Below are 144,179 nucleotides of genomic sequence, written 5' to 3'. Positions count from 1 at the left end.
ATTGAATGACAGTTTACCAATAACCATAAAGAGAAACGTATATAAAAGCTATATCTTACCGAACTCACCTTTTGATACAGAAACGTAGGGGTAACGAAAATGCTTCAGCTTGAACTGAGGACAACGTAGCGAGCTATGCAAAGGGAAATGATAGGTGTAACATTAAGAGACAGAAAGAAGGCACAGTGGAGCAGAGAACAAACGAAGGTTAACGACATCCTAGTGTAATTCATGAGGAGGAAACTGGCTTGGGCAGGTATGTAAGTGAAGGCAAGATAACCGATGGTCGCTAAGGGTAACTGACTGGATCCCAAGCGAAGGCAAGCGTAGTGGGGTGCGGCAAAAAGTTATGTAGGCGGATGAGATTAAGACGTTTGAAGGGATAGGGTGGCTGCAGCTGGCACAGGACATAGTTAGTTGGGGAGATACGAGAGAGGCCTTTGTACTGCAATGGGCATAATCAGGCTGCCGCTGCTGTTGATGATGATACACGTAGCTGAAAATAGCTTTTAAATGCAACTGTAAAGGTATTTTGGTGTCAAAAAAAATCTCATAGAGTTTAGTTTAGTACAATTTAGACATTAACAACAATGTTGAATGCCATTTACAAGCAATTTGAGAGGAAAAGCCACTTTCCTAAAGAAGAGCTCATAGGTAAAAAAAAAGATGCCCAATGATTAAAATTTATTTCGATGTGCATTAGAGTCACGAATGACAGAACTCTATAGTTTGGCTATCACTGATTGCGACTTCACCTGGGTTCACTGTTCTCAAAAGCAGAAAGGCTGCTTCCATAAACAAGAGCTTAGCGGTCAGAAAAGAGACGTGCCTAATTATTGAAATGAATTTAGATGCACATTAGAGTCATAAATGATAAAAGTTTGTAGCTTTGCTAACGCTGATTGTGAGTTCACCTATGTTCACTGTTCTCAACCTACTGCCTAATCCAGTGCGGACATCAACTTTTCTAAAATGGTCACACAAACAAAACGAACTGTCAGAAGGCAAAAATAACATGGTTTCTTAAATTTTGCAAACGCTCCAAAAAGCATGCTGGAACATCAAGAGATACACAGTACTTCACACAAAACAGTCCTTTTCGTCTCGAAAAAAGCCTCTTTTTCGTATGTTGTGTAGCCATTGTTTCATAAGCAACTCATCGCGTTTCTCTCGAGGAATGCAAAAAAGTTAATCCTTTTTCCAGCCTGCTTGAACTTTGAAACGCACAGCAGCACCACATCATGCAGTGCGGGCGCGTGCCAGCAGACACTGCATGATACAGGCTAATCACAACAGTGTAAAAATAAAAAACAAGCAAAACAAGTTTTTGCACCTCATGGTGACGCGGTGACCACGTGAAGGAGCATTCTGGTGCCCAGCAGGCATCGAGTGGGCAGCAAAACCTGCTCCCCACTCTTTGAGGAGATCAGTTTAAGAGTGTGAGGAGGAGCTGGGTGGGGGAAATCTAGATGACGCAGGGGGGGGGGGGCTAAGATCTCACATTTTTGCTACTTTCTTTAGGTGCACTGTACCAACAGCAGTTTGGAAACAGGCAAGCCTTATACCATGACCATTTGGAATATTGTGTTCTTCCTCCGTTGAGCAGAAATTAATAATAATAATAATAATTGGTTTTTGGGGAAAGCAATTGGCGCAGTATCTGTCTCATATATCGTTGGACACCTGAACCGCGCCGTAAGGGAAGGGATAAGGGAGGGAGTGAAAGAAGAAAGGAAGAAAGGGGTGCCGTAGTGGAGGGCTGCGGAATAATTTCGACCACCTGGGGATCTTTAACGTGCACTGACATCGCACAGCACACGGGCGCCTTAGCGTTTTTCCTCCATAAAAACGCAGCCGCCGCGGTCGGGTTCGAACCCGGGAACTCCGGATCAGTAGTCGAGCGCCTTAACCACTGAGCCACCGCGGCGGGTGCAGAAATTAACACAAAAATATAAGATGTCGCTTAAGAGCAAAACGAGCATTTGTTGCTCTCAACTACTGTCCAGCAACACACAGTATTAGGTTATATCGTCACCGACAAATGTAGCAGGAAGCACACCCGTTTACTGGGCGAGGCTTGCCGTACCGCCACGCTCATTCAAGATAAAGACGACATTCGGCCATGCACTGGGAGACAAGGTTCGGCCACCAGGTGGCGCCGGCAGTGAGACATCGCTGTATTGCAGCGAGCATTGAGTGAGAAAAATGAAAAAGAGATGAAAGAGGTTAAAGCGGGCATGGAGACTCGCGACAATAGTGTACAGCTGCAGGAGAGTCAGCTAGAGCGATCCGGAGGCCAACAGATGGAGTTAAGAAGCGAACGGTTAGGACGCAGGAGGGTTCTGGTGGTCGGGGACTCGAACGTAGCGAGGGTTGAGGGAGGCGTTCTGACGGCAGTGAAGGCAGACAGACGTGTCCAGGTGGAGGCTCAGTCGGGGTAGTGCATGGTGGATGCAATGGCCTAAGCCCGGGAGGTGGTGGTGGGCAGCATGGATGGCGAACACATTGTCGTTATCCATGCTGGTCTCAATGATGTGCTGCAGGGGAGGAGCCAGAATCTTGAGACGCAGTTGGAGGTGGGGATGCGTAGGCCTAGAGAGGCCTCTGGGAGTGTGCATGTGACCATATGCACAATCCCAGAGGTCCAGAGGCAGTATCGCGAAATGGAAAGGAGGGTCATTGAGGCTAACCGTGTAATTAGGCTATTGAGTCGACGACTAAGATACTGGGTGATGGAAGTCAACAGGGAAGTTCATTATGAAAAAACCTGGCGCTATCAAACGACGACACAGAGGGGACACAGCGCTACTCGCAACTACAAGAATTTTTATTCAGAGGCTTCTATATATACAACAAAAACCAAAACAACCCAAAGTAATCGCACGCCACTTGCCGACCGATGTACAAGAAGAGATTAACACACGGATTTCAATCGCCCTTTCAAATAACTTATCTCTCCTTCAGACAATCCAACTGAAGGGCCACTGACACATGTATGCCCCGTTTCCGCGATATGATAGGCTTCAACAATCTCCCGCGTTACACGATCTCGGTGACGAAAAAGAACACACGTTTTGGAAAAAAATGGGAGAACATTTCTTCTTGCACTTGCTGCAGTCACGACAGTGGATAACCATACTATTTGAAGTGTCACCTCTTTCCAAAGCTCAAGCATGCTCCATCAGCCGCACATTCAAACATCGACCACTCTGGCCTATATACACCTTTCCGCACGACAAAGGGAATTTGACAAAGGGCATAACGTTGAAAGTTTTTTGGGAGCCGAAAACATGACAGGGATTCCATACCTGCTGGCAACTTTCTTAATCCCGTGTGAAAGGCGACGAACGTACGGTACTACAACGGGTTTGCTGTGCTCTTCTTTTGTGTCGTTCTTTCCCTGGCCTTTCACCCAGCGAATAACTTTCTCGCTGGCTCTGCCGATCACGTGACCTGGATAACCACTATCACTCAGTCTTTCCACCTGATACTCGATGCTTTCCTTGATGCGATGGTGACAAGACTTTGATGCAGCCGACTTTAAACACGTGACCGTGATCCCATCCTTGATGAGCTTCGAGTGTGCTGACGCATAATTTAACAGACCTTTCGCGGAACGCGGACGGTAACTCCAGCAAACATGGTCCGGGTTTTTAATCAATCGAAGGTCTAGGAACTGCAACTCTCCTTCATTTGGAACCTCGTGCGTGAACTTGAGGCCCATACCACTATCCTTAAACAATTTTACTATGTCTATTATCCTGCGTACGGAGCTGTCACAGTTGTCCAGAATGATTAAGTAGTCATGAACGTAACGAAAAGCCTTCCGAAACAGGCCAGCTGAATTCAGAAATACCTTCTTGTTAACACTGCCTAAGAACATACTACTAAGAGCGGGAGCTACCCTTGACCCAATGCACACCCCTGCGCGCTGCACGAAAAAACGGTCACCAAACCCAATTACCGTAGACTTCAAATAAAATGACAGAATTTCTAGGAAGGTCTCAATGGACACACCACACCTTTCAATAAACACCTTTTCATCATTGTCACCAGTAATGCATGAATGGACGGCCCTCATCAACTTATTGTGCGGCATCGAATAATAGAGGTCCTCTACATCGATGCTGAAGAAATGGCACTGTCCCGGGTTGTCATCCATCAGGTACTTGACCACGGCTTCTGAGTTCTTGATGCTGTATGGGTCATCTACCTGCAGAGATCCCAAATTTGTCTGTAAATACTTTGCGACGGTATCCGGCCACGATTTCTTCTCCGAAACAATGCAACGGAAGGGCATACATTCCTTATGCGTCTTTACGCTGAAGAAGGCTTCCAGATGGGTTGCCGAGGCTGCCTTCACTGAAGACGCTAGGCGTACTGGTGACAATGATGAAAAGGTGTTTATTGAAAGGTGTGGTGTGTCCATTGAGACCTTCCTAGAAATTCTGTCATTTTATTTGAAGTCTACGGTAATTGGGTTTGGTGACCGTTTTTTCGTGCAGCGCGCAGGGGTGTGCATTGGGTCAAGGGTAGCTCCCGCTCTTAGTAGTATGTTCTTAGGCAGTGTTAACAAGAAGGTATTTCTGAATTCAGCTGGCCTGTTTCGGAAGGCTTTCCGTTACGTTGACGACTACTTAATCATTCTGGACAACTGTGACAGCTCCGTACGCAGGATAATAGACATAGTAAAATTGTTTAAGGATAGTGGTATGGGCCTCAAGCTCACGCACGAGGTTCCAAATGAAGGAGAGTTGCAGTTCCTAGACCTTCGATTGATTAAAAACCCGGACTATGTTTGCTGGAGTTACCGTCCGCGTTCCGCGAAAGGCCTGTTAAATTATGCGTCAGCACACTCGAAGCTCATCAAGGATGGGATCACGGTCTCGTGTTTAAAGTCGGCTGCATCAAAGTCTTGTCACCATCGCATCAAGGAAAGCATCGAGTATCAGGTGGAAAGACTGAGTGATAGTGGTTATCCAGGTCACGTGATCGGCAGAGCCAGCGAGAAAGTTATTCGCTGGGTGAAAGGCCAGGGAAAGAACGACACAAAAGAAGAGCACAGCAAACCCGTTGTAGTACCGTACGTTCGTCGCCTTTCACACGGGATTAAGAAAGTTGCCAGCAGGTATGGAATCCCTGTCATGTTTTCGGCTCCCAAAAAACTTTCAACGTTATGCCCTGCGATTGCAGCTAGGGTGGAGCAGAGTGCAAAGAAAAGAAAAGGAGGATGTGCTGTCAAAAATTTATCACCATACGTCGCTTGCAAAGTGGGCACAGTGTACAAATTCCCTTTGTCGTGCGGAAAGGTGTATATAGGCCAGAGTGGTCGATGTTTGAATATGCGGCTGATGGAGCATGCTGGAGCTTTGGAAAGAGGTGACACTTCAAATAGTATGGTTATCCACTGTCGTGACTGCAGCAAGCGCAAGAAGAAATGTTCTCCCATTTTTTTCCAAAACGTGTGTTCTTTTTCGTCACCGAGATCGTGTAACGCGGGAGATTGTTGAAGCCTATCATATCGCGGAAACGGGGCATACATGTGTCAGTGACCCTTCAGTTGGATTGTCTGAAGGAGAGATAAGTTATTTGAAAGAGCGATTGAAATCCGTGTGTTAATCTCTTCTTGTACATCGGTCGGCAAGTGGCGTGCGATTACTTTGGGTTGTTTTGGTTTTTGTTGTATATATAAAAGCCTCTGAATAAAAATTCTTGTAGTTGCGAGTAGCGCTGTGTCTTCTCTGTGTCGTCGTTTGATAGCGCCCGGTTTTTTCATAATGAATGTGTACCAACTAGCTCAACTTTCTGCCCTGTTGCAACAGGGAAGTGTACGAGGTTAGGCCCCACCCTTTTGCGCAGGATGGCATCCACTACGGTGGTGCCACTGGCAAGAGGGTGGGTAGTAGGATAGGTCGCCAGGCAACAGCTTTTTTGGGGGGACCCAGAGCTCTGAAGGAACCAGTGTAGAGAAGGAAGAATTAAGATGAAAGGGACGATGGAACCATAGGGGAAAAAAGATGCAAGCGTCAGGGCCAAGTTAATTCAGATATAGGTTTCATTAACATGCAAGGTAGCAGGAATAGACTAAAATGGGAGGAAATAGAAGAACAGTTAAGGCAGGAGGAATTAATGGTATGTGTTTTAGTGGAAACAGATCTTAGAGACATGGAGCAACCACCCTGTAACCCAGACTACGCATGGGAATAGTGCAATAGAACAGAGGGCAGCAGAAAGGGAGGTGGAATTGGGGCATTCATTCATAAAAGTATGAATTTTCAAAGGGTTAGACTGGGATGCAAGGAACATTTATTGCTAAAAGGAACAGTGGCAGGCAAGCAGTCATTCCTTGGCTTTGTATACCTGTGGACAGGGGCTAATGCCAAAGAGGAAAACAGGAAAATGTTAGAATGTATTGCAAGCGACATTGATGAGCTAGGAGGACAGGGCGAGATAATTATATTAGGCGACATGAATGCACACAGGAAGACCTGGATGGGTACACGGATTCGACAGGAAGCATGCTGCGGGACATGTGTGACAGGCATGATTTAGTTGTATGCAACAGCACCGAGAAGTGTGAAGGGCTCATAGCATGGGAGGCGGGGAGTCTGCACTCGGCGATAGATTATGCACTAATGTCACAGATGATGTATAATAGATTAGGGGTAATGAACATAGATGAAGATGGTTCCAGAAGTCTAGGTAGTGACCACAAGCGTATCAAGTTGAGCTTCAGAAGAAAAAGCAATGTAGGAGTGAAGCGAGATGAACAATCAGGGGGAAATTTTTACTCAGAAAAGCAATTGGAAGCAGCAGCCAAACAAATCGAGAAAGTAATTTTTGAGGATAGTGAAACAGAATAGACTTATACCAAAGTAACTCGATTACTGGAGCTAGAGCTAGCTAAGGTGCGAGTAAAGCTAAAAGGGAAAAGATGCAAACCCAAGAGTTGGTGGGATGAGGAGGTCAAGAGGGCAATAGAGAAGCGCCAGGAAGCGTCCAGGGAACACAGATATTCCAAGAAGAGGGGGGAACCAAAACCCGAAGTGGACAGAAAATGGGATACCTTCATAAAGTGTAGAAGGGACGCATCCTATTTGATTAATGAGAAAATTAGAAGAAAGCGGGCCCAATGGATGTCAAAAGTAAATAAAAAGGATAGAAAAGCAGCCCTAAAATTCTGGATACATCTAAATGCAATGAGTAATAAGACTAGGCTAGAACAAAGGTTTATTGTTACAGATGAGGGTATTCGACTAGAAGGGGATGAAGCAATAAAACACATAGGAACAAGGATGACAGAAAATTTACAGCAAAGCACGTGGTACATAATTTATCGAAGGAGGATAGACCGGTTACAGCAATAGCTTCACTTGAGCAAGGACAGTGGGAAAGGGCAGAGAAGAAGGTTCTTAGTGTATCATAAACAGGACCAGATGGTATCCCGATTATGTTGATAAAGAAGTTAGGACCCAAATATAAGCAAATATTACAGGTAGTGAGCAAAATGATAGTGGATGAGAAAGTGCCCGATGAATGTCGATTAAGTAGAATGAACATGATATTGTCGCCGACAAATGTAGGGCAGCACGAAAAGGGGCTTTTTTAATCCGAAGGCCAGAAACCCAGCAGCTCGTTCGAACGGGAACGTCCTCTTCTTCGCTCCCACACGAGCCCAGAAATGCCGCTCGGCTGCATGGCGGCGCTCGCAGAATGTGAGCAGTGTGGCATTGCCCCCCCTCCTTTCGAGAGGCATCGCCTCGATGCCTCCGGCAAGGGGGATAAAGAGTGTGGAGACACCGAAAGTGCTATGGCGTGTGGTGGCAGCACTGAATGTGAACTCCGGGAGGGGCTAACGGGCGTAATACGGTTTCATGCGGGACACGTGAACGACTTCAGACTTGGGCAGGCGAGAAGACCGGACAACTCCTTGCGGGTACACTTCATAGTTCACATCACTGAGTTGACGTAGCACCTCGTAGGGGCCGAAGTAGCGCCGCAGAAGCTTTTCAGAGCGACCGCGCACACGTATAGGGCTCCATACCCAGACGTGCTCGCCGGGTTGGTAAATCACCTCCCTGTGGCGGAGGTTGTAACGCCGGGCGTCAGTTGTCTGCTGGTGGCGAATGTGTTGTCGAGCAAGGTGGCGAGCGGCTTTTGCATCGCGAACGAGTTGGTCAGCGCCTGGGACAGACGAGGGGGTACAATCCGGGAGCAGCATTGCGTCAAGCATGGTCAGGGCATCTCGGCCATACACCAAACCGAAGGGGGTGAAGCGCGTTGTTTCTTGGAGGGCGGTGTTGTACGCAAACGTGATGTAGGGAAGTATTTCTTCCCAGTTGCGATGGTCAGCGTCGACATACATAGACAACATATCTGTGATGGTCTTGTTCAGCCTCTCAGTAAGTCCATTCGTTTGAGGATGGTAAGCAGTCGTTTTTCTATGACTGGTGCCACTAAGACGGAGGACCTCGTGTGTAAGAGCCGACGTAAACGCGGTTCCCCGGTCAGTTAATACAACCACGGGGGCGCCGTGGCGAAGCACGATGTGGTGAACAAAGAACTGTGCAATTTCAGCCGCGGTGCCACGGGGAAGAGCCTTGGTTTCACAATAGCGGCTTAGGTAGTCCGTGGCAACAACAATGTACCGGTTTCCCATGGAGGACACCGGGAATGGGCCCAGTAAGTCCATGCCGACTTGTTGGAATGGGATTTGCGGTGGATCAATTGGCTTCAGAAGGCCGGCCGGTTTTGTCGGTGGTACCTTCCGTCGTTGACACTCACGGCAGGTTCGAACGTAGCGTTGGACGACCGCGGCAAGCCGTGGCCAGTAGTACTTGTGGCGAAGGCGTCCCAATGTTCTGGAAAAACCGAGGTGGCCAGGAGAAAGGTCGTCGTGGCATGCAGAGAGAACTTCCTTACGAAGCACGGTTGGGACAATGAGGAGATACGCAGTGTCGGTCGGACCGTAGTTTTTCTTGTAGAGGACTCCATCTATTAAGCAAAACGACGAAAGTCCGCGCGAGAAGAGTCTGGGCGGAGACGGAGCGGTTCGTTCGAGGTACTCGATTAGAGGCAGCAGTTCGCAGTCGGCCCTCTGGTGGTGGGCAAGGTCGGATGTGGTGACAGCGCCGAGGAAAGCAGAATCGTCGTCGGACTCATCTGGTGGGCACTGAAGAGGAGCTCGGGAGAGACAGTCTGCATCGCTATGTTGCCGACCAGACTTATACACGATGGTGACGTCGAACTCTTGCAACCGAAGGCTCCATCGTGCAAGTCGCCCCGATGGATCTTTGAGGTTCGCAAGCCAGCACAAGGAGTGATGATCGCTGACGACTCGAAACGGGCGGCCGTACAGGTATGGACGAAATTTTGTGATTGCCCACACAACAGCGAGACACTCCTTTTCCGTTGTGGAATAATTCACTTCGGAACGGGACAAAGTGCGACTTGCGTATGCGATCACGAGTTCCACACCGTCTTGCCACTGCACAATCACCGCACCGAGGCCCACATTGCTGGCATCTGTGTGCAGTTCCGTGTCGGCCTGCTCGTCGAAGTGGGCAAGGATAGGCGTAGATTGGAGGCGGGCCTTAAGCTCTATGAAAGCTTTTTCCTGATCTTGGCCCCAGAAAAAGGGTTCGGAGTCTTTTGTCAGGCGAGTCAGCGGCTCTGCGAGCTTGGAGAAGTTTTGAACGAACCTCCGATAACAGGCGCAAAGCCCCAGGAAACGCCGCAAGCTTCGTTTATCTGTTGGCTGGGGAAATGCAGCAACGGCGGCGGTCTTTTCTGGGTCGGGGCTAACGCCCTGAGCGCTCACAATGTGGCCAAGAAACTTGAGCTCCCGAAATGCGAAGTGGCACTTTTCAGGCTTGAGAGACAGACCCGCAGAACGAATTGCTTCGAAGACGGCACGCAAACGTTTCAGGTGCTCCTCGAACGTGTCGGAGAAAATCAGGACGTCGTCGAGATAGACAAGGCAGGACTGCCACTTCAGGTCAGTTAGTACGGAGTCCATCATACGTTGGAACGTCGCAGGGGCTGGACACAAGCCGAAAGGAAGCACCTTAAATTCGTACAGTCCGTCAGGAGTAACGAAGGCGGTCTTTTCTCGGTCACGTTCGTCGACCTGGATTTGCCAATAACCGCTACGAAGGTCGAGTGACGAAAAGTAGGTAGCATGGCGGAGGCGGTCTAATGAGTCATCAATGCGCGGCAGTGGATAGACATCTTTTTTGGTAACGTTATTGAGACGTCTATAATCTACACAGAACCGTAGACTGTCGTCCTTCTTTGCGACGAGAACAACAGCTGACGCCCAGGGGCTCGTCGATGGTTGTATGACGTCGTCGTGGAGCATTTCGGCAACTTGGCGGCGGATAGCATCGCGCTCTTTCGACGAAACACGATAAGGACGCTGACATAGCGGTCTCTGGTCACTGTCGACGATAATACGGTGCTTAGTTATTGGCGTCTGGCGAACCTTGGATGTTGATGCAAAACAGTCGCGGAAAGAGTCAATAAGGCTTTCCACGCGGCGTTTCTGATTGGTCAGAAGGTCAGGGTTCACGACGGTCCTAATGGCTGTTGCAGTGTCCTGTTCAGCTATTTCGGGGGCCATTGTTGGTAAGGCACATTGGCCGGCATGTTCGCCAAGTTCTTCAAAATGGGCAATCACCGAGTTTTTCGTCAAATGTTGGGGTTCACAACTAAAGTTGGTCACTAAGAGCGTGGTACGCGCGTGAACAAGGTCGACAAGGGCGCGAGCAACGCAAACTTGCCGAGACAGTAGCAGCGACATATTCGCTTCGGCAATGCCACGAGTACCGGAGCTGGTATCACACTGGACTGTGACAAACTTGCTTGCTCTCGGCGGTATCGTTGTGTGGTCATCAGAGATGCGTAATGGTGCTCTGTGCGGCTCGGGGTGTCGAAAACGATACCAATTGCTCGTGCAGGTTGATGACCGCCCCATACTCTTTAAGGAAGTCCATGCCGAGAATCAGTTCTTTAGAGCACTCTCGTAGCACGGCGAAGGAGCCAGTGAAAGTTGCACCGCGGATCTTTATACGGCTGGTGCAGACGCCAACCGGCGTTACCACATGGCAACCAGCTGTGCGTATCTGCGGCCCATGCCAAGGTGTTAGAACCTTTCTGAGGGTTGCGGCTAGGTTACTACTCATGACAGAAAAGTCGGCTCCGGTATCGACGAGTGCAGATACGTCATAGCCATCGGCGGCAACAAGAATTTCGGCGGCGGAAACAATTGTTTGACAATTTGTCGGCGAGGTTTTTGGTGAAGTCGTCGATGGGGTCGTCGCTGAGGTCGTCGGTGAGGTCGGCGGTGGGATCGTCTTTAAGGTCGGCGGGTGGGGTCGTCGCATAAAATCGTCGGATGGAGGCTGTTCACTGTCTGCGGCAGCGGCGGTCCTACCCCCAGAGGACGCCGTCTTCAGTTTTCCCGGCGGGGAGACGTGCCTCTGAATTGGCCAGATGATGGTGCATGACTGGGTGGAGGAACTCGTCTTGGAGACGGCGACCTAGACTGGCGTCGTGGAGCCGTTGAGGGCAGCACATTATCGGCCAGGTACTGCTCAATGTCTCGCGGTCTCTCATCATAGCGCGGTCGAGGTGCGCTCGGTGGAAATCCTCTTAATCCCATCCGCCGGTAGGGGCAGTTGCGGAGGATATGACCGGGCTCCCCGCAGTGGTAGCATAGTGGCCGGTTGTTGGGTGTGCGCCACACGTCAGCTTTTCGAACAGGGCGCGGGTCACGCAGCTCGGCGGAGGGAAAGTACCCCTGCGTTTGTTCGGCAGCAGGGCGGAACGCATGTGGAACTGGCGAAGGTCTCCGCAGAGCTTCACTGTAGCTCATCATGTACGGCTCCGGTTGCGGTGTCCGTAGGGCTTCGTTGTAGCTGCTGGCGTACGGCTCCGGCTGTGGTGCCGGTGGTGGCTGGACTGCTCGCCGAATTTCCTCGCGGACGGCATCGGCTACAGCTGCAACACTGGCAGGTGGAGCATCTAAGCGGAGGTTGCGCAGTTCTTCGCGAACTACACTCCGCACAAGCTCCCGAAGAGCCTCGTCCCCGGCGACTGGCAGGGACGCACAATAGTTGCTGGCCGCAACACTTCCCGGACGACCCTACTGCGCACTGCGTTCCTGTAAGGAACGTTCCATGCCTGTGGCTTCTTTAGCGAAGTCAGCGACGGTTCTTGGTGGGTCGCGTATGAGGCCAGCGAAGAGCTGCTCCTTCACATCACGCATGAGGTGGCGCACCTTGGTAGCCTCTGGCATGGCAAGGTCAGCCCGATTGAAAAGACGTGCCATGTCTTCAATAAACATAGCGACGTTTTCGTTCGCCTGCTGTGACCTGGTGCGAAGGGCGAGTTCGGCATTTTCCTTGCGGGCGTTTGTGCTGAAGGTAGCCAGCAACTGACGGCGGAACGCTTCCCAGTTCGTAAAGGATGCCTCATGGTTCTCGAACCATGTCTTCGCAGAGTCTTGGAACGAGAAATAGACGTTTCGTAGTTTTCGGCCGTCGTCCCACTGGTTAAAAGTGGCCACACGGTCAAAGCTGGACAACCAGTCCTCGACGTCCTCAAACCGATCGCCGTGGAAGGATGGTGGTGAGCGAGGGATGAGAACTACAACAAGCGGGACAGTGCCGGAAGGCTGGCCTGTCTGACTGCCTGTAGTAGACGTCATGGTACGCACCGGCCTCGTCAGTGGCTGACACTCAGGTTGCAGGCCTCGCAGGCGGCGGCTCGCTTTGTGGACGGGTGTTGTGTCCAAGCGTCGCTGATCAGCGTCAGAGTTGCCCTCGGGGTGAGCGTTCATGGAACGATACCCAGCGGCTCCACCAAAATGTCGCCGACAAACGTAGGGCGGCACGAAAAGGGGCTTTTTTAATTCCGAAGGCCAGAAACCCAGCAGCGCGCGTTCGAACGGGAACGTCCTCTTCTTCGCTCCCACACGAGCCCAGAAATGCCGCTCGGCCGCATGGTGGCGCTCGCAGGATGTGAGCAGTGTGGCAATATATAAGGGAAAGGGGGACAAAGCAGACGTAAGTAACTATCGTCCCATAACAGTGACATCTATGGTTTACAGGGTGGTGATGCAGATTATAAAGGATAGACTGCAGGCTTGGGTGGAGAACGAGGGGGTGTTGGGGGAACTACAGAATGGGTTCCGGAAACAAAGGAGGTTGGAGGACAATATATTTTCATTGACACAGTATATAGAAATTGCGGAAAAGGAACACAGGCCCTTATGGCTAGCATTTCTGGATATTAGGGGAGCCTATGACGTTACTCAGGAGCATTTGTGGGATATACTGGGCACATTGGATGTGGAAAATGGATTAATTAATCTTTTAAAAGATATATATAGAGGTAGCAGAGTGCTCATAAAATGGGAAAAAATGTATCAGGGCCTGTAGAGATAATGCGGGGGCTTAGGCAAGGATGTCCTCTGTCCCCTTTGTTGTTCATGTTGTACCTGCAAGGGTTGGAGACCAAGCTAGAGGGGACCGGACTGGGCTTCAACCTATCTTTTTTCAAGCAAGGGGAATGGATTAAACAGACATTACCGGGACTAATATACGCGGACGATATAGTGATAATGGCTGACAACAAGGAAGACCTGCAGAAGTTGTTAGACATATGCAGTACAGAGGGAGATAGATTAGGCTTTAAGTATAGTAAGGAAAAATCTGCAGTCATGATATTTAATGAAGAGGGCGGCGAGCATAGAATACAGGAGTTCGTGCTAAAGGTAGTGAATGAGTACAAGTATCTTGGGGTGTGGATAAATAACAGTGCTGAGTATCTGACAGAGCATGAAAAATATGTAATGAATAAAGCTAGTAGGAATGCAGCTGTCATGAAAAATAGGCCACTGTGGAATTAAAATAGGTATGATGTGGCAAGAGGGATCTGGAAAGGGGTGATAGTCCCTAGCCTGACCTTCGGTAATGCGGTCCTGTGTGAGGCCAGATGTTCAAGCAAGGCTAGAAATTAAACAACGGGGAGTAGGGAGGTTAGCTTTGGGAGCACATGGCAATGCACCAAATCAGGGGGTACAGGGTGATATGGGATGGGCGTCTTTCGAGAGCAGAGAGGCTAGCAGTAAGATAGCATTTGAGGAACGATTGAGAAAGATGAAGGAAAAGCAGGGGGCTAGGAAAGTTTTCGGATACCTGTATATAAAGAATGTTGACATGAAATGCAAAAAGCGAACTAGAAAATTGACAAGCAAATATCTGGACAGCAGTAAGGGGGCAAATCAGCAATTATCGGTTAAGAAAAAGGTTAAAGAAACAGAGAGAGCTCTGTGGAAAACAGGGATGCTGACGAAATCGGCACTGGGAACATACCGGACCTTTAAACAGGAAATTGTCAAAGAAAATATCTATGATAATTGTAGGGGAAGCTCTTTGTTGTTTGAGGCCAGGACTGGAGTTTTGCGGACTAAGGCATATAGAGTCAGGCACGAGATAGACATGTAGTGCTTTGCATGCGGAGAGGAAGAGGAAATGGCTGAACACTTGATACTTTTCTGTAAAGGGCTTCACCCTACAGAATCGCCTCCCAGCATCCGGCCTGAGCGTTCGCGCGCGCGCGCTGTTTCCTGGATTAGCGTGCTGTGCCTACTTCGCCGCCTGCTGTATCCGCGCTTGCTCGCGGTCGCTACCCCGTACCATGGAGGTGCAGGTGCAGGGAGAGACCCTCCACCCCCGGGACTACGACCCAAGGGACTGGACCCGCGTCCTTAGTGTGTCTGCCCGATCCCAGGACCTCTGCACGTCAACAAGACCTGCTGCATGCCAGTCGCACCTGCAAGCCAGGCGCGCAGCTGCGCAGCGTTCACGGCAGCAGCCGCCGCTCCCGGCTGCTGACTACAAAATAATATTCCGGTCTCGAGGCGGGCTACAGCTGGACCTCCTTCCGCCCCGACTACTACGGGAAACGATCCTTCAAGCGGCGTCACAGCTTCAGGAGCCGACGCGTACCCGAATCAGGGTTCATCCTACAAACAACACGTGCACCATAAGTACGCCCCTAAAAGCTGACGCACTCGCGCTAGTTCGCATAACGCACATAAACTACCAAGCTAAGGACTTCGCAGTCGCAGGCTATACATCACCGGACGGAGCGGTACGCGGAGTCATCACAAATGCATACTGGGAGGAGACCCCGACAGCTCTCCTCCAGGACCTCGTCATCGGCAACCCGGAAGCCCCCATCGTGGACGCCCGTCGAATGGGGGCCACGCGTTCCATCCTAGTCACCTTCCGAGCTGGACCTGTGCCACGCGCCATTCTTTATGGAGGAGCCCTCCACAGGTGTACACCGTACCGAGGGCATATAAAAGCCTGCACGAACTGCCGCGTCCCAGGCCGCCGAGCCGATATGTGTGTCCACCCAAGATCGCATAAATGTCCCCGCTGCGGGAAATCCCATCCCAAAGAAGATGTGCCCTCATGTACCCCCAGCTGTATTCTCTGTGGAGGCCCACATTTGACCGGAACTGGGAACTGCAAAGCACGGGGCCGTAAACTGGCGTCCCCGAGGAACGCTCACTCTCCTACATCTAAATCGCGGCTGTCTCGCCGTGATCAACAAAGCGCAGCAAACGGACGCAGCTCGACGGCTTCCCGGTCAAGCTCCAGAAACCGACAGAAGAGCAGCAAAAACTACTCGCGTCTCACTTGGGCAGACCGCGTTTCCGGCAACTCCGCGTTTCCGGCTTGGCGGCACCGGCGCGAACAGAATGAACAATTCACTCCTCACCCTTCTCCAGGTGGTGGCCTATTCTGCACAAGTTCTCCCGGAACATGGCCTCGTCAACGTATCGTGGAACACGGCTTTCCTTTGCGCCGCACAAGAAACAGGAGCGGCTGCAACAAGCTTTGACGAATGGCAATGGACCGGCAAGCGCTGCGTCGGCACAGCACCAGGAACATCGACATTATCGGCGGAGGCGTTTTCCTTGAACCTGCCTGTCCCTGATTTCAGCAGTGGGCTTGGCGGCACCGGCGCGAACAGAATGAACAATTCACTCCTCACTCTTCTCCAGGTTAGTGAAAAACGTTATTACAACAGTATTAGGGACGATTGTCCTGGTTTGCTAGGGCTGCCGAGCCCACATGCCCTCTTGTCTATTGCTGTTGAGTGTTGCGATGTCATTTCTGGCATTCTGCTGTGCTGTGGCGATATTGAAACGAACCCGGGGCCCGACACGGCGGCTTTGTTACAAACTATTCTTGATGGTCAAAACGAAATCAAGGCGGATATATCAGAAATGAAGCATAAGCTGTCTAACATGGAAACTGTGGTATCTCATGTGACCAAATTGACTAAAAGGCTTGAGGAGTCTGATAAAGAACTATCTAGTTTGCGTGCAAGCATGGATAACATGTTGAGAAAGATCGACGACCTCGAGAATCGTTCTCGTCGAAACAATGTTGTCATTCACGGTATTCGTGAGGTTCCAGATGAAACGTACGAACAGCTAAAAACCAGTGTAGTAAATGGTGTTTTTCATGAAAAACTGGGCGTTTCCGTGGCGAGCACCGAACGTATTCATAGGATAGGACGACCAAGCACAGAGCGTCCCAGGCCTGTAATTGTGCGTTTTGGCAACTACAATGAAAAGGTAGAAGTACTAAAAAATACCAAGAAGTTGAAGGATACAAATTTTTCCGTTCACGAAGATTTCTCAAGTATCGTCAGGAACAGAAGGCAAAACCTTTGGAAGAGTGCTGCAGATAACCGAAAGAACGGACAAAAAGTGGCTTTAATTTTTGACAAGCTGAAAATAGATGGTGTCATGTATGCTTGGAATGACGTTACAAGCGAACGTTATCAGGTTCATCAGCCGCTATCAAATGCTTCCACGTCTGCCCGAGAGAGTGCTTCTACGCCTACCCGGGGGAGTGCTCCTCCATCTGTTCAAGACTGACAGACAAGCGGAAATGAATTTCATATACTAAACATAAATGCACGCAGTCTTGTTAATAAGGTAGAGGAGCTAAAGCACGTTTTATTAGAACACCAACCTGATGTCGCAGTTGTCCCGGAAACTTGGCTTCACCCTGATATTTTGGATACGGAGATATGCCCCCCTGGGTATGGCGTTATCAGATTTGACCGCAGCAGCCGAGGGGGAGGCGTAGCTATTTTCATTGACAATACGATACAGCACACGGTTATTTCAGGCCCTCATAACATCGAATCCGCTTTTTGCCGAGTCTATCGCGGAACACACGAAATTTTAATCGGCGCTGTGTATCGTCCTCCGGGCGCAACTTCAGACGTCATTGATGCATTGAACGACTTTCTACACCATTTGCGAATTCAAAACAAAAACGCGATAATCGCGGGGGATTTTAACGTTGCGGATGTGAAATGGGATGAAATGATGCCGGGGCAACGTGAACGAGAGGCAGCGCTCGGTCTTCTAGATTTGTGCTTTTCTCATGGGCTTCAGCAGGTAGTACGAGAGTACACAAGAGCACAGGGTAAGAGCAAATCAGTTTTAGACCTTCTTTTTCTAACTCAAGGTCTTTTGTCACAGCCGGTGGAGGTAGAAGTGTTGCCTGGTCTTTCCGATCATTGTTTAGTTAGTATGAAATTGTCCTTTGCCTCTTTTCGAAAGAAAACGATTGAAGTGTCATCTTACAGAGATTTTAACAGGGCAGGCGACACCGCCGTACTTGACGAGCTAGATTACTGCTTTGGCCCGTTTGAAGAACTAAGCTGTAACGAATCAGTGACTGTTAATGAACTATGGTTAGAATTCAAATCTTTAGTCCATAGGTGCATAACTCGTTATGTGCCACTGGTCACAAAAAAGAAACGTGCGTGCAGTCCGTGGATAACAAGGAACATTATTCAACTAAAAGAAAAATCGGCAGGCGTAGGAAAAAGTACCGACGCACACTCGATCCGGCTGCGTTGAGTGACATGCTAGCTCTAAGTAGTAATATGAGGTCACACATAAAGGAATATAAATTTAAGTTTTATAACGTTACATTGGAAAAATTTCTACGAGAATCACCTCAAAAGTTTTGGAGACACTTGGCAGTACCAAAGAAAAAAGTCGCGGAGATAAGCTCAGAGAGCGGACCTATAAGTGAAAAGACTGAAATGTGCGATCTTTTCAATAGATACTTCGCAAGTGTTTTCAGTGAAGACGATAACAAGCCAGCGGATACTAGGTTCGCTGCTGAAACACGCGCAATTGACGACATAAGCTTATCGATAGAAGGCGCACTGAATTCATTGTTGAGCCTAAAAACATCAAAATCAATGGGCCCTGATGATATTCCTAATCTGTTTTTGAAGCGATACGCAGAATGGTCAGCTAGATACCTCGTACTAGTGTTTAGGAAGTCACTATCAACAGGCACGGTTCCCGATGATTGGAAAACTAGCAAAATAGTTCCTATTCTCAAGACTGGAGATTCAAAAACGGTCAGTAATTATCGTCCCATCGCACTAACGTCAACCTGTTGTAAGCTTCTAGAGCACATTGTCTCAAAGCACATTCGACAATACTTAACAGATATTGAATTCTTGAACAGGTGCCAGCATAGTTTTCGACAGGGCATGTCAACGGTTACACAATTAATAGAAACTTTGCATGATTTTAGCGAAATCATTGACCAGAAAGGGCAAATTGACATAATATTCCTACACTTTAGGAAAGCCTTCGATCAGGTAAATCATAGAAAACTTTTAAGCAAATTTCAATCAGTACTCAAAAACTCAAATATAGTTCGTTGGCTGGAAAGTTTTCTTGTGGGCCGCAGGCAATTTGTAAGTATTGACGGGAGCGCATCCCAAGTGTGTGACGTGACATCGGGAGTGCCACAGGGCTCGGTACTCGGACCGTTATTGTTTCTTGTTTACATAAACGACCTCATTGAAGATTCAGAAATCAAGGCCAGATTATTTGCAGACGATTGCATTATTTATACTAATGTTAATTCAGTTGAAGATCAAGTTAAGCTTAATGGTTACCTGCTCAACATTAGCGAATGGTGTAGAAAGTGGCAAATGTCTTTAAACCCCAGTAAAACAGTATGTATGACAATCACACACAAACATCAGCCACTCGAATTTGACTACTCATTACAAGAAAACAAACTTAATCGAGTAACAGAATATACATACCTGGGAGTGACAATTACTTCAGACCTGCGTTGGAACACTCACGTACATAACATTGTTGCTAAAGCAAATAAAAGATTAGGATTCATTAGGCGGTCACTTAAGCATGCTACACAGGATACTAAACTTACGGCTTATAAGATGCTCGTACGCCCGATAATGGAATATGCGTGTGAGGTGTGGGATGCCTACACTCAAACACTTGCAGCTGAACTGGAGCGAGTGCAGCGACGTGCACTTCGCTTTATCTATTCTCGCTTCCGAAGACAAGATCAGGTAACCCCACTTTACACTTTAGCGAACTTGCGCCCTCTTCAATGTCGCCGGAAACAAAAAAGACTCATTCTTTTCTATAAGATTATGAACAACATGGTACATATCGATAAGCAGCAATACATAAGCGAAACTACTTCACGTATCACTCGGGGTAAACATTGCAGACACGTAAAAGAACAAAAGTTTTCTAAGCACCGCTACAAGCATTCCTTCTTCCGGTCCACAGCGAGAGAATGGAACAGACTGCCAGAGAATGTGGTGCTCGCATCGGGTGTGGATGTGTTCTCTGCCGGAGTTCGTGATTGTTGGCATAGTGCCTGATATAATGCGCCTTGCATTTGTGTTCGGCATGGTGTTTTCACATTTTTTTCTGTTTCGTTGCAGCGATATTTTTGCGCATTTTTATTTGTTGCTTAGAGGTCAGTTCCATTTTTTGATATGTTAAAACTTGGCACCGACTGGATGGTGCTAGTGTTTTGTTTGTCGTGTTCCGCCTTTGTAATCTATACCCTGTATCGCTCCTATCTTGGTCCTGACCGGACTGATAGTATCTCTAATAAATAAATAAATAAATAAATAAATAAATAAATAAATAAATAAATAAATAAATAAATAAATAAATAAATAAATAAATAAATAAATAAATAAATAAATCCCCCGCCACCCCAGTCCTCCCAAGAAGATTCGAGAGACCAGGAACTCCGGGCCTTGCGCGACGAGGTAAGCCGTCTCTCCTCCATTTTAAGCACCCCCACCCCTTCTCTGCCTACTCAACCCGCACCCCCTCTCGTTAACCCGACCTCCCCATCCGCAGACACTTCCAGCACCCCTCCTGCAAAGAAGCATCGAACCTCAGATGCCTCACCGCCTCCCATACCTCTAGATATAGACGCTAAATTCGCTGCACTGGATGCCAAATTTGACCACAAACTAAAAGAGCTAGACACCCGCCTTGAGGCCAGATTCAATCACCTTGCCGCCACTCTCACCGAAAAACTTGAGCAGCGCATGGACGCTATGCTTACCAAGATGATGGAGTTCATGGAACATAACCTTACCCATCGATTCACCCAAATTCAGACCACCTACACTCCACCCCCCCTACTTCCGCAAGCACAAACCCCCTTTGCTGAACAACACACACCAATTGACACCCGTCTCACTCCCCTCCTCAACCCCCCTACTCTCCAATATGGCGGGGCGGAGCACTAATTCTCTCCCCATTTTAACCTGGAACTGCCGTGGTTTCCGGGCCAAGCGCGCACCTGTGCTACTTTTCCTTCCCACCCTCACGCCCACTCCCCATATACTTCTTCTCCAGGAGACTGCACACCGGGAAACCCTCCCCAGCTACACATCTACACACTCAGACACCACTAGCGCACCCAGGGCGTCCCCACTCATCCACCGCAGCCTCACCTATAAAACTCATCACATCACGTCTGAGACGCCCTGCGTGATCACTGAACTTATACATAACACACATACACCTGCTTCAATCTTTATAGCAAATATATACCACCCCCCGTCCCAGCCGATGGCCTCGCTAGAAACACTTCTGCGAGAGCTACACCACCTAGCGGGGAAACATCCTCTACTAATCGGTGGGGACTTCAACAGTCAGCATACTGACTGGGGATACAGAAGCACGACACATCGAGGTCGCAGGTTGTGACTGCTCCTGCAGAACCTCCAACTCACTGTTCACAACACGTTTCAGATGCCCACGCGAATCGGCAACAGTGTCAGCATGGACACCAGTCCGGACCTGACGCTGAGCCGCTACATCCGCGGTGTTACCTGGAACAGAACTCAACATACATTGGGCAGTGATCAACATTATACAAATCACTGTACCGTACAAGCCACCCCGTCACTCCTATACAACACATAAACTGGTTAGCTGGGATGCACTTCGCGCTGCACGCACCACCCACTCAGACACTCCCATCACAGACATCGACGCCTGGGTGCAATCACTCAAGCATGACGTTCACCACAACACGCAACACATTGAAACGACCACCGATACCCCTACCCTGGACACACGCCTAGCCCACCTCTGGGAGGCTTATCAGAGCCTCCTGGAACGCTGGAAAGGCAATAAATACAACAAGACACTTAAAAAGCGGCTGGACGCGCTGCAGACGCAAATCCAACAACACTCGGAGGAGCTCTGCCGGTCCATCTGGGGACAGATATGTGACGGCATCGCCGGAAACCTGTCCAGCAAACGCGCATGGCAACTCCTCCGACACCTCATCGACCCCACAAACACCACATCATCAACACAACACCACGTGACACGCCTCATACACCAACATATTGACGATCCCGAGGCCCTCATAAACACACTTCAGAATACATGCACCTCTCCTGGTGCCCCCACACTTCTACCCGCCTACAAAGGACCAGCCAATCCAACACTCGACACAGACATCACTGAGACGGAAGTCAGAGCGGCCCTCCTGACTGTCCGAACCAACTCCGCACCTGGTGCAGACCAAATCACAAACTCCATGCTGCGTAATCTGGACGACCAATCGATCACCCAGATTACGCAATACTTCAACCAGTGCTGGAGGGAGGGTATCCTCCCGCAGTCCTGGCGCCATGCGAAGGTAATATTCATACCCAAACCAAACAAAACACTTACACTTCAAAATCTTCGCCCCATTTCGCTAACCTCATGCCTCGGGAAGCTCTTCGAGCATGTTGTGTTAGCGATGCTCACAGCGCACATGGCGGACAACCATCTATACTCGCATAGCATGGTGGGATTCCGCCCCCATCTGTCCGCACAGGACGCCATGCTTCAACTCACACATGACATTTTCGACCCGCTTCTGCCTGGTCACACCAAAGCAGTCTTAGCTTTGGATCTCTCCAAAGCTTTTGATCGCATCGAACATCAGGCGATCATGACTGTCCTATCTCCATTGAATGTGGGTGCGCGCACGTACACCTACATTCAAGCATTCCTCACTGACCGCACGGCTGAGATACATTTTGGCCCTGTCTCTTCCCCCTCCTACACGCTTCAGATTATCGGAACCCCTGAAGGGTCCGTCCTCTCCCCCTTCCTTTTCAATATCACCCTCATCCCCCTCGTCCGAAAATTGGCAACTATTCCCCACCTTAAGCACACTCTTTATGCCGACGACATCACACTGTGGACCACCCACGGCAGTGACGGTGACATAGAGAAAACCTTACAGTAAGCAGCCACCCTCACCCAAAATTATGTACAGAACATCGGACTGTCTTGTTCCCCAGAGAAGTCCGAACTGCTCCTCATCCGGCCTAAGAACCACCGCTCCCCCATTTCCATCGAACTGAATGGGGACCCTGTACCGGAGGTTGACACCCTCCGCGTATTGGGCCTGCATATCCAGAACCATGGCAAAAACACCAGCACCCTCAAGAAACTCAAGCAGGTTGCAGGCGCGATATCGCATCTCATCCGCATAGTTTCGGGCCATCATAGAGGCATGAAGGAGCGCGACCTTTGTCGCCTCATTCATGTCTTTGTCCTCAGCCGTGTGCTCTACACTACCCCATACCTAGAACTATCCAAACACGACATAAATGCTTTGGATGCCTTGATCCGCAAGGCATTAAAAGTCGCACTTCATCTTCCCCTCAACACCCCCACAGATAGATTACTAGGCCTGGGCCTCCACAACACGATCGGGGAACTCGTGGAGACCCATCGACAGGCCCAATACATAAGGCTTACACAAACCTCCACAGGCCGGTATATCCTGGACTCCCTCGGAATCAGAATACCGGCCAACGACCCAACCCTCCTCCCCATTCCTCGATCCCTTCACCGAGAGCTGGTCATCAAGCCACTGCCAAAAAATATGCACCCTTCCCACCATGAGCAATGCCGCAGAGCCCGTGCGAAGGCACTCCACCGAGTATATGGCTCCGAGGCGGACGCCGTATGGGTGGACGCCGCCTGCACGGGTGATGAAGCAACCGCAGCCGTGGTGGACTCCTCTTCATCCGCCCTCCTCACACTACCTCTCCCCCGAGACACCGCCCCAGAGGCTGCAGAGGAAGCCGCCATCGCAATTGCCATCACCCGCACAAAAGCCCCTCAAAAACTGCAATTCTAAATTTTGCGCGAGGCCGAGTCCACGTCCCTGCTTTTCGCATACTGGACTCGCCCGGTGCACCCCCACCCCGCCATGTAGAGCTTATATGGGTGCCTGCGCACTGCGGGAATCCCGGAAACGAGGCCGCCAACCTTTTAGCCCGCAGTTCTTTAAACCAGGCTCAGGTGGCCTCGGATCGGGGATTCTCGAGGGAGCGAATGCACTCGTTCAGCGAGATGACGCAGGCCTATAGAGCCTCGCGCCAGCTCCACCCACCGCCCCACCCCTCCCTAGATAACAAACACGCAACACTGGCGCAAACTACAGACACACACATTCTCCTCACCCCTGACCCTAGCCCACTATCATCCCTCCTTCCCCACTCCTTCCTGCACCTTGTGCGCAGAACCCTTCGCCTCCTCCCTCCACATCCTCTCCCTCTGCCCGGCGGACCCTCCCCCGCGCGGCCTAGAGCACCTCAAGACCTGGGAGGACTGGGAGACCCTGCTGCACTCTGAGGACCCGGCCGTGCAGACCATCGCCACAGGCCGGGCTGCCAGTGTTATGGACCTGAGGGACATAAACACTTGAGTGAAGTGGGGTCGTGCGGGGACCCAGGGGCATGCCCCGATTTCCTCTGGACAATAAAGTTTTTCTCTCTCTCTCTCTTCACCCTACAGTGAAAAGCAGCGGGGCTGACTTACCCAAAGCATTGGGGTTTAGGGATAGTGAGGGGAAAGTGGATTTTAAGAGGTTAGAAGTAGCCAAGCGAAGGTTATCTGATTGGTGGCTAAAAGCAAGACAGGAGTAAAATTTCACAAGACATGGCTAGGTGGCTTGAGCCACCGCCCGATGTAAAGGGTTCAGCCACATCCATCCATCCATCCATCCATCCATCCATCCATCCATCCATCCATCCATCCATCCATCCATCCATCCATCCATCCATCCATCCATCCATCCATCCATCCATCCATCCATCCATCCATCCATCCATCCATCGATCCATCCATCCATCCATCCATCCATCCATCCATCCATCCATCCATCCATCCATCCATCCATCCATCCATCCATCCATCCATCCATCCATCCATCCATCCATCCATCCATCCATCCATCCATCCATCCATCCATCCAGCAGACGGGAGCAGGACTTACTGTGCCAGCTGCATCACTTGACTCGCTAGCCACCAGGTAAAGCTCGGCGGCCTCTACGACGGTCACGCCCGATGGTCCAGGTTCAGGACTATGGACGGTGCCCACAGGCGATCGAGTCTTTGCGTTTTCGCTTTTTTATGCTGCTGTCGTCGCGGAATTTCGCTAATGCCGGCCTCAGGTACGACGGGTACTGATTTAAGATGCTTGGCACGACACGCTTTTGCAACATCGTCCACTTGGTGCCTTCCCGAAATTCACTTGGCTGGATATGCAAGCTGCAAACTACAGAATAATTTGATGTGGTGTTTGGCTGCCAGTTTTTCCTTCTGATTACCTTGAGCCATCTTTCCCGGAGCTCTAAGTCGGCAGGAATTTCATGGAACGAAAGTCAGGGCTTCTTGCTTCGCTGACTGGACGTGCAAAACGGAACGCAACGCATTTTCGCTCGCTACTCCCTCCAGCAACTGCAGTCATCAATGCGTCACTTGTTAAACGGTGACACTAAACACACCACACAAATAATATAAGAAACAGTGAACCAGAAGGCATACTTTTTTCTGAAACGGCAGTCAAGAAAATTCTGTGCTGCCTGCGTGTCGTCTGCTAGGACGGATGGATGGATGGAAGCATGCTGCAGGACATGTGTGACAGGCATGATTTAGTTTTATGCAACAGTACTGAGAAGTGTGAAGGGCTCATAACATGGGAGGCAGGGAGTCTGCACTCGACGATAGATTATGCACTAATGTCACAGATGATGTATAATACATTACGGGTAATGAGCATAGATGAACGTGGTTCCAGAAGTCTAGGTAGTGACCACAAGTGTATAAAGTTGAGTTTCAGAAGAGAAACCAAAGTAGGACTGAAGCGAGATGAACAATCAGAGGAACATTTTTACTCAGAAAAGCAATTGGAAGCAGCAGCCAAAAAAATCGAGAAAGTAATTTTTGAGGATAGTGAAACAGAATGGACTGATACCAAATTAACTTGATTACTGGAGCTAGAGCTAGTTAAGGTGTGAGTAAAGCTCAAAAGGAAAAGACGCAAACCCAAGAGTTGGTGGGATTAGGAGGTCAAGAGGGTGATAGAGATATGTCATGAAGCGTCCAAGGAACACAGATATTCCAAGAAGAGGGGGATCCAGAAGTTGAAGTAGACAGAAAATGGGATACCTTCATAAAGTGCAGAAGGGAAGCATCCTATTTGATTAATGAGAAAATTAGAAGAGTGCCCAATAGATGTCAAAAGTAAATAAAAAGGATAGAAAAGCACCCAAAAATTCTGGAAGCATCTAAATGCAATTAGTAATAAGACTAGGCTAGAACAAAGGTTTATTGTTACAGATAAGGGTATTCGACTAGAAGGGGATGAAGCGATAAAACACATAGGAACAAGGATGACAGAAAAATTTCAAGAAAGAAATGTTGCACATAATTTATCGAAGGAGGATAGACCGGCTACTGCAACAGCTTCACTTGAGCAAAGCGTGTGGGAAAGGGCAGAGAAGAAGGTTCCTAGTGGCAAGTCAACAGGACCAGATGGTATTCTCATTAGGTTAATAAAGAAGCTAGGACCAAAATCCAAGCAAACATTAATACAGGTAGTGAATAAGATGATAGGGGATGGCAAATTCCCCAATGAATGGCGATTAAGTAGAATGAACATGATATAAAAGGAAAACGGGGACAAAGCTGTCGTAAGTAACTTCCGTCCGATAACAGTGACATCTGTGGTTTACAGGGTGGTGATGCAGAATATAAAGGACAGATCGCAGGCTTGGGTGGAGAACGAGGGGGTGTTAGGGGAGCTACAGAATGGGCTCTGGAAACAAAGGAGGTTGGAGGACAATCTGTTTTCATTGATGCAGTGTGTAGAGATTGCTGAAAAAGAACACAGGCCAATATGGCTAGCATTTCTGGATATTAAGGGAGCCTACGACAACTTTATTCAAGAGTATCTGTTGGACATGCTGGGCATATTGGATGTGGAAGGTGGAGTAATTAATCTTTTAGAAGATATATATAAAGGTAACATAGTGCTTATAATATGAAAGAAATTGTATCAGAGCCTGTAGAGATACAGCGGGGGCTTATTCAAGGATGTCCTCTGTGCCCTTTGTTGTTCATGTTGTACCTGCAAGGGTTGGAGACCAAGCTAGAGAGGAGTGTACTAGGTTTCAACCTTTCTTTTTTCAAGCAAAGAGAATTGATTAAACAGTCATTACCGGGACTAATATATGCCAATGATATAGTGCTAATGGCTGACAACAAGGAAGATTTACAGAAGTTGATAGACATAAGTGGCACAGAGGGAGATGGATTAAATTTCCAGTTTAGTAAGAAAAAATCTGGTCTTGATATTTAACGATGAGGTCGGCGAGCATAGAATACAGGAGTTCACACTAGAAGTAGTGGATGAGTACAAGTATTTTGGGGTGTGAATAAATAACGGTGCTGAGTGTCTGACAGAGCATGAAAATTATGTAATGAATAAAGCTAGTACAAATGCAGCTGTCATGAAAAAAGGACACTGTGGAATTACAATAGGTATGAAGTGGTAAGAGGGATCTGGAAAGGGGTGATGGTCCCTAGCCTGACCTTCGGTAAAGCGGTCCTGTGTATGAGGCCAGATGTTCAAGCAAGGTTAGAAATTAAACAACGTGGTGTAGGGAGGCTAGCTTTGGGAGCACATGGGAATACAGCAAATCAGGCGGTACAGGGTGATATTGGATGGGCGTCGTTCGAGAGCAGAGAAGCTAGCAGTAAGATAGCATTTGAGGAATGATTGAGAAAGATGGAGGAAAAGCGGTGGGCTAGGAAAGTTTTCAGATACCTGTATATAAAGAATGTTGACACGAAATGGAGAAAGCGAAATAGAAAATTGACAAGCAAATATCTGGACAGCAGTAGGGGGCAAATCAGCAATTGTCGGTTAAGAAAAGGTTAAAGAAACAGAGAGAGCTCTGTGGAAAACAGGGATGCTGACGAAATCAGCACTGGGAACATACAGGATTTTAAGCAGGAAATTGCCAAAGAAAATATCTGTGATAATTGTAGGGGAAGCTCTTTGTTGTTTGAGGCCAGGACGGGTGTTTTGCAGACTAAGGCATATAGAGTCAGGCACGAGATAGACATGTAGTGCGTTGCATGCGGAGAGGAAGAGGAAATGGCTGAAAACTTGATACTTTTCTGTAAAGGGCTTCACCCTACAGTGGAAAGCAGTGGGGCTGATTTATCCAAGGCATGGGGGTTTAAGGACAGTGAAGAGAAAGTAGATATTAAGCGGGTAGAAATAACCAAGTGAAGGTTATGTGACTGGTGGCTAAAATTGAGAGTAAAATTTCATAAGTCATGGCTAGGTGGCTTGAGCCACCGCCCGATTTAAAGGGTTCAGCCCGTATCCATCCATCCAGAAGAGCTCCGGCGTGCGAGGGTATTTAGGCAATGCCTTTCAGCGTTTCTTCACACGTTTTTAGTTGTTCGCGTGTTCACATTTTTTTCGTTGTGGCAGCAAGCTTGATGTGTATGTTTTATACAGTCCTGAGCCCTTACTGCTGGAAGTACTGGAGGATTACGTGGTTAACAGCAATAATGGTGAGTTCTTATGACACTGTTCTGTCAAACAAATTGTTACTGTTCGTTTGCTGCATTGTGCAATTTTCATGCTGGCGATTTCATCATCCGGTTTATCAGTTCATGGGGTGCAGACATGGCTTTAAAATCTGAGGTATTTAGTTATTGTGACTCGATATGTCCCCAAAGTAGTTGCGCAGTAATGGCTGTGCTCTGTGCCACTTCTCTGCCTCTAAATAGCAGGCTGCACGCACAGGACATCAGTGCTCAGTTGTAAAGCAAACAAAGTTCTTGGCAGTTAGCTGTGCCTTCTAACAATTTTTGGAATAGCCTGTTCTTTGATGGCGCACATTCCACTCCATATTTCGGCCGTCTGGCATGCTATGACCCTTACTACAAAGGGGGACAGTTTCCTATCTTCAGTGGCTCAAGAAGACATTTTTTGCAGATGATGTATTGCTGCAATATTTGCTAACAGCGGCCAATACGCTCTTATCTGCCTTTGCTTAGTCAACCTCTCGTGTCTAAATTCGCCTTTTTTTGACCCGGCATTGTTTTTTTTTCATCTTTGTGCTATTAAACTTTTGTGTGAACTCGGTCTGTTCTCACTTATGATTTTTTCTTGATGCGAAAAGCTTCACTTCGCTAGTCAACACCGAGCTTCGCATGAGCCAGCGTATGCTGGAGCATGAGTGACGTCACCACGGCGCAGGTGGCCGCCACTGACTCCGTCGCCTTTTCTCTCTGTCTCGCTCCCTAATCACACCGAGCCACTGGTGCCGCCACTGCGTGCCGCGCCTTTCCTCAACATGCAACTTGCATTTTTCAGTGTTCTCTTTCTTCTTTCTCTCGCTCCTTTATCCCTTCCTTACGGAAACCGAGATATGCGAGACGGTTACTGTGCCATTTCCGTTCCTCAAAAACCAAACAAAACAAGTGAGCTGACGGCGTTCATTTGCATTGACAACTTTGCAAAGGCAGTTCATTTTCACGAAAGGAAAGGTGCACAACCGGCTCCGTGGGTCAGAGGATACCTCAATCTCTCTTTCATGTACATGGCGTGGGTGTCAAAAGCCTGCTTTGATTGCGTTCCGCACACTGGATAGGCAACGCGCCCTCCCTGCCACTCTGGGAGGTCGCATGCAGTTAATGGTTGATTGCGAGCGATTGATCACTAAATGAACGCTGCGGCTTAGGTATTGCTGCAGTGCTGCATGTCAGCCACAATGCTGTCAGCGCTCATTCATTCATTCATTCATTCATTCCACATCTCTCTCTCACCATGAATCAAAGCACGAATGAGGCGTTCACATATCCACGGAGCCGGTTAAGCGCCCTTCCTTTGCTCAAAGCCATCGCCGTCTAGAACATTGTCAACGCCAACGCCTATGTACACAGTGAACGCCAATATCTTTCGCTTTGTATATCCTGGATTACCTGATATAATCCACATTAATTTTATTTCAGTACCACATTGCACGATATTTGCCTATTGATTACTTTTTCTTTCAGCTTGTGGTTTTGACAACTTTTTCTGAAATTTATTACAGTGCGTAGCATGGAAGTTCTGCTGTGAAAATTCTTGCTACTGTTTGTGTGCCCCAGCAAGGGTTTACATCTTATATGTATAATTTGAGAGTTCCTGTTTGTCAACCTTGTATAATGCAGCTGGGCGTGACCATTTTTCTTTGCTTTTCCTTTTCAGATATTTTGGAGAACATGTTCAGGGAAATGATAGTCTCATGCATTTTGCCACTTACTAGATGCATTCTGCGCCATGAAGAGAAACAGCTAGTATTAAGCTGTTTTTCGTACTTCATATTTAGGTAGTTATATTCATGACTATGGACTAATTACCATGACTAATTACCAACTACTGCCACATCTTTCTTCATCCCATAAAGCATAAAAAATTCGAGCAATCACTTTTCACAGGCCCTATTGATTCCCTATATTATAAACAAAAGCATAGCATATGGACGGGACGAAGAAGGGCGAAGATAGGGCGGCTGCTACACTTACAACTGAATAGAATGAAATGAGACGGTAAACCGCACCTGATCTCAGAGCAACAACATGCATGCGCATGACATAAAATAAGGTAAAAAGAAACTGACAATCTTGAAACGTGTGAAAAACGACCAAAAAAGAAGAAAAGAGAAAGAACGATAGATAATAAAAGGTGCAAGAAAACTCAAGTGCGTTTTAAAAACTTCAATTCCTTCTCCATCAGATACACAGATGGGGTACTAATGCACGTGCCTTCTCTGCATATCAAAATTTCCTAGGCTTCCAAGATTTCCCTAGCCAATTGGCCTTTACCACGCCCTAAAATCTTAGTATTATTAAGCAGGGGAAAACAACCATTGCACTTCTTGCAATGCACTGGTACGTGTTCCCCAGTTTGTTGGCGAAGTGAAGAGGCATGTTCACCCAGCCTCATAATTATACACCTGCCCGTCTGCCCAATGTACACAGACCCACAATGGAGTGGGAACTGATAAACAATATCTGTTGTGCATGAGACGTACGGTTTTCCATGTTTTGTGGCACTGCCTGGTTCTCTTTCCCTCTCTCGATCTGCTAAAGCACATAGCATTGCACGCTTGAGGGGTGTAAAATACACGTCAATACCAAATTTCGCTGCCACTCTCTTCAAGTTGTGGGAGAGCCTGTGTACGTATGACATAACCTCAAACTTTCTTTTTTTTTGGTCACCTGGTGTGATATGTCGTAACAGGAGCTCTTGTTTACCGTCTCATTTCATTCTATTCAATTGTAAGTGTAGCAACCGTCCTGTCTTTGCCCTTCTTCGTCTCATCCATATGCTACGTTTTTGTTTATAATATGTCTGACCAACTAGCCCCGCAGTATACTCTGGTAAATATTGACTCCCTTCAGTTAAACCTGTTTTTCCCACTCATCCCAACTTCGATTCTGCAAATTCTTTCATGAAACACAATTTCTAATGTTCAGCAATGGTGAACATACATTTGTAGCTTCTGGGTTTGAAAACAGCTTTGTTTTTAGATGTCTTCAAGGCATTTCTCACTGTTAATTAAGCTCCAGGTTTCTATAATAAAACTTAGGCACCTCTACATTGACTACTTGGGTTTCAACAGGATATCGGATTTTTTTAACTACACAACATATCGCTGTTAATGCAACCAACTATCATGGTTTTCCTACCCTTTCAGGCATGCGTCAAAAATGTGCCTAAGCATGGTTATTGTTTGTGACCTGAATTAGCAGTTCATTCATTGTTTTTTCTAGTTCTATTTTTTGCTGCTAATTATTCTCATAGTTCTGACATTTCATCACTTCGGGCTAATTTCAATAATACTGTGTAATGCTTTCTCTAGAGTGCAGAGCTTTAGTTTTTAAATTTGATCATTTCTGATAACTAGTCACCCTGTCCCTATTGTTTAAAAAAAATTGTCATCGTGACATCTCCCTAGCATACAAGTACTTTGGCATATATATTACAACCTTTAACAATAATTCATGAAAATCTAATATTGACAACCTGACATGAAAATCTAGTTGCATGTTGGTGCATTTATTACAATTTTTCCAGCGAAACTGAAAAAGCCTACCTATGTCTGGCTTAGCCTACGATATCCTTGTCCTATGTGGGCCATGGCCGGTTCTCCTTATAAATTCCCTCAAGAATCCTTAGCACACTGCAAATATCCCTCCAACTCTTCACCGTAAGGTGTCTTGTCTTTTTCAAAAGGCTACAACTGGCTCTGATCGCACTTTGTCACACCTCCTACTTCATATGTGCATGCACCAACCACCCTCATGAAGGCAGCATACATCACCCACTATGGTGATATACGCATGCTCAATCCTGCTGAAAGCATGCTGTGCCACTGTCCCACTGCACTATTTTTGGATACAGCTTAAGAACGAAGCGACAGATGTCCCTCCATCCAAAGACGGGGATCGATTATCATGACACAGTGGTTAATTCCCTTTCATCAATGTCATCGCACTAGCTGGTGCTAAGGGAGTAACACCCATGTGGTGAGAATCCGTTGATGCTAGTGGATGGACGGCCTGCTTTGAGAAGGCATTTGCCACTTCATTCTTGAGTTTTATCTGAATGCAGTTGCGAGCCAACATTATTCACTATTGCTCTGCACATTCTAAATTCTTTTCATCTCATTGCAAAAGTATGGTTGCATATATGTACTTGAAATTCTTGGTTGTTGTCCTTGTGTTTGTTTGCTGAGCTTGGGTTCTTTTTCTCATGTTAAGCATTCAGGCTATTGCATGTGATCTTTGTACTCTAAGACCCCTGTCTGGATTTAGTCTTACCTCTGGTAAGGCTAAAGGTTATGGTGGATGCAAGTTTGTGTACTTCGCTTTTGTCGCATGCTTTTTTTCCTCATTACATTTCAGTAAAGATACTAAGGCAATTGGGTGAAACATTATCTTTTGCATAATCTTGTGCACCCGTTTTTGGTTCATGTTTCCTGTTGTGTGATCACTACTGTTCAACACAATGCACTGTTATATTCACAGGCCTTCGAAGACCTGGAGTAAAAGAACAGACAGCAACAGATGCTGATCAATATGGCTACTGGGCAATAAAATATGGCTGAGGGCAAAACAAGTGATTGTATTCCTTCATGTTCTTCCGTACTCGAAGCCTGTGCTTGTGCATATTCCTTGCCCATGTGTTGCCTCGAGGTGGAATAATCTGAAGAAACGAGAACTGCGGCTGTTTGATTAACCTTGTTTATTTTATGCGCTCCACAACTTACACGGAACAGAATGAATAAAATGAAAGACCAGAAAGCCACAGAGAGCTCAAACTAATGAACTCACTACACATGAATGTTCTTTCTTGCACGAACTGGAAATGACGTCTCAAGTAACATGCATACCAAGAAAATGAAACTTCTTTTTACTTGTTTATGTAATTGCATTGATCAGAGCCCAGTGTGTAATTTTCTCATAATGCACCTGTGATTTGAAATGTTATTCCTATATCATGTGCAAATTATGGAAGTTTCCTGTGTAATGAGCAACTGCTTGTTTTTTCTTTGTATCTCTGTCATATCTTGCATCATATTTGTTTTTCGTAAGCTGTACAGTGCACAAAATAAATGGCAGAGCATACAGTCCCAACATGAAAATAGATTGGCGGAATATCTGGTGAACATCCTCTGAATGTCTAGGAATTGTCACTTGGGCATAATATGAGCATTATATGGATGTCCACTATGATCAAACTGAAGGTTGTATGGACATCATATGGACGTTTTGTGAATATTTTTTTTGCGAGCATATGTGAACATCATATTGAGATATGATATCTTGTGGAGGATATTATATGAATATCCACTGGATATAACTTGGTCGGCTGGGTAGTCCTGGGCTATTGCAATGGTAGCAACTGTTGATGCGCTGCGAGGGAGATGCAGGCATGTGCAAAGTGCCTGACCTTGTATAGTTCTGAGGGCACGCAAATTCGTCTTGCACGTGCTTGAAAGCCCTGCATGGTGGACTATACCGCAAAAATCCCCAAAAGAGTGCTCTGTAGAGTTGTAGCATTGATAGAATCGACAAGTCCCATGATTTTCCACTAAGAAATCTGAGCAGGTGTGTGATAGAGATTAGCTTTTTCTTTACAATGCTGCAATGCGGGCTCCATGATAAATTCCGATCTATAACAATTCCTAAAAAACGATGAGATGCACGATAGGCAATGGCATGTCCGTCAATAGTTAGCGGATAACGAGTTATGCTTTTGCGCATAAATGCCACTATAGCGCACTTCTCGGCTGACACGCTCAGACCTTGCTCTCGGAGATAGGAGGAAGTTATGATTGCTGCCCTCTGAAGTCTTGCTCGCACCTTGAGACGCGTCATAGAGGAGGCCCAGATATAGGTGTCATCGGCAAACATAGAGATATGGACGGTATTAGGTAGGTACACCTGGAGTCTTATAAGTGTTAGATTAAACAAAGTAGCACTGAGCACTCCGCCCTGGGGCACGCCCCGGTAGGTGTAATGCACGGGTGTGGAGCCATCTTCACACATAATAGAAAATGTTATTTTGGTCAGATAGCTTTGGATCGACCTATACATCTGTGCACCGATTCCAACAGCCTCTAGCGCATCAAGGGTGGCCTCATGTGTCACGTTATCATATGAACCTTTGATATCAAGAAAACGTGCTGCGCACATGCGCTTCTGGCATTTCAGTTGCTGTACTGTGGACATGAGATCAATGACGATGTCTATAGAGGAGCAACCCCGTCGGAAACCCGCCATGGCATTACGGTACACGTTACTGTGCTCAAGGTACCTCTCAACATGCACAAGAAACATTCTTTCCATGACTTTTCACACACAACTGGCCAAAGCTATTGGCCTGTATGATGATAGGTCGAGCGGGGATTTCCCTGGTTTTAGCAATGGTATCATGAGACTGAATTTCCTCTGGGGAGTAACAACTCAGTTTTGCCACGAGTGGTTGTAAAGGCTGAGTAGTTCTCTATGCGCGTCGTGGCCAAGATGGCACAGTGCAGCATATGTAAGGCCGTCTGGACCTGGTGCAGATGAACGCTTACTTTCTGAAAGGGCAGCATCAAGTTCCTCACGATTAAAGACAAAATCCATCTGAATCCCATGATGCAGGAGGAACATGCTGGGAACCCGAGGTAGTCACTGCACCCGCGATTGTCCTGCACAAGTCAGTTGCAACTTCAATCTGGTGACGGTTTTGATGTAGAGCCAACATATAGAAAGGCTGTATTTGCTGCTGTGTGGAAGCATTCAAAGCCCCCACACTGTCCGCCAAATGAGGGACATGGGCATTTGAGGATCCGGAGATTGACAGAAGGACTTCCAGCGCTGTTCCGCCAGCGTGTCCATTCGTCGGCTGATTTTCCTCTGCAAATGATGCTCCTCTCTGGGATCTCTTACGCATTTGGTCCGTCTGTAACGTCTTTGTGTATGCCGCCGAATAGCACGTAGGCGGTCTAATTCGACATCAAATTCGGTGCGCATTCAAGTTGACATGAGGAAGCCTCTAGCAGTCTTCATTTCTGTTGCTATAATGTCCTCCAAACTGGAAGTGAGGGCTTCTATGCACGCCTCTTCCATTCTAGTTTTAAATTCCATCCAATCGATGTGCACATGTTTAGCTGGGCCGGGCGCCCCAAGACCTGGAATCTTCAGGTAGGTGGGTGTGTGGCCACTCCTGTGGGTCTCCACATCACAAAATTACTGGACACGCCGGCGTAGACACCGCGAAACTACCGTCAGGTCTAGGCAGCTGCTGTATGAACTGCCCCGTAGGTATGTCGGGCTGCCGTAATACATTACGTAAAGTTCATTTTCTGAAGCAAATAAGGCCAGATTCCTCCCTCTGGCGTTGACTATAGCACACAGTTGGTGGTGGGCGTTGAAATCTCTGCTAATAATCCAAGGAGCAAGGGTTGCCTTCATAACTGTCTTCAACCTCTCGCAGTCCAATTGAGAGGACGGGCAGAAATACACTGCAATCAATGTGAACTCTATGGATCCTTTTTTGACTATGAAACACACGTACTGATTGTCATTGTGGGGTTGAACTGGGCAGCAAACGTACGTTATGTCGGTGCGGATGTAGACCAGAACTTTGCTGCGCTCCCTGTATGTCAGAGCAAAAAAGGGCTCGTACCCGGAAAGCCTGATTGCTAGGGATAAGTTAGGTTAAAAGATGACTAATATCAGGAAGTGATTGTTGAAAACATATTGCCAAAAACTTGCGATTTGTGACTTTAGGCCTCTTGCATTCCACTGGAAGACCACAGCGCCCCTGACTTCCTCACGAAACGTGGGAAGCTGGCCAGCCATTCTGTTTTAAAGGTCTTGTAGTGCTGGAACCAGAGAGTCCAGCACCAGGAAGACACTTCGGGCAGTTGACGATTGCAGGGCCCTTATCAGAGGGGTGAATGGCGTTGACTACCGTCTAAGGATCACGAACGCTTGGCGATCTTGCTCTGGGAGCCCTTCTCTAATGACAGGTGAGCTCGGCGATGGAAGCATGCGCTGAGGAGGCTCAGCAGGATGTAAAGGCGGAGGCGCTGGTCAAGCATCCGCACACGAAGAGGTCTGATTATCCTTGGCGATATTTCGCGGAGTGGACACACTTGTACGTGGCGGTACGGCAGGAGGCTGAGAAGGAGGTGCCGTGGGTGCGTCGATGTGGTTGTTTTTGCAAGACTTTCTTGAGTTATTGCAGCGAGAACGCCTTTTCCGAACAGTCACGGAAGCTTCACGGAGCGTAGTTATGTCCCAAACCATTTGCTTTAGAATGGCGCGCTCGTTTTTTATGCGCGGACAATTCTTAGATGAGGCGTCATGAGGGCCGTTGCAGTTGGAGCACTTAAGCACTTGTGCATTACAGGACTCGGCGCTCTGAGCTCCGGCACAATGAGAGCACACTCGTGTTGTTGCAGACCCCGCGCACACACGACCCAGTTTCAAACATTTGTGGCATTGCAGGAATTTTGGAATTAATGTGCGCACGGCATGACGAAAATGGCCCACCTTCACGTGTGATGGCAGGCTGTCGCCTTGGAACAAAATTTTCACACAACGGGATCGAATTGCCCAGAGTTGATATGCGTAGAATTACGGTGCCCTCATTTGCGGGCCTCACGAGTATAGGCAAATCATCATCGCGTGATAGTCTCATCAACATCATAGATTATGCCGGAAGAGGACTTATTCCCGCCGAGCAGGATAACAGTACGTACTGATAAACCGTGCCGTTCTGAGTTATGGCCAGCAGTGGTTCCAGCGCAGCCGCATGGTGGACATCAACGGCTACAATGTTCTTCCACACATTCACTCGAACGTCTTTGATTTCGTTAGGCACGAGGGCCTCGAGTTCTACAGAGACGACCTGCCTGTTAAGCTGCCTAGCTCATGTTGTTGGTTAGCTGCAGAGGAAGGACGAAGATGGTGTGTGCCAGTGTGTTGCTACTTGTTTTTGCAGCGGTCTCACTGGATGACGATCCGACTCTTAGAAGTCTTCTCTTGGTCTTCCGACTGAGGTAAGTCCAAAAGCCGCCCTCACTGCTGGCATTGCTGAGGTACTCGATGGTGCCGTAGCTGTTGGGGTCACTTGGACGGCTGCACCACTTCCTCGACAAGCTCGAGGAGGAGGCCGCCAGGCCATTCGGATGACCAGGAGTGTTCAGACCCATCGCCGTATGACGGCGGGCGGCATCCCCGCAGTATAGACGCAAAAACACAGATAAAGCTGGAGACTGACTGAAAGCGTTCCAAAAGGATGCACTTCGTCGTCTTCGTCCAGGAAGGAACAGAGGTTGCTATAAGCCGCGGCATCTGCCATAGGAACCTGGTGGTGGTGGTGGTAGTTGCTATGAAGGGGGGATTCTGGTCCCGACGCATGTTGGCCCTTTGGGCATCACTCTTGGGGAACGGAACCTGAAGCACCCGAGCTCCAGCTAGTGGGAATAAAAGGACAGGGAGAGGGAAAGAAAGGGTGCAGCGCATGGGGTTACCCATCGCATTCCTCAAGGGGTGCACACATCCACGGCAGCTTTTCAGGACATTCCTTTCAACTTTTAAACCACACGAATACTTCTACCCGCCCACGAGGTGGCCCGTATTCACCTGATTTGACTTGGTGGTTAGGCCCCGCTAACCCTCGTTTGGCTGCTGATTCAGATACTCTAGGCACTCAGATTCCGATGTTCTAGTCACAATCCTATATTTATCTGCCTCACTCCTTCACGTCTTCACTCTATGGGAAATATGCCAAAGCATAGGGACTGCGGAACTTTTTTGAGTGGAGGTAAGACTTCCAGCTAATTTCGTTATTTATTACATAATAATTTTTTTTTATTTTTCTTTGCATAACTTTTTAGGGGAGGGGTGGGGGCAAGACTTCAAGCTTACTTTGTTGGAACTGAATGCCTGGTTTAGGTACAAAATGCTTTACAACTGGCTACAAAGGTAACAAGTAGCTCAGCCCTAGTGTGCTTTGCATTAAAAGAGTCCAAGAACTGAAGTGTTTCAATTGTCAGAAATCTGACCCAAGTGCAATTAATTAGAGACTGGGGGGGCGCCGCCCCATCTGGCAAAATGTTGGGGGGAGGGGGCCACCGCCTCCCTCGCCCCCCCCCACCCTTCTGTTCTGGGGCCCCTGCCGGAGCGTACGCAAGACTTCAGAGGTCTCTGTACGCGCAGACACTCGTTTATCATCATTCAACCCATCTTTAGCACTGTCAATACTCTCTGCTGTTCTCGTGACTATCACTGCTGTAAATGAAGGCGACCGAAACCTGGACATGCACCCCCTGAATCTGTTCGCTCTTCGTCACCAGGCGGATCATTAACCATCATTAACCCGACGACTCATCGACAATTCCCGATTTTCTCCATGCTACCGCATGTGCACGGCGCTATGCAAAGAAGCTAGGCAAGCAACACTGGGCTGCATGGTGTGCATGGTGTCAGTTTTTTCCACGTCATGGCTGCACCTCTACATCTCCTCCTGACGTATAGGTTACAGAGCCCTCCGATGGCACTACTTCTGACCTATAGCCATGGCAGAGCTGCTGGCCTCCACTGAGCGCCTAAAATCTACCACTACTCCCGGGCACCAGCTGACAGCGGGAATCCCTTGAATAAAGCAATAACTCGTGAGGCTATGCGTGCCATAAACTTATGTGTCCTAATTAACACCAATACCTGTGCCTTAGGAGTTCATATTAGTTCATCATTTAAAGGCATTTGCTCCGCTGTCATATTGCCAGCTAGACAATCACCCCACTGTTACCCCGTCGGTATCAGCCGTGTATCTGACTGAAGGGTGCATATATTGTACACGGATGCATCACATACTGCAGAGAGGAGAGTTGCTGCTGTGTATAGTCCCTGCCATTCGCATCTCAACTCCCGCGAGAAATGCCGCGGACACGTGCACTTCCCACTAAAACTTCGAGCCATATACAATGCCATTACTTCCCTCCTGCTCGTTCCCACATTCAATACAGTTCATATTTACACCGACTCCTTCGCCCCACTTATACAGTGCTTAAGGCTGTTTGACGCAGATTGTAGATTACACAATCAATTCATGTGCTCTGTGCGAAGCAGTCTTGCCCTGTGAACATACACTGGATTCGTGGTCATGCCCAGGACCCACATAACATTCAAGCGGATGCTATGACTCACCTCGACACATCAGACGACCCACCACCTTCCCCTCTTCCCCCAGATCAGTTCCTGTGTCATGTTTCTGATTCCTATGTTCTGCGCCATCGAAAATTCCCCAATTTTTCCTCACTGTTCGCATCCTCTAGCCACAATCTTACTCGGCAGGAGGAGGCATCCGTGCGCCGGATTTGGGCAAGAACGGCTCTGACACCATCTGTCAGTCATCGGTGGTGCACTGCAAAAGATATGCCAGCAATTGACAGGTGCCCTTACTGTGGCGCTACACTGGACATTTGTGATGTGCAGCACTTGTTGTGGACATGCCCAGCGACGGCTGCTATTACAAAACGGCTCCTTTGGGGGATGGGCCTCTGGTGGAACTACGAACGTGACTATGTGAAGTGGACCATGAACAATCATTTCATCGGCAACCTCTGCAGCTACCTCAGCAAAGTAGTTATTAGTTTACTCCTTTTAACTTTTTATCTCCTGCATTAATTCCCCTTTTCTCAACTTATGCCTCATGGTGCATATCTAAAAAAAAACAAAGGATTGATACTGCGGAAAGCACAAAATTGCTGTGCGTACGAATCAGGCTGCGGAGTTTTTACTTTCTCGCAATCAACCACATATCGCTGTCATGTTGCAGCAGGTCTGTTTTACCTCCGCCTCCTGCACTAAAAAGGGACACGCACATCGCCGTGCTGGCTTAGTGGTTGGAGCACTCGGCTACTGACCCGGAGTACCCGGGTTCGAACCCGACTGCGGTGGCAGCGTTTCGATGGAGACAAAACGTACCCCTGTGCTGTGCGATGTCAGTGCACATTAAATATCTCCAGGAGGTTGAAATAATTCCGGGAAACTCCACTACCGCACCTCTTCCTTCTTTCATTCTCACCTTCCTCCCTTCCCTTAAGGTGTGGTTCGGTTCACCTGAGAAATGTGAGACATTTACTGCAACATTTCCTTTCCTCAAAAACCAATTTTCAGATCCCGTAGTCAACTATGCACTTACCTGTTCTCAGAAATAGTCTATATTCCACTAGGTGGCGCAGCTAGGTTTGCTGTTTCTGTCTTCATGAAAGTAGCAACCAGTAGGTTGTGGTAGTAACACTCTCCTCCCTTTGGCTCCTTTCCTCCTCAGTTCTTCTCGAATCACTCTCCCCCCGGAGGGTGCGCTGCGCACGGCAATCTGAACCTGCCTACACGCAGGGTCACTGGAAGGGCTTTTTGTTCCAGCTTTTGATAGTGTTCATTTAAAAACTGCTGCGCACAAGTAATATAATCACCTTGCAAATGCTACACCAGGTTGTAGTGGAACGTATCCCTCATGACAACAAAGAAACGAACCAGAAGGCACGCTCTAAATGGCAAGAAAATTTTGCACTTCAGCGCCATTCTGAGGTACACTGAGGCATCGGGAACGGAAAGTAAAACTAAGCAGGAAATTAAGCTGCCATCAGTCTTAGGCAACAGTCAGACGACATTGAATGGGGCTGACGGCCACTTCAGAAATCTTCTGAATCGATCGCATGGTTTCATTAACAACTTGGAATCTATAAGCTCCTACGACCACTGATCAGAGGTAGTGCATATAAAAAAAAGTCAGTCTTATTTTTCCTCAAAAATTTGTTGCTCAGCAAAGTGACTTGGGCGAAACAGAATATTATTTTAGTGGCACAAAACTGGTTGCCCTTAAAGACCCTAAGACATGGCATGTAGAAAATAGCTACAACCCACAGTTCCAAATACAAAACAAGTGTGTCAAGAAACACTGTTGCAGATTAGCAAAACAACCCCAAGTAGCATCTTTAAATTTATTGTCACAATACTGGTCGCCTTGTTAACGGACGTAAGATATGGCATATACAGATGACTTCCAAAACACAGTTACAAATACAACAGTAATGCATAGTAAAACAGTTACATATTCAGAACACAATGCTGAGAACTCTTAAGAGAAAGAAAAGAGGTTACAGATTATCAGCTCATTGTCCATTTCTTAGAAGGCATTTACTGACGTAACCTCTAATAGAGTAAGGAGAACCTTAGACTTCAATCAACCAAAAGATCAAGCAGGCTTCCGTAAAGGCTGCTCGACAATAGACCATATCTACACTATCAACCACGTGATAGAGCAACGTACAGAGTATAATCACCCCTTTTATAGATTAATGGTCTTTGACACAGTCGAAACTAATTCAGCAGTCATTCAGGCATTGCAGAAACAAGGTGTAGAAGAGCATTATATAAAAATTATGGAACACATCCATAACTGGTGCATAGCTATCACAGTCCTCTATAACGTCAGCAATAAAACTCCTATAAGAAATGATTTCAGGCAGGGAGACATGATCTCACAAATAGTATTCACTGCCTCTTTACAGGAGGTATTCAGAGGCCTGGATTGGGAACAGTTGGGGATAAGCGTCAATAGACAATACCTTAGTAATCAGCGATTCGCTGATGACGTTGCGTTGATAAGAAAATCGGGAGATGAACTGAAAACGTGATCAATGATGAGTTAGACAGGCAGAGCAGAATGGTCGTCTTAAATTTAACATGCAGAAAACCAAAGTCATGTTCAACTGTCTCAAAAGGGAAAAGCAGTTAACAATTGGCAGCAAGGTGCTGGAAGTAGTAAGGGAATATGTCTACTTAGGGCATGTAGTGACTGCAGATCTGGATCACGAGATTGAAGTAACTATAACAATAAAAATGGGGTAGGCACATTTATCAGGTTCTCTCAGATTGAATGACAGTTTACCAATATCCATAAAGAGAAACGTATATAACAGCTGTATCTTCTTAACGATACTTACGTATGGTACAGAAACGGGGTAACGAAAAAGCTACAGCTTAAACGGAGGATAACGCAGCGAGCTATGCAAAAGAGAATGATAGGTGTAGCGTTAAGAAACAGAAAGAAGGCACAGTGGGTCAGAAAAGAAATGAAGGCTAACGACATCCTAGCCTAATTCACGTGGAAGAAACTGGCCTGGGCAGGCATGTAACTGAAGGCAAGGTAACCAATGGTCGCTAAGGGTAAGACTGGATCCCAAGAGAAGGCAAGCGTAGTGGGGTGCGGAAGAAAGTTACGTGGGTGGATGAGATTAAGACATTTGCAGGGAGAGGGTGGCAGCAGCTGGCACAGGACAGGGTTGGTTGGAGAGATATGAGAGAGGCCTTTGTACTGCAGTGGGCGTAATCAGGCTGCTTCTGCTGGTAAGAATGATACATTTCGCTGAAAATAGCTTTTAAATGTAACTGAAAGCGTATTTTGGTGTCCAAAAGACATCTCATAGAGTTTAGTACAATGTAGACATTACCAGCAATGTTGAATGCCATTTACGAAGAATTTGAGATTAAAGGCCATTTGTGTAAAGAGCTGGGACAAAATAAAGATGCACCCAATGATTAAAATTAATTTAGATATGCATTAGATTCACAAATATTATTAGTTTTTAGCTTTGCTACCACTGATTGCGAGTTCACCTGGATTCACTGTTCTCAACCGCAGAAATCCCACTTCCATAAATAAGAGCTCAGCAGCCAGAAAAGAGATGTGCCCAATGATTACAATGAATTTAGATGCACATTAGAGTCATAAACGGTGAAAGTTTGTAGCTTTGCTACCGCTGATTTGCAAGCTCATCTGCGTTTACTATTCTCACTAGACCGCCTAATCCAGAGTGGACATCAACTTTTCTGAAAATGGTCACACAAATAAAACCAACCATGAGAAGACAAATATAATGTGGTTTCTTAAAATTGCAAACGCTCCGCAAAGCATGCTTGAACATAAAGAGATACACAGTACTTCACACAAATCAGTCCTTTTCGTCGGGACAAAGTCCGTCTTTCCTATGTTGTGCAGCCATTGTTTTATAAGCAGCTCGTCGCGTTTCCTATAAGGAATGCGAAATAAAGTTAATCTTTTTCCAGCCCGCTTTAACCTTGAAATACACAACAGGACCACATCATGCAGTGTGGGCACGTGCCTGCGGACACTGCATGATGCAGTCTAATCACGACAGTGTAAAAATAAAAAGCAAAACAAGTTTTTGCACCTCCTGGTGACACGGTGAGCATGTGAAGGGGCATTCTGGTGCCTGCAGCCACCGAGTGGGCAGAAAAGCCTGCTCCCCACTCTCTTTAACGAGGCCACCATAAGAGAGTGAGGAGGAAGATGCTGGGAAGGGGAAATTCAGAAGACTTGGGGGGAGGGGCGGAGGCAAAGATCTCACATTTTTGCTCTTTACATGTGCTGTACCAACAACAGTTCGGAAATATGCCAGCCCGATACCATGAGCGTTTGGAATATTGTTTTTCCTATGTTGAGCAGAAATTAACACAAAGGATATGATGTCGCTTGAGAGCATAAGGAGCATTTTCTCCTCTCAACTACTATCCAGAGACACACAGAATAATTTTTATGTAGTTATTAAGAATAAGCTTACTCACAAACCTTCCGTGCAAAAAGTGCATGCCCATATCTATGCAAACGTGTGACACGTTTCTTAAATATCTTCAATCATTATGGCAATTACATTCCTCACCTATAGCTCTCACAATTTAGCTATCCTGCTATTATTGTGAAGCCATGTGTTCTTCAACAGCGGTCGACATTTCATTGACATTTCACTTTTCTTTTTGGCATGCTCTCAATGAATTTTGCATGACTTTTCTTGGAAAGCTAAAGGGAAGAATTATGCAGCATCAAGTAATGAGGACAATGGGAGAGTACACACACACAAAAACGCCAACTTTAAACTTTGTTTGGCTGCCACTCCGCCCAATTTATACAAGGCAACACGCCCCACAAACGTGTCCACTCGTGCTGTACTCGTTGCTTGATGCTGCGCTATTCTTCCCTTTCGTATGTCTGACCAACTTGCTCAATCCTATGCACTTCTTAAATTATTTTCTACAATATTCTACCACCCCTAACTGGTTATAGAATAGGCATACAAATTTCTGCTTAGTAGTGTAAAACCGGCATTTATTGCTCTATTGATTTGAATGTACAGCTGAGTACCATTCAACCAAATAAACCCTTTATGTGCAGGTGTCTCTAATTACTACAATACTCTTTTTCAACCATCAAGAACATGAGGATGCCAAACTGAATTAGCAACACCACCTAAATAATGCTGCCATCCCAGGGATGTGTATGATTTTAACCTTCTGCATGCAATGTGTTAGGCATACTTCACTAGTTTCTCCGTTAGTTTATTGCTTTTTCCTTGCATGTCACATGAAGTTGTGGTAGAAAGACTCACTTTCCTCAAGAAAAGAAAGTGAAGAGCATTGTCAATCAAAACGTCTCTTTGGTGAGCAGATGAAAGAAAAGAATGAAAACAAGGGCCCGATAATTTTATAGAACTGCTGGGATAACAGAATTCATATATATATATATATATATATATATATATATATATATATATATATATATATATATATATATATATATATATATATATATATATATATATATATATATATATATATATGGCCACTGTGGTGGCTCTTCTGCTGACCCAAAAGACGCGGGTTCGATTCCGGCCGAAGTGGTCGAATTTCAATGGAGGAAAAATTCTAAAGGCTTGTGTACTGTGCGATGTTAGCACACAGAACCCCAGGTGGTAGAAATTTCCGGAGTCCTCCACTACAGCATCCCTCATAGCCTGAGTCGTGTTGGAACGTTAAACCACATAAATGTATATATATAAAGATAATTAAAACAGGTTTAAATGTTCTGCTGTTCACACAGTGCAGCCACCCCTTATATTGATGAACCAACCTGCCCAATCAACATTTCTGTTTCAGCAAACTGAAATATTCCTTGCCAAGACGAGCCGACGAACGTGCAGATGTGCACACACAAATTCTCTGAAGTGTTCTGGATCCATAAAGAAGGAAATGCTTGCAATCATATCCCATCAATAAGTGTAGCAGTGCTTGGGTTTGTTTTGTTTCAGTTCTTTGGCCCGTCGCTCTTTGCAACATCTGCACTCTAAGCACGGCTGAATTCATGATATTTATTTGTTTTTAGTTCATGTCTGTCTTCATCTTTCAGCCCATAAATTTAAAAACACTATAAATAGAGCGACAAGTTGATATTCGGTGTATGTCTGTGTCATGTCCACAATGTGCTTGCACTGCTATCATGTGTAAAGGCAGTCACCTCGCTGCAGTGCTCACACTTGCATGGACGCTCAGCCATGTGGTTACGAAGGTGGTGCATCAGGGTGATCTTGAGACCAAAGCCGCAGACATCTCTAGCTTTCTGTGGGCACTACATCCTTATACTTTTGTATGGATGAGAAAAGTTTTATTGATATGATTACAAATCCTAGAAACTGTTACAGCACACAATTACAACTGATAAAACACTCCCAAGCAGCAAATAAACCATTTGTGACTTAACCAACTTCATGAAAAAAAGCAGATATAATAATGAAGTGCAAATTTCAGCGTGCAATGGAATACTGGCTACACGGGAGGTTCATCTGAAAACAAAGAGACACACCAACAAGTAGCCTACATCTTCACTATGAAGGACCCCACGCTGGGGGCAGAAGCATCAAGTAAGACCTTTTTTCTGGTTGGCGCCCCTGTTTTCAAAACTATTAATGCTCACAACACATATCTAAATCTAAGGATGGAGTAGATGTTTCTTCAAGATCACTGGTTTTTAACAAATGCAACTACACTAGCTGTTTTTAAATTGACATAACTTTTTATCTCAATGTCGCCCTGAGAAATGCAGTCACCAAAGCAAGTTCTCTTGAGTTTCCGTAAGCAGAGCATAATATACAGGGGCTTGCTACAGAAATTTGAAATATCCTGAAACTGCCACTGTAAAATGGAATGAGATCAACAGCTGCTGTTGAGACAGTGAGGTGATTGCCTTCAAATCTATAGAGCATGTTTGTCAAGACTGACAATGCAATTTGTAGTCAAAATATGCCACATGCAGGGATAGCAGATTATTGAACAACAGTAATGCACAGGAATCTGCAAATTAAACACATGCATATCACTGCAAAAAAGAATATTTTTACTTTTCAGTATGATATTCAAGGCTACAACCTAGTTAACGTTTCTTGTTTCAAATATCTTGGCGTTTCTATGTCGCACGATTTAAAATGGCACAATCACGTAGAAAGAGTATGCTCAGTGGCACAGAAGAAACTGGGTTATCTAAGAGCAAAACTGCGAAAGACAACAAAAGATGTTAAGCTGCTGGCTTACAGATCTCTTATTCGACCCTCCCTAAAATATTCATTAGCAGCATGGGCGCCCCATCAAAAGGTATTGTGGGCCAAGATAGAGAAGGTGCAACACCAGGCGGCACGCTTCATTTGTTCGAAATATTGAAGGACAGAAATTCTTGCGGTCTTGAATTATTGGAAGATAGGTGCAAGAAGCAGAGTTAAAATGTTATTTCGAATAATTCACGGAAAACTAAAAAATAATAAAGATTTGTACTTAAAACCTCCAGGCTGACAAAGCTCCCACTTAAATCATAGTGAAGCGATTTAACCGTAATTGTCCTGAAACCAATGCCTGTGGTTGTTCGTTTTTCCCAGAGGCAATAGACCTAAGGAACAAGCTGCCTGCAGAAATTGTTCGCAGTTCTGATACCGCATTGTTTGCAAATGCAGTCAAGGTCCGTTACTAACATCTGTACCATGTGGATATCACAGTGTTTTTCTTTTATTATTTTGTTTTGTGCGTGCGGCAGATGGCTGATCATTTGAATATGTCTCTTATAGTCTGTATATTGTATCCTGTGTTGTATCCATAGGACACTGTAGTGCATGTGCATATTTCTTTTCGTATCTGGCGCTTTATGTTTGTATGAATGGTATGTTTAACATCCCTCTTTGTAATGACCCTCAACTGAGGGTTGACAGTATTTCTAATAATGTTAATAATAATCTAGTCCAGCAAAGCCTTCATTTTTAAAAACTTAAACCAAGAGCAAACTCTGAAAACCAGACAACAAAAGCGAACAATGTTTATCATCAGGCAGCTAAGGTTTGTTTCTCTGTTCTTGAGTCCCTACAATCACAACACGAGCATGGAAAGAATAATGAAACAGCATGCTTGTCTGGTGGCGTCAAACTCACAAAAAAGCTAAATTGCTCAGACGTAAGCAAGTCAGTTTGCTAACTAGTGCCAAACACTGCAACCACAATTCATGCACATTAATCAATGTGCTGAAACTAATAAAATGACGACAAGATCACACCAGCAGGTGCCAGGACATCAGTCTCATTCATGATAGTACCAGCTTGGTATGCTCAGGTTCCTTAAGGAGGAATGAAAGCAACCAAAGGATTGCTCTATGCGGATGTATTTTGAACGCATGTAAATCCGCAATTGTTTTCTAAGAGGGCAAATTAAAAATAAAGACAAGGTAGCTAGAAATGGTTTTAACATCTAATGTTGCAAAAAGGTATCAAATCTTTGAGGAACTGTGATTTTTGAAGCGTGTTTGTTCTCATGGCGTTTAAACTCTGTTTTTCTTTAAACATCATTGTGCAGAACTAACACTGAGAAGGTCTTTTAGTCTTATGGGCTCGCACATGCTTAGCAAGGGTTGTACTCCGTTTAAAGGCCATGGGGCAGAGCTGGCACTGGAATGGTCTCTCACCCAAGTGGGTGCGAAGGTGTTTCACCAGCGTGCCTTTTTCAGCAAAACTGTTCCCACAGTGGTCACAGTTGTATGGACGCTCACCCGTGTGGGTACGAAGATGTTGCTCCAGGTTGCCCTTTAGAGCAAAGCTGCTGTTACTGTGGTCACACTTGTATGGACGTTCACCCATGTGGGTGCGAAGGTGAGGCACCAGGTGGTCCTTTCGAGAAAAGCTGCTGTCACAGTTGTCACATTTGTATGGACACTCACCCGTGTGGGTACGAAGGTGTCGGCCCAGGTGGCGCTTCTGACCAAATTTGCTCCCGCTGTGGTCACACTTGTATCGACGCTCATCCATGTGGGTACGAAGGTGGATCCTCAGGGTGCTCTTGAGAGCAAAGCTGCTGTCACAGTGGCCACACTTGTATGGATGCCCACCAGTCTTCGTACGTGGGTGGTTTTTCAGGGTGACCTTTTGAGCAAAGCTGCTTCCGTATTGGTTACACTTGGAGGGACGGCCATCCAAATGGTTGGGAAGGTGCTGCTCTTGGTGGTTTTTCTTCGTGAAGCTCCGATTGCAGTGGGGGACTGGTGTAGCTGCTGACTCATGTTCTCCCCAGACAGCACTCCAAGCTTGGGATCAGCTGTGACCAGGACTGCACCAAGAAAGGCAGGGTGTTTTCAGAGAAATACGGGACCATGCGTGTTATAACAAATTTGGCAATATTACACATTTCACTTAAGTTTTTTTTTCAAGGTGGATGGGGTGACCATCAAAACAAAAAGAAGAGTTTTTAAATAAAATTTGCTAGTATTTATAAATTTCCATGAAGCTGGAGGGAGAATATTTTAACTTTCAAACAACTACTCAGAGCAACGAGCATACTCTGTAGCCAACTTAAGAGTCGCAGCAACTTAGACAAAGTGCTCGTATAATACCTGGCTTCATGGAGACGCTGTTCTGTGCTGTGCACATCCCTTTCTCGTAGTGCCCTCATTCTTCACATCTGCTCTTTGACGCAGCACCGAGCCGCATTTCCCACTTGTCTCTCCCAAATTGTCTCGACTGCACTTTACTTTCTGCTGAGCCTAACAACTTGCTCTCCTGAGGCTTGCTACCCGACCTTATGATCCTAACTCTCTCTCCCACAATTTGATCTAAACCTCGATCTTACACTAAAGCGGCGTTCTGGCCCGAGGTTTCAGCGGTGCATTCAAGTGACTCACTGTCACTCTTTTACAGCAAAGCATTGTCTCCAATTTTTTGCTACTATTCTTCGCCAGCCGCATCGAAGCAGGGTCTCCTTTGTATCTTTTACTTAACTGGCCTGTAAACTCACTGTCCTCTTCTTGAAAGAAAGCATCAGCCTCACTTGTGAAAACAGCCTCAGCTTCAGGGCTAGAGAAAGGCACTTTTTGGCTTTGTTGGCGTCATCAGTGCTCGCTAACGAAGCAGGTCGCTCGGCTTTGTTTTCGATGGGGTAGCTGCAAACGTTTTTCTCCGCCTCTAAATTGACAAATGCTGCCCCTGCAGCTGCCGAACTGGCGTACCTTTTTGGGCTGAAACCTGCCCTGTCATTACTCTCCTGAGCAACGGCTGTGCCCTAGCTGACCAAGCGGGGTTCCTAGGCTGCCCGCTTCCATCAATTCTTACTTTAGAGTGTGCGTCTACAGGAATGGCAAACGACCCGTAAAGAGGTCTTATCGCTGTCTCCTAGTTATTGACCTCCACGTCGGTCAGGTGCACTAATACACCGCTGACATCACCCAGGAGTATGGTCAGCAACGTCTTTCACCAGCAGCCATGGCCTAGCTCCTCCTCGGCGCAAATTTTCCCGAAATTTGCGAGGGGTGTTGTAAAACTTTCTCCTCTTCGAAAACTTCTCAAATGAGCTCTCGCTTTTTCCCATTTCATCAACTGAACTCAAGGTGTGAGCTCCTTCAGCTCTTGTTCGTGCAGTTTCTCTAGCTCAGCCTATCTCTCGCAGAACTTGGCTTGCCATTCTCTTTGTCATTCCTCGCGAAGTTTTTGCCTTTCCTGTTCTTTCTCTTTGTGGAACCTTCACTCCAGAATCGTTTTGAAAGTCTCGTCTGCCTCCTCGACTGTCAAATCCTCCGTCCCCATAATGCCCAAAGTCGCTTCTCTTTTTTAGTGGGCTCTACTGAAATGCCCAGTCCTTCCGAAATTTCAAGGAAGTCCTCTACCTTGAACTTATCCATCGCAGATGGCACCCTGTGCCGCTGATGCCTGCTGAACACAAGCTTCATCTTGAAGCGACGAAAACACGAATTGCCGAAATTTCATTTCTCAGGCTGTAATCAGGAATAATCAGGATATGTTTCATTCAAATGTAGTCTGTCAGGTGCTATCTTTTGCTGCCAGCCAAGAATGCACACATTATCTCGACAAAAGTGCATATCAGCTGGTTGAACACATCTAGATGATGATGAGCATGGTATTTTATGGCGCAACGCCATCTGCGGCCAAAGAGCACCACTGCACAAGGTATTTTTCATTTCTCAAGGTCGGGCCAAAGACCCATTTCCCAAGCATTTCACTCTAAAGCCGAGCACCAGACCAGGGGAAGGTTTGTACCCATTGTATCAGCAGTGGGTACCCGGCAGAAATGGGGATCGAACCCCGCACCTCCCGCATGCGAGGCTGATGCTCAACCGCTTGGCCACCGCTGCGGTGAACGCAGCAAGCGGCTGTACTGTACAAATTTAGTGCGTATCGTATCTGTATGTAATGCAGCTTTACTGGAGAGGCTAGCACTCGAATGAAAGGCGCTACAGTCCATCCTTGCGTGTCGGCGGCGCGTTTGCTTGCAAGATGATCTGCGCTGGAAAATTCTCTTTATTTCTTTAATTAGCCAGACACTAGGAGATAGATGCGTACGATACTTCTCACATGTTTTAAGCATTTGTGGCAGAAGGCTCGAGCATCAAGCTGCACGACAGTGGCCGACGACAGAATGAGCGCACCTCGTCTGCCGCAATGTGAAAACTGCGTGCCCACATATATGCGCGCATAGATGCCTCGAGCAATGCGCTTGTGAGGGCTTTTAATAAAGGACATGTTTCAATATATTCAGCATTTTTCAAAGCATATCTGCCTTGCCACTGTGCAGAACGCAGCGAATGCAGACACGCTGCCGTATCAATGCTACAACACACTGAATACACTCAGCACATGCATATATGCGCACGTACTGGGAGCGGGAATCTGCGGCCACTCGCGTGAAAGGCCTCAAACAGGACCGCAATGTCAGCAGGGCGCACGAAATTAACAGCAGAAATATTTTGTGTATATCTATGCAATCGTAATATGAAGCGAAAATTTGTGCTTCCGAGGTGGTGAGACAATTGAACCTAGATAATCCAACACACGCACACAAAACAAATAAATGAACAGCGAGAACTACCACAAAAGGTGGCCACTGCTGGTGACATGGACGATAAGCCCCGTGTTCTAATCGAAACAAGCGCCTGCATCGGGCAAAACATCGCACGAAGAACCGTGGTCCTTCTAATCTATATGAAAATGACCGCAACCGCTTCCCTCTACCATACCACCTCTTCGTCCTCTGCTAGTTGCCCGAGCACTGCCAGCACAAAATCGTCCTGGCAAGTCTAGCTGCCAGTAGGTAGGTAGGTACACCAGTAGATACACTGTCACATTAAAAAAAATAAATAAAAACGAACACGTTCTGGGCAGCCACCGGAAGTGTGCAGGGCAGTCCGAGAAAATCGAGCGCCTGGCTCCGCGTTCTTGCAACCCCAATTCAGCCAGGAGGCAGCCAGCGGCGGATAATCGAAGAGGCCAAATGTGATAATGCCCAAAGCAGGAGGCAGTGCTGATACTCTCTTATAGCTCGGTCGATGGAAAGCGGAATCTGCGAACAATGTCGCGTCAATGTCACCAATACGGTCCGATCGGTGCTTCCGTGGGAAAGGAATGCCATGCCATTCCCAGCACGTGAATGGACGTCCTAGTACTCTCCCGCCTGCTGTCCGATACGCGGGAATTCTGTCGAGGTCGCAGCCATCTTTCAATTAACAATGTCAGCACAACCTTTCAACAGCATCACGCTGCTTTCAAGCCTTTTTTTAACATTTAGCTGCGCACTCAGCGCTCATGGGAGCGGCGTCGATAGTTGATAGAAAGACTGCTGTTCCAATCGCACCGCCACTGCCACTCGGAATGGCAGCGGCGCATGGGAGCGTCGGTAGCCTATGGAAGATCCGCCACAGCTCACGCATAGTTTCTCTTTGGTTCTGACGCATTTGACAACTGCCGGCTGCGTTTCACAAGTCTTTAATGTAGTACGTCGTCAGTCGTGCATCGGGTCCGGTAAGCGACCGCTCCTCATTCAAGGATACATTCAAGATTGCTGGCGTTCTTTATGCCGAAAAAACGAACAACTGCACACCGGGGTGGAAGTTCGCTGTTTGCAATGGGTGATACAGGTGTGGCAGCTGCAGTAAGGCAACATTTTCAGCTGTTCCACGCAATGTCGTGTTGCGGCTGTTTGCGAAGTGCAGGATTCTTCTAAACAATGATTACGGCGGCAGCGCTAGTTGGACGATGGCGCAAGTGTGGAGGAATAGTCCAGTGACTAATAAATCTTCATTTTTGAATGTGCCCAAAGGCACGCCCGCACGCGGCAGCGGCTGGTGATAAGTGGCAGCCGCAGGATAATGCTATCGCATTCTATTATCAAAGGCTAAGCTTAACCAACCTCCAGGTTTTTATTTTTTCTGAAATGTGATATGGCGGGTCGACTTACATACGAGTCGACTTACAATCGTGTAGATACGGTATTTGACAAATGATAACACACAAGACTGGAGTGGCGGAGTTTTCTTTTTCTGAAATTTAAAAAATAAGAACACACTCAAAACCTACCACTAAAAGCAAGAAACGTATATCATTTGGAGGCTGAGCTTTGTTTCCTTGTCTCCCAATAAGACAGCCAGCATTATGTACTCGTGGCAATATAAAGCACAAAAAAGAACACAACACACTGTAAAGCACTTTTCTTTCACCTGCTTATGCTTTTGCTGGTGGAATGACAAGAAATAATGTCAGTAATGCACAGAGTAAGAGCTTGTTAACTAACCTCTCATTAATTTGGAATTCAGAATACTTTGAATTGCTGGCATGGTCCAAACCAATCACTATGCAAGTCTATGGCACCGGATGCCCACTAATTCGGATGCTACGAATCTCGCATTGGTTTGTTCGAATGGGCTCCCGAAAGGAGGCTGCATGTAGGAATGACTGGCATGGCGATCGGTTCACAAAAAAGCCCTATTTAAACATAACAGCATCCTGTGGAGTTGCCCGCACACCTCTCTCGGGGAGGCTTTTCAGGGGAGGCACTTCCATTTTGAAGACATTATACTTTGATGCCCCCGACAAAGCACGTGCAAACAGGAGTCGATGGAAATGTTAAAAATAATCATTGTTGCACTGTTTTCATCTCAAAAGCTGGCAACTATTCCCCAATATTTTACCAAGCAAACTTGCTGTGATACAAGCTGTGCGCGTCAGTCTTTTTTGAAGCGGTTCAATAATTCAAACATTTATACTGGTCCCTTGAAGTTTGCATTAACAAGCCGTTACTAAATTATACACCCAAACTTTACCCTTGTTTCAAAATACCATGTTCCAATGAAACATTTCACTTGCACATAGCATGCCAGTCCCAGTCAATTACAGAAACAGCTCAGAATGATCACACTTCCTAGGGATAAGAAAAGGGAGCTGAAAAATTGCCTGGTGCCAGCTTACTTTGAGGCCATGGAAATTTGCATACTTTTAGCCAATCAGGCTATTATACTGTTAGCTGGCAATGCCTCCCATATCCAATTTAAGTAAAAGGCAACAAACCTTTACAGAAGTGCAGTGTTTCCAGAGTGTGTATTGAGCTCATGGCGTTCTAAAAGGTGCTTTTCATTGAACACCTTTGTACAGAACTGGCATTGATATGGTTTTTCTTTCTTGCGGGCTCGCACATGCCTTGCAAGGGTTGCATTCCGTGCAAAAGCCATGGGGCAAAGCTGGCACTTGTACGGACGCTCACCAGTGTGGGGGTGAAGGTCTGCCACCAGGACCAGGATTTGCTTCTGAGCAAAGCTGCTCCTGCAATGGTTACACATGTATTGATGCTCACCAGTATGGGTACGAATGTGTCTCATGAAGTCATATTTTCGTGCAAAGCTCTTTCCACAGTGGTACAACTGGAAGTCATGGTCACCCGTTTGTGTGAGGAGATGTGCTGTGTGGGGCTTTTTTAATGAAGCTCCGACTGCAGTGGGAGGACTGATGCAGTTGCTTGTTCGCTTTTCCTCAGGAAGCACTGTGACCTTGGGATCAGCTGTAACCACGCCTGCACAAGGAAAGGCAGGGTAATTTCAGTGAAAGGCGGGGCCACACGTGTTAATGCTCATTTTGTAGCGTGGTCAGTAACCTGTAAATAGACAAGGCAATCTCACACTAATTACACTAAGAAATTTCACTGACTATGATTTCCAGCATAATACATGAAAGAGGGAGCATGCATGGATTTAAAAAGTCTCAGTAAAATTTCATATAGTGATATTTCTTTGTTACACAACCATATATTACATTGTCAAGGTATTAACGCCATCATAAGGAACAGGAAAAATGATCTTTCTTCTGAGCTAAAAATCAATGGGGTGAATTATGCCGGAGATTCGCTTGCTAATATAATCAGCGAACACTTTCTAGCTGCCAGACCAAAAGAATCTTCTGTTAGCTGTCACTTAACTCTTACTGTAGACTCATACTTGCTCTGTTGCAATATCGATTTTATATTTTTGTCCCCTATGTGAGTAGACGATGTTTCTATCATTAACGCATTTTGAAACACGTGCTAACCTGGAGTTGATGAAGTTGCTGTTTTTTCTAACAATTGTGCTGTTAATACTATTGCTGGCCCCCTTACGCATATTTGTAACAGAATGCTGCTCTCTGGTGTATTCCCTAGCAAATTAAAAGTTGCGCCTGTTGCCACGCTATTCAAAGGGGGCGTCAAAAATAACCCGAACACTTATCGTTTTGTTTCGGTATTGCCTCTGTTTACAAAGTTAGCTTAGCGTGTACTTTTCAGGCCACTAAATAACTTATAACAAGTTGAACATCTAATCTGCACCCAACAGTATGGTTTACAGGCTGGTCAATCAACCCAATAAGCGCTGTTAGATATTAAAAATGCTGAAACTAATAATTTTGCAAATAGGCTTTTATTCTGTTACAACTTTTCTTTGATTTGTGCAAAGCCTTCGAATCTGTGAATCATTCAATACTACTTTACAAATTAGAGACTTATGGGATCTGCCGGGTTGGAAATGCACATTTGGAGAGTTGGAAACCAGATCCAGTATACTGAGATCGATGATGTAAAATCCAGTTTTGGAACGATAAATTTCGGTGTCCCTCAGGGTTCAATTTTGGAGCTACTTTTAAATATTTTATTCATCAATGACATTGTCAGCATTCCATTAAATCCTAATATTATGTTGTATGCCGACAATACTAATGCCTTTTTTCTGGCTCCAGTCTTCATGTACTTGAATAGCAATCTAATGCCAGGCTTATTGAGTTAGCGGTTTAGCCAACGTCAACGAAACAAATTTTATGCTCTTCCCTCCAAAAAACAAACCATTAGATCATCACATCACATTAGCTTTTAATGACTTGAACATCGAGCAAGTGCATACTTGCCGGTTTCTAGGTGCGTATTTTTATAATGTTTTGGGGTGGACAGATCATGTAAACTGCACGAGGCTGAAAATGGCCATGTTTGTGTTACCTATCATATCAGGCATTTGCTCCCGCAACAGGTAAAAAACAATTTGCACTTGTTCATTCCCAGCTTGTGTACTTGGTGTGGGGTACCAGCAACAAAACCGATTCGTATAAATTGTTTTCACTACAAAAAAGGGCTCTACGTTCATTATTTTCAAGCCCAGATGCCAAAGCAAATCTTTTCAAATCATTTAAAGTTCACAGTTTCTTTTATTCCTGCGATTTAAGTTTCGCTGTTAACATTTTTTATGAAGTTCAGCGCAATTTTAGTTCTTTCCAAAACGCTTATAATTCAAGACACGTTACGTATGGTTTACGTGCAGTTGCCTCACCCACTGCAAGACCTGGAACAAACTATGGTAAACAAACTATAGATGACCAAATTGTAACCTTATGAACTATCAGTCTCTTCTAGAAATTGCTGCAGAAAATCATAGTGTATCTGTGTTTAAAAAAAAACTGGATTCTTTATCCTCCTGCATAAATTTCAACTAACTCTGTATACTTTGTGCACTGCTTACTTTCCAACCCGAATGTGCAGATCATGAAAGTGATTTCGTTTACTGCTAATTGTTGTTCAGCATGTTTTCCATAGTTTATCATTGTTCACTATTTCTATTGTGATAAACTTTGTTTATTGTTGCAAAAGTGTTTTTCTGTTGTCCATACGGCCACCGTTGTTCCGGATGTATCATTCAGTGTAGACCTCGTCAGGAGACATGCTTCGTCTTCCTCCTTTAGCCTCACCTCCAGGGCATATTGTATATTGTGTAATACGGCCAAATAAATTACTATTACTGCTACCACTACACTGGAAAATGCTCAACACATATTCAGATCAAAGGATACACTATTTTACAGGATACGAGCATCAACCAATGAGTCCCGAAGATTATGCTGGCAGTTCGCACTCCTCGTCTTTTCAACATCTGTTAGGACACCTGCAAAATGAAACAAAGCACAGCAGTCTAAATGAAAAAAAATTCCAAGGCCTCAATCAGCAATGTTTATATGTCCGGTGTATTGAACAATATTACCATAGATGCCCTGAGGGCACGTAGAATGGAAAATAAATACTCACATGGAAAGGTATCAAGGATTTGTTCTGGCCTGGCTCCGGCTGTTAGAACACTTAATTATTACTGAATGTATAAATACATTACAGAAGAATGTGGTGGTTTCTTTGCCAAAACAGCAATATTGATATGCTAGGCTTTTTCAACTTTTTGGCGCGACCAGCTGACTACTAGTACCAACGGATGCATCGCCTCCCTCCGGCCCCAGAACAGACACCAGTGCTTTCAATGACAGTTATGACAGTTGGTCGGCGCATGTGTACCAGGCCTTTTATGGTTACCGCGCAAAAGCAAAGAGCGCGACAATCGGAGCATTGCGCTAGCTGTGCGATGAAAGGTAGGAGGGAACGCATAAACAAAGTAAATGGTGCATCGATAGTCACGCCCGCCAGAGCTGAAAGTAGCTACGAAAAACTCTCTCACGACTGTGCCTGCAAGGCTATCACAGAAAAACACAGAGATGAATTCAAATTTTAGAGGCCAAGCACCTCTGCAGTAAGTGCCTTAGCACTTGTTGCGTTTACCTGTCCGCTGGTGCACGCGATATGCTTTATCCACTTTGATTGGAAGTACTTAATTCAACCTGCATCAAAGTCAACTGCCTTAGCTCTGGTTACCCGGTCAGCTTTGACCGCAGAAAAATGATTTACATCTGTGGCTAGACGTTTGCAGAGCTTTGCTCCAATGGGTGAAAGCGCGAACGGGTCAGGAACCCGCCAAGCATGCGCAAAGGCAAAGCAAAATTTGATAAGTGACATGCTGCGGCTTAACATGCATTGAGCCATATGAAGCCAGACGTGCAACATAAGCACAAAAAAATTGCCGAGCATGAACTGGCAAATGCGAGAGATTCTACATCCTATGATTACGCACCTCGGAACTCAATTTTGTTGCAAGTGTTGATGCTCATTGCGATGCAGCTTTATTTTCTGTGTCAACCTTGCAAGTGGTGTGCCAGTGGCGGTGGTTATGGTTTCGTTTTCTTCTGTTTCGCGCAATTGGCTCGTGAAATCTGCAAGCTGGCTGCCAGTTTGCAATTTCCTGGTTGGGTCAGAGCTAATACGCTATTGAATCATACAGCGCGAAAATGGGGCAATGTTTTTCCCATGGCACTTACGTCGGCAGACTACGGCGCGTGGGGTTACCCATCGGAATACTCAAGGGGTGCACACATAATAACAGAATTTCAGGAGGTTCTTTTCAACTTTTAAACCACTCCAACAGACAAGTTGCATAAATGCCAGCAACGCTGTAAAATGCTGCAGCGAGGTCTGGATGGATGGATGGATGGATGGATGGATGGATGGATGGATGGATGGATGGATGGATACGGCTGAACGCTTTAAATCAGGCGGTGGCTCAAGCCACCTAGCCATGTCTTGTGAAATTTTACTCCTGTCTTGCTTTTAGCCACCAATCGTATAACCTTCGCTTGGTTACTTCTAACCTCTTAAAATCCACTTTCCCTTCACTATCCCTAAACCCCAATGCCTTGGGTAAGTCAGCCCCGCTGCTTTCCACTGTAGGGTGAAGCTGGATGAAGCGAGGTCTGGATGGATGGATGGATGGATACGGCTGAACGCTTTAAATCAGGCGGTGGCTCAAGCCACCTAGCCATGTCTTGTGAAATTTTACTCCTGTCTTGCTTTTAGCCACCAATCGTATAACCTTCGCTTGGTTACTTCTAACCTTTTAAAATCCACTTTCCCTTCACTATCCCTAAACCCCAATGCCTTGGGTAAGTCAGCCCCGCTGCTTTCCACTGTAGGGTGAAGCTCTTTACAGAAAAGTATCAAGTGTTCAGCCGTTTCCTCCTCCTCTCCGCACGCAATGCACAAAGTGTCTATCTCATGGTACCTGACTCAATACGTCTTAGTCCGCAAAACTCCAGTCCTGGCCTCAAACAACAAAGAGCTTCCCCTACAATTATCATAGATAATTTCTTTGACAATTTCCTGTTTAAAGGTCCGGTATGTTCCCAGTGCCGATTTCGTCAGCACCCCTGTTTTCCACAGAGCTCTCTCTGTTTCTTTAACCTTTTTCTTAATCGATAATTGCTGATTTGCCCCCTTACTGCTGTCCAGATATTTGCTTGTCAATTTTCCAGTTCGCTTTCTCCATTTCGTGTCAACATTCTTTATATACAGGTATCTGAAAACTTTCCTAGCCCACTGCTTTTCCTCCATCTTTCTCAATCGTTCCTCAAATTCTAACTTACTGCTAGCCTCTCTGCTCTCGAAAGACGCCCATCCCATATCACCCTGTACCCCCTGATTTGGTGTATTGCCATGTGCTCCCAAAGCTAACCTCCCTACTCCCCGCTGTTTAATTTCTAGCCTTGCTTGAACATCTGGCCTCATACACAGGACCGCATTACCGAAGGTCAGGCAAGGGACCATCACCCCTTTCCAGATCCCTCTTACCACCTCATACCTATTGTAATTCCACAGTGCCGTATTTTTCATGACAGCTGCATTCCTACTAGCTTTATTCATTACATATTTTTCATGCTCTATCAGATACTCAGCACTGTTATTTATCCACACCCCAAGATACTTGTACTAATTCACTACATTTAGCACGAACTCCTGCATTCTATGCTCGCCGCTTTCTTCATTAAATATCATGACCGCAGATTTTTCCTTACTATACTTGAAGCCCGATCTTTCTCCCTCTGTATTGCATATGTCTAACAACTTCTGCAGGTCTTCCTTGTTGTCAGCCATTACCACTATATCGTCCGCATATATTAGTCCCGGTAATGTCTGTTTAATCCATTCCCCTTGCTTGAAAAAGATAGGTTGAAGCCTAGTCCGGTCCCCTCTAGCTTGGTCTCCAACCCTTGCAGGTACAACATGAACAACAAAGGAGACAGAGGACATCTTTGCCTAAGCCCCCGCTGTATCTCTACAGGCCCTGATACATTTTTTTCCCATTTTATGAGCACTCTGTTACCTCTATATATATCTTTTAAAAGATTATTAGTCCATTTTCCACATCCAATGTGCCCAGTATATCCCAAAAATGCTCCTGAGTAACGTCATAGGCTCCCCTAATATCCAGAAATGCTAGCCATAAGGGCCCGTGTTCCTTTTCCGCAATTTCTATACACTGTGTCAATGAAAATAGATTGCCCTCCAACCTCCTTTGTTTCTGGAACCCATTCTGTAGTTCCCCTAACACCCCCTCGTTCTCCACCCAAGCCTGCGATGTGTCCTTTATAATCTGCATCACCACCCTGTAAACCACAGATGTCACTGTTATCGGACGGTAGTTACTTGTCAGCTTTGTCCCCGTTTCCCTTATATATCATGTTCATTCTACTTAATCGCCATTCATTGGAGAATTTGCCATCCCCTATTATTTTATTCGCTACCTGTATTAATGTTTGCTTGGATTTTGGGCCTAGCTTCTTTATTAACCTAATCGGAATACCATCTGGTAATGTTGACTTGCCGCTAGGAACCTTCTTCTCTGCCCTTTCCCACACGCTTTGCTCAAGTGAAGCTGTTGCAGTAACCAGTCTATCCTCCTTCGATAAATTATGTGCAACATTTCTTTCTTGAAATTTTTCTGTCATCCTTGTTCCTATGTGTTTTATCGCTTCATCCCCTTCTAGTCGAATACCCTCATCTGTAACAATAAACGTTTGTTCTAGCCTAGTCTTATTACTCATTGCATTTAGATGTTCCCAGAATTTTTGGGCTGCTTTTCTATCCTTTTTATTTACTTTTGACATCCATTGGGCACCCTTTCTTCTAATTTTCTCATTAATCAAATAGGATGCGTCCCTTCTACACTTTATGAAGGTATCCATTTTCTGTCTACTTCAGGTTTTGTACAATAAGGTGGCAGACTGGGCATGTTGGTGATTCATAATGGTAATGTACAGCGCAAATACAGACAAGGACACAAGAAAGAATGTGTTCCATGTCATTCTTTATTGTGTCCTTGTCTGTATTTGCACTGTACGTTACCATTTCGGGTATTGGTTCCCCCCTCTTCTTGGAATATCTGTGTTCCCTGGACGCTTCCTGGCGCTTCTCTATTGCCCTCTTGACCTCCTCATCCCCCCATCTCTTAGGTTTGCATCTTTTCCCTTTTAGCTTTACTCACACCTTAGCTAGCTCTAGCTCCAGTAATCGAGTTAATTTGGTATAAGTCCATTCTGTTTCACTACTCTCAAAAATTACTTTCTCGATTTGTTTGGCTGCTGCTTCCAATTGCTTTTCTGAGTAAAAATTTGCCCCTGATTGTTCATCTCGCTTCAGTCCTACATTGCTTTTTCTTGTGAAGCTCAACTTGATACGCTTGTGGTCACTACCTAGACTTCTGGAACCATCTTCATCTATGTTCATTACCCCTAATCTATTATACATCCTCTGTGACATTAGTGCATAATCTATCGTCGAGTGCAGACTCCCCGCCTCCCAGGTTATGAGCCCTTCACACTTCTCGGTGCTGTTGCATATAACTAAATCATGCCTGTCACACATGTCCTGCAGCATGCTTCCTGTCGAATCCGTGTACCCATCCAGGTCTTCCTGTGTGCATTCATGTCGCCTAATATAATTATCTTGCCCTGTCCTCCTAGCTCATCAATGTCGCTTGCAATACATTCTAACATTTTCCTGTTTTCCTCTTTGGCATTAGCCCCTGTCCACAGGTATACAAAGCCAAGGAGTGTTTGCTTGCCTGCCACTGTTCCTTTTTGCCATAAATGTTCCTTGCATCCCAGTCTAACCCTATGAAAATTCATACTTTTATGAATGAATGCCCCAAGTCCACCTCTCTTTCTGCTGCCCTCTGTTCTATTGCAATATTCGCAATATTCCCATGCGTAGTCTGGGTTACAGGGTGGTTGCTCCATGTCTCTAAGATGTGTTTCCACTAAACCATATACCATTAATTCCTCCTGCCTTAACTGTTCTATTTCCTCCCATTTAAGTCTATTCCTGCCACCTTGCATGTTAATGAAACCTATCTGAATTAACTTGGCCCTGGCGCTTTCGTCTTTTTCTTCCCCTATGGTTCCTTATCCTTTTGATCTTAATTCTTCCTTCTCTACACTGATTCCTGCAGAGCCCTGGGTCCCCCCAAAATGCTGTTGCCTGGCGACCTATCCTACTACCCACCTTCTTGCCAGTGGCACCACCGTAGTGGATGCCATCCTGTGCAAAAGGGTGGGGCCTAATCTCGTACACTTCCCTGTTGACTTCCATCACCCCGTATCTTAGTCGTCGACTCAATAGCCTAATTACACGGTTAGCCTCAACGACCCTCCTTTCCGTTTCGCGAGCCTGCCTCTGGACCTCTGGGATTGTGCATATGGTCACATGCGCACTCTCAGAGGCCTCTCTAAGCCTACGCATCCCCACCTCCAACTGCGTCTCAAGATTCTGGCTCCTCCTCTGCAGCACATCATTGAGACCAGCATGGATAACGACAAGGTGTTCGCCATCCATGCTGCCCACCACCACCTCCCGGGCTTTGGCCATTGCATCCACCATGCACTACCCCGACTGAGCCTCCACCTACACCCGCCTGTCTGCCTTCACTGCCGTCAGAACGCCTCCCTCAACCCTCGCTACGTTCGAGTCCCCGACCACTAGAACCCTCCTGCACCCTAACCGTTCGCTTCCTAACTCCATCTGTTGGCCTCCGGATCGCTCTAGCTGACTCTCCTGACGCTGTACGCTATTGTCGCGAGTCTCCATGCCCGCTTTAACCTCTTTCATCTCTTACGCATTTTTCTCACTCAATGCTCGCTGCGCTACAGCACTGTAGGATCGACGAGCCTCGTCCCCCACCTGACACTTCTCCGAACTGGGGTGCCCAGCCGGCCGCGACCTTAGCGCTTCAACCTGTTATTCTAGCTGGGTCCGCTTTTCCCGCTCTTCTTTCATCTCGCCCACAATTCGCTTCAACAGGGCGGCATTATCCTCCTCCTTTTTAATCAAATCGGCGACCTGAGCTTCCAGCTTAATCCGTGCCTCTCGTTCTACCTTCAGGTCCGCACTAAGTTCACTAAACCCAGCTTCCTATTCCCCTTTTAACGTATGAACGGCGTCCTCAAACCGCTTACACATCTTTCACGCGAAGCTAGCCTCATCCGCCTCGGGTAAGCTCCTGAACCCAGTCTCATCTAAATAACACCAACGGTCGCACTCCTGGCCCTGTACTAACTCCCCGTCCCCATCCACCTTAACTTTCCTAGCTTGCTGACCCATCATCCGGCCGACTACGCCTTGTGAAAGCCCACCAAAATTCCTATGCAGATAGCCCTCGATCGGCACTGCGCAACGTAAAAGCCCGCCAAAAATTATTCTCACACACCTCCGCTGGCCTCCCTACCCTTAACTCGGTCTAAAACTAACGCCTGACAGCATGTATACAAGCGCAAATACCAAAAGCACTTAGCTTCGGACGTAGTCGCTGCAGCTCCCAGAAAAGCGTCCACCTCCGACGGCCACGTTAGATGGGTTCACTGGCAACACTGCGCAGCGCCGCCATTGTGCAGGTTCTAGGGACCCTAGTGTAACCCTAGTGCAGGCAAGCATTGCAAGCAAGGCACTGTGCGAGGCAAGCGACTCTGGCCGCGGTTGCCGCTGGTTGCCGCGGTGTGCATACCCCGCATCAGATCGTCTCTTGACTTGCAAACAGCAGCTGCTGTGTCGCTTACACTTCATTACAGTCTAGTAGGGAAAGACTACTCTTCAACGTAGCGCTCGCAGCGATGTCACAGTCGCTCATTTCTCCCATTACAGAAAGGCAAAATCATGTGACGGCGATTCCGCCGCTCTCGGACCAGAGCTTCCGGGAGTTTTGCGAGAGCAAGTCGTGCACCGAGCGTGCTTACGACCGTAGCTACAGCTGCCGCGTAGAATAATACGCCAATGTGGCTGCTCTAAATACAAACACGAGCCATAGCAGGTCAGGCTGCCGCGGTTTGCGCTGTATACTTTTTTAGACAATTACTGCGTGCCGCTAACAAGTCGGCGCCTCTATACAAATGTGCAATGGATAAATACCTGTGTATCGTTAAAGCAGCCAGTAAGAGTACGTAATTTGTCGTGCTGATTGACTCCTTGAAAGCGCAGTGCGCGTGCTGAAATACAGCGCAGAAGCTGGCGCGTTGCGTCGTCCGCTTTCTAGTCCCTTGTTTTTACGCCGTTTTGTGTTTTTTTTTTAAATCTACAAACTCGTCCGAATTTCTGGCTAACTTTACTTAGCATGTGCTATTTTTTTTAAAGTAACACCCACCAGCAAAATGGTGAAACTATTTCTGGCACCTAATGAAGTTCAAAATCCAGAGCGTGTAAAACAACTGATCGACAGCTCATTGAAAGCATCCATAAACACGTAATGTTTATTTACAATGGCGATCTCGAAGCGCCATGCTTTCGCACTAAGAACAAAAACGCCGTAATGATCGCGGAGAACGACACGGAGCACATCGTCGACGAGACGTCCGACTGCCCAGCCGGAAAACTTGCCTATAATCACCTCACTGCTGCAGCGGTGTCCTTTTAGCTGATAGTTTCCTTGCAGCGTGAGATTGTTTAAATGCAACCACTGAAGGCACCGCAGCTTGGTGCAAATGCCGGTAAGAATTTTCAACATTAGCAATGAAGTCGCTCTCAACGAAGAGGAGCGAGCACATTCTGGCCGGTTTTGACGCATTAAAAAGTTCTTCATTCCTTCTGATGGCCAGTCAACTTCTTGTAAATGTCCAGATCCTTTGGGATTCTATGGTTGGACACCTGGGTATAAAGTGAATATTACAATTAGCCCTGTCATATAGTTTGAAAATGCAGGACTGCCATTTTCGCCCCAGCTGCATTTTATGTCATGTACCACAGGGAAAGCTATTGTGTCCAAAATGGTTTAGGAATACTAGCAATCCAAATGAGTCCTGCCAAGAACCTTGACCTGGACATCGCGGACATATGCGGATGCCACTTTATTGCGTCGAGCTGTGGCGGGTCCCCAGATATGAGAATGGTTTCGTTAATCGTTTGTACAGCAAACCAACATCGCATCATTTATGTTGCCCCGCCCCCGACGCCCTCTAATCTTTAGTTACAATGCACTGCACCCTTTAAACACATTGCTTATCCCAGCGCTAACGTACGTAGACACGTAACTATTTGCACGCTTAAAAAAATTGGCAGTGGCTTAGCTCAGCTATGCCAGGATATACGTAGCGAGAGCAGTAGTTCCCAGCCGGTTGCGCATGTTGTCGAGTTTGTTGTTACGACTAAAATGTTATAGGCATTGAAGAAGTATTCGGTGAGACACATTGTTTATTTATTCAATTGTTTTGAGAGATAAACATTGCCCGATGATCGGTAAGGTAACACGCAGTTGTCTAAATGCTCCTTACGCAGTATTTAGACTGGTTGCTTTCTCTCAGATACACAATTAAGGTCAATCCTTCCGGTCCAGGACCCGGAGTACCAGGTTCGAAATCGACTGCGGCGGTTGCGTTTCGATGGAGGCGTAACGTTAAGGCGCCCGTGCGCTGTCAGTGCACGTTAAAGATCCCCAGGAGGTCGAAATTATTCCGAAGCCCTCCACAACGGCACCTCTTTCTTCCTTTCTTCTCTATGTCCCTCCTTTATCCCTTCCCTTACGCCGCGGTTCAGGTGTCCGCCGATACAGTGATACAGATGCTGCACCATTTTTTTCCCCCTCAAAAACAAATTTTCATACCCGCCGCGGTGGCTCAGTGTTTAGGGCGCTCGACTACTGATCCGGAGTTCCCGGGTTCAAACCCGACCGCGGCGGCTGCGTTTTTATAGAGGAAAAACGCTAAGGCGCCCGTGTGCTGTGCGATGTCAGTGCACTTTAAAGATCCCCAGGTGGTCGAAATTATTCCGGGGCCCTCCACTACGGCACCTCCTCTTCCTTTCTTCTTTCACTCCCTCCTTTATCCCTTCCCTAACGGTGCGGTTCGTGTGTCCAAAGATATGAGACAGATACTGCGCCATTTCCTTTCCCCCAAAACCAATTATTAATTATTATAAAACGGCGGCGCTGGTTGATGCTTTCAGTGGAACGGTAGGTGTGATATCCATTCGACGCCTGCCGTGGAGACCGACACCGCATACCACGGCCGTAAGGTTATATTGGTTTTTGGGAAAAGGAAACAGCGCAGTATCTTCCTCACATATCGGCGGACACCTGAACCGCGCCATAAGGGAAGGGATACAGGGGGGACTCCGGAAGAAAGAGTGCCGTAGTGGAGGGCTCCTCGCGCATGCGCAGCACGGCTCTACAGGAATTACGTGAAACTGCTCAATCTCGGCCAGTGTAGCTCACGCTACAAAATACTTTCCATCACCACCTCTTCTTCAAATGCGCCCCAAGTCATTCACTGCAGCCTTAATTTTTACATGAAGGCCATGTTGTTTCAGCTACGATCATTGATGCAACTAAACAGACTACACGTACGCTGTACCGAGCAAGCGGCAAATCTCATCAGTTCGATTTGCTTTCACTGGACGCCCGCATCCAGTTGCAATTAGCACTTTTTATCCTCGAGCATGTTTGATCGACGTCAGTGACAACTGCAACGACGCGTGCAAATAAACATGACATGAATGCGTTAGATAATCTGAGCTCCCGTCTTTGACACGTGTGCACCATGAACGCGGGGAAAGAAAAGGCGAGCACTATAGTTTTCATTCATATTTGTCGAAGCATCCGTACCGCGCAAATAGCGGCGCCCAGCAGTTCACTGACATGATGTCGCATCATTAAATGCAGCCGGCTGATCAAAAACAAAGACCGAAGTCTATAAAACACGAACGCTCTGGGCAGGTAAACGAACAAGGCAGACCTGCGCCCGCTCGGCCCGTTTCTGGGCCGTATTCCGAGTTTGTGTTTGTGTCATAGTGCACGTTAAAGATCCCCAGGTGGTCGAAATTGTTGTTGTTCTTATGCCGGAGCCCTCCACTACGGCACCTATTTCTTCCTTTCTCCTTTCACTCCCTCCCTTTACGGCGCGGTTCAGATGTCCAACGATATGAGAGACAGATATTGTGCCATTTCCTTTCCCCAAAAACCAATTATTATTATTAATAGTGATTTCGACAAGGTGAAGTCCACGATAACAGGAAGATGGCGCTGCACAAACTTCAGTTTCGGTTGTCCTTTTCAGCCATCACAGCTTGTTTGCACAGCGCAAAAAATCACAACAAACCGGGATTTAAAATAAAAAAAAAACAAATTATTCGTTGACAGGGAATCGAACCCTAGTCTTCCGTGTTTGAAGCGAGGTCACTAACCACCAAAAGGCACCAAGGATAACGTTCGCAGCGATCCCAGCGTATTACCCTTGTGAAGAATGAAGCGAAAAAAAAAACGGACGAGGGACAGAGTAGAGGACACAAAAATACGTTCGCGAGCGCTATCTACCAACTGTTTATTCATGCTGTAGTACAGGGGATATATTAAAAGCACAGAATGTCGAGCATGCGCGTAGGGAAGGCACAAAGATCGCACATTAGTCAAGCGCATAAGTTAATCAAAATACGAATCTAAAAAAGGGCAGCTGATTATATGTGCACAGACGTGTCACTGACACAACGTTCGAACCGCTTTCTGATAGAATAAGACTCTAGAACAAGCCTATAGCCTTATCATTACCGCTCTTGCCAAGAATCGTGGCCTTCTCCAATCTTGCCCTACACGTGCACGAGGCAAGGTGCCGCACGAAATGCGCACTATAGTGTCATTATTTTCTGTTTCTGGCATGCTCCCATAGCCGGTCATTAACACAGCGGCGCAGTTTGGCCAACGTATGAAGCCATCATGAGAGGAAAATGCAGTACACCACATGTGCACCTATTGCACATTTAGCTTAGGCAATCCCATGTTTTTAAAGCGAAAGCTTTACTGGCCGCAAACTTGCGATTTCGCCGTACCGGTGCTTCGAGGAGGCACATGACGTCACCACGCGCGCCTCACCGCGGAGCCGAACCGGTCTGGCCGGGCCGGCGGTGGCTGGCGCACTCGGCGCGAAATAGAGACGCGCTCCAAGTCTCCCCTAGTGCGGTCAGGGCGAAGTTGGGATATAAAGGGTCTCGCTTTGGCCGACCTGACGTCGCCGTGCAGCGCGCGCGTTACGCCGGAGTATAAACGCGCATTTAACAGAGCCTGCGCTTAACCGCTAACCAACGTATTCGGTGGCCGCATCTATGGGAGCCACTGAAACCCTGGCCATGCAGACCATAGAGGAAGAAAAAAGTAGGAGGGAGCGTGACCTCATAATCTTGAAGTCGTTATAAAAAATATGGAAAGCATCATGGGAACTAGGCCCTCACGCGATAAGGCAGTGGTAGCTCTTAGCTGGATTTCGGTTTCGGTTTCGCTCTCTCGCTGTGTTGCGTCAGACGACCAACACGGCTGCGCTCGAAATTTGAGAAGCGCACGCAGGCCATGGAGCATGGAGATTTGTATGTGCCGAGAGGCCAGCGCCTGTGTGTTTCGAGAAGTGTGGCTGGTTCGTCTGAGCTGCGCAATGAAATGCTGCGTGCCGGGATGCAGCTAGGAGCCCCACGGAAGAACGCAGTCCTGGGGTCTCGTTTCATCGGTGAGCAAATACGCTGCGCTCATTCCTTGAGAAACGAAACTATTGCCGACTAGGGCATGCCTATGTAATGATTAATACGAAACTCAAGTTAGTTTGACTTAGGACAGAAATGACGTTACTTAATCTGAATTCCAATTCAATTTCACATATCTTGATACATGCTGCACCTTTAACAACAGGTTTCCAAAAGATCCTAAGCTGAAAACTCTTTGGAGAGAAGCGCTGGAACGCGACGAAACATGGACGCCATCGAAATGGAGCTGTGTCTGCTCTGTTCACTTCAAATGTGAATATTTTATGGTTTCAGGTCGGCTGAAACAGAGCCGTGCCGTGCAGTTTCACAGCTAGGTTTGTAGAATCTACGTTATTGTGTTCGTCTTCACTTGTGCCCACGAATATTTCAAGCAAACAGTGAAATAGTTAATTTTTCAATAAGCAATTGCGGCAACTGGCGCTTCGCCATGGGCGATGTCAAAGCTAGGCGCACGTATGGCGCACCTTTGTTGCTTTACATATATGCACCTTCAGCGGCACCGCCGCTCCGCTGCGAGGTCACTTTTGACTCTTACGGCGGCGGTTTTCGAGGGAGCAACAGTGCGCGCCGTCTCAGGTTTCCAAGTCTCGGCTGAGCACGAATGTATACACTCCGGTCCTCTGCTTTTTGCTGGACTATATGTTTGCCTTTGCATGCTAGAGTTCCTCTATTCAGAGATATGAACAAGTCTGTGAAATATGAAAATAACGCGTCAAACAGCCCTCAGAAAAGAAATTACCAAGCTGGCTGAGTAATATAGTGGGGTTCAAAGCGGAAACCATTGCTCTTGCAACGTGACAAGAATGGCAATTGTACCTTATCTTTTTCAAAAAATGTTGTTCTTTACTGCTGCTTGTGCATCTGTACTCATAATGTCCTGGAATATACACACCGGTTTTATTCGTGCGCGAGATAAAACAATAAGGCCATCCTCTCTGTTATATGACTACAAATACGTACACTTTGCTGTGTACTTATCTTTATTTTTCTTAATTGCATTCAAGAATAACGAGATGCGGAAGAGTTTATATTTTTTCTTTGCAATGGAACGAAACTGAGAGACAGCTGCTGACTTGTGGCTGCATTTTTTTTAATACGAAGGAAAAATGCGACCCTAATATATAATATTAAGTGACTGTTTCTATTGGCTTTTCTTGATGACAAACGTACGCATTGTACATTTATTCTTAGGCAACCGCTGAAAATTAGAACAGCTTTCTTACTCCTCTTATTGAACCTGAGCGACAGAATGCCTTCCCCTTTAGGCTAGAAAAAAATATATTTGATATTGTTTCATTTTTTGCCAGCGTTCTTTGGGAGAAAGCACTGAGCCACTGATAACAAAATCCACGAGCACCATTAATCGAGAGGTGCAAACGCCTCAAGATGATACAGTATATATGTTGAATTTTTGTTTCAGTCTCTCTCACTAGGCAATGCTGTTTAAAAAAAACACACACCTCCAGTGGACAGGATTCATTTCTTGTGTGCACCCTTACAGGCAGTTTCTCAAGTGGCCTCAGAAGATATGGACATCTCGGATCAGTCTGCTACTATTACTGTGCACGTGCGAAGTGACTTGTCAGCATCGCAAGATGTCTTGGTAAGTCAAGCACCCCCAAAAACTTTACATGTGCATGTTCATATCCTGCAAATGTCAAGATATTTGCGTGACCTATTTGTGGTTTATTAAGGGTAAAACTTATGCATAGTGCTCAAGTCATAGGTCTTAGGTCGGAGGCTTGCTATTACATTATGTCAACGTGGTGGGCTTACCCGTAGGGTACGTCTACTATGTTTTCTACTATACTTTTGTGTATTTGCATGCTCTACTCGTTTATATAATATCTGTTGAATATAACAAGAGAGTTTATGTTGTTGATAGTTATATGTGCAGCTGCATTCTGGAAGGGCTGCAAAATTGCAGATATAGAAAAAGCTGGTGGCCACAGTTTGTAGCGGCACTGGGTGTACACAAATGGCCTTTACTTTGTTCTTAGAGGGCATACTCATCTGCACACTTTAGTGGTGTTCAAATGCTGCAAAACAATCCTTTTGAAAACAGTGAAATACCTTAATCAGGGAAGGGACAATTTATTAGGTATCATTAAGTAATTTCGCACATGTATGTGTCGACAAATACTTTTACGGCTCTCTTTAAAAGTTTGTTTTGGCTTACTTGCATCCCAAACTGTGCTGTTAGGAAATCACAATTTAATTTAGAAAGGATTTTACTACATATTATGCAAATACCATATTTGTGATGCCATCATGTCCCATGACATGACAAAAGTGACAATCTATTTGACCATAAACACAAAGCAGTGAAGGTAAGCTCAAGTTTTACGAGCACCGCAAGCTCACTTCACTTGAAAAATGAGGTAACATCTAATTTTCTTCTGTGCACTTCATGGTTTGAGTGGTTTACCAAACTTTTTTCTCGATTTTGCACCAGTTATAGTAAGAACCTTAAGTTGACTACTTTAACAAAACAAACTTCTTTGCTTACATGCATTGTGGTCATCTTTTCTCTAGCCAGGCAGTTCAAGGCAGCATGATGAAAATATGGATGCCTCTTCACCTCCGTCCTTGCAAGCTAGCCACATCTCAGAAAGGCCATCAACGTCTCAATATGAAATTGAAAGGAAGCATAAGAAAGCCCTGTTGCTAGAAGCTCTAATCTTTTCTCCATTAATGACGGTCCACAGACTCAGAGAGCTTTGTACATACTTGCTTCCTCATATAGTTTGTGCATCCCAAAAAAAATTCAGCATTACCATGCGAGCTTTTTCAATATTTCGTAATACATGCTTTATTTGGGCTTCACCTGTAATTGTTTCAAGATGAATTGTCAAGCCATGTAGCTAAAAAACATCTAGAAAGTAACGAACCACCTTGCTCAGATACCTTTTGTTCCTAAGGATTACTTTTGTACAATTGAAACAGTTGCCAATATCAAATAATTATGTCCTAGCACAATGAACTAAACTTTTTTTTGTTTTTGTACCGCATTGTTGTGGGGCTGCCTGATCTGCTTTCATGCATAAAATTACATTATATCTACACAAAAACTTGAATGCTAGAGGATTAGGCATGTAAATTGGTAACTTTTGCACTGACCACTTTGCATGATGTACTATGCAACTTTTAGACATGAAATGAGCTAATTTATTTAGCTGTTTACGTTTTTCTTAGAAATGTGTGATGAGTTAGTGTTTAGTTTGTGTTAAACCTCATTTTCAGCTGCAGGCCAGACACGATACTCCCGAAGAGCCTTTTCTGCGAAGCGAAGTTAAGCGGTACAAGAATCTACAAACTGCAAGCAAAAACAAAACTAAAAGTTTGCAGCATTCCCGATGCCGGCTTGCATGCAAAGTCGCCCGTCTAGAGGATGTGGTCAAGAATTTAACCAAAAACCACATTTTTATCGATGAAGGCATCGCAATGCTGGAAAGCCTTGGAGCACCTAACAAAGACCTATTGATGTGTCAAATCGCACAGAAGTCAGGGGCAGCAATGCAGACTGATTATTCATTGGAACTCAGGGCCTTTGCCTTAAAGTTACAAGTTTATTCACCAGAGGCCTACAACTATGTGCAAGCTGTATTTGACACCTGCTTACTGCATCCAAAGACCTTGTCGAAATGGTAGCAGAGCATTGATGGTGCTGCTGGTTTCACAAATGAAGCCCTGGCTGCACTAGAAATTAAAGTTAATCAAAATTCACAGGCCACCCGACAATTTGTAACTTGGTTGTCAATGAAATGGCAAGTTGAAGGCATGTAGAGTGGGATGCGAAAAGATTTCATGAGTATGTCGATACGGGAACTGAGGTAAACGATGACTGCCTCCCAATCGCTAAAGGCGCATTCATTTTAATGCTGGTAGCGATTAATGGACGATGGAAACTCCCAATTGGTTATTTTTTTAGTTGATCGACTTACGGGAGAGCAAAGGAGCAGCCTGGTTCTACAGGCTCTCTCTCGTGCTCATGAAAAACGAGTACATGTTGTGAACCTCACATGTGATGGTGCTGCAGCAAACTTATCAACGTTTCGTAGCCTTGGCTGCAAGCTTGACCTTGCTGAACTGAATGCATCTTTCCCACATCCAGTTACAAAACAACCGGTTTTTGCAATGCTGGATGCATGCCATATGCTGAAGCTCCTGCACAACACACTTTGTGACAAAAGAATCATTTTAGATGAAGATGGTGGAGTGGTTAATTGGAAGCATATTGAGGACCTCCATGAGGTTCAGTATGCAGAAGGGCGCTGTTTAGCTAATAAGCTGAGGCAGTCGCACATAGATTGGAAAAGTCAGCCGATGAAAGTCTCTTGCTGCAAAGCTCTACAGCAAGTCTGTAGCTGACGCTTTAGCAGCATACAGAGCACAGAATATTCCAAGACTGCCAAACTTCCACAAGAGAAAAAATTTTGAGTTATGTACATGATACATTTGATACCCTTAACTCACGACACGTAAAACAGTATGGGTGTAAGAAGCCACTAACCGTTGAAAACTCGACTGTTGTCATTGCATACCTGCAAAAAATGAAGTCCTACTTTTCTTTGCCGAGAGAGTCAGCAGATGCAAAGCTAATAACTGAAACTAACAGGAAAACTGGATTTATTGGCTTTATTATCTGCATTGAAAGTGTTCTCTCTATGCAATCATTTATTCCAGGACAATCAGGTACTGGCGTAACTTCCTACAATAAAACTAAGTCAAGATCACTTGGAATTGTTCTTTGGTGCAATTCGTTCATTTGGGGGATGCAATGACAATCCTACAGCAAGACAGTTTGCCGCAGCATACTAATGCCTAATAATTAAAAAGGAGTTGAAGGATATTGCTGCTGGTAACTGTCTTCCACTAGAACAAATTTTGTATGCGAGTTCAACAGCAAAGCCTCCTTCTACGGACGTTATTAAACTTGAGCACCTCAAGAAGCCTTGTCGACAGTGAAGCCCTTTCAACAGAGACCCTTTCGGAAGATAACACGTACTTCGCAGATCCAGGCAAAATTTAGGACCTTGGTGATTCTATCATAGCATACACTGCTGGTTTTGTTGCTCATCATTTGCAGGCCCATATCAAGTGCTCCAATTGCACTTCTGCACTGACTTTTTCAGGCCCTGTATACACTGCACACTCTCTCATACAAAGAAAGTCATCCGGTGGACTTAACTATCCTTCAGGAGATGTGTTAATGATTTGCAGAGAAACAGAGAAGCCCTTGCGCAGAGCTCTTGCATATTCCTCACTGCCATCACAAACACTTTCAGCTAAGGTTGCCCTTATTACAATGGCAACAATCATTGGCAGAGACTTAAGTGTCTAGATGAGCATATGCTTGATAGCTATGTGCTGAAGAGGCACTCAGCTCATTTAATGAGGGCAATAGTTGACAAGTATCTGGATGTGAGAATGCATCAGGTTGCCAGGCCAATCACACATAGGCTACATCATGAAAGGGTTGCAAAAGGCATTGCAGATATGCGGGCCACTATGCTCTTGATCACAGGTTATACAAAAGCAGTTCTCAGCTGCCAGCACGAAACTAGAGTGATAGGTTGCACCTCTGTAAATAATTAAATTAGCAAAACCTCGGATGACACAGCCACCAAAGTCACATCCGGGTAAATAAGTTTTGTCCCACATGCTTTAACTGATGTGCTCATTCTGGGGCCTAGAACAGCCTCTTACCGACTGTACAGACGGGGCTTGTTTTGTGGTCTCACGATGGTTTTACTGTTCTACTAGTTAAGAGTGGGTCCTTCAGTTATATACTATGAATGAGGCGACTTTCGATACACAAGGATAAGGATGATTCAATACAGACAAATCAATAGCCTGTACAGAAAGCCTTTTTTGAGGGGCAGCAAAATATTGTCACTTGTTTCTTTTTTAAAGTGCATTGAACGTTGCTGTGAATGCCGTATTTTCAAAGATTTGTAAATAGCTGCATGGACCAAGCTCACTTTGGTATTCATGATGGTTCCACTGTTTGGATAAACATACTCATATGATGCCTTGGCAAGCTTACCGTCCCATCGTATTTGTGAATGTTTTGATTGTGTTGGCAGGCTACTAATATTGTTGGCAGCTATGTAGATGAGTTTTGCTGATGCTAACCTGACTGTTTGCATGAGCATTCACGTGTTGGCTTTGATAAATCGTCTTTCTGCTCCTTATGAACATCTTGTGAGATATGATTTGTTCTTACCCTTTTGCAGTTATGTTAATAGCTATGACTCAAGTATGATGACCTGGTTGTGTGTACAAATATTCTCATACATATCTCGATTGGTCGCATAAGTGTCCACCTTGTGAATATTTTGTACCGTATGATCTGTTTGTGTCATTGTGCAGTCACGCTATGAGTGGCTCATGTATGACGACCTGCTTGCTGGGATAAATGTTTTCATATATGTGCATTTTCCAAACAGCAACTGCCTCACCACAATCACAAACAGAAAAATTGATACTGTCACTAACGGCAGCGCATCTCAGGTTGCAGTAACGAAAGCTGCATTATTCTATAGGGCGGCATCTTCCGTGGTCTTTCGACACAGGCAGCCAGTTCTCGAGCAACTGCATGAGCCCACAGCACCGCGTCAACTCCGAGCATCGGCTCCAATACCGACAAACAAGCTAACGCCGAGGGCCGGGAGACCCCGTGCATGTGCAGACAGCCAGACGTAAAGCCGCCGGCACTCCCTCTTGACAGCGAGAGAAAAACTTTACAGCTGGATTTCATGTCGGAATCGACGCTGCTTCTGCCCCGAGGGTAGCGGAGACGGCGGGCCCATGGGCGGGCTGAAGTCCACCTGCCCGAGAAATAGAGCCTTGCGCAGCGCGCCGGACCGTTCGTTAAACACGTACGTCTGTCGTGAGCGCTCTGGAGGCCGCAGCCTCCTTTTTTAGAGGCTCTTTTTCTTCGCCTATTCTCCGCTTATAGCATGCGCTCAAATAAATGCTCCGTATGTGTGTATAATGACGAAAGGAATTTCTTTCCATTCTCTTTATGAACCACAGTTGAACAGTGATGAGGTCGCTGCCGCACGCCGCTGGGAGAAAATCTGAATTATAGCGATGTTCAAAGCGGGCATGTGCAATTTGTATTTCTAGCAAGGCCATGAAAACGCCCCTTCATGTCGGTACTGGAGTACTGTACACGTAAACCATACAGCGACGTTAGTTCAAATGCGCAGTGCCCACGACGAACCCTTAGATGAAAAGTTTACCTGCAGTTTTCTACAGTGCACCCAAAAACTCAAAAAGCGTAATCCACAGGAGTGTTGAGACGCAGAGCCTTCAGACAACCTCGGTACGCATTCCGCCTAAGCTGCAAGACAGGCGCAGCGCTACATCGGATCACGGACGTTCACTAAAAAGCACCGCTATCCAAGCTGGTTGGCCGTCTGGTAACTGTGGAGGGCCTATTTCACAAGAGTCAGTGCGCGGAAGGGCCCTCGGCAGTGGCGTCAGAGGAAGATGGCTTGCAGTGGCTGAGCGCATGACGTCAACCTCCCTCCTAGTTTTTTTTCTTCCTTCATCGTGCAGACCATCGCCACCAGCCGGACTGCCAGTGTTATGGACCTCAGGGACAAACACTCAAGTGCAGTAGGGTCGTGCGGGGACCCAGGGGCATGCCCCGATTTCCTCTCCAACAATAGTTTCTCTCTCTCAAAATGGAGGCTGCAATGAGCTTTGTGTAGCTGTGCATAGATGTCGCTGCTACGGATGCCATTTTCCAACTTCTCTATACCCCTACCCGGCCACGAGGTGGCCCGTATACACCTAATTTGACTTGGTGGTTAGGCCCTGCTAACCCTCGTCCGCCTGCTGATTAAGATACTTGGGGTATAGTGCCCAGATATTCTAGGCTCTATACTTGGGGTAGTGATCACAACCCTATGTTTATCTCTCTCACTTCTTCGCGCCTACAAAAAATATGCCGGAGCTCGGGGACACCTGAACTTTTTATGAGTTGGGGGCAAGGCTTCGAGCTTATTTCGTTATTTATTCATTTAATTCTCATTTACATAATGAATTTTATATTTTTATTTTTTCATTTCTTAATGTTGAAAGGTTGATGCAAACTGTCACGTTGTGGTGACGACACTCTAGCAGTCAGGAAGACAATGAAAAGGCTTCCAAAAGAAACTGGTTAAGGGGCTGACTCGCGCCCACTAAAGAACTGAATGCCTGATTTGATACAAAATGCATTAGAACTGGCTACAAAGCCAAGTAGCTCAGCCCCGCTGTGCTTTGCATAAAGAGTCCTAGAACTGAAGTGTTTCAATTGTCAGAAATCTGCCCCCTCTGGAAAAACGTTGGGGGGCAACCGCCTCCCTTGGCCTCCCCTTGTTCTGGGGTCCCTGCCGGAGCTACGCATAACATCATAGGACTCTGTACGTGCACACTCGTTTGTCAACATTCAACCCATCTTCAGCACTGTCTACTCTCTCTGCTGTTCTCGCGACTCACATTACCACTACTGTAAATGAAGACGACCCAAACCCGGACATACACCCCTGAATCTGTTCGCTCTTCGTTGCCAGGCGGATCATTATGCTTCTCGTCAACCCGACGATACATCGACAATTCCCGCTTTATTTCAATTATTTCATCGCAAACTCTGCGGCTACCTCAACAAAATGGGTCTTAATTTACTCCTTTTAAGTTTAAAATGGGTCTTAATTTACTCCTTTTATGTTTTTATCGTCTGCATTCCTTTCCTTTTTCTCAACTTATGCTTCATGGCACACTTCTCGAATTAAAAAAATCTACAGCGCGAAATTCAAAGGATTGATACTGCAGAAAGCATAAAATTGCTGCGCGTACGAATCAGGCTGCGGCGTTCTTAGCTCCATGCGATCAATCACGTGTCGCTGTCACGTTGCATTAGGTCTGTCTTCCCTACACCTCCTGCACAAAAAGGAACGCGCAGGTCGCCGTGCTGGCTTAGTGGTTAGAGCACTCAGCTGCTGATCCTGAAGTACCCGGGTTCGAACCTGACCACGGTGACAGCGTTTCTATGGAGGCAAAACGCGAAAGGTGCCCATGTGCTGTCCAATGTCGATCCACGTTAAATATCTCCGGGTGGTTGAAATAATTCCGGAAACCTCTACTACGGCACCTTTGTTGCTTTCTTTCCCACCTTCCTCCATTTCCTTAGGGTGCGGTTCAGGTGTCTACAGACATGTGTGAGATAGTTACTGTAACATTTCCTTTCCTCAAGAACCAATTTTCCCAATTTTCAGGGCCCCTTGTCAACTGTGCACTTATCTGTTGTGGGAAATAATCTATATTCCGTTAGGTAGTGCAGTTGGGTTTCTTGTTTATATATTTGAGAAAGTAGCGACACTCTCCTCCCTTCGGCTGCTTTCCTCCTCAGTTTTCCTTAAATTACACTCTCCCACCGGAAGGTGCGCTGTGCACGACAATCTGAACCCGCCAACGTGAGCGAGAAAGACAAGACGCCGCGGGAGGGTCAATGGGAGGTGTTGTTCCGGCTCTTGAAAGCATTCATTTAAAAACTGCTTTGCACTGGTATTATAATTGCCTTTTAAAGGTTACTTTAGCTTGCAGTGGCATGTATCCATCATGACAACTAAGCAACAAACCAGAAGGCATGCTCTAAATGGCAAGAAAAAATTTGCTCTTCAGCATCATTCTCAGGTACATTGAGGCATCGGGAACGTAAAGTAAAACTGAGCAGGAAATTAAGCTGCCATCAGTCTTGGGCAACAAACAGACGGCACTGAATGGGGGCCAACAGCCACTTCAGAAATCTTCTGAATCTATGTGCATGAACAATACACAGGCTGATTCTGATATCCCATTTGGTAAATATATGAAACATATGGCTAATATATATTGGGTTTCATTTCCAACTTGCAATCTGCAAGCACCAACAAGTCTGTCAATCGGAGGCAGTGCATACACAAAAAAAGTCATTTTTATTTCTCAAAAATCTATAGGTCAGCAAAGTGACTCGGCCGAAATGGTCTTATTTTATTGGCACAATACTGGTTGCCCTTAAAGACCGTACGATGCGGCGTGTACAAAATAATTACAGCACACACAGTTCCAAATAAAAAACTCGTGTGTTAATAAACACTGTTACACATTTGAAAAAATATTACAAGTAGCATCTTTAATTGTATTGTCACAACACTGGTCGCCTTGTAAATGGCTCCAAGATGTGGCATACAGATTACTTCCAAAACACAAGAGTTCAAAATAGAAAAGTAGTAATGCATAGCAAAACAGTAACACATTTGTAACACAATGCCGAGAACTCTTAACGGAAAGAAAAGATGTTAGATTGACCAGCTTACTGTCCGTTTCTGATAAGGCATTTACTAACGTAATCGCTGATAGAGTCACGACAACTTTAGAATCAAATCAACCAAATGGCCAAGCTGGCTTTCGTAAAGAGCACTCGACAACAGACCATATTGTTACGGTGTGGGATGCCACGGGGTGGCCACGGGCCTGCCCAGAGAAATATAGCAGCAGTACGGAGGACAGCCGGCGAAGCACGACCGGCGGCGGCCAAGCTTTCTCGTTCTATCTCCCTCGTGCTAGAGCCGCGCGCTCGCCGCTCGCGCTCGCTCTCCGCCTCTTCTTTTATTCCCGTATCACCTTTCCACCGGGGGGGGGGGGGGGGCGGAGAAGTCAGGCCGTGCTTTGATGCAGGGTTTCCTGGGGCGATGCAATGTGGGCTCGCAGATAGGAAACGGTCACACTCTTCGTTGAATTCAAAGTGTGTGAGCTGGGCGAAGGTGTCTGCAGTCGCCGAAGAAGGTCCCACACCGGTTAGGCTAACTTCAGGGAGTTTTATGCATATTGAGCGGCGATCCGTTTATGGGACTGCATTGCGTGGGGAAGGCATGGAGCCAGCAGGCGACGACGGCACTGATGAGGACCCGGTAGCTAAGTCGGAGTCACCGCAGGCGCCGTAGACATATCGCTTCATGTTTGAAACATGTTCGGGGAAAATGTGGTGCACACCGCATGGTCGATGCTCTGGCAGGTCTTCGAGGCGGTATGTCACGGGGCCGAGTCGGGCAACGACACGGTAAGGGCCGCGGTATCGGGGCAAGAGCTTTGCGGCACGGCCAGTCGCACGGATGGTGCGGCGAACGAGGACCAAGTCACCGGGCCGGAAGGGGGGATGTGGTGGTGCTGCCGCGTTGGCCGCTTGCACACGCGCGTGAGCCGTGAGGAGGTTGCGCTGGGCGTCGAGGCGGGCGGAATGAAGTCGTTGAGCAGATTCAGCTGGTGACGGAGTAGGATGGGGAAGGCCCAACTGCGCGTCGAGAGGGATGGAGGGCGTTCTGCCATAGACGACTGAGAACGGCGTCACATGCGTTGTTTCTTGCGCTGCAGTGTTGACTGCAAAAGCTGCAGCAGAAACAAAACGATCCCAGTTTGTGTGGGACGGAGCGACGTAGGATGCGAGTATATCCGTGAGGGTACGGTTAACACGCTCCACGAGGCCATTGCACTGCGGATGATTGACAGATGTAGTGGAATGTGCAATGCCGAAGGAGCGGAGGGCTCGCTCGAATTCATGGGACATAAAGCAGCTCCCACGATCCGTGATGAGGCGCCGGGGAACACCGTGCCGGAGAACGAGATTCTGTTCCACAAACGCGACGGCATGAGCGGACGACGTGTCTGGAACGGGCAGTGCTTCGACCCACTTGGAAAAGTAGTCGATCGCAACCAGAACATACCGGTTGCCGGCACGCGTCTTCGGAAACGGGCCCAAATGATCCAGTCCAACCAGCTCGAAAGGTGAACTTGGTGGCGAAAAAGCCTGCGGTGGTGGCTTGGTTACACCTGTGGACGGTTTTCAGTACTGGCATGTCTGGCAGGACGCCACGTGTTCCTTGACATCTCTGGACATATTAGGCCACCAAAACCGCTCCGACACTCGTGCGTAGGTCTTGCCGCGACCAAGGTGACCAGCCGTGGGAGCGTCGTGTAAGCCGCGCAAGATTTGCGGCCGCAGTGTTGCCGGCACAACTGGCAACCAGACGGGTGGTCGACCACGGAGCCGCTTCACATGACACAAGAGGTCGTCCTTCATTCGATAGACCCGGTGTAGTTGGCGGAGGCCTGCGCCGGCGGCGGTGCCAAGGGAGTAGATTATGGCAGCAATTGCGGGATCTTGCGTTTGTGCAGTCCTCAGGTCCGTCAAAGCCGTCACGGAACAAGGGTGGCGAGAAAGGAAATCGGCATCTTGATGGGCAGAGCCGCGCCGATGCACTATTGTGAAATTCTACTCTTGAAGTTGCAGGGACCAGCGTGCAATCTTGGCATTCAAATGTTTGGCGGACTGCAGCCAAGTGAGAGCGCTATTGTCCGTGACTATGGTGAAGTGACGGCCGTACAGGTAGGGACGGAACTTCTCGACGGCCCAGACAACGGCGAGGCACTCGAGTTCTGAAGAGTGGCGGCGGCGCTCAACGTCGGAAAGCTGGCGGCTGGCATAAGCTAGGACTTTGTGGTCACCAGACTCGTCTTCTTGCAGGAGGACAGCGCCGAGCCCATCTTGGCTGGCATCCGTGTGGAGGACGATGGGGGCCGATTCGTCGTAATGGGCCAATGTAGGAGGCTCGAGGAGGGCGTGCTTGACGTCAAGAAACGCGAGCTGTTGGGCCTGCGTCCAACTCCACGGTGCATTCTTCTTCAGCAGGGCGGTCAATGGAGCGCTGCGCTTGGCAAAGTCCGGAATGAAACGACGGAAATACGAAGCAAATCCAAGGAAACTTTTGAGCTCCTTGGCGGTGGTGGGAGCTTCGTAAGCTGTAAGCGCTTTTAGCTTTTCAGGGTCGGGACGGATGCCGTGCCGGCTCACAACGTGACCCAAGTACGTCACCTCCGCGAAACCGAAGAAACATTTTTTTGGTTTTAAGCGAAGCCCAGCAGAGGTAAGGGCTTCGAGGACGAGTTTGAGGCGTCTCTGGTGTTCTTCAAATGTAGCCGCGTAGACAATTACGTCATCCAGGTAGACCAACGCCATAGTCCACTTCAAATGGCCTAAGACTCGGTCCATGAGACGCTGGAAGGTGGCTGGAGCGTTCGAGAGACCGAAGGGCATACGGTTGAACTGGTAAAGGCCGTCCGGAGTCACGAAAGCCGTCTTTTCCGCATCATCGGGGTGAACAGGCACCTGCCAGTAGCCCGAGAGCAGATCTAGCGTGGAAAAATAACGCGCCCCCTTCAGGCGATCAAGCGCATCGTCGAGGCGAAGCAGCGGGTACACGTCGCAACTAGTAATAGCATTTAGCTTCCGATAGTCAACGCAGAAGCGGAATGTTCCATCCTTCTTGCGCACAAGGACGACAGGGGAGGACCAAGGGCTACAAGAAGGGGCAATGATTCCCTGGTCAAGCATGTCGCACACGTGCTGCTGGATGACTCTCCGTTCGGCTGGCGCTACACGGCGAGGTTGGTGATGAACGGGCCCGCGGTTTTCGGTGTTGATCCGGTGTTGAGCCCAGGAAGTGCACCCGAGTTCACCGGCGCTGAGAGCAAGGCAACTGCGATGCTCGAGCAGCAAGGTCTTCAGAGGGGCGAGCTCCGCGCAGGTCAGGCTGGGTCCAAAGTTAAATTCTTCCCATGATAGGATCGCCGGCGCTGGAGGGTGGCGAGGCGGGGCTTCAGGTTGCAGAGACGCCACTGGTGACCCGGGGTCCAAAACTGAGGCTGTACCCAATTGCGTGCCGGGAGTCAGCGCGAGAGGTACGCTGCTGATGTTGAGTATAAATACGTGGGCCTCTCCTTTGAGCACAGGCAGAAGGCTTCGAGGGGAGGTCATCTGACGAGCTGGAGCTGAACACCGGATGGGTTCGAACAGCACGTCTGCTGTGACCGGACTGTCAAGCTTGGCATACACCCACGTTGCCGCACCCGGTGGCAGGGTCACGGCGGACGCCACAGTCACGGTAGTGACGTCGAACGGCTTGACTCGACACGGCCACTTCGTCGCGAGGTCACGCAGAGATGCTGAGGCACGCTTGGTCGCCGACACCAGGGACTGCCACAGGGCGACACCGAGGCTGGAAACCCGGCTAAGCCAGCCCGGCCCACAGAGAGTTCGGCTCGCCCGTGGTTTGGTTCTAGTAAAATTAAGGACGACTCCGGCTTGCTGGCACCACCCGCACCCGAGGACCACTGGCCAAATAGGGCTGTCTGCGACAACAAACTCGGTGGAGATGGTATTTCCGAGTGCTGTCAGGTTGACGACGACACGTCCGACTTGCTCCACAGGGGTGCCGTTAAAAGCTAAGAGCCGGGTTTTGGCGGCTGGCAGAAGCAGGTGGGGCGCGTTAGCAACAAACGATTTGTGCAGTACATTGACAGCCGCTCCAGTGTCAACCAAGGCCTTTACGTGCCGGTCAAGCAGGGCGACGTCGACGAGCACGTAAGGAGCATCAGTGGTAATCGGAGCCGACGAAAGGAGGGGACGCGGAGAACGAAGGAGTGTGGGGACGGACGTGGCCGTGGACGTGGATTCGGCGGAACGGTGCCCCCGGAGTTCCGCCAAATCGTTTCCCGACGTTGGAGGGCCGGCACAGTCCCTCGCGTAGTGTCCCCGCAGGCCGCAGCGGAAGCAGGTCATGCGGACGTCGTTACGCAGGCGTCGGATAGAGGCCGCAGTTGGGGCTGCGGACCGAGGAGCCTGCACCCGGACGCTGCGCTCGGCAGACGGTGGCGACCCCCGCGTGGCCAGCTAAGTCAATTCCGCCTCGATGGCGAGCGCCATGGCGGCGCGGACGGAATCAGGACGGCCAGAGCGGACCAAGCGCTGCACCTCGGGGAGTCGGATGGCGTCGACAAACGCCTCGGTGCCGACCAGGGCCACGGCGTTCTGAGGCGCTCCCGGCAGCGACTGCAGAGCCAGGCGCTCAATGGCGGCGGCGAGGTCCTGGTACGTCTCCCCGGGCTCTTGACGGCGGGCTCGCAGGCGGTGGTACTGCACACGGGGTTGACCTGAGGCACCATAGTGGTCGGCGAGGAGGCCCGCCAGAACAGTGTAAGAGCCCAGCTGGTCGGGCGGCACGTTCTGCAGCAGCTCGGTGGCGCGGCCCCTCAGTTTTGCAACGAGCATCCATGCCTTCATTTGCTCGTCCCAGCCTCTCGCCGCCGCAATACCGTCCAGCTGGATGCGGTAAGCATCCCACGAGATGGTGCCGTCAAATGTGGGCAATTCCACAACGTCCAACGAACACTGCGGCGAGGACGCACCCGCGCCGAGCACGCCATTGGCGGCCACGACCGCAGGCCCAGCGACGGCAGAGCCGTAAACAGCGGCGGCGGGGACGCCCAAAGGCACCTGACCTGTGCTCGGCTCGGCTGGCACCAGGCGACGGAGTTCGCGCCGGAGAGCTTCCATCTCCCCAGCCTGGGCAGTCAGACGGGCCTCCCATGCGTCCATCCGTTGGGTGACTGTATCCAGGAGGCGCTCAACACCGGCGTCCGGCTGCTGCGAAGAGCCGAGCCTCTCCGAGCGCCTAGGTCTAGCGGCGCCGGCCGCCGCGTCGTCGGCGCTATCGGCTGGTGGTGGACTCCTGTCGTCTGGCACGTCGGGTGCTTGATTCTGGGAGCGGGTGAGCGGCATGATCCCACCGCTGCCACCAAAATGTTACGGTGTGGGATGCCACGGGGTGGCCACGGGCCCGCCCAGAGAAATATAGCAGCAGTACGGAGGAGAGCCGGCGAAGCACGACCGGCGGCGGCCAAGCTTTCTCGTTCTATCTCCCTCGTGCTAGAGCCGCGCGCTCGCCGCTCGCGCTCCGCCTCTTCTTTTATTCCCGTATCAATATTTACACTATCAATCAAATGACAGAGCAATGCGCAGTTTAATCATCCCCTATATATAGCCTTTATGGATTAATGGCATTTCACTCAGTCAAAACTAATTCAGCAGTCATGCAGGCATTGCAGAAACAGGGTGCAGAAGAGCATTATGTAAAAATACTGGAAGATATCTATATTAGGAGCACAGTTACCACAGTCCTCCATAAAGTCAGCAATAAAACTCCAATAAGAAAGGATGTCAGGCAGGGAGACACGATCACGCCAATACTAATCACCGCCTGTTTACAGGAGGTATTCAGAGGCCTGGATTGGGAACAGTTTTAGATAAGAGTCAGTGGAGAATACCATAGTAATCTGCGATTTGCTGATAACATTGCCTTGCTAAGTCACTCGGGAGATGAAATGCAAAACATGATCAATGAGTTAGACGAGCAGAGCAGAACGGTTCGTCTTAAAATTAACATGCAGAAAGCCAAAGTAATGTTCAACAATCTCGAAAGGGAACAGAAGTTTACAATTGGTAGCGATGTGCTGGAAGTAATAACGGACTACATCTACTTACGACATGTAGTGACTGCAGATCTCGATGACGAGATTGAAATAACTATAAGAATAAGAATGAGACGGAGCGCATTTGGCAGGTTCTCTCAGATCACGAATGGCAGTTTACCAATATTCCTCAAGAATATAACAGCTGCATCTTAATGATACTTACTTATGGTACAGAAATGGGGTAACGAAAAGGCCACAGCTTAAACTGAGGATAACGCAGCGAGGTATGCAAAGGAAAATGATAGGTGTAGCGTTAAGAGACAGAAAGAAAGCACAGAGAACAAACGAAGGTCAACGAAGGCGAGCGTAGTAGGGCGCAGCAGAAAGTTATGTGGGTGGATGAGATTTGGAAGTTTGCAGGGATAGGGCTTCCGCAGCTGGCACAGGACAGGGTTAGTTGGAGATATATGAGAGAGGCCTTTGCACTGCAGTGGGCGCACTCAGAATGCTGTTGCTGTGGATGATGATACATGTTGTGGAAAACAGCTTTTAAATGTAACTAAGAGTTTTTGGTGCCCAAAAGACATCTCATAGAGTTTAGTACAATTGAGACTTTAACAACAATGTTGAATGCCATTTACGAAGAATTTCAGAGCAAAAGCCACTTCTGTAAGCTCAGGGGCCAAAAAAAGATGCCCAATGATTAAAATTATTTAGATGCACATCAGAAGCACGAATGATAGAAATTTGTAGCTTTGCTACCACTGATTGCGAGTTCACCTGTGTTCACTGCTCTCAATCGCAGAAAGCCCTCTTCCATAAAGAAGAGCTGAGCAGCCAGAAAAGAGATGTGCCCAATGATTAAAATGAATTTAGATGCACATTAGTCATAAACAATGAAAGTTTGTAGCTTTGCTAAAGCTAATTGCAAGTTCACCTATGTTCACTGTTCACAACCTACCGTCTAATCCAGCGCGGACATAAACTTTTCTGAAACTGGTCACACAAACAAAACCAACTACGAGAAAACAAAAATAACGTGGTTTCTTAAATTTCGCAAATGCTCCGCAAAACAAGTTGGAACATCAAATTTTACACAGTACTTCACACAAAGCAGTCCTTTTCATCTGAACAAAGCCTATTTTTCCTGTGTTGTGAAACCATTGTTTTATAAGCAGCTCGTCGCGTTTCCATCGAGGAATGCAAAATAAAGTTAATCCTTTTTCTGGCCTGCTTTAACATTGAAATGTGCAGTAGCACCACCTCACACAGTGCGATTGCGTGCCAGCAGGCACTGCATGATGCAGGCTAATTACAACAGTGTAAAAATACAAGAAAAGCAAAACAAGTTTTCGTACCTCATGGTGACGCAGTGAGCATGTAAAGGGGCATTCTGGTGCCTGCAGCCACCGAGTGGGCAGAAAAACCTGCTCTCCACTCTATTTAAAGAGGCCAGTGTAAGAGAGCTAGGAGGAAGATGCTGGGCAGGGGAAATCCTGGGGACGTGGGGGGGGGGCAAAGATCTCACATTTTTGCTCTGTACATGCGCTGTACCAATAACAGTTTGGAAAAACGCACGCCCGATACCATCACCGTTTGGAATATTGTGTCCTTCCAACATTGAGCAGAGATTAACACAAAGGATATGACGCCGCTTGAGGAAAAAACGAGCATTTGTTGCTCTCGACTACTGTCGAGCGACACACAGTATTAGGTTATATGTAGTTTTGGCAATCAGCTTACTCACAAATCTTCCCTGCAAAAAGTGCATACCCATATTGACGCAGTTATGTGACACAAGTTTCTTAAATATTATCTTGATTCATTACAGAAATTGCATCCCTCACCTATAGCTTTCACAATTTAGCTTTCGTGCTACATTTGTGAAGCCATGTGGTCTTCAACAGCGGTCACCATTTCATTCACATTTTACCTTTCTGACATGTTCTCCATAAGTTTTGCATGGCTATTTTTGGAAATCTGAAGGGAAGAATAGCACAGCATCAAGTAACTAGGACAACCGGAGAGCACTCACCCACAAGTGCCAACTTTCGACTTTATTGTTTGGCTGCCACTACGCCGAATCTATACAAGGCAACATGCCCCACACACACATGCACACGCGCTCAAGCGTGTGTCCCCTCTCCAGCTGTCCTCTTTACTTGATGCTGCGCCATTCTTCCCTTTAGCATGTCTGATCATTTTGAGCAATCTTCAGCACTTTTTAATTTATTTTCTACAATATTCTACCACCCCTAACTGGTTATTGAACAGGCATCCATATTTGTGCTTAGTAGTGTAAAGCCTGCATTTACTGCTGGATAGTAGATGTGAATGTACAGCCGAGTACCATTCCACCAAATAACAACCTTTCTGTGCAGGTGTCTCTAATTACTATCTTATTCTTTTTCAACCATCAAGAACGTATGGATGCCAAACTACATTAGCAACTCCACCTAAATAATGCTGCCACCCATGGAGGTGTACGATTTTAACCTTCTGCATGCAATGTGTTAGGCATATTTCACTTGAATTCTCCGATAGTTTATTGCTTGTTCCTTGCATGCCATATCAGGTTGTGGTAGAAAAACTCACTTTCTTCAAGAAAAGAAAGTGAAGAGCATTGTCAATCAACACATCTCATTTGTGAGCAGATGAAAGAAACTAATGAAAACAAGGGCCTGATAATTTTAAACATCTGTTGGAATAATAGTAGGGCTATTTCACTTGAATTTTCTGATAGTTTATTGCTTGTTCCTTGCATGCCATATCAGGTTGTGGTAGAAAAACTCACGTTCCTCAAGAAAAGAAAGTGAAGAGCATTGTCAATCAACACATCTCATTTGTGAGCAGATGAAAAAAACTAATGAAAACAAGGGCCTGATAATTTTAAAGATCTGTTGGAATAATAGTAGGGCTATTTCACTTGAATTTTCTGATAGTTTATTGCTTGTTCCTTGCATGCCATATCAGGTTGTGGTAGAAAAACTCACTTTCTTCAAGAAAAGAAAGTGAAGAGCATTGTCAATCAACACATCTCATTTGTGAGCAGATGAAAGAAACTAATGAAAACAAGGGCCTGATAATTTTAAACATCTGTTGGAATAATAGTAGGGCTATTTCACTTGAATTTTCTGATAGTTTATTGCTTGTTCCTTGCATGCCATATCAGGTTGTGGTAGAAAAACTCACTTTCTTCAAGAAAAGAAAGTGAAGAGCATTGTCAATCAACACATCTCATTTGTGAGCAGATGAAAGAAACTAATGAAAACAAGGGCCTGATAATTTTAAACATCTGTTGGAATAATAGTAGGGCTATTTCACTTGAATTTTCTGATAGTTTATTGCTTGTTCCTTGCATGCCATATCAGGTTGTGGTAGAAAAACTCACGTTCCTCAAGAAAAGAAAGTGAAGAGCATTGTCAATCAACACATCTCATTTGTGAGCAGATGAAAGAAACTAATGAAAACAAGGGCCTGATAATTTTAAAGATCTGTTGGAATAATAGTAGGGCTATTTCACTTGAATTTTCTGATAGTTTATAGCTTGTTCCTTGCATGCCATATCAGGTTGTGGTAGAAAAACTCACGTTCCTCAAGAAAAGAAAGTGAAGAGCATTGTCAATCAACACATCTCATTTGTGAGCAGATGAAAAAAAAGAATGAAAACAAGGGCCTGATAATTTTAAATATATGTTGGAATAATAGTATTAATATATATAGTCTTGATGCAGTTTTGATGCCATAGATAGCATAAGAGGGCTCTCGCACAGTTTTTGCCCTCGCCGTTAGATGACGTTCCACGTCACACTCGCGGTAATACAGGACGTGCTACGTCTGCTGCTATGGACGAGGGTTGCGATGGTGAACACTCTCAAGGTTCGCTTACACCCAACAAACAGAAATACCTACGAGAGCAGCAGATTGGACAGCCATCGCCGTAGGTCAGTTGGTAGAGCACCGGACGCGATATTCGGAGGTCGTGGGTTCGGATCCCACCGGCGGCATGGTTGTTTTTTCTGCTGTTTTATAAGTAATTTTCTTTAAGCGATAGATTAATTAAGTATTATTATCCCACTGTTAACCACAACACATAAAAAAAATTAAACATCATTCCCCTATGCACCTTCGTTTCGGTGACTGTTGGTTCCCTTCATAAGTTTGTCAAACGAGCCTCTCATTTACTTTATCTTGTCTGCTAATAGCTTAACGAGAGTCTCCGTTCTGGCAGTCTTGATGCCATAGGTAACATAAGAGGGCTCTCACACAGACTCCGCCCGCGCCGTTAGATGACATTCTACATCACACTCGCGGTATTACAGGATGTGCTACGTCCGCCGCTATGGACGAGGGTGGCGCTGGTGAAGACTCTCAAGGTTCGCTTACACCCAACAAACATAAATACCCACGAGAGCAGCAGATTGGACATCCATCGCCGTAGCTCAGTTGGTAGAGCGCCGACGCGATATTCGGAGGTAGTCGGTTCGGATCCCACCGGCGGCATGGTTGTTTTTTCTGCTGTAGAAGTAATTTTCTTTAAGCGATTTATTAATCTAAGTAATATTATCCCACTGATAAGCATAACACATTAATAATAATAAAAAAAATTAACGTTCCCCTATGCACCTTGGTTTCGGTGACTTTTGGCTCCCTTCGTAGGTGTTTGTATATATATATATATATATATATATATATATATAAAGGTAAATAAAACAGGTTTAAAAGTGCTGTTCACACAGTACAGCCATCCAAAATGGTGATTAACCAACCTGCTGAATCTATATTTCTGTTTCAGCAAACTGGAATATTCCTTTCGAAGACGACGAACGTGCAGACAAATGATCCGAAGTTTTCTGGATTCATAAAGAAGGAAATGCTTGCCTTCATATCCCATCAATAAGCGTAGCAGTGCTTGGTTTTTTAGTTCTTTGATCTCTCGCTCTTTGCAACATCTGCGCTTCATCTAAACATGGCTGAATTAATGATTTGTTTTTGTTTTTAGTTCATCTCTGTATTCCAGTGCCATATCTTTCAGCCCATAAATTTAAAAACACTATAAACAGAGCGACCAGTTAGTTGACGTATGTCCGTGTCCTGTCCACAATGTGCTTGCGCTGACATCATATGTAAAGGATGTCGCTTCGCTGCAGTGCTCACTTGTATGGATGCTCACCCATGTGGATACGAAGGTGGTGCATCAGGGTGGTATTGAGAGCAAAGCTGCCGAGAGCTTCAGCTTTCTGTGGGCACTATATCTTTGTACTTTGCATGGATGAGAAAAATTTTATTGATTTGACCACAAATCCTAGACACTGCTACAGCACAAAATTACAACTGATAAAACACTCCCAAGCAGCAAGTCAACCATTTGTGACCAAATCAACTTCATGAAAAGAAGCAGATATAGTACTGAAACGCAAATCTCAGAGTGCAATGGCATACCATCAAGACAGGCGGTTCATCTGAAAACAGAAAAACGTCAACCAGTAGAAGGAATCTTCGCTACGAACAAGGACCCCGTGCAGGGAGCAGAAACGCCAAGACATTTTTTCAGGTTGGTACCTCTGTTTTCAAAAGTATTAATGCTCACAACACATAGCTAAATCTAAGGATGCAGTTGATGATCCTCGAACCTCACTGGTTTCTCACAAATGCAACTCCACAAGCTGTTTATAAATTGAAATAATTTTTTATGTCAATGGCACCTTGAGAAATGCAGTCACTAAAGCACGTTCACTTGAGTTTCCATAAGCAAAGCATAATATACAGTGGCTTGCTATAAAAATGCTTAAATACCCCAAAACCACCGCTTTAAAATGGAATGAGAACAAAAACTGCTGTTGAGATAGTGAGGTGATTGTTTGCTTTCAAGTCTATAAAGCATGTTTGTCAAGACTGACAATGCAATTTGTAATCAAAATAAGCAATCGACAACAGATAATGCACAGGAATCTAGTGCTGTAAAGCCTTCATTTTTAAAAACTTAAACCAGAAGAAAACTAAAAACCTGCAGCCAAAAGCGAGCAATGTTTATGATCAGGCGGCTAAGGTTTGTTTCTCTCTTCCTGAGTCCCAATAATACAGCCACAACAAAAGCATGGAAAGAACAATGAAACAGCATGCTTCTCTGGTGGCATTACAGTCGCAAAAAAACGCAGAACTGCTCTGACGTAAATAAGTCAGTTTGCTAGCTAGTGCCAAACACTGCAAACACAATTCACACACGATTCAAGGTGCTGAAAGTAATAAAATGGCGACAAGATCATATCTGCACACGCCACGATTTCAGTCGCATTCATGATAGTACCAGCTCGGTATGTTCAGGTTTCTCATGGAGCAGTGAAAGCAACCGAAGGATTGCTCTGTGCAGATGTACGTTAAAGGCATGTATATTTGCAGTTTTTTTTCTCAAGAGGCCAAATTACAAAGCGAGACAAGTCAGATGGCAATGGTTTTAACATCTAATGTTATGAAAAGATATCAAAACTTTAAGGAACTGTGGTTTTTGAAGCGTGTTTGTTGTTCTCATGGCATTTTAAACTGTATTTTCTTTTAAACGTCATTGTGCAGAACTGACACTGATAAGGTCTTTCACTCTTATGGGCTCGCACATGCTTGGCAAGGGCTGTACTCTCTTTAAAGGCCATGGGGCAGAGCTGGCACTGGAAAGGTCTCTCACCCGTGTGGGTGCGAAGGTGTATCACCAGTGTGCCTTTTTCAGCAAAGCTGTTCCCACAGTGGTCACAGTTGTATGGACGTTCACCCGTGTGGGTACGAAGGTGTTTCACCAGGCTGGACTTTTGAGCAAAGCTGCTGTTACAGTGGTCACATTTATATGGACGCTCACCAGTATGGGTGCGAACGTGTCGGTCCAGCAGGCCCTTTCGAGCAAAGCTGCTGCCACAGTGGTCACAATTGTATGGACGCTCACCCGTATGGGTGCGAAAGTGGCGCACCAGGGTGCCAGTATTAGCAAAGCTGCTGCCCCAGTGGTCACACTTGTATGGGCGCTCACCTGTGTGAGTACGAAGGTGGGCCATCAGGGTGTTTTTGAGAGCAAAGCTGTTCCCACATTGGTCACACTTGTATGGACGCTCACCCGTATGGGTGGTAAGGTGTTCCTCCATGTGGCCCTTTTGAGAAAAGCTGCTGTCATAGTGGTCACACTTGTATGGACGCCCACCAGTGTTCGTATGTGGGTGGTCCATCAGGGTGACCTTTTGAGCAAAGCTGCTTGCGTAACGGTTACACTTGGAGGGACGGTCATCCGTTTGGGTGGGAAGGTGCTGCTCTAGGCAGTTTTTCTTCGTGAAGCTCCAATCGCAGAGGGGGGACTGGTGCAGCTGCTGACTCATGTTCTCCCCAGACAGCACTCCAAGCCTGGGATCAGCTGTGACCAGACCTGCACCAAGAAAGGTGGGGAGTTCTCAGGTCAATACAAGACCATGCGTGTTATAATATTTGGTGGTGGTAATATTACACAACATTTACCTTAAGTTTATTTCAAGGTCAGTGGGTTGACCCTCAAAACAGAAAGATGAGTTACACAAAATTTCCTAGTATTTATAAATTTATTTGGAGCTAGAGGGAGAATGTTTTAACTTTCAAACAATTACTCGGAGCAATGAGCATACTCTGCAGCCAACTTAAGAGTCGCAGCAACTTAGACAAAGTGCTAGTATAATGCCTGGCTTCATAGAGATCTTCTAAGCCTCCCCAAGAGTTTTTGAAGAATAATGTAATATCCAAGAGCTTTCACTAGAGACACAGTACAATGGCAGTGAATGTATTATTTCTGTAAATTAAAGCAAAGTAAAAATATAACAAAGGCAAAACTCTTCTACTAAACCTAGCATAATGAGGCCTGGTGGTCTCGCAAAATAAAAGCAGAATGGAAACGCTCACATTGAAAACCACAAGGAGAAAACCATTTCTGTCAGCAGTGTTACCAATGTAATACATAGCACTAAATATAAGCATAAATCATTAATAGCAAATCACAATGAACCAGACAAGGTAAGTATTTCCCAACAGCAAATAGGATCAAAAGCACGAGCACTAGAAGCGCATGTAGACATCAGATAAAACAGTAGTGATTAAGATTCACCCCACACCATATGAAAGCACACCAAAGGTATTACTATTGCTGTGCAGAGCTCACATTATCAAGAAGTTGTATGCAGAAATATAGAGAAAACAATAAGCTATGAAATAATGAGACACGAAAGCTCAAAAGGGTGACAGAACCACAATAGAGACTGAAGAGCTAAACCTGTGAGACTACAGCACAAAAAGCAAGACAGAGTATGATGCACAAAAGGCACAGCCACACAAACACATGCACTTTCTCCACTGCAGTTTTTTTTTTTTTTTGCTGTGTACCATCTAGCTTGTGTCTGCAACTTGTGCTGCAGTCTACTGGATCACAAGGTTTCCTCAGCAATCATGCACAATTCCACCTGTTGAATGTTTCACGATATCCATTGTTCATGTTGAAATGATGGTTGGTTGGTTTATAGGGTTTAACATCCCACAGCAACTCAGGCTATCAGGGACGTCATAGTGGAGGTAATTTCGGCCACCTGGGCTTCTTAAACATGTGCTGACATCACACATTACATGGCCTCCAAGCATTTTTCCTCCACCAAAATGCGACCACAGCGGCTGGGATTGACATCATGTCTTTCGAGTAAGCAGCCAAGCACCATAACCACTGAGGCATTGTGGCTGGTTGCTGCAACGATGAGGTTGTGTTCCAGGCGTTAACAAGGCAGGGTCTGATACGTCCCATTTTGGGCAGACACCACAGTCTGAGATCACTGGATATGCTATTTTACATCATGAACATCAAGCAGTTCAGCCTGCATATGCTGAAAGAATTGGTTTTGGTAAGATGGTCCTTCAGGCAGCTTGTGTACTCATTGGTCGCCAGTATTCGTTTCCATGCCTGCAAAATGAAACAGAGCAAAAAGTTGATTACAATAAGAACTGCAAGGCAAATTAGAATGCGAGTGAAGTTAGCAAAAAAGTACGAACACCTAATGATGGCAGGTTTTCTTCTCTACAATGATGCAGAAGACACTAATATGCATGAATAACCACGTGATATTTGGCTATGACCGGCAATAACTTGTAGTCGAATGGTTCAATCCTGCTTCTTCAGTTTAAACAGCTGAACGATGACTGTGACATCAGCTTGAGTATACAGGCCATGTGCAGCATGACAGAACTGCAATATAGTCGCTGCTTCTGTATTTGTTGTTGTTCCGTCACTTGAGGCAGGCTGGGTCTAGTATTATAGTGAATTAAAATGAAGAAGCAGCGATTTTATCGCAGTTCTTTCGTGCCTCACATGACTCACAAGCGAGAAAAAAGCAAGGACAATAGTAATCTTTGAAGAAAGTAACCATTCAAGCTCTTTTAACTATGATCCAATATCTCTGAAAAGCATCCCATCAAAGCTGCCTGAACGTATAGTATGAAACCTTACAGCACCCTTTGAGGCAATTAATTACTATCCTCAACAGCACAGCTTTAGACAGCTACTCAAAAGTATGAATTACAAAACATAGAAGACATGATGAAATGAAGGCAACTGCACAATCGCTTGTTACAGTTTTCCAGCCTTAAAGCAATACCAAAATTGTTAATGGGGATGAAACACTTCTTGGAAAGGCCTGTGCAATTTATGTGCACTGTAGTAGGGTACAACATATAAAAATGTTACCGATAGGGTGCTGCATTACTCCACTGAAAATGACCAGGTCTGTTTGTGTTACCTATCATATAAGCGTCTGTTCCCGCAACAGGTTAAAAAACAATTATATTTTGGCCTCGTACCTGGTGTGGGGTAACTCCAAAAAAACCGAATCGTATAAATTGTTTTCACTTCTGGAAAGAGCTCTACGTTCATTATTTTCAAGCTCAGCTGTTGAAGCAAATCTTTTCGAAACATTTCATGTTCGCAATTTCTTTTACTCCTACAATTTCAGTTTGGCTGTTCACACTTTTATAAATTTAAGCATAATTTCAGTTCTTTCCAAAATGCTTACAATTCAAGAGACGTTACGTGTGGTTTACGTGCGGTTGCCCAATCCAATGCAAGACCTGGAACAAACTATGGAAAGCAAACGATAGATAAAAAAATTGTAATTTTATGTACAAACAGTCTCTTGTAGAAATTAATCAGCTGCCTCCTAGTACCGCCGGATGCATCGCCTCCGTCGGGCCACAAAACAGACAGCAGAGCTTCCAATGACAGTTACGACAGTTGCTCGGTGCATATGTACCAGGACTTTTATGGCCACTTCGCAAAAGCAAACAGCGCGGCAATCGGAACACTGCACTAGCTGTGTGATCAAAGGCACAAGGGAACAAAGTAAATGGTGCATCGATAGTCATGACCGCCAGACCTACGAAAAGCTCACTCATGACTGTGTCAGCAAGACTGTCAGAGAAAAACACAGAGATGCATTCAATTTTTAGCAGCTAGGTGCCAGTGTAGTCAGTGCCTTAGCACTTCTTGCGTTTACTTGTCCACTGGTGCACGTGATACTCATTATCCAGTTTGAATGGAAGTACTTAATTCAACCTGCATCAAAGTCAGCTGTCTCAACTCTAGTTACCCGAATAGCTTTGACTGCGGCAAATTTATTTGCATCTGTGGCTAGACATTTACAGAGATTTCCTCCGACTGGTAAAAGCGTGAACGGGTCAGGAACCCGCAGAGCATGCACAAAGGCAAAGAACAATTTCATTAGCGACATGTTGCGGCTTGAAATGCATTGAGCCGTATGAAGCCAGACCTGCAGTATAAGCACACAATAAAATTGCCGAGCATAAACTTGCAAATGCGAGAGTTTTTGCATTCTATGATCACGCACCTCGCCACTCGAATTTGTTGTAAGTGTTGATGCTCATACCGATGCAGCTTTTTTTTCTGTGTCAACCTTGCAAGTGGTTTGCCAGGGGCTAAGGTTATGATTTCGTTTTCTTCTGTTTCACACATTTGGCCATCGTACTTGAGGCAACAACAACACCATTTGGCTCGTGAAAGCTGTAAGCTCGCTGCCAGTTTGCAAATTCTAGATCGGGTGACAAGTAAAGCGCCGTTGGATCTTAAAAGTGCGTAAGGTGGGCAATATTTTTCTCATTGCACTTACGCCAGCCAACTATGGAGCGTGGGGTTACCCATAGGATTCCTCAAGGGGTAAACACATCCAAGGCAGGTTTTCAGATCATTCATTTCAACATTTAAACCATCCGAACACCGCTCTGAAGTGCCCTCACCTGATTTGACTTGTGGTTAGGCCCCGCTAACCCTTGTTTCGCTGCTGATTCAGATACTTCGGGTAGTGATCACAACCCCATTTTTATCTCCCTCACTCCTTCGAGTCTACGGAAAATATGCCGCAGCATACGCATAACATCATGGGACTCTGTACGCGCAGACAACCGTTCATTTACACTCAACCTGTCTTAGCACTGTACTCTGCTGTTTTTGCGACACACTATATATCACCACTACCGCAAATGGACTACCTAAACCCGGAAATACATCCCTTGAATCTGTGCATTCTCCGTCGCCAGGTGGATCATTATGCTTCTCGTCAACCCAGCGACCCATCGGCACTTCCCACTCTTCACCAGGCTACAGCACGTGCACAGCGCTCAGCAAGGCGGCTAGGCAGCTGGCGACGCTAGGCTGCATGGTGTGCCCGCTTGTCCTGTACGCACGGCAATAGGCATCCTTAGAGAGTGTTTCACGCCATGGAGCGCCCAATTCTCAGGTTTCAGATTACACAGAGAGCCTTCGCATCACGTTGAATGTGGATGAGGATACATTTGCACAACAAGCAGCCTGTCAATTTTTTACACACTATGACTGCACCTCTACATCTCCTGCTGACTTATCACTTACAGAGCCCTCCGATGAGATTACTTCTGTCCTAACCATGGCAGAGCTGCTAGCCTCCACTGAATGCCTAAAAACTACCTCCCGAAACACAAGAAGGGCTACGCAATGTGTAACAAGCATCTGCAAAAGTATACGATAATGTCTGGAAGAAATCTGTTTTCAGATGTTCTGTAGACAATGAGGCAAAAAGAGGTGTTATATTTATTTATTTGTTTATTCATACTGCCGGCACAGGCAAAGGCAGGAGTTGCAGTTTTACCAGTACACACTTCGTTAGAACTTGAATGTAAAATACAACAAAAACTGAAAAAATTACGAACTCTGAACACTAGGAATTCTTGCAAGTCAGTGACAGCACGTGATATGACAAAATGTTGACAAAAAAGAAAAACAAATGTACACACAGAAACGAATATTTGAGCAGTGCACACAACGTCAGCCGCAGTGGTGCGATGTGACAAGAAGAAAGGCGCGTGGCCGTAATAGCAAAGTACAAACAATTATAATTAAGGGCAGGTATGACTGTCAGAAGTTAACAAAAAGAAAACAGACAGCAATGTACACCGATCACTTAAACAATGACAGGTAACAGGGCTAGCACACAAAAACATTTATACACACTCATAGCATATTCCCGTAGTGCAGCTTCAAAGCCCTAAGTCTTAGAATTTATAACCTTATTGGGTAGTTTGTTCCAGTCATCTATTGTCCTCACGAGAAAAGAATAATGAAAAGAGTCTGCCCAGCAAGTCAGTGGTTGGATATGTTTAGTGTGTTTTGTCCTAGACTGGGTGGAACTGTCTGCTATAATGTACCTTTCGAGGTTTATTTTGCAATAGCCACGTAGAATATGATAGAAGAAAACAATCCTGTTGTGTTCCATTTTCTTCTTAACAGTGGCTAGTTAGTCCAGCCGTTTTTCTAAGTTCTGAAACTGACTGCATTCTAGAATAAGCATCATGAGTGAACCTGAGCTTTGTTCTGCACACGTTCACATTTCAAATATCGTATTTACTCGAATGTAACGCGACCGCGAATGTAACGCGAGGGGTGACTTTACATGCTGCCCAGCGAGAAAAAATAAATAGGGACACAAAACAAAGTGGCGAACATGCTTACTCATCTTCCTCGCTTTCGGAGGCCGAGTTCTCATAAACTGATTCCTTTTCACTATCGAAGTCTCCCAGGTAACTTCTGCCGCATCGATGTTGTTCGCCGCAGAGGGAATCCACTCCTCTCTCCATGAACGTCTGTGCCCGACCACGAGATGCTCTGAACTTCCCATCTCCCGAGCAACGTCTCTAACTTTCCAACGGATCAGCTCGACATTGAGCCCCATGAGACAATTGCGCTGCTCGATAACAAAGTCCGCCACTTTTTTCTCCAGCTGGACGTAATGGCCGTGGCGAGGCTCGAAATCCTTCGCAGTCGGGCTCACATTTAAAGAGCCCCTCCCGCTGCAGCCGCCATCCTCGGATGGTTGACCCGTTGAGGTCAAGTCTTCCAGCTGCCGCAGAATTCCCGACCTCTTCAGCTAACAGGATCCCTCTTCCCTTAAAACAAGCGTCGCACTGAGCACGACGCGTTGCCATCGTGTGCACTGAATCAATACACTGCGAGCGAGGTCACAAAAACACGACGCAACGATGCGCTGAGCCCGATGTGCCCGAGGTCGCAATGAACACAAAAGAATGAGAGAGGAAAACACTTGGACTTTGGATGGATGAGGATTTGGCTTCGGAGGTACCCATGTTGCCAGTAAAAAATCGCAAAACTGTGAAAACCGAAACCAAAACCTACTGAAAGCGGAGGCGAGCGGGCATCCAGACTCGTCACAGGTCTCTAGTTCAGTAGGTCTATGATGCTAGCAACTTCACATCTGGCGTGGCGTCAGTAAGCTTCTTCCGTAGCACCCAAAGCTTTCTGATCGCCTTATCACAAACTTGATCTACTTGCGATGACCAATTTAGATCATGACTGAGACACAAGCCCAAGTATCTTAACGCAGGGACATCTTTTAAAATGACATCAGGAATTTTATAAGAAAATACAAGGGGTTGTTTTTACGCATCATATGCATACAAACGGTCTTCTCTGTGTTCATGTCCATTTGCCACTGTTGGAACCAGGTATTGATTATATCCAGATGGTCATTCAGTCTCTTGTGATCATCACAAGATTTTATATTACAATAAATGACAGTATCATCTGCGTAATGTTTAATCGTTACCTCTGGCGAAAAGCCGGTGCTCATATCGCTAACATACTGGGAGTTTACATGAGCCCGACAAAAGTCGGGTTAAGTCGGCTGTCGGGCAGAAAACCGGTTGTCGGGCTAATGTATACGCTAGGGGGTCGAGATAAGTGGTCATTGAGTCGAGCTGGGCCAGCCCGGCTGCAGGGGGTGGGTTGACTCGTCCCGATGTTGGCCCGACCCAGTTGGAAGGACCATGTATACGCTGCCGCATCGGCTTAGCGCCCCCTCTCCTGCCTCCTCTCTGGTATGGCGGCGCTGCGTAAGCCTGGGCGCTCCTCCTCTTCTTCTAGCATCCACGCGTGGTTTGCTTGCTCGACGCTAAGGGTAGCGGCGATCTCTGCCCGACAGAAAATGGGTTCATATAAACGTGTCGGGTGGTCAGCCCGACATCTGGCGCAGCCCTACTCGACCCGCCACTGTCGGGCTCATGTAAACAATGCTATACAAAGAAAAAAGCAAAGGACCTATCACAGAGAATTGTGGAACATCGTACCTTTTTATTTGAACTGGCAACGTTGTCAAGAGAAACAAACTGCTGTCTATGCGTTAGGAATACCTCAATCTATTTTATTACAATAATATTCTTCAATAAGTTGTGAAATTTCAATAGTAGCTTTTGGTGGGATATTCTATAATACGCTCTCCTAAAATCGATAAAAATGATATCTATTTGCCATCTTTCGTCAATACAATTGGCCATGTCATGTACAATTTCACTTAATATGATAATAGTGGAATATCCACGTCGGAAACCACGCTGGTGGCTTCCCAGAGCCCCATTTGCTTGAGGAAATTCCATTAGGTGTTCAGTTAAAATGTGTTCAAATGTTTTGCAACACGTACTCGTCAAAGATTGGTCGGTACTAATGTTATATCATCTATTGCTCTTTGCTTATTGATTGGTATTACTTTGGCATACTTCCAGTTGCCAGGGACTTCATCAGATAGAAGAGACAACTATTTCTACAAGATAGTAAGAACCCCATTCTGAGTACCATTTTAGGAGGGTATATAGAATTTCAACCGGTCCTACGGATTTTATCGTGTAGAGATTATGAAGAAGGTTAAGAACTCCGTCCTGACTTATTTTTATATCCGGTAAAGACGGTATATCGGGTGATTCTAGATGCGGTGTTGTACCATCATCCCAGGTAAATACTCGAAATTATCGTTAAAAACGCATGCCATTTTACTACTATCACTAACTGCACATGTAGCGGTTTTCAAGAACGGAATGGGGGATTTCTGTTTTGAGAGGTACCGCCAGAATTTTCCCGGTTTTAATAAACATAGTCAAGGATTCATTCATAAATCGCTATTTTGCTCTTGCAATCTCTGCTTTAAATGCCTGGGAAAGGTTTTTAATCCTTTCTTTTGTTACATGTGAGGTTGGATTTGTGCATTTTGTTCTCATATGTTTCAACTGGGGCTTCATGTGAATAATACTCCGCGATATCCACGGGTTTCTCTTGGAAACTTTCTTGATGCACGTAGGAATGAAGGATATTATGTACTTGTGAATTATACTTATTTAAACTGTTCCCAAGCTTGATTTAGAGATGTTGATTCAAGAGTTAAATATTACTGAACCCGTCGAAGCCTTGTTCTAGACAGTCGTATTCCTACATCGTCTGCTCTAGAAAAAGCAGAGACTAGCGCAGTATTTGCGGGGTGCGGTTTCTGCCACTTGATGGACAGCCGGACGATTACCATCATATGGTCGGAAAGACCACTCATGACATCACAGCGTGAATGATATTGTGTTGCCGACTGACTCAGAAAGACTAGATCAAGTAGGGATTTTCCGGACTCAGCAATTCTCGTATGCGTGCCGACAAGCTAAAACATATTTAGGGAAAATACGGGATCTAAAAAGGCATGGGATATTGCCACATCAACCGTACTCTCCTTGTAATTTTCCCAGTCTATATGGGGCAGATTGAAATCCCCAGCCATTATAATTTTCTTAGTTGTGTTAGCAAACAGGGGTATTAAAAATCATTTAGTGACTGTGTATAATCTTCAGTACTACCTGGAGTTCTATACGCCGCAGTGACTGTGAAAGAGATATTATCGATTTTCATATTGCACAAGACGCACTCTAGGTCTGGTGGTGACAGTATTTCAATGCAAATAATACTAGATTTGCAAAAAATGGCAACACCTCCACCTCTGGTTCCGCCGGTCTTTACGGCAAGCTGTGTAATTAGGTGGGAGAAGTTCTGTATTATCCATAAACTCGTTTAACCACGTTTCAGTTACAATGACTATGTCTGGTTCATGCTCAAAAAGGATGCTTTCGAAATGTAAGGTCTTATTCTCTAAACTTCACACATTCAAATTTATAACAGTTAACAAGTCAGGAAGACAACTCTGTGTGCCCCGGAGTGTTATCATTTGAGCTGTGACGAGAGGCCTGATAAGCCACACGCATCGCAGAATCATTCTCCCAGTAGTACGCCTTCCATTGACATATAACTTGTCGTGCACTAGACGCACACGTGCTCTATTCAACTTGTCATTTTTGGCACTTTCCCAGAGATATTTTCTGCGATAAATCATACCCTTTGAAAAATCTTTACTGACAGAAATGCCCGTGTTTTTAAGCTTTTTGCAGTTTTGCAGAATTGCAATCTTATCTTTGAAGTCATATAATTGGAAAATCACCGGCCGGCATTATGCCCCTCTTTTTCCTATGCGCTGCATTCGTTTATACTGGTAGGGCTGACGCCAACCACAGTGAATAGCTTTTCATTTACAGCTTTTGACAGATCATCAGGGGTTTCATCTTCTTCTTTGGGCACTCCAAATACGATCAAGTTATTACGCCACTGGCGATTTTCCAAATCGTCAACCCTTTTGGAAAGCTGAGTGATGTCTTTTCTTAAGTCGTTGACTACTTCTTGTGTCTCGGTTACAGTAGAAAGTGCAGATTCAAGTTTATTTAGACGGTCTTCCGAGATTTTTTATAGCAGTACCATTTTCCTCAGCGTCCTTTTGTACTGCTCGCTGGTCTGCTTGCTTTTGCACAGCTCGCGCTTAATATCACCAAACGTTCTCATGTGTTCCTTTAGTGTTAGGAGAATTTGTTCCAGCTTCTCATGAACGGTAGGGAAACCCGGGTTCGACTCAACATCTCCATTTGTCACAAGCTTAAGAAATACGAACCAGCAATCGCATAAAATCAAGAACAGTGTGCATGGGCACGGCACGGCAATAAGAGACAAATGGTTGCTTCGAAACGAAGGTGCACTCTGTCTTACCTGCAGACAGGCAATGATGAGCACATTTGAGGCCACGTTTGGGTGCGTGCGTGTCCACAACTGAGTAGGATCCAGATGCTTGCTTATGGAGACAATCGGCGGAACCGTGGTCGACTGTGATTGGTGAATGCTACTGGATTAGATTTCGTTGTAGGCAGCGCACTTTGCCGTCACTGAGGGCGGCTGAAGATAAGGCTCGGCGATCGGCTTGTACTCCAGCTCACTAAACATAGTGGATGACGTTGTAAATGAACCGTTCAGAAGCAGAACCTGCAGACAGGCAAAGACGAGCACATTTGAGGCCATGTTTGGATGCGTGCCGTGCCCGGCCGCAATGCCCCACCAAAAAAGATCTAGAAAACTTAGTCGTAAGAACTCGTTAAGAACATATTTAGATATTTTTAGAACCCTCTAAAATCAACCAGTGGGATCCCAGCCTTTAAAAAAAACAATAGGTCCAGCTGGAAAATTTCCAGTTGAAACCGATGGGTCGAAAACCAAATTTGTTTTAGGGATCCATTGGGCTCGAGCAGTTGAGCCCAACTGGTGCTTCTAATTAGAAACATTTGGCCACCCAACTAGGCGAAATTGCCCACCAATTGAACTAAGTTGGCATACCTATTCGACTCAAATGGTTTGAACTGGTCAGCGTAAAAAATTAGAATTGCATTGGAACCAATTGGCCTTTCTTCTATGACTGCTGTGAGACTGCTGCCAACATTTCTACAAGAGAACTATTATAAATACACGTCGTTATGAAAAATAAAGAGACACCAACAAACGTGCATTACACACATGGAAACAAACACTGTATACCAACACAAGTTCTCATTTAACCTATATCCACAGAGCACACTTTTGCAGTCATTTATATACACCGTCCAGCTGGAGGCAGTAGTGGGTGAACATTAAGTAAAGCTATCTAATTTAAGAACGCCCGCAGTGATGATGGAAGTAATGAAAAGAATTCAAGAGATTAAGCGGCTACTATGTCTCTTTTACAATAATATTAAGCCTAGTGTTCTGTTTTATAGCCAGCTATATATATATACAGACTGAAGTACATCATTGACTTGCACTTAGATTTTCCAATTGGATCGCCCACTTGAAACCATCTGGAGCTTCCAGTTGGGAGATCAGCTTCCAATCGATTGTCTTGGGTACAACAGGGAACCCCAATTGGTTTCAAATGGTTCCAGTTGGGCGATACAACTTGGAGTGCCGAAATCAATTGGAACCTCACAAACCAGTTGGGTAATCCAGTTGGAAACGCACAACCAATTGAAATGCCCAATTGGAACTAGGGAAACAAAATGGACTACCCAGTTTGGTTCATGAACCTAACTGGCTGACCAATTGGGTCCAACTGATTCCAACTGGAATCGAATGGTATGTCCAACTGGACCCATTGGTTTTTTTTTTTTACTGGGCTATTTCATTAGGTTTAGTGCTCATGCTTTTTTTAGAGCTGCAGATTTTGTTTGCTCAGATATGTGCAGTATAGGTCGTACTGCAAAGGGTGGGCAGCTGCCCTTTGCAGCATAAATACAAATTGAAAATGAGGCAAGAAAACCCGCTTCATCAGTCTCTGAACATAGTTTGTTATATAAGTGTCCAAAAAAAAACTAAATTGCTTGCCAATTAAAACTGGAAGTAGCAGGATGCTTGTTTTGCAGGGGCCGCCTTCTATACTCCTCTTACACTGAAAAGTTTCATACCTGCCGTTTCATATCTGCATACGTCCCCAAGTAAACTTCTCGTCACAGAAATTTTAAAACGCATGGAAAATGTGTATTTAGAGAAGTTTTCAAAACGTTTATGAGTAAACCTCTTTTGTCATATATTTTTAAAACATTTGTGAATAAACCTCTTTTGTCACTGCGTTTTTAAAACGTTTGTGGATAAACCTCTATTGCTGAGATGTCTTTCAAACGTTTCAATCTAGATTTAGATGTTGCTAGATGTTTGGCGTTGTTTGAAGACGTTTTATAGAAGTTATGTGTTTCATGGGTACCCCTACTCCCGGGCACGACAGCATATACCTAACTTCTTATTCCATAAGAGAAGGACTGCTTGGCAAGCCCTACTTCACATATACTTTCAGCAAAGTGTGCCATTCTGGCGTCATGCCAGGAGAATAGAAGCATTCCAATGTGGTTCCAATACCCAAGTCAGGTCAGTCTCCAGTATCTCTCTTGGCCCTTCGTCCAATTTCCCTCACGACTACCATCTGCAAGCTCATTCTCGCCGTACGATTGTCGTGGTGGCTGTAATCCCATGATTGATACCCGGATTCCCAAATCAGATTCCGCGCACAAAATGAAACTGACGACGGTCTTGCTACTTTGGCTGCTGACGTGCTTCACTACTCTCCGCAGAGTATTGTTCAAACCGTACGTGATCGCCACAGGCATAACAAAGGCATATGATAACATCCTTCACTCTGCCATTCTTGCCTCCCTTCGAACTCTTAGTCTTCCTCACCAGTTTCTCCTCTCCATTCACGCCTTTTAGCAAATCAAACCTTCCATGTGCGTGTCTACGGAAAGACTTTTGGTACCGTAATTCACTTCCAATAGAAGAGTGCCCCAAGGCTCCTTTCTCGCCCCTGCAATATTTAATGTAGCTTTTATTCCTCTTGTTCGAGCCCTAGAGACCATCCCTTCCATCAGTGCGCTTGCATATGCCAATGATACAACCTTGTGGTGCTGTCATCCAAATGCGTCTATCCATGAGTTCATCCTCCTGCATGCGTCGGATGTATTGAAATCTTGCCTCCCACATCTGGGTCTGACCCTCTCACATACTAAAAAGTGTTTCATTTGCATTGGAAGTAAAGCTGGCTCACAGAAAGCAACCTCTTTAAATTTTAACATAGTTCTCCGATTACACAAGTAGAAACTGTTCGTATTCTTGGCCTTCTCCTTCATTAATCTGGGACTGGCACCCCATGGCTAACAGCCACCCGTAAATCTGCTCAAACTACTGTAGGTCTGATTAGTTGCATAGCTATGCACTCTGGTGGCGTGCAAGCTCACATGGCCCACTAGGCTGTGCACTCATCCTTCAGCCACTGATAATATATCAGACATAATTTGAATGTCTCAGCTGCAGACAGTAGGAATCCCTTGAATTAAGCAATCAATCATGACACTATGCACGTCATAACGTATTTGGCCCATTTAACACCCATACCTGTGCCTCAGGAATTTGCCCAACTTAACACACTAAGTGAACTCATCGACCAAAGCGTGGCAAACAGAGCTCGCAAACATTCTCTCCAACTTCGTTTAAAAACATTCACTCTGTTATCATACTGCCAGCTCACAGCCAATCACCCCACTGTTTCCCTGTCATTATCAGCCACGTATCTGACTGAACGGTGCATATTGTCCACGGATGCAACACATACTGCAGAAAAGGGAGTTACTGCTCTGAATTGTCCCTCCCATCCGCATCTCAACTCTCACGCGACATATACCGCTTTCCTGCTGCTTTCCTCCTCAGTTCTCGAAGTACACTCTCCCACCAGCGGGTGCGCTGTGCACGGCAATAAACCTGCCTACATGCACCAGACGCCGCCGCAGGGTCAATGGCCTGTTGTCCGTGGCGTACTCACGACAACGGGCACATTTCCTTTGCCTGCGGGTTCGCCGGCCATGTCGCCCGCCACTGCTGCAGTCGTCCTTCTTCGCCTCCCGACGTCCTGCCGCCATCTGAGTATGGGGGTTACACAGCCACCCCACGTGCCAGCGGACCCACTGCCTCCTGCCTTCTCCACCGGCCGCCAGGCTGCCACCTCTCGCCGCTCCTCTTCTCCGCGCCGCCGTTCGATCTCTCATATGCACCATCATGCCAGCCCTTCCGCTGCGGAAAACTAATGAGCGCAGTTCCCAAGGCAAGAGCTGCGTCCACTGGGAACTGTACAAGGCCTCTGATTTCCCCAACAAACGTTATTGATATCTTTGTCGAAGGTGTTCCAACCTGTGCTCTCATGGACACCGGACCTGCTGTCTCAATTAAGGACGCGCAATTTTGTCAAAAGCTGAAGGAAGTTATGACGCCATTTTCGGGAGTTTCTCTTCGCACTGCTACCGCCGAACAGAACGAGCCACTCGCAACATGCACAGCGCGCGTCGTTATTCAAGACGTCTTGTACATCATTCAATTCCTGGTCCTCTCCTCTTGTCCCCATTACGTAATTCTAGGATGGGACTTTCTTTCTTAGCACTCCGCCATCGTCGATTGCGCCCGTGCCGAAGTTTCCTTCTCTGCCCTGCCCAACGCCTCTCCTGCCGCACGGTATCCTCAATATCCTTTCTCACGATGTCGAGCTCCCTGCAAACTCCGCCGTCCTTGTCTCCCTTTCGTGCGCCTCACCAAGCGACCAACCTGCCGTCCCTGTACTCTTTACGCCCTCTGAGTTGTTTCTTTTCCGCAAGAACATGCCGCTTCCCTTCGCTGTCCTCTTGGAGACCTCCGGAACGACAGCCATGCTCGTCAGCAACCCTCTATCATCTGCAGTGACCCTGATTGATGGTGAATGCCTTGGGTAAGTCGAACCGGCTGAACACCCGCAACTCGTCGATGAACAAGAAACCGTCCTGGCTATATCGCTGGACTCTCTTACTCCTGATTCCCTGTCACCCCAACCGCTGTCTGACATCCTGTATAGCGCCATCAATCAAGATCTCACTTCTCCCTACGGTGACCAGCGGTTCCATCTGTTGCACCAATTTCGGTCATCGTTTGACGCGTGCCAGTCTCCCCTCGGGCGTTCTTCCCATGTCCACCATGCGATCGATACTGGCTCCCATGCACCTCTGCAACAGTGCCGATATCGTGTCAGCGACAGAGCGTCGAGTCCTCACCGCACAACTGGACGACAGTGCACGAGCGCGGGATAATACAGCCGTCCCACAGCCCTTGGTCATCCCCGGTCATGCTGGTTCGAAAGAAAGATGGCTCCATAAGATTCTGTGTGGATTATCGCCGCCTGAACACAATAACTAGGAAAGACGTTTATCCTCTGTCACGCATCGATGATGCCCTCGATTGCCTGCAAGGTGCGGAATTCTTTTCGTCCCTGGATCTGTGTTCTGGATACTGGTAAATCCCCATGGCCGAATGCGACCATGAAAAAACTGCATTTGTCACGTCTGGTGGATTACGCGAATTTAATGTCATGCCATTTGGTCTGGGCAATGCCCCCGCAACATTCAAACGGATGATGGATAACGTCTTGCATGGCTTGCGCTGGAAGACGTGTCTTTGCTACCTCGACGACATTGTTGTTTTCTCGGCCGACTTCTCCACACATCTGACTCACCTGCGCCAAGTGTTGACCTGCCTTACCGCCACTGGCCTACAAATAAATTTGAAGAAATCACACTTCGGAGCTCGCCAACTGACCATACTTGGCCATGTCGTATCCAAAGAGGGCATCCTTCCGAATCCTGCAAAGCTTAGCGCGGTTGCCGACTTTCCAAAGCTGACTACTCTTAAAGAACTGCAAGTTTCATTGGCCTCTGTTCCTACTTTCGGCGCTTCACACGAAATTTCGCTACCATCATTTCGCCCTTGACGCGGATTCAAGGCCAGAGCTCTTTGTCGTCATGGTCCTCTGAGTGCGACGAAGCTTTCGTTACCTTACGTCGACTCCTTACTTCACCCCCCATCCTTTGCCATTACGACCCTAACTCCTCGACAGAGATACACACAGATACTAGCGGCGTGGGCATTGGTGCAGTGCTCGCCCAGCGCATACCTGAATTTCAAGAATACACTGTCGCCTAGGCGAGCCGCAGGCTGTCCAAGGCAGAGATCAATTAGTCCGTCACAGAAAAAGAATGCTGGACCATTCTGTGGGTGATAACCAAATTTTGAGCATAGCGCTGCGGTCATCCTTTCGACGTAGTCACCGATCATCACGCTTTGTGCTGGCTGTCATTGTTGAAGGATCCATCGGGTCGCCATGGCCGCTGGGCTTTGCGCCTTCAAGAGTACGACATTCAAGTCGTCTACCGCTCTGGCCGCAAGCGCTGACGCATTCTCCTGGTCTCCGCTGCCTTCCGACACTGCGACCATCTGCAGCATTGACTCCGTGCTATCCTAATTGCGCCCACCAAACATGCTTGTGGAACAGCGTAAGGACCCCTGGATTACAGCTCTCGTGCTCCATCTGTCTGGGCGCCCTACGGCGGCCTCTCGCTGCCTTCGCCGACAAGCCCGCCGCTTCATTCTGCATGATAGTCTCCTCTATCGTCGTAATTACATGCCCGATGGTCGAAAATGGCTCCTCGTCATTCCTCCCCAACTACGAGCTGAAGTCTGCGCATCTTTCCATGCCGCCCCCAGACTGCTCATGCGGGTGTTTTGAAAACCTACACTCGACTTCGGCACCGGTACTACTGGCGTCGAATGTACAGCTTTTTACGCAAGTACATTCACTCATGCCTTGACTGCCAACGCCACAAATCCCCACCAAAGCGTCTTCCTGGACCGTCGCAGCCATTAACTTGCCCTGCTCGTCCCTTCGATCGCGTCAGCATCGACCTTTATAGGCCCCTGCCCTCTTCCCCTTCAGATAAGCGTTGCGTTATAGTCGCCATAGACCATCTCATGCCCTATACTGAAACGGCCGTTCTTCCCGCGGCTACAGTGCGAGACGTGGCTTTCTTCATCCTCCGCCAGCTCATTCTCCGTCACTGCGCCCCTCATGAGCTTCTGAGTGACCGCGGCTGTGTTTTTATCACAGGTTGTCCAGGCGCTCGCAGAATGCCGCATCGTTCAGAGAACCTGCAGAGCGTAACATCCTCAGACCAACGGCCTCAACGAACGGTTTAACCGGACACTCGGTGACATGCTCACCATGTATATCAGTCCCAACCATTCCAACTGGGACCTCGTCCTTTCGTTCGTCACCTACGCATATAATACCGCCGTCCAGTTCACCACCAGCTATTTTCCGATTTTTCTTCTTTACGGCCGTAAACCTACAAGTATGCTTGACAGCATTCTTCCCTACCTTCATGAAGCATCCGACTGCGCCACTGCTTCTGAAATTGCCAAGTATGCCGAGGAATGTTGCCAGCTCACCCGTTCCCTCACGTCTGATGAACAGAATCGACAAAAAGAGTGCCGAGATTCTGATGCTCAACCCCATGCGCCCATTCCCACCGGCTCACTTGTTTGGCTCTGGATCCCTGCTGGCTCTCCTGACCTGTCGTCCAAATTCCAAGCCAAATATCACGGACTTTATCGTGTTCTGCCTCAACCTTCCCCTGTGAACTATGTTGTCGAACCTCACACACCCTCCTGACCTTCGCCATTGTGGCCGTGAAACAGTGCACATCAGTCCTCTGAAGCCTTACCATAGCCCCTTGATCTGTACTACGCCCCGAGTCACCAGGATGGCTCCTTTCATCCCCGGGGGCAATTATAACGATGAAGATGTGCCAACGCGGTACTGGCAGTGCTACCGCTGAACGCGCGCTGCTGGCTGGCTCTACAACAACCGCCGACGCCTAGAACCTGACCGCCGACGCCCGTTCAGTGCCTGGTTCTTTCGCGGCCATTGAACCCCTTTTTCAAGTTCTTTGATCTCTCGCTCTTTGACACATCAGCACTCCATCTAAGGATGGCTGAATTAATCATTTGTTTTTGTTTTTAGTTCATCTCTGTATTCCAGCGCCATATCTTTCAGCCCATAAATTTAAAAACACTATAAATAGAGCGACCAGTTAGTTGACATATGTTCGTGTCCTGTCCACAATGTACTTGCGCTGCCATCATATGTAAAGGATGTTGCTTCGCTGCAGTGCTCACTTGTATGAATGCTCACCCATGTAGATACGAAATTGGTGCATCAGGGTGCTATTGAGAGCAAAGCTGCCGAGAACTTCAGCTTTCTGTGAGCACTATAACTTTGTACTTTGCAAGGACGAGAAAAATTTTATTGATTTGACTACAATTCCTGGAAACTGTTACAGCACACAATTGCAACTGATAAAACACTCCCAAGCAGCAAGTAAACCATTTGTGACCAAATCAACTTCATAAAAAAAGCAGATATAGTACTGAAGCACAAATCTGAGAGTGCAATGGCATACCTTATAGACGGGGTTCATCTGAAAACAAAAAAAGTCAACCAGAAGAATGCATCTTCACTATGCATCGTCACAAGGACACCATGCTGGGAGCAGAAACGCAAAGTAGGACCTTTTTTCTGGTTCGCGCCTCTGTTTTCAAAAGTATTAATGCTCGCAACACATCGCTAAACCTAAGGATGGAGTTGATGTTTCCTGAAGCTCACTGGTATTTCACAAATGCAACTCCACAAGCTGTTCATAAATTGAAATATTTTTTATGTCAATGGCGCCTTGAGAAATGCAGTCACTAAAGCACGTTCACTTGAGTTTCCATAAACAAAGCATAATATACAGTGGCTTGCTATAGAAATGCTTACATACCCCGAAACCGCCGCTGTAAAATGGAATGAGAACAACTGCTTTTGAAACAGTGAGGCGATTGTTTGCTTTCAAATCTATCAAGCATGTTTATCAAGACTGACAATGCAATTTGTATTCAAAATAAGCATTCGACAACAGATAATGCACAGTAATCTAGTGCAGTAAAGCCTTCATTTTTAAAAACTTAATCCAAAAGAAAACTCTAAAAACCTGCAAACAAAAGCGAGCAATGTTTATCATCAGGCGGCTAAGCTTTGTTTCTCTGCTCTTGAGTCAAAATAATACAGCCACAACAAAAGCATGGATAGAATAATGAAACAGCATGCTTCTCTGGTGGCATTACACTCGCAAAAAAATGCAGAACTGCTCTGACATAAGTCAATTTGCTAGCTAGTGCCAAACACTACAAACACAATTCACGCACGATTCATGGCGCTGAAAAGTAATAAAATGACGACAAGATCATATCTGCACACGCCACGATTTCAGTCTCATTCACGATAGTACCAGCTTGGTATGTTCAGGTTTCTCATGGAAGAGTGAAAGCAACCGAAGGATTGCTCTGTGCAGATGTACGTTAAAGGCATGTATATTTGCAGTTTTTTTTCTCAAGGAAAACTACAAAGCGAGACAAGTTGGATAGCAATTCTTTTAACATCTAATGTTGGGAAAAGGTATCAAGACTTTAAAGAACTGTGATTTTAGAAGCGTGTTTGTTGTTCTCATGGCATTTTAAACTGTATTTTTCTTTAAACGTCATTGTGCAGAACTGACACTGATAAGGTCTTTCATTCTTATGGCCTCGCACATGCTTAGCAAGGGCTGTACTCTGTTTAAAGGCCATGGGGCAGAGCTGGCACTGGAATGGTCTCTCATCCGTGTGGGTGAGAAGGTGTCCTACCAGGTGGCCACTTTGAGCAAAGCTGCTGTCACAGTGGTCACACTTGTATGGACGCTCACCTGTGTGGCTGCGAAGGTGTATGTCCAGGTGGCCCTTACGAGAAAAGGTGCTGTCACAGTGGTCGCACTTGTACGGATGCTCACACATGTGGGTACGAAGGTGTTGCTCCAGGTGGGACTTTTGAGCGAAGCTGCTCTCACAGTGGTCACACTTGTAATGACGCTCACCCGTGTGGGTGCGAAGGTGGACCCTCAGGGTGCTCTTGAGAGCAAAGCTGCTGTCACAGTGGTCACACCTGTATGGACGCTCACCCGTGTGGGTGCGAAGGTGTTCCTCCAGATGGCCACTTTGAGCAAAGCTGCTGGCACAGTGGTCACACTTGAATGGACGCTCATTCGAGTGGGTACGAAGGTGTCGGTTCAGTTGGCCACTTTGAGCAAAGCTGCTGTCACAGTGGTCACACTTGTATGGACGCTCACCTGTGTGGGTGCGAAGGTGTTGCACCAGGGTGCTCTTGAGACCAAAGCTGCTGTCACAGTGGTCACACTTGAATGGACGCTCATTAGTGTGTGTGCGAAGGTGCGTCACCAGAGTGCCTTTTTCAGCAAAGCTGTTCCCACAGTGGTCACACTTGTATGGACGCTCACCCGTGTGGGTGCGATGGTGTTGCTTCAGGTGGCCCCTTTGAGCAAAGCTGCTGTCACAGTGGTCACACTTGTATGGACGCTCACCTGTGTGGGTGCGAAGGTGTTGCACCAGGGTGCTCTTGAGACCAAAGCTCCTGTCACAGTGGTCACACTTGTACGGACGCTCACCCGTGTGGGTGCGAAGGTGTGTCACCAGAGTGCCTTTTTCAGCAAAGCTGTTCCCACATTGTTCACACTTGTATGGACGCTCAACCGTGTGGGTGAAAAGGCGTTCATCCAGGTGGCCACTTTGAGCAAACCTGCTGTCACAGTGGTCACTTTTGTATGGACGCCCACTAGTGTTTTTGCATGGGTGGTCCGCCAGGGTGACCGTTTGAGCAAAGCTGCTCCCGTAATGGTTACACTTGAAGGGATGGTCATCCATTTGAGTGAGAAGGTGCTTCTCCTGGCGGTTTTTCTTCGTGAAGCTCTGATTACTGTGGGGGGACTGGTGCAGCTGCTGACTCATGTTCTCCCCAGACAGCACTCCGAACTTGGGATCAGCTGTGACCAGGCCTGCACCAAGAAAGGCGGAGTGTTCTCAGGTCAATACGAGACCATGCGTGTTATAACATTTGGTGGTGGTAATATTACACAACATTTAACTTAAGTTTATTTCAAGGTCAGTGGGTTGACCCTCAAAACAGAAAGATGAGTTTTTAAACAAAATTTCCTAGTATTTATAAATTTCTAAGGAGCTAGAGGGAGAATGTTTTAACTTTCAAACAATTACTTGGAGCAATGAGCATACTCTGCAGCCAAAGAGTTGCAGTAACTTAGACAAAGTGCTCGTATAATACCTGGCTTCATGGAGATCTTCTATGCCTGCCCAAGAGTTTTTGAAGAATAATGTAATATCCATGAGCTGTCACTAAAGACACAGTACAATGGCAGTGAATATATTATATCTGTCAATTAAAGCAAAGTAAAAAATATAACAAAGGCAAAGCTCTTCCACTAATCCTAGCAAAATGAGGCCTGGTGGTCTCACAAAATAAAAACAAAATGGAAATGCTCACATTGAAAACCACAAAGAGAAAGCCATTCCTGTCAGCAGTGTCACCAATGTAATACATAGCACTAAATATAAGCATGAATCATTAATAGCATATCACAATGAACCAGACTAGGTAAGTATTTCCCAAAAGCAAATAGGATGAAAAGCACATGCACTAGAAGCGCATGTAGACATCAGATAAAACAGTAGTGATTAAAATCACCCCCCACAACACCTGATAGCACACCAAAAGGTAATACTATTGCTGTGCAGCGTTTACATTATCAAGAAGTTGTATGCAGAAATATAGAGAAAACATTAAGCCATGAAATAATGAGACACAAAAGCTCTAAAGGGTAACAGAACTACAAAGGAAATTGAAAAGCTAAACTGGTAAGACTACAGCACAAAAAACAAGACAGTGCATGATGCACAAAAGGCACAGCCACACAAACACATGCACTTTTTCCACTGCATTTTTTTTTTCCTGTGTACCCTCTAGCTCATGTCTGCAACTTGTGCTGCAGTCTACTGATCCCAAGGTTTCCTTAGCAATCATGCACAATTCCACCTGTAGAATGTTTAACGATATTCATTGTTGACGTTGCAATGATGGTTGGTTGGTTTATACGATTTAACATCCCAGAGCAACTCAGGCTATGAGGGATGCCATAGTGGAGAGCTCCAGGTAATTTCGACCACCTGGGGTTCTTCAACATGTACTGACATCACACATTCAATGGCCTCCTAGCATTTTTCCTGCATCAAAACGCGACCACAGTGGCTAGGATTGAACTCGTGTCTTTCGAGTTAGCAGCCAAGCAACATAACCACTGAGACATCGTGGCTGGCTCCTGCAACGATGAGATAGTGTTCCAGGCATTAGCAAGGCAGGGTCTGATACATCTCATTTTGTGCAACGATACCACAGTCTGAGATCACTGGTTATGCTATTTTACATCATGAACATCAAACAGTTCAGCCTGCAAATGCTGAAAGAATTGGTTTTGGAAGATGGTCCTTCGGGCAGCTTGTGTACTCATTGGTTGCCAATAATCGTTTTCATGCCTGCAAAATGAAACAGAGCAAAAAAGTTGATTAGAATAAGAACTGTAAGGCAAATTACAAAGCGAGACAAGTTAGATAGCAAAAAGTACAAACACCTAATATTGATGGCAGGTTTTCTTCTCTAAAATGATGCAGGAGACACTACTATGCATGAATCACCACGTGATATTTGGCAATGACCAACAAATAAATTACAGTCGAATTGTTCAATCCTGCTTCTTCAGTTTCAACAGCTGAACGATGACTGTGACGTCAGCGTGAGTATATAGGCCATGTGCAGCATGACAGAACTGCAATATAATCGCTGCTTCTGCATTTGTTGTCATTCCATCACTTGTGGCACGCTTGGTTTAGCATTATCGTGAATTAAAACGAGAAACCAGCGATTTTCTTGCAGTTCTTTCGTGCCTCACATCACTCACAAGCGAGAAAAAGCAAGAACAATAGCAACCTTTGAACAAAGTAACCACTCAAGTTTTTAACTATCATCCAATATGTCCGAAAAGCTGCCTGAACGTATAGCATGAAAAATTACAGCACCTTTTGAGGCAATTTCTATCCTCAATGGCAGTTTTAGACAGCTACTCAAAAGTATTAATTACAAAACATAGAAGAAATGATGAAATGAAGGCAGCTGCACAATCACTTATTACAGTTTTCCAGCCTTAAAGCAATGCAAAAATTGTTAATGGGGACGACACACTTCTTGGAAAAGCCTGTGCAATTTATGTGCACTGTAGTAGGGTACAACTTAGAAAAATATTACCTATAGGGTGCTGCATTACTCACACCGACCAATTCAAACATTAAACAAAATTAGCTATCTAAACTTATACTGCGTTGAACAATTAAGAAGCATCAAAGCTTTTGAACTGAAATAACGCCATGTCATCAGCTTTCTTAAGTAAACACTTTAACAACAAACTGTTTCTTCTTTGCAGAGAAATTTTGTCCAGCAGTCATGAACGTGACCAGTTGCACTGCTGACAGTGTTATCCAAACATACCTGTCATAATTCATCTCTTCCAAGCGTCCTGTCCGGTGTTACACAGGCTGCTGCACTGTTTTTTAACTGTGTGATTAGGTTTTTCAAGTAACAAAAACGCCTTGAAAGATTGCTTTTTCTTAAAAGAGAAATTCTGTGCAGTGCTTATGAATGCGGGGAGAGATTAGCTTCAGACTTCGTCATATACGACCATACTAATCATAATTCATATCTTTCGAGCATCCATCCAGATACACTGGGTGCTGTGCTGTCATATTTAGGGTGTGATTAGCTTCTGTAAAAAGAAACACTTAAACGACACACTACTTCCTTCTCATTGAAAAATTCTGTGCAGCAGTCACGAACGTAGGCAGAGTTGCATTGTGGACTTATTCGTATTTATTTATTTATACATACTGCAGCCCCTACAGGCTCTTGCAAGAGTGGGAATATAAGATACATGGTAAGCAGTTGCATATATATGTTGACTCATGCATGCATACATACATAGAAGTGCATAATAGATACAAAATAAAACGAACAAAACATACGTGTTAATGACATTCAATGGCAGTCAAAAATATGGAAGTGCAAGTGAATGAATTTCGCCCGGCAGGCAGTTCCAGCTTTCGATGGTATGTGGGAAGAAGCTCTATTTACATGTATCAGTGCATGCGTAAAGTCTGGAAGTATTTGAACTATGACGGCGCCTAATTGATAACGGAGAAGAATTAATGTGGGTGCTCATTGCCATGAGGTGCAGATAGCTAATGAATATGTATATATGCCTGAGGCACTCGGTGTACCTACGCCTTGACAGTGAGGTTGGAGATAGTGAGTTTGAGATTAGACAGGGGTGAAAATTCTCTGTCGTAGCAACGGTAGATAAAACGAATTGCGTTTTTTTGAACAGATTCAAATTTCTCGCAGTACAATTGTCGATACGTGTTCCAAACAACAGAGCTGTATTTGATAACCGGTCGGATTACAGTTTCGTAAGCTAAAAGTTTTGTATGACGATGTGCAGCGCGTAATGTGCACCGTAGATACCGAAGTCTCTGAAGTGCTTTACTGCAAGTTAGATTGATGCGCTTGGACCAAGACATGTTCGATGTGAAAAGAAGTCTCAGGTATCCAGCCATATCAATCTTAATTAACCTCTTTCCACAATCCCGTCCGTTGCTACACAGGGTGCCGTGCTGTCGTCTTTAATGCTCCTACAGCAGATCAACGACCTGTCATTCACTTATAGATGCCCTGCGCCTCGTAGTGCCCACGCAAGGAACTAAGCCACATTGGCCCATTAGTTACTCCCCTGTACTTCCGGTCGTAAGTGGACACTCTCACAATAGGCAGCTAAACCTACGTAAAAGTGCATACTGCAAAGCGAGGCTCCAGTGCAGCAGTTATTGGAAGAGATAGTCTGTTCATTATCCGCACCCTGCGCAGTCACAGACTATCTTCAGCAGCAGCGACAAGACGAATACCAAAGGTCTTAAATGCGCATTTACACCTGCGAACTCAAGACGCCATGCAACAATGATTTGTACCGTACCACGGACGCACGTACCCAACACCTGGGAAGCATGAAAGAAATGCCTGTATGTATTCCTCTCTCGATACCGGAATTTTAACTGGCACGCATTCTGCTGTGTTCTTTCCTGCAGGATCAGTGCGTGCTACTCTGTAGCTCGCTGCAAGTTCCACACGCTGTGCAAGAACTTCAGCAGTGTCACCGCAACAGGGCTGATGGCTTTCGATTTTTTTGAACCCGTCTAGTCAGTTTGGCCTCAGTGCGGCGCCTATCACATCTGGAGAGCCGCGGTGACACTTTAAGACGATTACAGCGTTGGCCAGCCCTCAGTCTTGCAATGTTTTGGGCCCCGTATTTTGTCCTTTCTCTGGGGACTACCGCATGGCTTGGCTCTCCTTGTGCAAGCCCGTCTTCCGGACACTGCCCTGGCTGTTCTGTTCTGCGCGCCTCCTTTATCGCACTGCCCTTCACATCTGCTTTTTGCTAACGATTGGCTCACGCTTTCGATGAGTCACTGCACGTCGTGCCCCCAAATTGTCTCGACTGCACTTTACTTTCTGCTGAGCCTAACAACTTGCTCTCCAGAGGCTTCCTATCCGACCTCATGATCCTAACTCCCTGTCCCACAACTTGATTTCAACCACGCTGTTTCACCAACGTTACGTTCTGGCCCGAGGTTTCAGCGGTGCATTCAAGTGACTCGCTGTCACTCTTTTTACAGCAAAGCGTTGTCTCTAATACTGAGCTATTATTGTTCCCCAGCCACATTGAAGAAGGGTCTCCTTTGTATCCTTTACTGAACTGGCCTGCAAACTCACTACTCTCCTCTTGAAAGAAAGCATCAGCTTCACTTGTCAAAGCAGCCTCTGCTTAAGGGCTAGAGACAGGCTCTTTGCCTTTGTTCGAGTTACCAGTGCTAACGAAGCAGGTCGCTCGGCTTTGTTTTTGATGGGGTAGCTGCAACTCTTTTTCTCCGCCTCTAAATCGACAAATGCTGCCCCTGCAGCTGCCGATCTCGCGTTCCTTTCTGGGCTTAAACCTGCCCTGTAGTTACTCTCCTGACCAACGGCTGTGTCACTAGCTCACAAAGTAAGCGACTGAACTCTAGGTGTGAGCTCCTACAGCTCTTGTTCATGCAGTTTCTCTAGCTCAGCCCACCTCTCACGACACTTGTCTTGCTATTCCCTTTCTTGTTCGTCACGAAGTTTTTGCCTTTCCTGTTCTTTCTCCACCTGAGGCCTTCACTCCAGAATCGTTTCCCAAGCCTCGTCTCACCCCTCGACTGTCACCTATTCTGCCTGCTTAACGCCCAAAATCGATTCTCTTGTTTTAGTGGGCTCTACTGAAATGCCCACTCCTTCCAAAATTTCAAGGAGGTCCTCTACCTTGAACTTATCCATGGTGAATCACACCTTGTGCCGCTGATCTCTGCAAAAACACAAGCCTCAGCTTAAAGTAAACAAAACACAAAATTGTCGAAATCTTATTTCCCAGGCTGTAAAACAGAATGAATCGGGGTAAGTTTTGTTCAAATGTAGTCTGTCAGCCGACTTCTTTTGCTGCCGGCAAGGAAAGCACGCATAATCTCAACAAAAGTGCATAGCAGATGGTTGAACGCTCATCTAGAGCAAGCGGGTGTACTGGACAAATTTAGCTGCGCATCGTATCTGTATATAATACAGCCTTACCGTAGAGGCTAGCACACGAATGAAAGGCGCTACAATCTGGCTTTGCTTGTTGACAGCGCTTCTGCTTGCATGATGATCCGTGATGGAAAATTCTCATCTCTTTTCTCTTTATACTCTTTACCCTTTTAGCCTAACGCGAGGAGATGCATGCGTACAGTACTTCACAGATTATTTAAGCATTTGTGGCAGAAGGCCCGAGCCTCAAGCAATACGACAGTCGACGATCACAGAATCAGCACGCCTCGTAAGCCGTAATGTGAAAACTGCGTGGCCTCATATATGCCTGCATAGATGCCTCGAGCAATGTGCTCGTGAGAGCTTGTAATAAAGGTAGTTTCCATCAATCAAGCATGTCTCAAAGCGTATCTGCCTTTCCACCGTGCAGAACACAGCGTACACCACACGCTGCCGTATGAATGCTACAACTCAGTGAACACGTTCAGCACATGCATATATGCACGCATACTGGGCGTATGAATCTGCGGCCGCTCTAGCCAATGGCCTCGAACACTAACGCAATATCAGCTGGGCACACCAAATTAACAGCAGAAATATTTTGTGCATATCTATGCGATCGCAATATGAAGCCAAAATTTGTGCTTCCGAGGTGGTCAGACGATCGAACTTGGATCACACACAAGTACGCAAAACAAATAAATGAGCAGCGAGAACTACCGCAAAAGGAGCCACTGCTGGCGACACAGACGATATGCACACCGTGGTCTTGTCGACACTAGCGCCCGCATCGCGCAAAACATTGCACGAAGAACAGCGGTATTTCTAGATCAGACAAAAATGGCCACAACAACTTTGTGCTACCATACCACCTCTCCGTGTCTGCTAGTTGCTTGAGCACTGCCAGCACAGAATCATCCTGGCGAGTCTGGCTGACTGGTGGCAGACCGAAACTACTCAGCCAGCTTGGTAGGTGCACTGCCACAATAACAAAAAAATAAAAATGAACGCGTTCTGGGCAGCCACCGGAAGTACCTGGGGCAGCCCGAGAAAGTTGAGCACCTGGCTCCATGTTCTTGCAACCCACAGTCAGCCAGTCGGCAGCCCGAGGCGGATGATAATTGAAAACGCCCAATGTGGTAACACCCACGGCAAGGAGCAGCACTGATACTCTCACAGCTCGGTCTATGGAAAGGGCAGTCCTCAAACACTGTCGCGTCGACGTGACGAGTGCAGTCCGGTGGGTGCCTGCGTGGGAAAGGAATGGCATCCTGATTCCCAGCAGGTGAATGAACGTCCTTGTACTCCCCAGCGTGTTGTCCGAAACATGGGACGTCTGTCGAGGTCGCAGCCGTCTTTCAATTAACATCCCCAGCACAACCTTTCACCAGCATCACTTTGTTCAGCGACCTGAGGGCGAAAAGGCCACTTGACTCTGCCTCTGTCGCTGCCGCAGCTATGGTCATCCCGGTCGAGGCAGTCCGCTCCTTAATACACTTAGGCAGGAGTGCATCCGGACCATAACAGCACCCTATAGGAATACATGCCAAAAAAAGTTTTCAAAGCAGTTTTATGATTTCACAGTGCACTTATGATATCGTCTCTTCGTAAAGAAAAGCCGAGTACACCTTATATATATATATATACATATACATATTTAAATATTTAAAGCATCGCAATATGGGGGCGTGTGTCACCTTCAGCTGGGAGCGCTGGGAAAGAATGCGCTGGGTAACTTCCAAACAATTTTTTGTTTCGCAGTCTACTCACGGTGGCCGCCATTCGTTAACAGTTGGCGAGTGCTTTGAAAACGACTGACAAAGTGCAATGCTAATCCGAAGGCAACCTATTTTTAAAACACCGCAATCTTGTTGTGAAGCAGGACAAACCCCGATCTTCCAGTGGTGTCCCACATGCTGCCACGAGTGGTATAATTGCTCACTGATGCAGTGGTTGAAACTGGACAGCCTAGACAGCTCTACATGAAAAGTTCTCAAACGGCATGATAAGCGAACGAAAGCAAACCGGGTACCGTAACAGACGACGGCGCAGAAGAAACCACCGACCTCCACCGCCGCCCACAAGAGTGTTTGTAAATGCAGCGCGGTTTCAGCCGGCCAATGGACTCGCAGGCTTCTTTCGATGTGCGAGCTTGAATAAAGACATTAAGCGTTTTAAATCCAGCAGTGTTCACGATGTGAGGGAACTTATAACTGAAAATGGGAGTGAATTAGCGTCACCTCCTGCCACAGGCTGACTAGAAAGAACCCACTGCAAAACAAGTATTTTTAAACCACTTCTTTGCAAATAAAGAAATAATATGCATTCCTCAATACTAAACCCATCTGTATCTAATTGACCTTCTATGCCACATGACACAAGTTTATACGTCTATAACGTGTTTTCACTGTCATCGTGTACATGTAGTTGCCTGAAAAAGCTATCAATAGCTTCAGCTCTTTAGGGTTACTCCATTCTTGTACTTTGCAAGGATGAACAGAAAATTTGACTTATTTATATTTTATATACAAATCACATAAATTACAACACGCAGTTACAACTGAAAAATAATCCTGAACTACAATGCAGTTAAACACTGGTTAACCCGAAACATGAGAAAAGCAGCTGAAGTATTGGAGCTCATAGCACACTTATGAATTTCTAAATGCACAGGAGAAAATGTTTTGTTCATTTTCTGATTTTAAACCCTTACCTTCACAAGCTGCTTTAAATTACGATAATTTTTATTTTCATGGTCAACCGACAAATTTAATCACCAAATCAAGTTCACCTAGTTTTCGATAAGCCCAACTTGTGTGAGGGCTGACAGCGAAAATGCTGAAATGTCAGAGCCACTAAGGACAAATGGAATAAGACAAGAAGGGCTCTTGTGACAGCAACACAAAACCCTGTCACCTAATTTAAATAACATTTGACAAGACTGACTTTGCTGGGGATACAATGTCTAGCAAGAATTGCCATTACATTCAAGAGAGGACTACCGTATTTACACGATTGTAAGTTGATTTACAATCGAAACCAAAGCATGACATTATAAATAAAGGCGAGATAAACGATATATCAGGCATGCTACAGCATGGTAGCATTTTTACTGCACGGCTGTGTCGCATCGCCCTTGGTGCTGGCCTTGAGCAGCTGCTATGTCAACGTGCAGAACCGGCATCCCCGCCCCGCATGCGGCGGCCTATGGCGGCCGTTGGTTGGCAGGAAATCGGCACCTCCCTCCCCCCGCCACCTCCACTCCACACATATGGTTGCAGATCGCGGCTGCTGACAAGCGGCGGCGGCCTAATAACTCACTCGTGTTCTACTCTTGACAAACATCCTCCAGATTTTTGTTTTTCTTTCACTTTAACTGTGCACTCGGCACTCAAGAGAGGCACATAGTTGACGGAAGGGCTGCTGTTCCACACGGAATGGCAGCGGCGCTTGGGAGTGTCGGTAGCTGATACATTTTTATTTTTGACTGATACATTTTCCATTTTTGACTGATACATAACCAGTGACTGATACATTTTAATTTTTGAATGTGCCCAAAGGCATGCCCGCACGCGGCAGCGGATAGCGGCTGGCGATAACTGGCGGCCACAGGATAATGCTATTGCATTCAAATATTACAACCAAATATTACTTTGTCAAGATATTAACATCATCATAGGGAACAGAGAAAATGATCTTCCTTCTGAGCTAAGAATCAATCAATGGGGTGAATTATACCAGAGACTCACTTGCCAATATACTCAACGAACACTTTTTAGCTGCCAGAGCATACCAATCTTCTCTTAGCTGTCGCTTAGCTCAGGCTGCAGATTCTTACTTGCCCTCCTGCAATACTCATTCTATATTTTTGTACCCTATTTGAGTAGACGTTTCTATCATTAACGCATTTAGAAACACGTGCTCATATGGAGTTGATGAGGTTGCCGTTTTTTCCATCAAATGTGCTGTTAATATTATCACTGCACACCTTACTCATATTTGTAATAGAATTCTGCTCTCTGGTGTATTCCCCAGCAAATTAAAAGTTGCGCATGCTGCCGCGCTATTCAAAGGGGGCAACAAAAATAACCTGAACAATTGTCGTCCTAATTCGGTATTGCCTCTGTTTTCAAATTTAGCCGAACGTGTACTTTTCAGGCCACTAAATAACTTATTACAAGCTGAACATCTAATCTGCCCCCAAAAGTTGGCTTTCAGGCTGGTAAATCAACCCAATCAGCATTGTTAGATATTAAATATCTGAAATTAATAATTCTGAAAATAGGCTTTTTTTTGTTAGCATTTTTCGTTGATTTGTGCAAAGCCTTTGAATCTGTGAAGCATTCAACACTACTTTACAAATTCGAAACTTATGGGATCCTCCGAGTTGGAAATGCACTTTTGGAAAGTAGGATACCTGATCCAGTATTACTCAGATTGACGGTGTAAAATCCAGTTTTGGTAGATTAAATTTAGGTGTCCCTCAGGGTTCCATTTTGGGACCCCTTTTTTTTATTTTATACATCAATGACGTTGTTAACATTTCATTAACTCCTAATATTATGTTGCATGGAGACGATACTAATGCCTTTTTTCTGACTCCAGTCTTGAAGTACTTGAACAGCAATCAAATGCCTGGCTTAACGAGTTAATGGTTTGGCTCTCTGTTAATCGACTTCATTTAAACATCAGTAAAACAAATTTTATGCTCTTCCATCCAAAAAAACAAACCATTAAATCATCACATCACATTAGCTTATAATGACTTGAACATCGAGAAAGTCCATAGTTGCCAGTTTTTGTATATTTTTACAGTGATATGGGGTGGACAGATAATGTAAACTACATTAAACATATGGCCAGGTCTGTTTGTGTTACCTATAATATTAAACATCTGTTCCCGCAACAGGTTAAAAAAAAATTATATTTTAGCCACATACCTGGTGTGGGGTTACTCCAAAAAAAGCGATTCGTATAAATTGTTTTCGCTTCTGAAAAGAGCTCTACGTTCATTATTTTCAAGCCCAGCTGTCGAAGCAAATCTTTTCGAAACATTTCATATGTTCGCCATTTCATTTATTCCTACAATTTCAGTTTGGCTATTCACACTTTTATAAATTTAAGCATAATTTCAGTTCTTTCCAAAATGCTTACAATTCAGGAGACGTTACGTGTGGTTTACGCGCGGTTGCCCCATCCAATGCAAGATATGGAACAAACTATGGAAAACAAACTATAGATAACCAAATTGTAACTTTATGTACAAACAGTCTCTTGTAGAAATCAATCAGCTGCCTCCTAGTACCGCCAAATGCATCGCCTCCATCGGGCCCCAAAACAGACAGCAGAGCTTCCAATGACAGTTACGAGTTGCTCAGCGCATATGTACCAGGACTTTTATGGCCACCTCGCAAAAGCAAACAGCGCGACAATCGGAACATTGCACTAGCCGTGCGATCAAAGGCAGAAGGGAACAAAGTAAATGGTGCATCGATAGTCACGACCGCCAGAGCTACGAAAAGCTCACTCATGGCTGTGTCAGCAAGACTGTCAGAGAAAAACACAGAGATGCCTTAGCACTTCTTGCGTTTACTTGTCCGCTGGTGCATGCGATACTCATTATCCAGTTTGAATGGAAGTACTTAATTCAACCTGCATCAAAGTCAACTGTCTCAAGTCTGGCTACCCGAATAGCTTTGACTGCGGAAAATTTATTTGCATCTGTGGCTAGACATTTCCAGAGCTTTGCTCCAATAAATAAATGCGCGAACGGGTCAGGAACCCGCAGAGCACGCGCAAAGGCAAAGCCCAATTTCATTAGCGACATGCTGCGGCTTGAAATGCATTGAGCGGTATGAAGCCACACCTGCAGTATAAGCACACAAAAAAATACTATGCACACGCACCTCGTCACTCGAATTTGTTGTCAGTGTTGATGCTCATACCGATGCAGCTTTCTTTCCTGTGTCAACCTTGCAAGTGGTTTGTCAAGGGCGAAGGTTATGATTTCGTTTTCATCTGTTTCACACATTTGGCCATCGTACTTGAGGCAACAACACCATTTCGCTCGTGAAAGCTGTAAGCTCCCTGCCAGTTTGCAAATTCTTTATTGGGTGACAACTAAAGTGCTGTTGAATCATAGAGTGCGTAAAATGGGCAATATTTTTCTCATGGCACTTGCGCCAGCCAACTACGGAGCATGGGGTTACCCATAGAATTCCTCAAGGGGTAAACACATCCAAGGCACGTTTTCAGATCATTCTTTTCAACATTTAAACCACCCGAACACCGCTCTGAGGTGCCCTCACCTGATTTGACTTGGTAGTTAGGCCCCGCTAACCCTCGTTTCGCTGCTGATTCAGATACTGGGGTAGTGATCACAACCCCATTTTTATCTGCCTCACTCCTTCGAGTCTACGGAAAATATGCCGCAGCGTACGCATAACATCATTGTACTCTGTACGCGCAGACAATCATTTATTTACACTCAACCTGTCTTAGCACTGTACTCTGCTGTTTTTGCGACACACTATATATCACCACTACTGCAAATGGACTACCTAAACCCGGAAATACATCCCTTGAATCTGTGCAATCACCGTTGACAGGCGGATCATTATGCTTCTCGTCAAACCAGCGACCCGTTGGCACTTCCCGCTCTTCACAGGGCTACCACACGTGCACGGCGCTCTGCAAAGCGGATAGGCAGCTGGCGACGCTAGGCTCCATGGTATGCCCGCTTGTCCTGTACGCAGGGCAATAGACATGGAGCGAAAAATTCTCAGGTTCCAGATTACACAGAGAGCAATCGCCTCGCGCTGAATGTGGATGAGGATACATTTGCACAACAAGCAGCCTGTCAATTTTTTTCCACACTATGACTGCACCTCTACATCTCCTGCTGATTTATCAGTTACAGAGCCCTCCGATGGGATTACTTCTGTCCTAACCATGGCAGAGCTGCTAGCCTCCACTGAATGCCTATACACTACCCCACGAAACAAAAGAAGGGCTATGCAACGTGTAACAAACGTCTGCAAAAGTATGTGATAATGTCTGGAAGAAATCTATTTTCAGATGTTCTGTAGACAATGAGGCAAAAAAAAGGGGTATATTTATTTATTTCTTTATTCATACTGCTGGCACAGGCCAAGGCAGGAGTTGCAGTTTTACCAGTACACACTTCGTTAGAACTTGAATGTAAAATACAACAAAAACTGAAAAAATTACAAACTCTGAACACTAGGAATTCTTGAACGTCACTGACAGCACGTGATATGACAAAATGTTGACAAAAAAGAAAAAAATGTACACACAGAAACGAATATTTGAACAGTGCACAAATCGTCAGCCGCAGTGGTGCGATGTGAAAAGAAGAAAGGCGCGGGGCCGTAATAGCGAAGTTTGGTTTATTGGGGTTTAACATCCCAAACCAACTCAGGCTATGAGAGACGCCGTAGTGAAGGGCTCCGGAAGTTTCGACCACCTGGGGTTCTTTAACGTGCACTGACATCGCACAGTACACGGGCCTCAAGAATTTCGCCTCCATCGAAATTCGACCGTAGCGGCCGGGATCGAACCCGCGTCTTTCGGGTCAGCAGCCGAGCGCCATAACCACTGAGACACCGCGGCGGCGCCGTAATAGCAAAGTACAAACAATTATAATTAAGGGCAGGTATGACTGTCAGAAGTTAACAAAAAGAAAACAGACAGCAATGTACACCGATCACTTAAACAACGACAGGTAACAGGGCTAGCACACAAAAACATTTATACACACTCATAGAATATTCCCGTAGTGCAGCTTCAAAGCCCTAAGTCTTAGAATTTATAACCTCATTGGGTAGTTTGTTCCAGTCATCTATTGTCCTCACGAGAAAAGAATAATGAAAAGAGTCTGCCCTGTAAGTCAGTGATTTGATACGTTTAGTGCGTTTTGTCCTTGACTGGGTGGAACTGTCTGCTATAATATACCTTTCGAGGTTTACTTTGTAATAGCCACGCAATACATGATAGAAGAAAACAATCCTATTGTGTTTCATTTTCTTCTTAACAGTGGTTGGTTAGTCCAGCCGTTTTTCTAAATTCTGAAACTCACTGACTGCATTCCAGAATAACCATTATGCGTGAGAGCTTTGCTCTGCACACGTTCACATTTCAAAATACCGTATTTACTCGAATGTAACGCGAGGGGTGACTTTACATGCTGCCCAGCGGGAAAAAATAGGGACGCAAAACAAAGTGGCGAACATGCTTACTCATCTTCCTCGCTTTCGGAGGCCGAGTTCTCAGAAACTAAGTCCTCCTCTTCGCTATCGAAGTCTCCCGATAACTTCTGCCGCATCGATGTTGTTCGCCGCGGAGAGAATCCATTCCTCTCTCCATGAATGTCTGCGCCCGACCACGAGATGCTCTGAACTTCCCATCTCCCGAGCAACGTCTCTAATTTTCCAACGGATCAGCTCGACATTGAGCCCCATGAGACAATTGCGCTGCTCGATAACAAAGTCCGCCACTTTTTTTCTCCAGCTGGACGTAATGGCAGTGGCGAGGCTCATGAAATCCTTTGCAGTCGGCCTCACATTTAAAAAGCCCCTCCCGCTGCAACCGCCATCCGCGGATGGTTGACTCGTTGAGGTCAAGTCTTCCAGCTGCCGCAGAATTCCCGACCTCTTCAGCTAACACGAACACTTTTCTCTTAAAACGAGCGTCGCACTGACCACGACGCGTTGCCATCGTGTGCACTGAATCAATACACCGCGAGCGACGCCACAAGAACACGACGCAACGATGCAATGAGTCCGAGGTGCCCGAGGTCGCAATCAACACAAAAGAATGAGAGAGGAAAACGCTTGGACTTTGGATGGATGAGGATTTGGCTTCGGAGGTACCCATGTTGCCAGCAAAAAATCGCAAAACTGTGAAAACCGAAACCAAAACCTACTGAAAGCGGAGGCGAGCGGGCATCCAGACTCGTCACAGGTCTCTAGTTCAGTAGGTCTATGATGCTAGCAACTTCACATCTGGCGTGGCGTCAGTAAGCTTCTTCCGTAGCACCCAAAGCTTTCTGATCGCCTTATCACAAACTTGATTGCATGCGATGACCAATTTAGATCATGTCTGAGACACAAGCCCAAATACCTGAACTTAGGGACATCTTTTAAAATGACATCACGAATTTTATAAGAAAATACAAGGGGTTGTTTTTACGCGTCATATGCATACAAACGGTCTTCTCTGTGTTCATGTCCATTTGCCACTGTTGGCACCAGGTATTGATTATATCCAGATGGTCATTCAGTCTCTTGTGATCATCACAAGATTTTATATTACAATAAATGATAGTACATTCTGTGTGATGTTTAATCGTTATATCTGGCGAAAAGCCGGTGCTCATATCGCTAACATACAAAGAAAAAAGCAAAGCACCTATCACAGAGCCTTGTGGAACATCGTACTGTTTTATTTGAACTGGCAACTTTGTCAAGAGAAAAAAACTGCTGTATGCGTTAGCTAGGTATGCCTCAATCCATTTTATTACAATAATATTCTTCCATAAGTTTTCGAATTTCAATAGTAGCTTTTGGCGGGATATTCTATCAAACGCTCTCCTAAAATCGATAAGGAGGTTATATATTTGCCCTCTTTCGTCAATACATTTGGCAGTGTCATGTACAATTTCACTTGACAATAGTGGAATATCCGCGTCGGAAACCACACTGGTGGCTTCCCAGAACCCCATTTGCTTCAGCAAATTCCATTAAGTGTTTAGTTAAAATGTGTTCAAATGTTTTGCAACAAGTACTTGTCAAAGATATTGGCCGGTACTATGGGCTCCGTGCTCTGGTATGGTGGCGCCAGCAGTGGCCACATCGCCAGCGCCGCCTCGTGGCACTCGCCGCGTTAACCGGACGCTCAGTCACAGCCGGTCTCTCGAAGGGAGAGCGCGAGCGCCCCCCTCGAGACTGGCCGTGGCCTTCCTCCATGCCCGATGCGTTCGCGCCAGCCCGGCCGCATAGCAGACGCGCATTGACCGTGATGCCATTCTAAGTCAACGCCTGCTTCTCTGCGGATTTCAACGCATTGAAAGCCTAGACGCCACCACTGCTACATTTCGTTTCAATTGCTTTCAGGTTGGGCTGATTACCGGTTCCGAGCAACCATGATTGTGTTGCAGTTCCGATGGCACTGCCATATCCAGCAGCGCAGCTGAGCTTATCGAGATTAATTAAGTACCTTTACAGTTTGAAAAACAAGGCTCTGACCCAAATAATGAAATCAGCTATGTAATTTACATCCACTGTGACATCGACTATGTGAATGGTCGGCTAGAATTGCGAAAAACGCAAACTTACTACGCATATATATCAGATGATAGTGCTCTACATCCTGCAGGATCGACACTGCTTTACTTTGTGTATTCCTCTCAGAGAAGCATGGCTCTAAGCATACGAAAAGATGATAGGTTTCTTGCTAAGTATCTTCCACAGGACTTTTATTTCAGGAATTCCATGAAGGCGCCAATTACATGAATTATTTTGGTCGTATATTTCTCTTTTGGTAAATACTTAACTATAGAAAGGCCGCCGCGGTGACTCAGTGGTTATGGTGCTCAACAGCTCACCCAGACTCGTGTTCGATCCTGGTTGCGGCGGTCGCATTTCGGTGAAGGCGAAATTCTAGAGGCCCGCGTACTGCGCAATGTCAGTGCACGTTAAAGAACCCCAAGTGGTTGCAATTATCTGGAACCTCCTACTATGGCGCTGCTTATAGTCTGCGTTGCATTGGGACAATAAACCCAATTAAAATAAAAAAAATAATTACCGAAATTAAGGGTTTAGTGATGTGAAATCCAAGAAATATATATAGGAGAAATTTGAACTACTCTCTATTTTTCTTTTTATTCGTCCAGAACAAGATTTGAGATCTTATAAATGCAACAAATAGAGATACAAAATTTTAAACCACTGAAGGAAATAAAATGATGCAATTAAATACACAAAAGCTTAGGTGAAACAATGTGAAAAACGACATTACACTCTCAGAAGTACGAAGTCGCTCCCACTGCATACACACATGCACGAAAAAAAACTAGAAACAAAACTGACATGCTGAACCACAGATGAGCATAACAAACGAAGACTTAAACTTCAGATGCTTGCTCCAAGAACTTCATCGGAGACCATTTCCTGTGACTGAGTGAGCGCATTCCTTCGCTCTACATAAAGACAAAGTAGCGCCTACCAATGATGGCACATTCAAAACACCCCAGTCAATATAAACCCTTTGCCAGTTCACACTCATGAATTTAATTCTACAGTGCACTCATTTCCAGCAGACCCTCTGTGCATGAGCGAGTATGCACGATGTCAAAGGAAAGCGTTTAAATATATTCGGTACCTTGACTGCGGTGTTTTTATAGCTGTTATGACATTGGGTAAACACAGCAGTAGGTAGAGCACCCATAATTGTCCAAGTTTGTTTTTGTCTTCGGACGAAACACCTCACCGCTCGCCTCACTCACTGCAAACTGAACCAGAGAGCTGCGTTGGGTGCATCCGCCTTTTGCCACTGCTGTTAACCAGGTGGCGCAACTCGCACACTCCAAACTGCAGCGCACGAAGCCTATAGATGCCTTGCACCGACGTCACATCCGGTGTCCATCGTATGCCAGTCGGCCATGCTGTCGAACCACCGCCGCCTTTCCGCTCGTAGCTTACCGCCGGTGTGGAAGCATTTGTCAGCTCGTGTCGTTTTTGTCTGCGTCTCTCCACAGCTTCAGTATGGTTTTGTGCGCTATAGTTGGCTGCTCAAACCGTAGCGACAGCTCAAGGAGAAAGAAAAAGCCGACGAACACAAATTTCTACCGAATTCCGAGGATCATAGCAGACAAGTGCGAGCGTTCAAAGACGCTTAGTACAAATCGGCGCACACTGTGGCTGTCACGAATTAAGCGAGCCGACTTGGACCCGGACAACCCCAACTTCCGTGTGTGCGGAGCGCACTTTACCACAGGTAAGAGGCTTGTGCCGTGAAGTAAATGTTAGTGAAAACGTGGGAAGCAAGGACTGAAACCTGATTTTGATTTGCAGGGGCGCCAGCCGATTTGTTTGACAACACGAACCCAGACTGGGCCCCGTCATTGCATCTCGGTTACAGCACTAGGCCAGTCGGCTCGGATCGCCACGATCGCAGCCAGCAACGACGGCAGCGAAAACGATGTGCCGAGACCGAGATGACCGGGTCGGAAGAGCCGTGCGGCGTCGCCGCACCCGTGCCCGATGTTCCCCCATCGCCGCATCAGGCCGAGGAGGTCGACGGCGCCGGAGAAGAAACAGGTGAGTCGGCCTTGCACCATGCAGTCATAGCCTTAACTTAAGAAATAATTACGCGGTCGTTCTGCAGTCTGGCTCTTTCTTACACACGACCGCTAAACGACGAACGTTCTCTTCCAGGTGTTTATGTGCAGACAGACATGGGCATGAGCGACATTGGGGCATTAGAACAAGAATGCATCAGACTCAACGACTGCGTGTACACTACACGTTCCGAAAAGGTGCAGCTTGAGATGACCGAAGAATCATTGAGAAGTTCAGAGCCCAAGGTAGTATTCTACACAGGGATTGCAAGCTTCACAACGCTTCTTGCAATTTTCAAAATGCTAGAGCCATTTGTTTCACACAGTGTGAACAACAGCCTGGCAAAGTTTCAAGAATTTGTGCTCTTCCTGATGAAGATCAAGCTAAATCTTCAGAATGCTGACCTGGCCTTCAGATTCAATGTGTCTGAATCTACCGTCTCACGCATTTTTGACAAATGGCTTCATGTAGCTCACTGCCGCTTGAAGTCTCAAGTTATGTGGCCCGAACGAAGTGCGCTGCAGCGCACCATGCCGCAAGCATTCTATGATTCATTCGGCAGTGATGTGGCCGTCATCATAGACTGTTTTGAAATCAAGATTGAGAGACCGTCCTCATACTTGCCGAGGAGTGAAACGTGGTCGACTTACAAGGGCAGCAACACTGCAAAGTACTTGATAGGGATTGCCCCACAAGGTATTGTCACGTTCATCTCAGAGGGCTGGGGAGGCCGAGTAAGTGACAAACATATCACGGAACACTGCGGGCTCCTAGACAACTTGCTTCCTGGAGACGTTGTTCTAGCAGATCGAGGGTTTAACGTCGCAGACAGTGTTGGTTTCTACCGTGCCCGGCTACATCTGCCAGCATACACAAAAGGCAAGAAACAGCTGTCGGCTGCAGAAGTGGGAAGCACAAGGAAGCTTGCTAATGTACGTATTCACGTGGAAAGAGTAATTGGACTCATAAGGAACAAGTTTCTGCTGCTGAAGTCTGTCCTTCCGATTGACTATGTGACATGTCGACAAGGTGACAGCATCACTCCACTCGACAAAATTGTGACTGTGTGCTGCGCACTGTCCAATTTATGCCCTTCGATTGTCGCAGCATTGAAGGAACCGAGCAAAGAGAATGTGCCCGAATCTGTTGATGGGTGCCCACCATAACTGGGGATTTATGCACGAGTGCAAGAATGTGGTCATGGACAGAGAAGTTTGTGGGATGCAGATTAGCAGAAAATAATTTATTTGTGCCTTCTCTCACTAGCCAATCAAATGATATTTTCTCATGGTATGGAGCATACATATTTCCTCATGCTTTTTGCCTCAATACACAAAACTAAATTTTTCTGGAATTTGGCATCCTACAAACTTTTGTTATCACTGTGCCTACTTTTAGAGGTGTGGGCGTAAGCAAGTACAGCACACTATAATGCTCTGGTTTGGTATGGTTTGCAGTTTGTACGAGGAATGCATGTGTATACTGATTTCTGGTGGTATATGTGGTTCTTCCCTGCCCTTATATTTTTGTAAGCTGCAGATCAGGTGTTTAGAATTAATTTTAGCAGTTGCCATGACCAACAAGTACCCTTTCCTTCTGTATTTACATTTTTGTATTTGTAATAAACTACTTCATCCTCAAACATTCCTTTCTTTCCGTATTTGCATTTGTGTATTTGTAATAAACCATTCAATCGTCAAACATTGTCATGTGTGTACAGTTCATATGTGAAAACTTCAATGAGTTCAATAGGTTCTGCTCAGAGTGGTAGACAAGCTCGTGCAAGACTTCAAAGCTTTTTATTACGCAGACTTTGGGTCAACTGAACAGTTGGATGCCAGTGGTTGGCATGGATAACACATAAAAAATGCCCGTGTGCTGTTCAGTGCACGTTAAAGAAAACCTCGGGTATGACGAGTTGTACTGTCAAGAATGTTGAGTGGGCTAATGCACTAAAAACCCTGTTTGCTGTTCGGTGCATGTTAAAGGATGCTTAGGATATGACAAGTTATACTGTCAAGAACAATGCTCAAATTTTAAAGCAAACATCATGTGTTAATGTATCATACCTGCCCTTTTCGTACCGCACATGGAGTTGCGGAATCAGTGGGTAGCTCTTTGATGCAAGGAAGTGAAAGGCTACGAAGCTACATATTTGCTTGTTTTGGCTGCAGTTTCAAAACACTTATAGACAGCAACTGTTGTACGGTATTGGTATGGTTAGGCTTGCACTGATCTGCTATCAACAGCTCCATAAACCCAGACAGACAGTATTTCCCAAACAAAGCAACACATGGGAAGTGCAACTGGGCACAGGTTATAATGCACTGAGCTTTTATGATAACAGTACACATATGTATTACAGAGGAAAGGAGAACTAAACATCCGCTGTAGAGATGCATAGAAGTTGGACGCAGTTTGAAGCACACTGAAGCATCTGCTACCACCACTACCCTATGCAATAAAACCAAAATTAAGCACGCTGTTTCTCTTCACCTCCTCTGCACTGTGGGCAGTACCACTGCTTAGTTTTAGGTGCTCAGGTCAGTCCGACGCAAGAAAAATGGAACCATTTGTACACGCAGGCTTCACTGTCACAAGCAACCATTTTGCCAGTCTCTGGTCCATTACAATAACAATACGCCTGTTTACACAATGCAGTTGTGCCAACGCTGTCCTTCTGCCTGGTGAAATACTTGGCATACAGTTCAGGGAGCACTGCATTCACAAAGAACCTTTCTGAAATTGAGAAGATGTTTTCACAGAAATCTTCATCCCACTTGATGCGTTCTATGTGAAAACTCCGTGCCCAAACTACAGTCACAATACTTCACTTGGCACACAGCCATCTGTCTCTGCACTTTATAATAATATGCATGGCTTTTCTGAAGCTGCATGATCCCATTAACTTCAGTCAGGCACGTGTTTTCATCAATGAATGCAGTTGCATTCCTAAGCACGTATGGGCATTTAAACTCTGCCACACCTTTTCCACAGCAGCTACACGAGACCAGAGCATCTGGTGTAGCCCCAGCAAAAGGGTACCTAGTGCTGATGTGCAGGCCTGACTTTGACAATTTGAAATTGTCATGTTTTGTGCCTTCACTATTTGCATAAGCTGCTAAGGCATCCTTCTCATGATTCCTACCCCACATGATAGCTGGCACTTTCATAGTTTGGGCTTCTGGATAGCAAATCTCTTTGATTAGGGACACACTAGGATTTGCTACTTTAGTGTGACATGCTTTCTCCATTAAAGAAGCAGTTATTCTTCCCGCTCTGTAAAGGAACCAATGTGGAGAGTCACTCTGCTGCTTCGTTAATGACTCTACTTCCTTTACAGTGCCCTCTGAAATGGTTAAAGAAGACATGAGCTCTCTTGCTTTGTTCACGAGCACGTCGTAGCTGTCGCCTAACGCATCGTCAGTGAACAGATTTCTTAGGCGTGCTGCTGGCTTTTTAACTGGTTCCTGGAACACATCACATCAATCATCAAGCACAGAAAAAAGCGCTGGCACTGCACCATCTTTTCCGATGTCATCATAAAGTGCGTTCAACTCTTCTGAAGAAGGTCCTGGGATTTCCAACCTCCTCCTCTTCTGCTGACATTCAGCACATGTGCCATCAATCTGCTCTTTACGCCCTCTCGACGAAGTGAAGCTGATATCTCTCAGCCGTTTAAACTGCACCTTTTCAACATAGGCTGGCAGCCAGATGATTTCTTTCTGGGTGCATGAAACAGTTCCTGGTACGCACTGCAGTTTCCGCAGCAAAGAGACAAGCTCCAACATGCGAGCATGTCTCGCCTGTACCTGCCATGCAGGCGCAATGGGCAACAAGCACAGTGCCATTTGTCTTGCATAAGATCCAGGCTTTAAGTGGGTGGTCGCTGAGCCGTTGGGAATGGTTGACCTGCGAAAATGTTGTGAAGTTGTACATAACAGTGCACATTTTTTGTTTGCACAAAATGGGCATATGCACACCAGACAAAGTGCTCTCGGACAGAACAAATTTTCAGTGCTCCAGCATTGTAAGTGGAGAGGCATAGTTTATCTTCTTCATCACTGCATTTTTTCCAGTGAAACTTCTACTAATCGCCATGCTCCGCAAATTTCCCTACGCAGACGTCTGAAATTTTCCTGTCACTAAGCGCTGCCGCCACAGGCATAAGCACGGTTTATTTTTAATTTGCATAAATTCCAATGGTCATTTTTTTGCGTATGCTCACTGTGAAACATGCCAGAAAGGTTCCTTGAGCTTACCTCTGCGAGCAGAAGCACCTTCTCGTCTTGTAGGCGCACCGCAGATAGGCTTCTCACCTACCCGCTGGTGAAATAGTTATGCGCCTCTAATGATTTACATGCTTTCATTTTTTCTAATGTAACAAAACTAGAGGTGTACACTAAATAGTTCGCGATATTCCCGTGAGTCACTGCAGGTAACACATCAGCGTCCATCGTTGTATCAACACCCAGCCTCAGCGTGTACGGGTCCCTACCGTCGCACATTTGCACTTTTCCTTCATAGCGTACGCGCGCAGATCCAACAAGTTCAGAGAAATAACTCGCACTGAACGGCTCATTCCTCTGAGGAGGAGGCATCGCGACCGAATATGTAAAAACTATTCAAAGCGTCTCGGGAGCGGTCCGGTGTCACGGGTCTACGGAGCGGACGCACGCGCGCGGACGAAGCGAATGGTTCGGCAGCATGGCCGCTAGCTGTTGATGTGGCCGGAAGTGACGACACGTGCAAGGCATCTATAGTTTGCTACATCATGTTTTCCTCTTTGCTTATATATTAGTATTACTTTGGCATACTTCCGGTCGCCAGGGGATTCATCAGATAGAAGAGACAACTATTTCTACAAGGTAGTAAGAACCCCGTTGTGCATACCATTTTAGGAAGGTATTTAGAATTTCATCTGGTCCTACGGATTTAATCGCGTCGAGATTAAGGAGAAGGTTAAGAACTCCGTCCTGACTTATTTTTATATCCGGTAAAGACAGTATATCGGGCGATTCTAGATGCGGTGTTGTACCATCATCCCAGGTAAATACGGACTCGAAATACTCGTTATAAACGCATGCCATTTCACTACTATCACTAACTGTGCAAGTAGCAGTTTTCATGAACGGAATGGGGGATTTCTGTTAGGTTCCGCCAGAATTTTCCCGGAGATGTTCTAATAAACGTTACGTCAAGGATTCACTCATAAATCCCTGTTTTGCTCTTCAAATCTCTGCTTTAAATGCCTGGGAAAGGTTTGTGATCCTTTCTTCTATTGCATCTGAGGTTGGATTTGTGCGTTTTGTTCGCATACGTTTCAAGTGGTGCTTCATGTGAATAATACTCCGCGATATCCACGGGTTTCTCTTGCAAACTTTCTTGATGCGCATAGGAATGAAGGATTTTTTGCACTTGTGAATTATAATTTTTTAAACCGTTCTCAAGCTTGATTTACAGATGTTGATTCAAGAGTTACAAAATTATTGAAACCGTCGAAGCCTTCTTCTAGACAGTCTAGTAAACCTACATCGTCTGCTCTAGAAAAAGCAGAGACTAGCGCAGTTTTTGCGGGGTGCGGTTTCTGCCACTTGATGGAAAGCTGGATGATTATCATCATATGGTCGGAAAGACTACTCATGACATCACAGCGTGAATGATATTGTGTTGCTGACTGACTCAGGAAGACTAGATCAAGTAAGGATTTTCCGGACTCAGCAATTCTTGTATGCGTGCTGAGAAGCTGAACCATATTTAGGGAAAATACGAGATCTAAAAAGGCATGGGATATTGTCACATCAACCGTACCCTCCTTGTAATTTGCCCAGTCTATATGGGGCAGATTGAAATCCCCAGCCATTATATTTTCTTTGTTGTGTTAGCAAACCGGTATTAAAAAATCATTTAGTGACTTTGTATAATCTTCAGTACTACCTGGAGGTCTATACGCCGTGAAAGTGATATCAATTTTCATATTGCACAAGACGCACTCTAGGTCTAGTGGTGACAGTATTTCAATGCAGATAATACTAGATTTGCAAAAAATGGCAACACCTCCACCTCTGGTTCCGCCGGTCTTTACGGCAAGCTGTGTAATTAGGTGGGAGAAGTTCTGTATAATCCATAAACTCGTTCAGCCACGTTTAAGTTACAATGACTATGTCTGGTTCATGCTCAAGAAGGATGCTTTGGGAATGTGAAGTCTTATTCCCTAAATTTTGCACATTCCAATTTATAAGGGTTAGTAAGTCAGGAAGACTACTCTGTGTGCTCCGGAGTGTTATCGTTTGAGCTGTGAGGAGGGGCCTGATAAGCCACACGCGTCGCAGAATCATTGTCCCAGTAGTACGCCTTATCATTGACAAATAACTTGTCGTGCACTGGACACACACGTGCTCCATTCAACTTGTCATTTTTGGCACTTTCCCAGAGATATTTTCTGCGATAAATCATACCCTTTGAAAAATCTTCACCGACAAAAATGCCCGTGTTTTAAAGCTTTTTGCAGTTTTGCAGAATCGCAATCATTTCTTTGAAGTCATATAATCGGAAAATCGCCGGACAGCATGATGCTCCTCGTTTTCCTATGCGATGCATTCACTCTATACTGGTAGGGTTGACACCAACCACAGTGAATAGCTTTACATTTACGGCTTTTGACAGATGATCAGGGGTTTCATCTTCTTCTTTGGGCAGTCCAAATACGATCAAGCTTAATATCACCAAGCGTTTTCATGTGTTCTTTTAGTGTTTGGAGAATTTGTTCCAGCTTCTCATCAATGGTAGGGGGACCCAAGCTCAACTCAACATTTCCACTTGTCACAAGCTTAAGAAATACAAACCAGCAATCACATAAAGCTAAGAACAGTGTGCACGAGCACGGCAACACAATAAGAGACAAATGGTTGATTCGAAACGAAGGTGCACTCTGTCTTACCTGCAGACAGGCAAAGATGAGCACATTTGATGCGTGCCCTGCCCACAACTGAGTAGGATCCAGATGCTTGCTTATGTAGACAGTCGGTGGAACCGTGGTCGACGGTGGTTGGTGAATGCTTCTGGGGTAGATTTCGTTGTAGGCAGTGCACTTTGCCGTCACTGAGGGCGGCTGAAGATAAGGCTCGGCGATCGGCTTGTACTCCAGCTCACCAAACATAGTGGATGATGTTGTAAATGCACCGTTCAGTAGCGGAACCTGCAGACAGGCAAAGATGAGCACATTTGAGGCCATGTTTGGATGTGTGCCGTGCCCAGCCACAATGCCCCGCCAAAAAAGATCTAGAAAACTTCTTCGTAAGAGCTCATTAAGAACATATTTAGACATTTTTATTTTTTGGAAATGGCTCCTTGTATGAAGCCTATAGACTCAAAATCACTATGTATATATTTAGAACCCTCTAAAATCAACCATTGGGATCCCAGCCAAAAAAAAAATGGGTTCAGTTGGAAAATTTCTACTTGAAACCAAAGGGTCGAAAACCAAATGTGTTTTCGGCACCCATTGCGCTCAACCAGTTGAGCCCAACTGGTGCTTTCAATTAGAAATAATTGGCCACCCAACTAGACGAAATGGCCCACCAACTATGTTGGCATACCTATTCGACTCAAATGGTTTGAACTGGTCAGCATAAAAAATTAGAATTGCATTGGAACCAATTGGCCTTTCTTCTATGACTGCTGTGAGACTGCTTCCAACATTTCTACAAGAGAACTATTATAAATACATGTCGTTATGAAAATCAGGAGACACCAACAAACGTGCATTCCACACATGAAGTCAAACACTGTATACCAACACAAGTTCTTAATTAATGTATATCCACAGAGCACATTTTTGCAGTCATTTATATATACCGTCTAGCTGGAGGCAGTGGTGGGTGAACATTAAGTAAAGCTATCTAATTTAAGAACGCACGCAGTGACGATGTAAGTAACGAAAAGTATTAAAGAGATTAAGTGGCTACTATATCTCTTTTACAATAATAACCTAATTAGCCTAGTGTTCTGTTTTATAGCCAGCTATATATATATATATATACAGAGTGAAGTACATCATTGACTTACACTTAGATTTTCCAGTTCGATCGCTCAGTTGAAAACAACTAGAGCTTCTAGTTGGGAGATCAGCTTCCAATCGGTTGTCTTGGGTACAACAGGGAACCCCAATTGGTTTCAAATGATTCCAGTTGGGCGATACAACTGGGAGTGCCGAAATCAATTAGAACCTCACAAACCAGTTGAGTAATCCAGTTAGAAATGCAGAACCAATTGGAATGCCCAGCTGGAACTAGGGGAACCAAATGGACTACCCAGTTGGGTTCATGAACCTAATTGGCTGACCAATTGGGTCCAACTGATTCCAACTGAAATCGAATGGTATGCCCAACTGAACCCATTGGTTGTTTTTTTTTACTGGGCTATATCATTATGTTTAGTTCTCATGCTTTCTTTTAGAGCTGCAGATTTTGGTTGCTCAGATATGTGCAGTATAGGTCGAACTGCAAGGGGCGGGCAGCTGCCCTTTGCAGCATAAATACACGTTGCAAATGAGGCAAGAAATCCCGCTTCATCAGTCTCTGAACATAGTTTATTATATAGGTGTCCACAAAAAAAAAACTAAAATGCTTGCCAATTAAAACTGGAAGTAGCAGGATGCTTGTTTTGCAGGGGCTGCCTTCCAAACTTCTCTTACACTGAAAAGTTTCATACCTGCAGTTTCATATCTGCATATGTTCCCAAGTAAACTTCTCGTGAGAGAAAGTTTAAAACATTGCGTGGAAAATGTGTATTTAGAGAAGTTTTCAAAACGTTTATGAGTAAATACCTTTTGTCAGTGCGTTTTTAGAAGGTTTGTGGATAAACCTGTATTGCTGAGATGTATTTTAAACGTTTGAATCTAGAGTTAGATGTTGCTAGATGTTTGGAGTTGTTTGGAGATGTTTTATTATGGGTAACTACTCCCTGGCACGACAGCATATACCTAACTTCTTATTCCGTAAGGGAAGGACTGCTTGGCAAGCCCTACTTGATATATACTTTCAGCAAAGTGTGCCATTCTGGCATCATGCCAGGAGAATGGAAGCATTCCATTGTGGTTCCAATACCCAAGTCAGGACAGCCTCAGTATCTCTCTCGGCCCTTCGTCCAATTTTCCTCACGTCACGCCTATTATCTGCAAGCTCATTCTCGCCGTACAATTGTCATGGTGGCTGTAATCCTATGATTGATACCTGGATTCCCAAATCAGTTTCCGCCCACAAAATGGAATGGAGGACGGTCTTGCTACTTTGGCTGCTGACGTGCTTCACCACTCTCCGCAGAGTCTTGTTCGAACCGTATCTGATCGCCACAGACATAACAAAGGCATATGATAACATCCTTCACTCTGCCATTTTTGCCTCCCTTCGAACTCAGTCTCCCTCACCAGTTTCTCCTCTCCATTTATGCCTTTTAGCAAATCAAACCTTTAGTGTGCGTCTACGGAAAGACTTTTCGTAAATTAATTCACTTTCAATAGAGGAGTTCCCCAAGGCTCCTTTCTCGCCCCTGCATTATTTAATGTAGCTTTTATTCCTCTTGTTCGAGCCCTAGAGACCATCCCTTCCATCAGTGCGCTTGCATATGCCGATGATACAACCTTGTGGTGCTGTCATCCAGATGCGTCTATCCATGAGTCCATCCTCCAGCACGCGTCGGATTATTGAAATCTTGCCTCCCACATCTGGGTCTGACCCTCTCACATACTAAAAAGTGTTTCGTTTGCATTGGAAGTAAAGCCGGCTCACGGAAAGCTCCCTCTTTAAATTTTAAGATTGTTCTCCGATTCCTCAGGTAGAAAGTGTTCGTATTTTTGGCCTTCTACTTCATAATTCTCGGAATGGCACCCCATGGCTAACAGCCACCCGTACATCTGCTCACGCTACTGTAGGTCTGATTAGTTGCATAGCTATGTGCTCTGGTGGCGCGCATGCTCACACGGCCCACTAGGCTGTGCACTCATCCTTCAGCCACTGATAATATATCAGGCACAATTTCAACGTCTCACCTGCAGACAGTGGGAATCCCTTGAATTAAGCAATCAATCATGATGCTATGCTTGCCATAACATATTTGGCCCGTTTAACACTCATACCCAACTTAACACACTAAGTGAACTCATCGACCAACACGTGGCAAACAGAGCTCGCAAACATTCTCTAGCTCCAACTTCGTTTAAAGACATTCACTCTGTTTTCATACTGCCAGCTCACAGACAATCACCCCACCGTTTCCCCGTCATTATCAGCCACGTATCTGACTGAAGGGTGCATATTGTCCACGGATGCATCACATACTGCAGAGAGGGGAGTTACTGCTCTGTATTGTCCCTCCCATCTGGATCTCAACTCTTGCGCTACATATACTGCCGATAATGCACTCCCCAGACACACAGTTTTTCTGTGTGTCTGTCCTCAGGCATTGGAACTTCGAGCCATTTACAATGCCATTGCTTCCCTTCCCCCCGTTTGCACATTCAATACAGTTCATATTTACACCAACCCCCTTGCCACCCTTAAACAGATAAATGCTGTGCAGTGCACATTCCAGTTATATAATCAATTATTGTGCTCTGCGCCAAGTACCTATGTCCTCGGCACATACACTGGATTCGCAGCCATGCTCAAAATCCATATAAAATTCAAGTGGATGCTATGACTCACCTTGACACATCAGACAACCTGCTACCTTCCCCGCTTCCCCCAGATCCGTTCCTGTCTCATGTTTCTGATTCCCAAGATCTGCGCCAGCAAAAACGCACTCTCATTCCTCCGTGTTCGCACCCTCTCCCGGCTAGTCTTACTCAGCAGGAAGAGGCATCTGTGCACCGGGTTCGGGCAAGGGCAGCTCTGACACCATATCTGTCTGTCATCGGTGGCATGCAAACGATCTGCCAGCAACTGACAGGTGCCCTCACTGCGGCGCTGCACCGGACATTTATGATGTGCGGCACTTGTTGTGGACGTGCCCAGCGACGGCTAGTATTACAAATTGGCTCCTCTGGGAGGTGGGCCTACGGTGGAACTGCGAACGTGACTATATGAAGTGGACCATGAACAATCATTTCATCAGCAACCTCTGCGGCTAACTCAGCAAAACAGGTATTCACTCCTTTTAACTTTATATCTCCTGCATTTCTTCCCATTTTTATATACTCATGCCTCATGGCACACTTCTCAAGTAAAAAAAACTATGTCGCGAAGTGAAAAGGAATGATACTGCCGAAAGCATAAAATTGCTGCAGTGTTTTTAGTTCCTCGCGATCAACCACATGCTGCTGTCACGTTGTAGCAGGTCTGTCTTACCTTTGCCCCCTGCACTAAAATGGAGATGGCAGGCCGCAGTGCTGGCTCAGTGGTCAGAGCACCCGGCTACCGACTCGGAGTACCTGGGTTCGAACCTAACCGCGGCGGCAGCGTTTTGATGGAGGCAAAACGCAAAAGGTGCCTGTGTACTCTGCGATGTCAGTGCACGTTAAATATCTCCAGGTGGTTGAAATAATTCCGGAACCCTCCACTACCGCACCACTTCCTTTCTTCTTAAATTCCCACCTTCTTCCCTTACCTTATGGGGGGGGGAGATCGGGTGCCCACCGAGATATGTATTTACTGCACCATTTCCTGTCCTCAAAAACCAATTTTCGAATTTTCAGGGGCCGTTTTCTAGTGTGCACTTATCTGTCTTCAGAGATAGTCTATATTCCACTAGGTGGCGCAGATTGGGTTGACCATTTCTGTCTTTGTGAAAGTAGCGACACCCTCCTCCCTTCGGCTGCTTTCCTCCTTAGTTCTCCTCGAATTACACTCCCCCACTGGAAGGTGCGCTGCGCACGGCAATCAACCTGCCTACATGCACCAGACGCCACCGGAGGGTCAATGGTAGGGCGTGTTGTTCTGGCTCTTGAAACTGTTCATTTAAAAACTGCTATGCACAAGTAATATAATCGCCTTGAAATGTTACGTTAGGTTGTTGTGGCACATATCCATCATGACAACTAAGCAACAAACCAGAAGGCATGCTCTAAATGGCAAGAAACAATTTGCACTTCAGCATCATTCTAAGGTACAGTGAGACATCGGGAACGGAAAGTAAAACTGAACAGGAAATTAAGCTGCCATCAGTCTTGGGTAACAGACAGACGGCATTGAATGGGGCTGACGGCCACTTCAGAAATCTTATGAACCTATGTGCATGAAAGATATACAAGCTGATTTTGACAACCCATTTGGCTAATGTATGAAACAAAAGCGTCAAGTGTCGCATGGTTTCATTTCCAACTTGCAATCTGTAAGCTCGTACAACTACTAATCAGAGGTAGTGCATATACAATAAAGTCATATTTATTTCTTGTCAAAAATCTATTGGTCAGCAAAGTGACCTGGGTGAAACAGCATCTGATTTTGTTGGCACAATACTGGTCGCCCTTGAAGACCGTAAGACATGGCGGATACAAAGTAATTACAACACACCATTCCACATACAAAAGAAATGTGTTGATACACACTGCTACATATTTGAAAAACAATCCCGAGTAGCATCTTTAAATTTATTGTCACAATACTGGCCACCTTGTAAACGGCCGTAAGATGTGGCGTATACAGTATACTTTTAAAACACACAATTTCAAATACAAAAGTAATGCATACAAAAACAGTAACATATTTGGAAGAGAATGCCGAAAACTCTTAACGGAAAAAAAGGATGTTACAGATTGATCAGCTTACTGTCCGTAAGGTATTTTCTATGGCAATCGTTACTATGGCAAACGGGGTAACGAACAGGCTTCAGCTTAAACTGAGGACAACGCAGCAAGCAATGCAAAGGAAAATGATAGGTGTAGTGGTGTTAAGACACAGAACGAGGGCACAGTGGGTCAGGGAACAAGCGAAGGTTAACAACACCCTAGTCAAATTCTTGTGGAAGAAACTAGCTTGGGCAGGCATGTAACTGAAAACAAGATAATTAACCGATGGTCGCTAAGGGTAACAGACTGGATCCCAAGAGAAGGCAAGCGTAATGGGGTGCGGCAAAAAG

The 144,179-nt window shown here is 46.0% G+C and overlaps 2 protein-coding genes and 1 long non-coding RNA gene across 4 annotated transcripts; 1 reads left to right on the top strand and 2 right to left on the bottom strand.

The window, feature by feature from the left end:
* Window positions 1–90,267: 90,267 nt before the first annotated feature.
* On the bottom strand, window positions 90,268–127,791 carry LOC144109423 (uncharacterized). Of its 2 annotated transcripts, XM_077642210.1 has the most exons (3): window positions 127,005–127,582; window positions 111,893–113,035; window positions 90,268–92,426 (listed from the first exon to the last, which is right to left on the bottom strand). In XM_077642210.1, exons 1-3 carry the CDS (start codon window positions 127,006–127,008, stop codon window positions 91,513–91,515), a joined length of 2,061 nt encoding a protein of 686 aa, XP_077498336.1. In that variant the 5' UTR covers window positions 127,009–127,582; the 3' UTR covers window positions 90,268–91,512. The 2 variants fall into 2 exon arrangements, 1 of the variants encoding a protein (XP_077498336.1); XR_013309593.1 differs by lacking the exons at window positions 90,268–92,426; window positions 111,893–113,035 and adding an exon at window positions 124,104–125,491 and having other exon boundaries at window positions 127,005–127,791.
* LOC144109427 (uncharacterized) lies at window positions 92,434–106,311 on the bottom strand. Its single transcript, XR_013309594.1, has 3 exons — window positions 106,081–106,311; window positions 102,462–102,731; window positions 92,434–96,750 (listed from the first exon to the last, which is right to left on the bottom strand). It is a non-coding gene; the product is annotated as an uncharacterized LOC144109427 (long non-coding RNA).
* A 2,636-nt stretch (window positions 127,792–130,427) lies between the features above and the next one.
* Window positions 130,428–132,749, top strand: LOC144110060 (uncharacterized). The gene is made up of 3 exons (XM_077642868.1): window positions 130,428–130,761; window positions 130,839–131,084; window positions 131,202–132,749. Exons 1-3 carry the CDS (start codon window positions 130,530–130,532, stop codon window positions 132,269–132,271), a joined length of 1,548 nt encoding a protein of 515 aa, XP_077498994.1. The 5' UTR covers window positions 130,428–130,529; the 3' UTR covers window positions 132,272–132,749.
* The last annotated feature ends 11,430 nt before the right edge of the window (window positions 132,750–144,179 follow it).

Source organism: Amblyomma americanum, chromosome 11 (assembly GCF_052857255.1).
Source record: "Amblyomma americanum isolate KBUSLIRL-KWMA chromosome 11, ASM5285725v1, whole genome shotgun sequence".
Taxonomy (NCBI): domain Eukaryota; kingdom Metazoa; phylum Arthropoda; class Arachnida; order Ixodida; family Ixodidae; genus Amblyomma; species Amblyomma americanum.
The sequence above is the reverse complement of the archived record's forward strand: the minus strand, read 5'-3'. Positions and strand labels throughout refer to the sequence as shown.

What these genes read in the sequence shown, in the direction of transcription:
- LOC144109423 (XM_077642210.1), bottom strand. An exon ending in ACACCTTCGCAGCCACACAG is followed by an intron (nt 92,427 to 111,892) that starts GTGAGCGTCCAT and finishes TTCTTGGTGCAG; the next exon opens with GTCTGGTCACAGCTGATCCC.
- LOC144110060 (XM_077642868.1), top strand. Translation starts at nt 130,530, where the DNA reads ATGGTTTTGTGCGCTATAGTTGGCTGCTCAAACCGTAGCGACAGCTCA. An exon ending in CGGAGCGCACTTTACCACAG is followed by an intron (nt 130,762 to 130,838) that starts GTAAGAGGCTTG and finishes TTTGATTTGCAG; the next exon opens with GGGCGCCAGCCGATTTGTTT. An exon ending in CGGCGCCGGAGAAGAAACAG is followed by an intron (nt 131,085 to 131,201) that starts GTGAGTCGGCCT and finishes GTTCTCTTCCAG; the next exon opens with GTGTTTATGTGCAGACAGAC.